The sequence below is a fragment of the Crocodylus siamensis genome, chromosome 4 (genome assembly GCF_052110815.1).
Source record: "Crocodylus siamensis isolate JL-2025a chromosome 4, ASM5211081v1, whole genome shotgun sequence".
Classification (NCBI taxonomy): Eukaryota; Metazoa; Chordata; order Crocodylia; family Crocodylidae; genus Crocodylus; species Crocodylus siamensis.
The window spans coordinates 97,323,466-97,464,160 of NC_143398.1; the positions used below are offsets into that span (position 1 = coordinate 97,323,466).

Below are 140,695 nucleotides of genomic sequence, written 5' to 3' on the forward strand. Positions count from 1 at the left end.
TGAACAGTTCACTTGCTGTAATATTTTCAAAAACACCTAAATTGCTTGCAAGCCAGAATCTCATTTCAAAGCATTTAGAAACTTAAATTCCAATTCACTTCAGTGTAACTGATGCACCTGAATCATGTTGTCCTTTTCTAAATTTTTTCCCTAAGTCTGTTAAGGATCAGGTAGTCACTGCATTTAGGCAACTAAAGATGTGAATAGGTGTTTAACACCTTGACAACATGGCCCTAAGTCCCTTTTGAAAATGGGGCTCCTAAATCTCTTAGGCATTTCAGAAAAATTTACCCTTTGTTACTCTGTGTATCAGTTTCCTATCTGCAAAACAACAATTATAATCCTTCCTAGTCCTGGGGAGTAAAGGTGGGGGATAACTTCACGGAGATGCATAAGCTGCTCAAACGTTACCTTAACCAGGGTCTTTGACTACACACATCTGAGTAAACAGACAGTGTACTGAAATGGCTTTCAATTTCCCTTGGCTTGAGACTAGATTTGAATCAGTGCCCTTGAGATGAGCAGCTATTCCTTGGCAACTAACGCTATTCTAATAACAAAGTTCTTCTGTTTCCCATCAAGATAATACCTGTTTTCTAAAAGGTAATTTCCACTAATGATTATCAATGAGATTATTCTGTTTACTTTGTCCTGGTTGAAGCATAGTTGCTTTTTTTTTTTTTTTTTTTTTAAAGAGGTACATGTGTGCAGCCAAACAGGTTCCTGGTGAGGTGACTTATAAGCAGGGGGTTGCAGATCAAGAGTGAAGGGCATTGACAGAGTTGGGTGGGAGTCTGACCTGGATCAGTACCATGCACTAAGGAGACAGGATAAGGACTTCTTGCCAAAAAGAAACAGAGAGAGTTCAAAACTACTGTGACAAGGAGCTTAGCAGGTCAGGACTGAGGCCATTGGCAGAGCTGTGCATAGTTGTTATTAGAGGTATTAGTTTGGACAATGTTGTATCTGTCCTAGCTTGTCTCTTTAGTCTTTTCACCATCTCTCTCCCTTCCTCCTCAAAGGCACCCACTGCCCTCAGAAAAAGCCTACTTATATGCATGGACACACACCCTTCACCTGCCCAAGTCATTTTATCTATGTGCCATTTTTCCTTTCCCTCTAGTGGGACCAATGAGTGTAACTAAGAGAGAAAGAAGTTGCTGAGCAACTAGTGGTCCCTCGAGGAGGAAACAGCAATCCACCTGCACCTGCCTTCCCAGGTGACCTTCTCAGGTAGGTGGAGAAGTGCTCTTATCCTGGCTGTTTATACCACCATCCATGCACACCGTCCCTTTTTGCCAGTCTCCCTTGGATGGGATTCCTCCTCCTCCTCCATCAGAAAAAAACACAGCTCTCCTGAGCGCATTGAATACTCCATGTATGACCAGACAGGGCAAAGGCCAAAACGCAGGAACATGGCGTCAGATTATTGATCACTGAGGAGACCTTGGCCTGAGTAAATACGTGCCATTCGATATGTCTGTGCGTGAGTGTGTGGCCAGTCACACACAGAGCTGCATGTTTCAAAGGTAGGTCTGTAGCTCTGGGGGGAAACCCCAGTGTCTAGAATTAATCTTCTAACAAAGGGAGCACTTTTTTTTTGCTTGGTTTGTGGTTCCTTTTTGCTGCTGTTGTTTTGAAGGGAACCCTTGAAGGTGGACTAGAGACCCTCACCTGTTCCCTCCCACTTTGCGAGAGGGAACCCAGATGGGGAATGAAAGGTGACCACGGAGAAGCAAAAGAAGGAAACCAGCGCTTTCCATATCAACTGCATGCAGGGGCCGTAGGAGACAGGATGTGGTAGTGCTAAAGGATTCATCGTGCATTTCTGTGCCATCTTTGGTTGTGTTAGACATTTCTGGTGAGTTGCTTAATTTTTACGCTGTGTTTATGTGTCTCTATCCTGAGGGGGTGGGTATATGAGGTAGGCCACAGCATTTGGTGAAGAGAGAAGGCTGGCTAGTACTCACACACATGCATGCACACATACAAGCACAGACCACTGTACATGGACCCACAGGCATGAATACCTGAGGATTCAAGCACATTTTCCTCTCACACACTGTCTGGCACTCTTCATGCGTTCACAGTCATGGAAACAATCAGGTGCATGCATTATCAAATAAATGCTTGGGATAACGTGTCCTCTAGGAGGCATATCCTCATGTAAGCATTTTCATAGACTGGAAACCACACACACACACTCAGGCATGAGTGTCAGTGGGTCATCAAGGCGGCAGTCCATCTTGTTAGGTTATGACACGTCTTACCCAAAGACCACGGAGCTTGCAGGAAAGGGAGCAGACAGGAGGAAGATGGACCATTGATTGTTGTTGAATTGGGATTAAAGGTAATCAGAAGATGTTGGTCAGCAGGACAGTGAGGAAGACAATGGACTCAGTTGCCTTTGGGCATTTACCTCTTGCCACAGTCATATCCTGAGTGGGTTATAGCTCTGAGGTCCCATACAACAGGAGCTGGAGCCCACTACCCCTGTTGAGTTTGTAATATGGAAAGACAGGGTTATATTTACCTGTTCCTTTATAAATTGAAGGTCAGCTGAAGAGGCCAAAGGGGAAAGAACAGGAGAGGCCAGGTGTGATTGCAGTAGCAGAGACTGAAGTACTCTGAAAGGAGATACATGGGACAGAGCAACCACATGGAGATCTCAGCAATGGTCTCAAGTTTAGGTTAAATATTAGGAAGACCTGGAATATTAGGCATTAGATATTTAGGGAATATGTTTACAGGACAAGATCCTAAAGGCCTAACTCAGTCCCTGCCTCAGCAAAAACTGGATGAACTCCAACTGGATTTTGGGAGGAGTTTTACTTGTGAAAGCATGGGGCAAGGTCTCTGGTATTTGCAGGTAAACAACAAGGAAATGCATAGATAAGTGAAGAGGCACATAATAGATGATAGTAGGCTTGCTGGTAATGAGCAAGAGGCATATAGAAGAGCTGGCCTAATCATTGGTCTTCTGCTTTGTTAGGTGGCCATGATGGAGGCTGAAGAGCAGGAGAAGGATGTGAAAGCCTCATCTGAGGATGAACCTAAGAGCAGGACACAGGACTGCCTGCGCTATGCACCTCTCTGGATTGTCCTTGTTCTTCTGGCTGGTGCTGGAGTGCTGACCTGGTATTTTATAGGTAATGGGTGATTTGCTCTCTACACTGGGGCTGATATGGGCTGGTAAGGATGGAACTGGTCCACATCCAGTCCAAAGGAAGTCAGTGACTTCTGGACATACAGCAATGGATGACCACCACCCCATCACCTGCATATACATACAAACACCAGTGCCTTACTAGACTTCACATTCACAGGCTAATCTATCTATGTCATCTGTTGGCAGACTACAGACCACGGTTTCTGGAACCAACCATCCTGCAGTTCTACTCTGGTAGCCTCCGGATCCTCAATCACCAGTACTCCCTGGACCTTGGACGGCTGGAATCCAGAGCCTTCTGGACTGAATCAGCCAAGCTACAGAAGATGGTGGGAATGGTTTCATGAGTAGGGTTGCCCCTAAGGCAATTCAGGGAGTGGGATTATGGGTCACAGACATTCATGCAGATCAAGTTTTTGCTGGGGTTATACCACAAACAGAGAAGGCAGAAACACTGGGTCGGTTTCAGGTGGTTTGACATGGTATCATAGCCAGGTAGGTATCAGATGGCATTTTTGTCGTTACAGATGAAACAACTTATTCGTGCCACGGAGCTGAGTTCATATTACAACTCCAGCACAGTATATGCCTTTGGGTGAGTATTACTCCCATGACACTCATATGTGAGATTTATACTTGGGTTGTAACTTTGTTTGATAGGCACCTGCTTATCCGACAAGAGCTGCTGCAGCCTCTGTCCTTAGCCAATGTGAGCTCTGGATTAAAGCAGACTTGACTGAACAAAAAGAGGAATTTCCATCCTGCCAGAAATACTGATATCTTGAGATTTTTTATTTCGAGAAGACAAAATATTGATATATTTCATCAATGTAAAATTCAGGGAAAAAAACCAAGGAAATATCAAAAGTGTTGTTTTGACTTTTTGGTCCAAATGAAATATCTGCCCATTCTTGAATCAAAACATGAATTTAGTTTGTCAACCTAATATGAAATGCTTTATTGGTAGACACTGGTGCATTATGGGAAATGTAGTCTGGTCAGAAAACTGGGCCTAAAGGAACCAGTGGAATAGAAGACCTGAGAACTACCACTCCCAAAGGGCACCTTTGTGACTTAGGTAGATGCAAAGGGGAATGTCAACTTAACACAAAATAATTCACTTTGATTTTCCCAGGGAAGAGCACACCAAACTAGTTCTGCACCTACGGAAAATTTTGAATTTGAAAACAAATGTATATTTCCAATGGGGAAATTGTTTCATTCAGAATTTTTTAACCAGCCCTACTTGGAACAAAAGCTTGGCCTTCCCATGTCAGTCTTACCAGCTCGATCTGTTCTGGGTACTGTAGGATCTGTCTGCATTCACTGTCTTCTGCAGTGTACCAATGGCCCCGGCACAAGAGTAAAGGTTTATAATGGCCAGATGAACCATGAATTGTCACTCCTGAAATATGGATATTAGACCTTAATGGTCAACAGTTCAACTCCATAGTCAATAGTGAATAAATATATTTTCTACTTGAGGAATATTAAGTAGATGATAAAAATGAAATTAATGATCCTGAAAATGAAATTAATGATTCAGAGTGACCTAGACAAATCAGAAGATTGGGCCAAAAGAAATCTCATGAGATTCAATAAAAACAAGTGCAAAGTCCTGCACTTAGGCTAGAACAATCCCATGCACCAGTACAGGGTGGGGGCTGACTGGCTGGGCAGCAGCTCTGCAGAAAAGGACCTGGGGGTTACAGTGGACAATAAGCTGAATATGAGCCAGCAGTGTGCCCTTGTTGCCAAGAAGACTAACAGCATACTGGGCTGTATTGGTAGGAGCATTGCCAGCAGATCGAGGGAAGTGATTCTTTCCCCTCTATTCACCACTGGTGAGGCCACATCTGGAGTACTGTGTCCAGTTTTGGTCGTCCCCCCCCCACTACAGAGAAGATGTGGACAAATTGGAGGGAGGCCAATGGAGGGCAACAAAATGGTTTGGTAGATGGGGGACATGACTGATGAGGAGAGGCTGAGAGAACTGGGCTTATTTAGTCTGGAGGAGAGAAGACTGAGGGGGGGATTTAATAGCAGCCTTCAACTACCTGAAGTGGGGATCCAAAGAGGATGGAGCTAGACTGTTCTCAGTGGTGACAGATGACAGAACAAGGAGCAACGGTCTCAAGTTTAGGTTAAATATTAGGAAGACCTGGAATATTAGTAAAGCACTGGAACAGGCTACCCAGTGAGGTGGTGGAATCTCCATCCTTGAATGTTTTTAAGACCCGGCTGGACAAAGCTTTGGCTGGGATGATCTAGTTGGGGTTGAGCAGGGGGTTGAACTAGATGACCTCCTGAGGTCCCTTACAACCCTCATTTTCTATGATTCTATGATCTTACCCTACTTTGGGAAGGTATCAATGTCATTAAAACTACCATTCTTATTAGCACAAAATGGCTTGCAGACAGGTGAAACAGAGGGAACAAATATTGAACATCCCACAGACATGCTAACTCCTCTATTTTACTCAAGGTTGTCTGTCCAGGTTAAAACTAGAGCATACTGGTGAGACTGTGGCTTTTGGGGAGCTCACACTGTGAATAAAAAGAGCACTTGTCTCTAGGGCTGTTGTTATGACGATTTGCAGCAGATGTATCTGACTTGAAATGAACAGAAGGAAGGAATTTAATGTGCTCTTTCCCTGCCAGGGAGGGCTCCCTGACCTTCTTCTTCTGGTTCGCCCTTCAAATGCCTGAGAGTCAGCACAAGGGGATGACGGCTGAGAGGGTGAAGGTGACACTAGACAGGGAGCTTCTTGCCAGCATCAACAGCACAGGCAGCCTGTCTTACCAGACAGAATACAAGCTTGACCCAAATTCTCTGGTTCTGCTGGGTAAGTATCAGTTGCTCAGGTGTGACCTGAGCCATCAGAAACAGGGACTGTGGCCTATACATTCTTGCAGGGAAGGGTGAGAGTCTGAGCCATAAGGTATTACTGAAGGAAGAGGAGGAAGAAGACAAGTGTGTTAAAGAGTGGTAGGAGGGAAAGGAATGAGGGTGGGCAAAACACATGGAAGAGGGAAAAGCAGAAGACATAATGGATACAGGAACTGACTCTAGCACAGGGCTTTTCAACCTTTTTGGATCAGTGTAGCCCCGGTGGCTGGACACAGAACAGTGTGCCTCCAGTGGCTGGACGTGTTGGGGAGGTGCATGGCCGAACACGGCGTGACAGCAGCTGCCGCATGCAAGTTTCTCCCACCCCCCATGTCCAGCTGGGTGTGTGGCGCCTGCACGGCAGCATGGGATGGTGCATGGCGGCACTCTATCCCTTCCTACCCACACATACCCCCTAGGGCCTTCTCAAGTACACCTAGGGGTACACGTACCCCTGGTTGACAACCCCCGGACTAGCACTTCCTCCTTGCAGAGGACACACTTTTCATTGAATATAATTATTCCTCCTGAAGAATTATAGAGCCCTGGAGTTAGAGATGGCAGCAACTGATTAGGTAACAACCTTTTCTTTTCTCTGCCACCTCCCTCAGCTTTTGCCAGTGCAGAGTTGTTTCTTATGCAATGTGCTGCCTCACATTGAGCAGTCCAGCTGAAGATATCCATGGTTTCCCTTGGGAAACTGTTCCAGAGTCTAATAGCCTGAGAAGAGAACTGAACCTAAGACACTTAGATCACCCACTACTTTTGTTTGTATTACTCTGTAATTTCAGTTCTTTATATTTCACTTGGAAGTTTGTTTGCTTTTTATCACTGCCCAAAATAAAGGTCACTGCCTGCTAAAAAATGCTCTGGTGTGGAAGGGGCCAGAACTGAACTGGATATTTTAATTTAATGCACATGCTGTACAGGTCTTGATCCACAATGCAGCTGGACTTGGATCAGGCCACTAAAACAGTGATTCTCAGCGTGCCATGTAGTATTAGCACTGTTAGATGTGCAAACACCTAGACATGATTCACAAGATAAACCCAGAGATTTCAAATAGGAATCCTTAGTGTCAAAACCACTTTAATCTGTTGTGATCATTCTGACTTCTCTGAAACAGAAAAATTGCTCTTTTATTTTGCCACAATCAAGAAATGAGTGAAACTTAAGACCACGCATTTTCTGATTGGTACCTTGAGTCTCATGAGGGGTGCCATGAGTCTAACAATTTTGAGGACAACTGCCATAAAATGAGTTATGTTTTTGTTCTGTGATGTTATAACTCTGTACATGGAGCCCTAAATCACATTTTTAACTCCATATGGCATTGCAAATTCATCTCTCATTTGATATCCCTTTCCCTACCTAGGCCTCTTTCACTGTTGCCAGTTTCCAAGTGTCTCTTTCTCATTAAACACTGCGTTTCCAATTTTTTTTCCCTAGACATGCTTTCTTGCATTGTTTTAGGATGAATATGAGTGAGTTCAGCATACTCCACCCATATTTCTAACTTCATAGGCCCCTTTTCCTTCTATGCTCATTGCTGACTTCGGTGCCTTAGAATTTGAATAAATGAATTTCATTAAAATCTGTCTTTACTCCTTCTTCCAGCTTGTTAATGAAGATGATAAATAAGACCAAAACCTAACATCCCTCTGAAGACCTCCCTCAACTTAATTATAAGTTGCCATTTATTATAAACTGCTATCTGCAGTTTAGTTTCCAATGCTCTCTGTGTAACAGCACTCATATCCAAACCTCTTTGCATTCATTTTGCAAGTAAAATGTCATGAAAAACCATGCCAAGTGCTTCACCAAAATCTGGATGTCCTTCATCTTCTTCTTTCCCTTTCTCCACTAATTTTGTAATGCTATTAAAGAAAAGCAACCAATATTTCCAGTTTTTAATTCTTCTACCCTGACTTTTGTCATTATTATACTAGAATCCAAGGCTAGATTTGCTGGGTTTATTGTCATGATCACTCTTCTTTCTGTTTTGGAAAACCAATACCACATACGTGTAATTTTCCCCAGCTCTTCTTATTTCTCCAAGACACTGCAAAATGAACTGTTAGGAGCTGAGAAAGATATAATAGTTTGGAAAGGAGTATGGCAAAGTAGAGCAGGGGACAATGAACAGGTTCCTTATATTCTATATTAGGAGCTTTACTGGGTGACCTTAGGTCTGTGACTTGATTTGTATTGTATTTATTCTGTAAAATGGGAATGCCAGAGTAATAAAGAACAATAATTTGTTAACAGTTTCTTTCCCCTGCTGGTGTTGAGGCTTAGCTAATTAACAGGCATGAAAGTTTTGTTTTGTTTTGTTTTGTTTTATCCTCCAGGTCCTCAAGTGAAAGCTGCTGTATAAAAATATGTTGTTCTTATTTCTAAGTGTGTTAGCTGCCTCTTTGATCCCAGACCTATTGATCTGTGCCAATGCAAAGCTCCCAAACCTGCACTTACACTGTTTTTATTAACAGCTATGCACAAGCCAGCTGGCTATCTCAGATGCATGTGCACCAGGGAATGTGCTCCAACTACAGGAGTTCATTGCTTTTCGTTCAAAGACTCAGTTTTATATTTCCCTAGCAAAAGCTATCTAGGAGCCTGGAGAGACAGCTCATTTATACCTTTCATTTACATTTATCCTGGTATAAAATAAAAGGAACAGACATAGTATAGGAACAGACCTATACCATTGTAATTTTGTCCATTCCAGTCTAGAATTATTTCTGCAAGAAACAGAGCTAGGAGCACACTGGTATAAGTTACTGCCCTGTAAGTATGGTCTGCTCTCAATTTATCACAGGTAGCTGCTTGTTTAAGTCAAATGGGCTATTTCCTGTTGTCTGCTACTTAGTGTCAAAGTGCTGTAAGAGCCACTTACTGCATGCTCTCCTGGGGTAGCTACCATCTGTCCACTTAGTGTTCAGAACTGATATAAGTCACACCAGTGTAAATGCATCACTTGTCCAGGCCCTAACCCAGGTGCAGCAGATCAGTTTTTCCCTTCTCTCTAACCAGTCTGCTGTTGGAGTCTGTCTATTCCCTCAGGACATCTTCCTGAGAGTCAGGACAAACCTTTCTGATCCCTTCTCTCTCCCCTGTCCCCCCCACCTCTTCTCAAGCCCATCAAATATGAACTGAATGAATTGCAATCTTTCCCTTGAAGTGTTTAAAAATAAAAGCCTTCCTAGTCAAATGAGCTGTTGCTGGCTTTTATTAGGAACAAGTGATCTTCATCTGTCATCTCCACCCTGACCTCATCACCCCAGCCAAGAAAGAGCTGATAAGTCAGAGCTAGAGCTAGGCTAACCACTATGTAACACTATTTTTTTACAGGTTTCCAGCATTTGCTGACAGACTTTTCTTTATGTTCCTTGTAAAGGGAGATTTTATCAGGCAGTTCATTTGGAAGGCATTGTTCAAAAGGGGCCATTCTCTCCCTAACATTTTGCCTTAGGGGCTACAAAAAACCCCTACTGTTTTCAGCAAGGGATATTCAGATTCTATAGTGTTGAGAGTCAGGCTTCTGATTTCATATTTCCCTTTAATTGGTGTTCTTGCTAGTATACCCCCTTTGGATTGCAGCATCCTATTAAGGCATTCTTCCCTCAGCTAAACTTATATATCTTGTGGTTGCTCGTACCCACCTTCCCTCTCCGTCTCCTGTTTCCAGTTGGTTTCTTCCCCTGCTGACCCTCTCTTTGAGGGCCAGTCCCAAACCCTGCTGAAATCAGGGGATGGATCCCTGTGGGATTTGGATCCTTCAGCTTCTTCATCCTGGCTCACTCCAAGGGGTGGGGGTGTTTCACCTAGCTTGAGGGAGAAGAGCTGAGGGCTGTGATCATGGGAGGTGTGGGAAGGAAGGTGCTTCCCTACGGTAGCTCTGACAACAAGCATGGATGGTTAGGAGAGCTAGCTGAGGTATGAATGGGAGTGGTGGCTTTGGTTAATGCCTGATGTTAATAGGAGGGACAGAAAATGCCTACAACAGCATCAGGTGATGGATAAGAGAAGGGGAGACATGTATGGCAGGATGAGGGCCATGAGCTGTGGGTTGCAAGGCCTATGAAAGCCTGGGCAGAGGTGGGAGAGGTGAGCCCAGGTGAGATGGGAAACAGGGGGATGACTCAGATAGATAAGGGCCATGGAAAGGAAAGGAAGTGCCCAGTGACAGTCAGGATGATTCTTTGGGAATGGGAAGGAAGTCCATGGGATTTTAGATGCTACAGTCTTATGTTTTTTCCTATCTTTATATATTTCTTTTCTAACAGAATCCAGTGTGAAAGACTTATTAGTGCTGAAATCCACTCTGGGTAGGCTATCTTTTCCCTTTCTTTTTTGAGTTTGTTATGTTTTGGGTGGAATTATGGTGTGGCCAGAATCATTATTGGCTTTTCTGAACCAGGACATCAGGGCAGTTGAGGCAAGGAGAATCATACCCAGGAGGCAACAGTACATACAATGGACACCACTTTCAAGAGCAGCTACATGATTTAGGAGCCTATGTCAGGTTGATTCTCAAGGCCTGCAGGTGCCTACATCATAATTGAAGCTGAGACTTAGAAGTCACACAGGTGTTTTTGAAAATTTTGCCCTGTGTCACAAATGCTATTGCCGATAGCTCTACATGCTCAGGCTTTGTGGTATGTGTGTGCATGTGGAAACTCTCCCTGTATTTCACCATTTCACAGCTACAGACCTGGAGAGATTTAGAAGAGTAAAAGGGAAAATAGACAAGATGCCCAGTAAAGCAGGGTAGGTTATAGGGTAAAGAAGAGGGGGGCCACGAACCAGGAGAATGAGGGAAGTGGAAAGTAAAGTTTGACTGCAGGTCTGCCTAGTAATTAGAAGAATGAAATAATTAGCATGGTGTTAGCTCATGAGTGGGGACTGGTAACATTGAGAGGAACTGGGACTAGTGAAAGGGCAATTGAGGGGAACTAAAATACAGTGCAAAGGGATTATTATCACTGTGAGAAATATGGGGAGGGAGCTGTTGTCAATGAGAAGGACTAGAAAACTAGTACAAGTGATGTCAATGGAAAGAACTGTTAGACCACAGAGAATAGATTGGTGTCACTAAGAGGAACTGGGTTACCATGAAGAGAAGAGGGAAGTCACTGTGAGGAATGGGGATACCAGTAAAAGGTCATGGTGTCAGATGCAGAGCAGCACAGCTCTATGTTTGGGGCAGCTGTCCAGTGCCTGGAGCGTTGCCAGCCCCTGCTGTGATGATGGCAGCAGTACAATCAGTATGGCAATGGCTGCTTTTGCACTCCCCTGCAAAAATGGCGCACAGAGCTTCTGCCTGGGTTTCCCCCCTCAGTTATGCTATTGCATGGCGTGACCAAGAGGAAATAGGATGCTAGTTGCCACTGGGAGAACTGGGAGACCGGGGGTACAGAGGTTGTTATGTTGCTAGAAAGAAATAGGATTCCAGGGGAAAGGGACCAGTGCCACTGAGAGTCACTGTGAGCAACTGGAATAAGTGTGAAAATAAACTGAGATCAGTGGGAGAAATTAGGCTAACAGAGAGCCTAACCCCATACTAAGGGCTTGCATAAATACCCTAAATGATGACTATATTATCAAGACTACCCCAAGCACCCCACCTCAGACTGATGACACTCTGATGTTCTGCTTGTTTCGTGGTTTCAGGTTGTTACAGATACAGCTATGTGCGGGAGAATGAAGCCCTAAAGCTGAAGGGCCCTGACTATTTGGCTTCCAGTTGTCTTTGGCACCTCCATGGCCCCAAGGGTCATATGATCAAGCTGCATCTGGAGTGGACCCTCCCGGATTGCAGGGACCGACTGGCCATGTATGACGAGGCTGGGCCGCTGGAGAACCATCTCATCACCTCGTAGGTAGCTTCCTATGACAGTGGTACCAAATCTTGAGAGTGGTTGAAGGAAAGGAAAGCACAGGGTGCTATTCGCAATGCAAGGGCAAGGAAATGTCCCTTACACAGATGAGAGGAAATGCTCTTGGATGCAGCATAATAGAACACAGTAGTAGAACTCAGTGTTGGGGGATATTATTGAGGCAACCCTGTAGCTTAGCAAGTTTTTAAAAAAGTAGTAGGTGAAGGTGTTCTTGGCAGCCTCTGGGTACAACGACAATGTTTTGCACTTTTAGTGCCTCAGAGACCAGAATCTGGTAAGGGCCTAAGAATATGAAAGTCATCTTCAGAATAGCCCAGCTCTGTTTAGGTACAGAGGCCTTATAAGGAGCATTGCAGCCTAGGGACAGCTCTTCAGTTGATGTAAATGGATGTAGCTCCTTTGATTTCATGGGAACTGTGCTGATTTTATGCCAGCTCTGGATTTGATGTCAGGGTTCCTCAGAAGAGGAACCTGTCATACATTAGTACGAAGGATAAAATGAGGGGTTTCTTGAAGGGGATAATGTTCCCCCAGCTTAGAGTTGGGAACCAAACAAGGGGGTATCCTTTGGTCTAATATTCATCATGAAGTGGTTTGGCTTGAGAAAAGGTCCTAACAAGGGGGACCCCTTCCATACCCAGATCTGAGCCCTGTTTTCTATGTTACATCTTGATTTGTTTTATCAGAGTCTAGCAACATGCAAATCTCACTAGAGGTCTGGACAATCTCATCTGCTTCTTGTCTTTCTCCCTCTCTTCTCTCCCTCAGTTCCCTACCTTCTTTACACATGGTCATCCCCCTTCTCACTTCCTCCTGTCTCTCCTTTCAGAGTCTATGGCTGCAACCGTCAGGAGCCCGTAGTGGAGGTCCTTTCTTCAGGCCATGTCATGGCTGTGGTGTGGAAGAAAGCAATGTACAGTTACTATGATCCTTTCATGCTCCCTGCTCAAGGCAAGATTATCGGTGACCAGATCATCCCAGCCAAATGCCTGTCTGACTTGCTCTTGAAAATTTTGAGGATGGAGATTCCACAACTTCTCTAGGTAGCCTGTTCCACTGCTTGACATTGTCATAGTCAGAAAGTTTATCCAATCTCCAGCCTAAATTTCCTCTGCTGATCTTGACCATTGCTCCTAGTCCTGTTCCCTACAACCACAGAGAAACGCCATCTCCATCCTCTCTATAATCACCCTTCAGGTATTTGAAGACTAATATCAAATCCCCTCCTTAGTTTTCTGTTCTCCAGGCTAATAATCTTAGTTCTTTCATCTTGTTTTTTTAAGTCTTGTTTCCCAGGCCTCTAGTCATTTTTGTCATCTGCAGACTGGACTCTTTCCAATCTGTCCACATCCTTGTTGAAGTGGGGGCCCCAAACTGGACACAGTATTCCAGGTGAGGCCTCACCAATGCTGAATCGAGAGTGAAGAATTACTTCCCTTCATTTGTAAGTGATACTCCTGTTAATACAACCCAGTATGCTGTTGGCTTTTTTTTTTTTGCAACAAGAGCACACTGTTGAATTATATTCAGCTTATGGTCCACCCCCAGGTCCTTCTCTGCAATAGTGCAGCCTAGCCAGTTGTTTACCAGTTTGTATTTATGCATGCTAGGTATTCTGTCCCAAGTACAGGACTTTGCACTTACTTGAATTTCATCTAATTGATTGCAGACCATTTTTCCAGTCTACACAGGTCATTCTGGGATCCTAGCCCTGCCTCTCTCTAGAGTGTCTGCAACTCCACCCAACTTCGTGTCATCCACAAATTTGCTCAAGCACACTCAAGTCCCATCATCCAAATCATTAATGAATATATATTAAGCAATGGACCCAGGACAGATACCTGGGGAATTCCATGTGATACCTCCTCCCAACTAGACATTGAGCCACTGATAACTACTCGTTGAGCATGATGATCCAGCTACTTATGTTTTCATTTACCATTCTTTCATTTAGCCTGTATCATTATCTTATTAATGAGAACTATGTAGGAGACAGTGTCAAAAGCCTTGCTAAAATCAAGATATATCGCATCTTGCTCTCCCCCATCCACAGAGCCTGCCACCTTATCATAGAAGGAAATCAGGTTGTTTCAGGCATTACTTGCTCTTGTGAATCAATGCTGGCTGTTCCTGATCACCTTTTTCTCTTCTATGTGCTTCACAATAGATTCCTTGCTTCTATGATTTTTCCAGGTGTCAAAGTCAGGCTAACTGGTCTGTAATTCCCTGAGATCCTACTCCTCCTTTTCTTATAGATGGCACTATGTTTGCCCTTTTTCAATCATCCAGACCTCACCCAACCTCTGCAAGTTTCAAAGAAGGACATGGTTCCAAAACTACCTCAGCCAATTACTTCAGCACCCTAGGATGCATCCCATCTGGCTCTGCCAACACTGAAAGCATCTAGCTTCTCTAAGTAATCCCTAACTATGTTCTTCAGCTACTCTAACTGTTTGTCTCCTTCCCTATCTTGTACTGCCAACTGTACTCATTATCTGGTAGTATGCCCCTGTTTGTGAAGACAAAAGTAAAAAAAATTCATGAAATACTTCAGCCTTCTCTGCATCATCTGGTAACTAGATTGCCTTCTGCATACTCCATAGGGACCTATGGTTTCTTTGGTCTTCCTCTTACTTTTGACATACTTGTAGAATCCTTTGTTTTTACCTTTTATGTCCCTTGCCAGCTGCATCTCAAATCATGCCTTGGCTTTCCTAATTTTCTCCCTACACACCCATGTGATACTCTTAATGCTCTTAGTAATATGACTAAGTTTCCACTTTTTATAGGATTCCTTTTTGAGTTTCAACTCATTGAAGAGACTGCTGTCTAACCAGGCTGGTCTCCTGTTGCACTTCCCATTCTTCACATTGCATTGCTTGCTCCTGCACCCTTAATATGGCCTTCCTTAAAGTACAGCCAGCTCTCCTGGACTCCTTTTCCCCTCAGACTTGCCTCCCAGGGGATCCTGCCCACCAGTTCCCTGAGTTTGTTAAAAAGTCTTGCTTTTCTGAAATCTAGTGTCTTATTACTGCTGCTCTCCTTCCTTCCCCCCTTAGGGTCTTGAACTCTACCATTTTGTGGTCACTGTCACCCAAGTTACCTTCCACCTTCATATTCTCAACCAAATGCTCCCTAGTTAGCCCCTTTACCATCCGTATAAAAAAGTTATCTTCAACACACTCCACAGATTTGCTTAACTGGTTGTGGACCGTTGTTTCCCCATGAGAACAGATGTTTTAGTAATTAAAGTTCCCCGTGAGAACCAAGTCTCATGATTTAGAAACTTCCATCGGTTGTTTAAAGAAGCCCTTGTCAACCTTTTTTTCCTGGTTTGGAGGCCCATAGCAGATGCACACCATGATATCCCCTTTGCTGTTCTCTCCTTAGACCTTTATCCAAAGACTTTCAACAGGCTTACCTTCCACTTTGTACTGCACTTCAGAACACGTGTACATCTCTTTCATGTAGAAGGCTATAGCTCTTCCTTTTTTCCCCTGTCTGGACTATGATAAGTGCCTAGGTAGATGGAAAGATAGAATGATACTGTATTCAACTAAAGCAACAGGGGAGTCACAACAAAATGTACTGTAATTACTCATCTTTGGCCAGGAGAAGGAAGCTAAAAGCATTACGTGGCATCAAATGCCCTGGGATCTTTAATAACTACATTCGGTCATGGCTTTGGTTTTCAGCTGAGAGGATGCAACTCTAGCAACCCAGCAGCCCCTGACACCAGGTTGGCATAACAGCACTAAATGACAAGGAAGAGCACAGACATGCATTGGCCAGGCCTGACATGTCTTAGCTTGTAAGAACCTAGCCTGTGGTTCTGTGGAAGCTCATTCCCAAGCAGGGGTTCCTGTTTACATCCCCGTCCAACTTTTGTGCTGTTCCCACTGTCTCATTTCTCTGGAGATTTCCCCTCACTATCATTGTGTGCTATATGGTGCCTCTGTCTCCCTTTTCCAAGTATATTCTCTTGGGAAAGATGGCGTAGTTGTGCATGGAGCTGAGCAAGTACCTGTCCCTACAGCTAGTTCCTTCTGCTATCCATCTCTGAGGGGTCCCAGCTCGGGAAGAAGCTCTCATGAGGTGGGATGTCTCTGGGATGCTCACCCAGAACAGTTCAGAAAATTTGAAATTGGTCTCCAAGCAGAGCACACCAGATCATAAACTCAGCAAGCAGCCCCGTGTTTTTCCAACAACCACAATATTCCACACTTTCCCTGCATCCTTTTTCCTGGGGTGGGATGTGGTCCTTGCCTCCTTCGAGGGTTTGGGTGACGATTCTGTGTTCCCAGACTGATGCTATACTGAAGTGGGCTGTGACTGTGTTTTCAGCCTGTCAGGTAAATCTAACACTTCCAGAAGACCTGGAGCTGCGGGGGAAGATCAGCACTCCATACTACCCCAGTTACTATGCACCCAACACACAGTGCACCTGGCACATGATGGTAAGGGATCATTGACTTCCTCTCATCCCCTATGCAAACCTTCCAGAGGGCTCCTGGCATCTTTCCACTCCCCACTGCTTTGTGCCAGCACCCTTTCCTCTCTAATTCAGGTGTGTGCTGGGCTGAATATCATGCTCATTCCTCTCTCTCTTGAGTCTGCAACTAAGGCTGTCACTGAGATGGGCCTGGGCAGGTACCAGAGGGTCACCACCAGCCAGCTCTTGTGGTGTTGAACAGAAGGAAGTCCAGGCTAAGTTCCAGCTAGATGGGAGGATGGCTGGGTGGAGGGGGCTGGCTCCTCACAGGGATAAAGTGGAGAGCCAATTCAAGCTCTTGTATAGAATCCAAATGAATTATCTCCTTGTGGCCACATCAGTGACTTGTGACTGTTCAAGTAGGTCACTTGGGAAGTACCTGCTGTTCTTCACAAGCTGACAGACTCAGTTCAAATGGGACGTAGGCTTAGAATAGCTAGGGTGGGAAGTCACGGGTAATGGCAAAGCTCTGCATGAAGCCCTAGGACTGGGGTAGCAAGGACTATTGCATGTCAGGAGCCAAAGTGCTGTGGCAGACCTAGGAGCAGTAGGTAAGACCTCGGCAGAGCTGGGGTATGGTTCATAGAATCATAGAATCATACAAGTCGGGTCGGAAGGGACCTTGTAGATCTTCAAGTCCAACCTCCTGCCTGGGCAGGAGAAAAACTGGGTTCAGATGACTCCAGCCAGGTAGGCATCAAGCCTCTTCTTAAAGACCCCCAGGGTAGGAGCCAGCACCACTTCCCTTGGAAGTTGGTTCCAGCTCCTAGCCGCCCTAACTGTGAAGTAGTTCTTATGGATGTCTAATCTAAACCTACTCTCCAACAACTTGTGGCCGTTATTCTTTGTTATGCCGGGGGTGCTAGGGGAAACAAGGTCTCTCCCAAACCCTTCTGGTCCCCCCTAGTGAGTTTATAGATGATCACCAGGTAACCCCTCAGCCTTCTCTTGTGAAGGCTGAACAGGTTCAGGTCCTGCAGTCTCTCATTATAGGGTCTGCCCTGTTGTCCCCAGATCATGCGGGTGGCCCTCCTCTGGACCCTCTCAACGTTGTCCACATCCCTCCTGAAGTGGGGTGCACAGAACTGGACGCAGTACTCCAGCTGTGGCCTGACCAGTGTCACATAGAGGGGGAGAATCACCTCCCTGGCCCTGCTTGAGATGTATCTGTGGATGCACAACAAGGTCCGGTTAGCCCTGCCAACTGTGACCTTGCATTGTTGGCCCATGTTCATCTTGGAGTCAATAATGACTCCAGGATCCCTTTCTGCCTCCATGCTCTCAAGAAGGGAGTTTCCCATCTTATAAGTATGCTGCTGGTTATTACTGCCCAAGTGCAGCACCCTGCTGGTTGGGTCAGGGTTGTGCAGAATGGGATTCAGGTGCAGAGTTTTGGAGGGCACTAGCATAATACCAGCATAGATTGTGCCCCACTTTTGCTAACTTGGCACCATTTAAATCCACTGTTCTCCCCTTCATAAGTATAAGAGTATAAGAACATTGCTCAGGCATGCCAGGATGAAGTTAGGAAGGCCAAAGCACAACTGGAGTTGCAGCTAGCAAGGGATGTGAAGGGTAACGAGAAGAGATTCTACAAGTATGTCAGTAGCAAGAGAAGTATTAGGACAAGTGTGGGTCCCTTACTGAATGGGGGAGGCAAACTTGTGACAGAGGAAGCAGAAAAGGCTGAAGTGCTTAATGCCTTTTTCACCTCTGTCTTCACAGGCAAGGTCAGCTCCCAGACTATTGCACTGGGCAGCACAGTTTGGGGAGGAGATGAGCAGTCAACAGTGGTGAAAGAACAAGTTAGGAACTATTTAGAAAAGCTGGTTATATACAGGTCCATGGGGCCAGATGGGATACCCCCAAGCATGCTGGAAGTGTTGGCTGATGTGACTGCAGAGCCACTGGCCATCAACTTCGAAAACTCATGGTGATCAGGAGAGGTCCCGGGTAATTGCAAAAGAACAAACATGGTGCCCATATTTAAGAAAAGGAAAAAGGAGGGTCCAGAGAACTACAGACCAGTCAGCCTCACTTCAGTCTCCAGAAAAATCATGGAGCAGATCCTTGAGGAATCCATTTCTAAGCACTTGAAGGAGAAGAAAGTGATTAGGAACAGTCAGCATGGAGTCACCAAGGGCAAGTCATGCCTGACCAACCTGATTGCCTTCTATGAGGAGATGACTGGCTCTGTGGATGCAGGGAGATGGGTGGATGTGATGTACCTTGATCTTAGCAAGGCTTTTGCTATGGTCTCCCACAATGTTCTTGCAGGCAAGCCAAGGAAGTACAGGCTGGATGGATGAACTGAAAGTTGGATAGAAAACTGGCTGGAGCATCGGGCTCAGAGAGTAGTAATCAATGGCTCAAAGTCTAGTTGGCAGCTGGTATCAAGTGGACTTGATCAGTCCTGGAGCCGGTTATGTTCAATGTCTTCATCAATGACCTGGAAAATGGCATAGAGTGCATGCTTAGCAAGTTTGCAGATGACACAAATCTGGAGGGAATAGTAGATTTGCTGGAAGGTAGGGCTACGATTCAGAGTAACCTCAACAAATTGGAGGACTAGGCTAAAAAAAATCTCATGAGCTTTAACAAGGATAAGTGAAAAGTCCTGAACTTAGGAAAGAACAATCCTATGCACCAGTACAGGCTGGGGGCTGACTGGCTGGGCAGCAGCTCTGCAGAAAAGGACCTGGGGATTGCAGTGGACAATAAGATGAATATGGGCCAACAGCGTGCCCTTGTTGCCAAGAAGGCTAACGCATACTTGGCTGCATTGGTAGGAGCATTGCCAGCAGGTCAAGGGAAGTGATTCTTCCCCTCTATTCAGCACTCATGAGGCCACATCTGGAGTACTGTGTCCAGTTTTGGGCTCCCACTATAGAAAGGATGTCAACAAATTGGAGAGAGTCCACTGGAGGGAACAAAAATGGTTTGGGGGCTGAGGCACATAACTTATGAGGAGAGGTTGAGGGAACTGGGCTTATTTATTCCAGAGAAGAGAAGACAGGGGTGGGGGTGGGATTTAATAGCAGCCTTCAACTACCTGAAGGGAGATTCAAAAGAGGATGGAGCTGGACTGTTCTCAGTGGTGGCAGATGACACAAGGAGCAATGGTCTCAAGTTGCAGCAGGGGAAATTTAGGTGGGATAGTAGGTAGAATTTTCTCACTAGGAGGGTAGTAAAACACTGGAAGAGCTTTCCCAGAGAGGTGGTGGAATCTTTGTCCTTGGAGGTTATTAGAACCCAGCTAGAAAAAACTTTGGCTGGGATGATTTAGTTGGGGCTGGTCCTGCTTTGAGCAGGGAGTTGGACTAGATGACCCCCTGAGTTCTCTTCCAGCCTTAATTTTCTATAACTCTATGATTCATGTCTGTCTCCTGATGTGTCCTCCTGGGTGGGAGGGAATGTTGCTTGCTGATGCTATCTCAGCTCTGCTCTTAGACTGCTCCCCATGCAGGTCCCATCTCTCGACTACGGAGTTGTGCTCTGGTTTGATGCCTACGCGCTCAGGAGGCAGATGCATGACCTGCCATGCACTCAGGGCCAGTGGATCATTCAGAACAGAAGGTGTGCACTCATATTCTTGCTCATTTCTCACCCTCCATTTTCCCATTCCTGAATAGCTTTGCTGCAAGTCTGAATTGTCCCACTGCCGTCTATTGTTCAGCCCAGTCCCTAGTTTGTTCTGGAAATCTTCACAAGCCATCTGCTCACTCCCACTCCATCACCTTATCTCAGCCTTTACCTTTAACTGCTCACTATTGTGCTGATGCCACTTCCTTGCCTATATCTTTTTTCAATTCTCTAATGACTCCTCCTTGTCCACAGACTCTGTCTTTCTTAGTTAAGGCAGTGTAAAACTGCCTCAGCTCAGTATCTCCAAGATCAGGGGAAACATCCTCAGCAGTCTCCAGCTTCATTATCAACCTGCCTTCTTTATTTCATTGTTTGAATCAGACTTCCTAGTTTCCTCCTCTGTGTGTAACCTTGGCATCCTCCCACATCTCCAGTGTTTGCAAATCTGCCTATCACCACCTCTGCAATATTGTCTGTGTCTGCCATTGCCTTGAATCCACCTCCGCAGAGAGCTACCACCCAGGCTCCATATCCTCCTGCTTTGACTGTAGTGACTTCCTTTTTTGAGGCCTCCCTAAGCCCACATGCCTTCATCTACTGAAAATTGCTGCCTGCTTTCCCTCATACACAGAAGCATGGGCACAGCATCCTCCTTCTCAAAGCCTTTCAGCTGGTTCTACACTTCGTGCAGAATCCTGTTTGAAATATCTTCTTTCTCTGGAGCCACCCCTGGCTTCTTTCCAGCCTACCTCATAGACTTCATCTCACCTGCTCATGAAAGCCTCAGCCACCTCACTGTCCCTGGGCTTGATCTAGAACTCCTTGAAATTGGTGGACATTAGATCAGTGATGAACTCAGATGCACCACTACTGGCATAAGAGTTGTTTCACTATCCACTGAAGCCTTCCTGGTTTTCCCCATCTCACCAACATAGCCTCCATTTATAATTCTCCTTTGCCTGCACCTTTTCACTCCTCTATCTCTATTTCATTTTTCTGTTTAGCTCTTATTTCACAATCAAAAGCCTTTAGAACATGGGGGAATAACAAAATCACGGGGAGGTATACCAAGATAGGAGTTAATTACAGTTACAGCCTCCAAAGCCCATGTCATGCTGGACTTTCGCTGTAGTAACTAAGGGCAGAATCTGGGCCCATTCCTGTGTGACCCTTTTGCACCCATTTCTCCAGTTCTCTCCCTGTGCCTCTCTTCTGTATCCAACTGCAAGGTGTTATTCCTAAACATCTTCAGTGTTGCACGTGCAGAACTATTGCATACCTGCCCTTCACTAACTTCAAATGACCTTTGCCACAGCCTTCACTCCAGATTCTTACCATCTCTTCCTAGAATCTCTCCTTTACTTTCCTCTGACTGCCCATCTCTGTGGCTGCTCCTATTACATGTTTCCTTTTCTTTGCTCTTTTGGGGGTGGTTTCTACCCCAGTTACACCAGTGTTAATCCAGGGAGACACCACTTCTGTCACTGGAGAGGCTCTTTCTGCTCAGCTGTTTAGTGGTGGGGCAGTGGAGAACCAAACAAGGTGCTGGATCCCCTACATGCTGACCAGGTTATCTTGTGTTCCCAAGGGGTTCCTTACTCTTTTCTCTATCCTTAACTTAAATCCTCAAAACATATTGAAAATGTTTCCCCATCTCAGTTATTCGAGTCCTTGAAGTTCTCTTCCCTTCAAAGCAATTGCCACTCCCAAAGTAGTACAAAACCAACCAGACCAGTGCTGCTTTGCCCTCAAAGACTACATTCTTCCCCTTCAACCTTACCCTGAGACATCATGCTTGGTGTGCTTCCTTGTCAGGTTGTGTGGCCTGCGGACCCTGCAAGCGTATGCTGAAAGGATTCCAGTAGTGTCCTCTGCTGGCATCACCATCAGCTTCACCTCTCAGATCTCCTTGACTGGACCTGGCATGCAGGCCGCCTACAGCCTATACAACCAGTCGGATCGTAAGCATATGGCTTCTCACATCATCGTGACACACTGAGGTGGCAAAGCATCTTTCACAGCTATTCAAAATCTTTCTTATATCCCTGACTTGTGTCATGACACACAGGCACACACACACACACTCACACACACACACACACACGCCTCTTGTGCATACAGGTGCACAAGCCACCCTGTGTCATGGACAAAAGTGCACACACACACACCCACATACATGCACTATACACATGCATAATCTCATTTAGAGATCCCAGCATAAAGCATTCAATTACTCACACCACTTGCACAGATACTGAAGCACTGAACATACAGACACCAGAAAGTTCATCTCCATGTCTCTGTTATGGAGCTGGCCTTGGCATTAGATGATATGACTTAGTTTAGTCTCACTTGAAATGGTTGATCACAAAAGTTCTTAGTGACAATGTCTCCTGCTCATGTTGGAAATCTGCAGATGTGAGATCCTGACTAGGATTCTGTAAAAGCCCCCAGGGAATCTATTCTATATTTCCCAGCCAGCCAGGTGCACGGTGGGACAGGTGCAGTGCTGGTGAGAGTGCTATTTCCTGGTTCCTGGCTCCTGACACACATGGAATACAAAACAACCATGCCCCTCTTGCACAGCTCAGGTCTGTTTGCTTATTTAGGGACTGTACCCAGGGCTTGCTGTGTGCCTATGCTGGCAGTGCAGATGTGGTTAGAAAGCTCATAGATTCACACTCCACTCTCAAATCACAGTATGTTGCTTTAGGAAGGTTCCTGGCACTGGGGACTTAACTTTCCCTTGTGATTTCTCAGCCTGTCCCAGGGAGTTCCTCTGCTCTGTGAATGGCCTGTGTGTCCCAGCATGTGATGGGATCAAGGACTGTCCCAATGGACTAGATGAGAGGAACTGCGGTGAGTGGTCCACTGTTCCCACCTCCCTGCTCCCATCTCTCCTCTCCTCAGGAATCTGCAGCTTAGTTTGACTCCCTTCTGCACAGAACCTGGCACTCAGGTCTCTCAGGGAAAATGGAAACCTTTGGGAGACCTGGCTACACCAGTCAAGTGTGTGAAAGTAAGACAGGTATTTGTGTGGTGACAGCCTGCAGCTCAGTCAGGAGTTAAATCCATGATATCATGCATAGAATCTTCTTCCCCCCACAGCCAGAAGGCAGTTGCTGTGAATGCAGACACACAACATGACTGCTATGGAGGGATTTACTCCAGACTTTACTCCACAGTCAATTGACTCCCTAGCAAGGAGCAAAAGCACGACCTCCCACATGGCTCGGCCCATCGCCTGCACTACAACCCAAGCCAATCAGCCCACCAGCTAGAGCCTTGACTGCCCATGATGTATGTGCCACAGTGAAGCTTTTTGTATTTGCAGAACATTGACAAATCTTTTCTCATTAAGTCACAGGGCTGCCCCATGGGGTGGGTATTATTAGTGTTCAAATTATTACAGATGAAGGAAACAAACAGAGAGTGAGCTCAGGTTATTAAACCAAGGCCACCCAGGCAGCCATGGGCAGAACTTGCTCCACAACCCAGGAGTTCTTGGCTCCTAATCCCATACTCAGTTTATTGGGCCATCCTGCCTGTAGGCAGCACTGTCAGTGAGTATTAGTCCTGGCACACAACACTTCCTCCCTGCTGTTCCAAGGTCTCGGATGAGGCTCAGAACTCTCTACTCATAGGAACACAAACGCTGGGTCCAATCCAAGGCCCATCCAATCCAGTCTCCTGGGCCTGACAGTGCCAGCACCAAATGCTTTGAGGAAGCACACCGTATCACGGAATATTATGGAATAGCATGTCCGTGGCAGACATTTCTTTCTAAAGCCATTGGTTAGGGCTTGGTTTATACCTTTAAGCATGAGAGAATATGTCCCTAATAGGGTTCTTTAAGGCCTAATGTTGCTGTAGAGAGTCTCATTATCCACATAAATGTCTGATTCTTTCTTGAATCCTGTTAAGCTCTTGGCCTCAGGGATATCTTGTGGCAGTAAGTTCCATGGGTTAATTATGAACTGGATTTTTTTAAAAGGATTTTTCAGTATTAAATGCATTCACTTTCAGTTTCCACAAATGAGCCTTTGTTCTTGTATGTTTAAAAAGAGGAAATAGGAACTGCTTGATTTCCCTTCTCTGGGGAGTTCGTTATCATGTGTGCCTGTTGTGTGCCCTCTTAATAGTCTCATGTCAAAATTAAACCATCTCCATCTTTTATATCTCTATTCACATTGCCTCAAGTTATTCCATGCCTCTAATCATCTGACCTCTTTACATTTAATTATCACATAACTAATAATGTTACTGAGACAATGTTTAGAGATCTCAGCCCCATTGTGTTTGGCACTGTACACATACATGCATGCATACACACACTATAATAAAACAGTTCCTGCCAGAAAGAGATGTAAGTCTTAAGTATCAGATAAAAGTCTACAGGTAGATAAGAAAACAGGCAGTGGCAAGCAAGAGGTAACCATGAGCAGTTGTGTTAGCTGTAACATACTGTATAGTCAGTGCTCACTGAGCCACTGTTAAGTATTTTGCCAGCATTGTTACAAAGATGGTTTTGAAGTAAAGAACTGAAGGAAGATTGTGTAGGGCCTTTGTGGTCTTCTGGCATTGCCCCAGCTTTTTTGACATGGGATGGTCAAACCAGAGTCCTGTGTTTCATAGAATCATAGAAAATTAGGGTAGAAAGGGACTTCAGGAGGACATCTAGTCCAACCCCCTGCTCAAAGCAGGATCATCCCTGATTAGATCATCCCAGCCAAAGCTTTTTCTAGCTGGGTCCTCCAAGGACAAAGATTCCACCACCTCTCTGGGAAAGCTCTTCCAGTGTTTTACTACCCCTCTGGTGAAAAAATTCTACCTACTATCCAACCTAAATTTCTCCTGCTGCAACTTGAGACCATTGCTCCTTGTTGTGTCATCTGCCATCACTGAGAGCAGTACAGTTCCATCCTCTTTTGAATCTCCCTTCAGGTAGTTGAAGGCTGCTATTAAATCCCCACTCAGTCTTCTCTTCTCCAGACTAAATAAGCCCAGTTCCCTCAGTCTCTCCTCAGAAGTTATGAGAAATTATGTGAGTTATGTACTCCAGCCCCAAACCATTTTTGTTCCCTCCAGTGGACTCTCTCCAATTTGTTGACATCCTTTCTATAGTGGGAGCCCAAAACTGGACACAGTACTCCAGATGTGGCCTCATGAGTGCTGAATAGAGGGGAAGAATCACTTCCCTTGACCTACTGACAACACACCTACCAATGCAACCCAGTATGTCATTATCCTTCTTTGCAGCAAGGGTAGACTGCTGGCTCATATTCATGTTATTGTCCACTGTAACCCCCAGGTCCTTTTCCGCAGAGCTGCTGCCCAGCCAGTCAGCCCCCAGCCTGGTACATGGGATTGTTTCATCCTAAATACAGGACTTCGCACTTGTCCTTGTTGAACCTCATGACATTTCTTTTGGCCCAATCCTCCAATTTGTTGAGGTCACTCTGAATCCTACCTCCACCTTCCAATGTATCTACTACTCTCCCAGCTTGTTGTCATCTGCAAACTTGCTGAGCATGCACTCTATGCCATCTTCCCAGCCATTGATAAAGACATCGAACAAAACTGGCCCCAGGACTGGCCCCTGGGGCAGTCCACTTGATACCAGCTGCCAACTAGACTTTGAGCCATTGATTACTACACTCTGAGCCCAATGCTCCAGCCAGTTTTCTATCCACCTTACAGTCCACTCATCCAGCCTGTACTTCCTTAGCTTGCCTGTGAGAATATGGTGGGAGACAGTAGCAAAACCCTTGCTAAGATCAAGTATACCACATCGACCCGTTTCCCTGCATCCACAGAACCAGTTGTCTCCTCATAGAAGGCAATCAGGTTGGTCAGGCATGACTTGCCCTTGGTGACTCCATGCTGACTGTTCCTAATCACTTTCTTCTCCTTCAAGCGCTTAGAAATGGATTCCTTGGGGATCTGCTCCACGACTTTTCCAGGGACTGAGGTGTGGCTGACTGGTCTGTAGTTCCCTGGATCCTCCTTTTTCCTTTCCTTAAATATAAGCACTTGGTTTGCCCTTGTCCAATCATCCGGGACCTCTCCTGAGCACTGCGAGTTTTCAAAGATAATGGTCAGCAACTCTGCTATCACATCAGCCCACTCCCTTATCACTCTCTGGTGCATCCCATCCGACCCTATGGACTTGTATATATCCAGCTTTTCTAAATAATCCCTAAACTGTTAGTTCAGTAGTCTGGGAGCTGACCTTGCCTGTGAAGACTGAGGAGAAATAGGCACTGAGTACATCAGCCTTTTCTGCATCCTCTGTCACAGGTTGTCTCCCCCATTCAGTAAGGGACCCACACTGTTCCTGATCCTCCACTTTCTACTGCCATATTTGTAGAAACCCTCTTGTTACCATTCACATCCCTTGCTAGCTGCAACTCCAACTGTGCTTTGGTCTTCCTGATTTCATTCGTGTGTGCCTGAGCAATGCTCTTATAGTCTTCACTAGTTGTTTGTCCAAGTTTCCACTTCCTTTTTTTTTATTTAGTTTACTAAAGAGTTCCCTGCTAAGCCAAGCGGATCTTCTGCCATACTTGCTAGTCTTCCTGCATATCAGGATGGTTTGTTCCTGCGCTCTCAGTAAGACTTCTTTCAAGTACAACCAATTCTCCCGGATTCCTCTCCCCCCCAGTCTGGCTTCCCAGGGGATCCTCCCTTTGAGTTCCCTGAGCAAGCTGAGTTTCTATCAAACGGTGCCCCATTATTTTTTTTTATAAAGGCATCATAATAGTATTTTTTGCATTGCTCTTATTCCTGTGCTTCTTACATTCTAACACAAACAGTCAATATACAAAGAGTAAATAGGGGCAAGTACTTACTATAGTGCAGCTGATGCACTGTAATTATCAGGTATTACCCCACAGAAAGTGACAGCTAAACCAGGGAGCTTACCCCTAAATAAAACAGGGCTACTTTACCCCAGTTAAGCTTTCACTTACTGTGGAGTAAAAGCAAGCAGTCAAACAGGAACTGTGCCTCAGCTGCTCTGCAGTAGGTTCCATTTCCCCTTTAATTCACTGCAGTGGGATTGTCTGTTAGTACCTGCCCATCTACCGTTTTAAGCTTTGCTGTGCTACAACTAGAGACTTCCACTGAGCCATTCCCAATAACACCCAGGCCTTTCTTCCATGCTGTTAGTGAGTTTAAAATCCAGTTACATGCAAAAGTAGTTCAAATCATTCCTTCCTAGATGCACTGCTTTGCATCCATTGGCAACTGACTTTACCTGCTTTGTACATTGCCTATCCCCCAGTCCTGTCAGGGGCTTCTGCTCTTCCAGTCTTCTCTAGTCTCGACTCACCCAGACAATGTTGTGGCCCTTGTGTATTTTGCCACCTCCCTGTCCCCTGATCATTGACAACTGTATTAAACACTAGTCCTTGCACAGCACTGAGGCCTGGGGCACAACACTCTGGGCATGTCTACATATGCATTTACTCTGGCTTAAATTTACTGTGCAGTAAGTTACTGCATGGTAGACAGAAATAGGCCAGCGTCTACACATGCAGGCATAAAAGCACATTAATGCTGTATGTGGAATCACTTGGGACTAAAGTTAGTCCCAAGTCAGTCCATACACAGAGTGTTACTGTGTAGTAAGAAGTCTACATGTGTGTTACTGAACAGTAACTAATTGGGTGTAAATTTGCAAGATATAGGTATAAAATTTATGCTCAAGTTGCCATATTTACTGTGCAGTGTGGGCATGCATGTATAGACATGTGCCCATACTCCCCCCCACGACACCACAGCAGTGCTCTGCTAACGCTCTTTATTTCTGGTGCTCAGTCCTCTCCTATCTTCTCTTAACCACAAATGACCTGTCTCAGTTAGAAAAAAGGAGCTTTGTGATGGACAAAATGGGTGACAGGGGTAAGACCCAGTTTTTTGCCAGGATTCCAGAAGCAAAGAAGAATAGTCTCTTAATACCCTATATAGTTCAAGTCCCTTTCTCCTGCTAAGTAAATGTCACATAACTTTTCAGTTAGAATCTACTTGTCGCTAATGGTGGGTGTTGCATTGAGAAAAGAGGCTGCAACTTGCCATTCTCTTCTGAAACCCTCCTGTTTCCTCCTTGTGCTTTCATAGTGTGCTCTGCAAAATTCCAGTGTCAGGAAGACAGCACCTGCATACAGTTCACAAGGGTCTGCGATGGTCATCTGGACTGTGTCAATGGGAGCGATGAGGAGCAGTGCCATGAAGGTAGGGCAGGAAGGTCCCTGGGGTTGCAACAAGGTTCTCTTCTGCAATGCATACCCTACCACCTAACTTGAGCTATTGATAACCTTCTACTCTGAGCTCCCAATAAATGACAGTGGCTGCCAGCAAACACCCACAGGACTGATAGCTATATTTTCTCTCTGAACCAAATACAAAACATGATGGTATTTCTAAAGCAGCCCTAGATAGGAAGCTTTATGCTATGAATTTAGGTCAGGCAGGGGTGAGCAAATTCTGGCCCTCAGGCCAAATTGGGCCTACAGCAGACTGCATTTCCCAGCAGCCCCTGCCTGCATCACTGTGGCCAGTTTCCATGAGATCCCAGGAGTGGTGAAGCTGTGACAGCACGGGACCAGGGTGTCCATGGAGACTGGGCCCAGCATTGCTGGCAGGGCGCAACTGGGTGGGAAGCCGTTCTGGGCTGGGATCTTGCAGCGGTGACAGTGTGATCCAGAGCTGGGATCACAGCCACAATCTGCTGCCCGCACACTCCAGGCAGGGGCATGTGGGCAGTGAATTGCAGCTCTGCCCCAACTCCAGACCACACTGGCACCACTGCAAAATCCCAGCCCTAGCCCCAGAGCACCTCGGTGCCCAGCCGCTTACGCTGCCAGTACTGCTGGGGCCAGTTTCCATGGAAAACCCAACCCTGCGCTGTCATGGCCCCACCTCCTAGGATCTCCATGGAAACCAGGGCAGGGGCTGCTGAGAAATAAAGTCCAGCCACCAGCCGGATCTGCCATTTTGCCCACCCGTGGTTTAGGGATTCACCAAGGCAGAAGGCTGAGATTTCTCCCACATCCTCCACTGAATAAACTCCTCTCCTCACTTAGCTCTCCCCCTGACTCTTCCTTCCACTTACATCCTTGCAGATGTTCCCTGCGGGTCATTCACCTACCAGTGTGCAGATGGGTCCTGTGTGAAGAAACCCAACCCTGAGTGTGACTCGGTTGCAGATTGCAAGGACCTGTCTGATGAGAAGAACTGTGGTGAGGAAGGACTAATGTTGCCTTACACAAAGTCAGGGCATTCTGCCAAGCACTGCCAGGGCTAGGTCCGATTATCAGATAGGAAGAAAGCTCATTTGACCAGTGTTCAGGTTGGCACTTGTTGGAGTCTTGGTGGCACCAGCTTGAGAAGGCTCCCACTGATAGAACATAAGCCAGCCCTAAACAGGCACTGCTGAGAGGAAGCTCACAGTCCTTGCATCCCAGCTTAGCTAATTGGACATATCTGAACAGGGAAGATAATGCAGAGCGATTACACTTCCCTGTGACAATCATCAGGATAAACCTCAAATGGGAATTCTCACTAGCTTAGCTGTCGACTGTGCAAAACATGTCCCCCCACTGTGTGTTAGGCAAAGATGGCAGGGCATAAACAGAGAACTGGGAAGTCAGTAAAGCAAAAGAGAGGGTCTGATACGATGTATGGTGATGTCTTCTCCTCCGCCTCGTGGTAGATGCCTTTCATAATTCCTCCTCCTTAGACTGTGGATTACAAACCTCGTTAAACCGGATTGTGGGTGGCATCAACACTCTAGAAGGGGAGTGGCCATGGCAGGCTAGCCTGCAGATCCGTGGACGCCATATTTGTGGTGGAACACTTATTGCTGACTGCTGGGTGGTCTCAGCTGCCCACTGCTTCCATGATGAAAGGTAAGTGATACAGGAGGAATGTTGGGCAGGAGATCGGCATCAGATGGCTTTCAAAGTACCATCGACATGAGCCGTTTGGGCCTTAGCCTTATTCTAGTTGTGGTGCAGAATGACCACAGAGTTTTGTATGATGGACAAACTCAGCTCAGTAGTGCTCTGGGAAGTCCAAATGGAGATGTCTGTGCCTGTGATGGGGACAGGACCATAGCAGAGAGCTGGTGGGGGGGATCCCATCCACCCAGTGCTTACGCTGGCCATCATTAATAGCCCTGTCCCTGTCAGGGGACTCAGCTTCCCCAGCTACCTTCCCCATGTTCCTTTTTTTTATTTTTGCATTTCTGATTTTCTGACCCTCTCCTTCCTCTTCTTCTCTATCACTCTCCCTTGCAAAGCTCTATGCCTTGTCTGTCTTCCTCATCAAAGCAAATGTTTTTCTCCCCTGTGCTCCTAGACTGGCTTCCCCATCCATCTGGACTGTCTACTTGGGCAAGTACTTCCAGAACACCAGCAGCTACAATGAGGTGTCCTTCAAAGTGAGCCGCCTCCTCCTGCACCCATACTATGAGGAGGACAGCCATGATTACGATGTGGCCTTGCTCCAGTTAGACCACCCAGTTATCAGTTCACCCTTCATCCGGCCTATATGCCTGCCTGCCCGCACCCACCTCTTTGAACCTGGTCTCCGTTGCTGGATCACTGGATGGGGGGCCCTCAAAGAAGGAGGTACGTTGCAGGGCATTTGCCGATCTCGCCCTATATTCCTCAAGGTTAGGGTTGTGCGAAACCCAGCCCATGAACTGAATACAGCATCCTGCTCTATGATCTCTCGTAAAAGGAGGGTTTTGTATTGTTACAGGGCCTGGTTGCGCAGACAGGGACACTAGAGACTCAAGCTTAGGGCTGTGCGAAACCCAGTCCATGAACTGAATACAGCATCCTTCTCTATGATCTCTGGTAAAAGGAGGGTTTTGTGTTGTACAGGGCCCGGTTGCACAAACAGGGACACTGGAGACTCAAGAAAAGCCTGAAATAGATACATGTGGACAGCCACATGAGCATCCTTCTGGAGCTAGGGTATACCTGTGGGTGCAGGTGGGAAGGGCCTGTCCTGACCAAGACTCACTGCTCCCATAGTGTAGATAAGTCCTTTTTATCTCTCCTAAGCTTGGCTCTACTTCTCAGTAGCAGAATCAAGAAGTAGGGCACAGAAGGTCTTGTAGTCGAGAACTTTCAGACTTCCTAAAAATGTATCACAGCATGGCTTTCTGTATATCACCTCACTCTTAATTTAACCCTTTAGCTTTAAAAGTTTGAATGGGCCTGTGCTAGGTGACAGATGGAATATATGGGGGAATCCTCCCTCCAACCTGTATAGCAACATGCTATAATGCCACAATGGCAGGCTCCCAGCTTTGCTTGAGAACTAATTTATGGGCATAATATTAAAGGCACAGAGGGCAGCTAGATGCCCAACTCACAGTGAAGGACTCCTCTCATGCTCTCTATCTCTGGTCCCACAGGCCTTAAGGGCCTACAACCACCTTAACTACAGACATGCATCTCCTCCTGTCCTGTGCAGTCTCCTTCCACATTGTCACATCTTCACATGCCCCTTGCAGATCAGGTCTTAATGTTATTTTCATATCATTACCTTGGTTTGTCTCAAAATCAGATAGCTTCTACCTCAGCTTCTACAAACTGCCTCACATGCTTTCTTTCATCAGTTTTCATGATATGTCCTGACCATTTCATTCTCTACACGCGTACGTTGCTCAAGACATTGGGTCTTTTGTGAAGGCCCACAAGCTCTTGATTACATCTCCATACTCCATTTTCTTATATTGCACCAAATACTTTCCTTAGCACCTTGTTTTCAGCCACTTGCAGCCTTTTTCCATTTGCCTTTGGCAGCATCCAGGATTCACATCCATATAAAAGGACAGGTTAAACAATTGTAGTATAAAGAAAGTCTCCTAAATAAATAAATACCACTTCAATGCTGAGACAGTCCCAATCATGACATTGTGGCATCACATTGCTCCAGTGTGGAATAGTGTTGCTGCAAGGATCTGGAACAAGTTCCCTCAATAAAGTCAAAGAACATTCCAACTCTGAGACCCATGAAACATGAATAGAGAACATATAGACTTATGTCTTTTCTTCCAATTAATATTATGCAACACAGCCTCAATCTACCCTAATCAACATTGCAACAGGTACCCTTTAGCTCCCCCTAGTGCATCATCACATTTTATCAAACAAAATAATTGCAAATGGATGCAGCATCACAATAGCACAAGATTCAGGACAGATATGAGATTATAATTATCTGGGCTTGCAGATTAGACTCATAAATGTACAAAAGAGAAGGAGTATTGAAGTGCATAGGTGTCCTGCTCTAGAAATGATCTCAGCAGGAGGGTTTTGGACTGAAGACTCAATAAAGGGTCTTTGATCAGCAAGTAGAGCTTGGAGGATCTTTTCTTATCATCATTATTTTTGCAGACCCATGTGAAGAACCATGTGTATTCACAGAGTTTTACAAACATAGCCCTTCCCAACAATAGAATAGTCTCCCATGAGAAGTAACAGAAACCTTGATTTAAGATTTCAGAATTAACTAGTGATTTAGGACACCCAAATTAAGATGCTTTAAAGAGATCTGATTTTCAGAGGCCAGTATCTGTGCATTTCCTGAAATTTAGGTCTCTTTGGGGCATTTTAAGCTGAGCATCCGAAAACAGAGATATTTTAAATCATTCATCCCTTTGTAAGAAAGGAGGCCCCTTTCACTTAACATGTGTGAAATTAGTTTGGACAAAACTCTGGCAAATATATAGTAAGAACCAACCCTAACATTCATAAATTCATAGATGTTGGGGTCAGAAGGGACCTCAGTAGGTCATCGAGTCCGACCCCCTGCCCTGGGCGGGAAAGAGCGCTGAGCAGAGTAGGGAACAGAGGGAACAGAGTAGGTGATCTACTGGAAAAGGGTTTTCCCAGTTACTCGGTATAATTCTCTGACAGGGAATTCTTCTCTGAAGGAAAGGGTCCAAATTTAGACCTCTTGTAGGCAGGTGCAACTCCATTTAGTTCAAAAGTACTGTCTCCATGTATAGAAGATCACAAGTGGGGCCCAAATTCCTTGTTAAAGAGTTCATAGTTTAATTAGAAAGAGAGATATGAAAAACAGGGAAACAATTCAGAAGGTAATGGGAGGATGATGTTAGAGAACTGATCACTGTAAGGTAGGGCAGCTTTGTGAAGGGAATGGTAAAGAGGAAAGGAAGCTCCTTTGCAGGGTACAAAGTCTGCAGCTATTCTAAACTCATGATGAGGTGCTTGCAACAGAAAGGGTGGCACAGGGGACGAAATGGAGCAGAGGGCAAGAAAAGCAAATGGAGATCCATAATGAGAGAGGGTGGTGAAGAATTCAGGAAACCTAAGGTAAGAGGACTGAGAAAGGGAAGGGCCACATTGGCCCAGATGTGTTTCTGCATCAATGGATTTCACTCATTCAGGGGCTAATGCAGCTCTGTAGAACCATCATAACCCTTGTCCCTGGTGAAATGGTCACTCCAGGACACAGAATTGCCAGCATAAAGTTTCACCCTCTCACCTGCTCTGATGTCTCCTGAATAGAGCTAATAGGAATACTGGCAGAGATGTAGAAATTTTACAAAAAACAGCATCTGATGATGGGAGCTTGGGCTTACCAAAAGCTCCACTACAGATCCCTGAGTGAGTTAGTCTATAAGGTACAAATCCACCCTATTGTCTACCAAAGCTTTTGTCAGAGAGATTCTACTCCTTGTTTATCGCAACCTTGATTGGAAAACTTTGCTCTGAATCAAGTGGAGCAGGGTCTTGAAATGGAGTCTGCACCGCCTTCCCAGGCCACATGGAGCCAAAATAAATTTCAAAACCTCAGAAGCTGCTGCAAAATGGAATTGTTATTGTCCAGACAGCTCTGCCCCTTGCATGCTCTACCAGGTATACAGTGATGTTAAATACAGCCCTCCATACAGAGCCTTGTAGGGGAGGGAGGAGCTTGAACTGACTCTAAAAGATGAAAAGCCCGTGTTGGGTTCAGGGAGAGGGGAACAATGAATGCAAGTGGAGGACAGGAAGATGAGTTGCATGGCAGCAATTTGGACAAACTGGAGACAGAGAGAGGCAGGACATGTTGAGTGGTTTAAGGGGATAACAGGAAGGCTCATCTGCTACTCACATGCCAGTCTTGTGTTTTGTACCCAGGCCACATCAGTAACATCTTGCAGAAGGTAGATGTGCAGCTGATCCAGCAGGACATCTGCAGTGAGACCTATCACTACAAGATCTCTCCCAGAATGCTCTGTGCTGGCTACCACAAGGGCGAGAAGGATGCCTGCCAGGTGACTGAGGAGGCATAGGGTACTCCCACCATATGACAGGATTGCCTAGCATCCTGTGGGTGAAGGATGGGAGGAGGTTCCTTCTGGCAGAACATGCTCTATAGACTTAAATAAGGGACATGACAATGGCAAGAGCTGATGAGTAGAATAACCCCTCCACCCCAACTGTCAGCCACCCAACTGTACCCATCCTCACCCTCCAGTTACAAGAGCAGAAATTTGTCTTCTCAGTTCCTTAGGGTGATGTCCAGGCTCCCAGGAGACTCTTGGTGATGTAGCCTTATGAGAGCTACACCAACCCCCTTGGGAAGTTTATTCCTCAGTGTCTGTACTGTATTTAGGATTGCTGGTGACAGAAATACAGCTTCAATGTTCCCTCTTTCATTCCAGCCCATTATATCCTCACTCTTAGCTCCTCCTTTACATTCCTTTTGAGCAACAATCCCCACCTCATCCCTTTGGAGGAGGTTCCCATCATTCCTCCCAATCCCAGACCCTACCTTACATCAAATGTAACTGCCTTTTCCCTCATTATTCTACATTCCCCAGTCATTGCGACTGGTCCCAATCATTGTAGGATCCAGTTCAAATTTGTCAGCTTCGAAGACTCCTGTGGACTTGCTCCAGCCTCTTTCCTCCTGGGGACTTTGCATTGACTGGAAGAATAGATGGAAGATAGAAAGCATCTAATAGCTGGTTGGAGGAATGGGACCCACACTCTCAAGGATGTGCTAGCAGCTAACATCAGTTCTCATAAGCCTTTGGTTTCTGGTTCTCCCTTGCACCTCTCTGCCTGAGGTACAAATCTCTGTGGTAGATGCTGCAGACACCTCAGGTACTGGGATGGAGCAGCGGAGTGTAGCTACTCAATGGGGCCTGACCAGGAAAGAAAGAAAGGGTAATGCATTGTCAAAAAGGTTGTAAGGTCATTGTTCTCCAGCATCATCAGTGTAGGAACCTGATTGGCCTTTCTTTCTTTTTCCCTCTCCAGGGCGATTCTGGAGGTCCCCTTGTCTGCAAGGAGCCCAGTGAGAGGTGGTTCCTAGCTGGCCTGGTGAGCTGGGGGCTAGGATGTGCCCGTCCAAATTATTACGGGGTCTACACCAGGATGACGCAGGTGCTGGGCTGGATGAGGCAGACGATGAGCTGAGGAGTGTCTGTGCCTTCCCCATCCATTATCTCCTCCTGACACTGGTCATTTTGTCTCCAGTGATGGGAAAGAGAGACTTGTTTCAAAGTGTTGTCAGGGTTGGGAGGCCTGCAGCCTTCAGTATGAACTCAAAGTTAATATGTAGCAGAGGAAAACTAAGGAGAAGTACCAGAAGAAGTGTCTGCTGCCCCCTGCTCTTCTCACGAAATGTCCAATTTTTTATTAAGGTCAAGCACACGAAGGGCCAGGGCTATGGTGCATTCTGCAGGGGGGCAAGGGAGCATAGGTTTCCAGGGTTCCTGGACAGATGTTTTCTGGTTAAGTTACTGGGGGGGAAGGCATGGGTGAACTCCATGATTCATTCCCCATCCCAAAGCTGGCACACTTGCCGAAAGAAAATCATACTGATGTAGCTAGAGCTGAGCTCCCCGTAACTGTGAAAACAATCTGCTTCTCCCTGTCTCTGCCTGTCATTCATCCTTCTCTTTCCCCTTCCTCCTTGCCTTACACCTCCTCCCCCTGCTAATTGCTGCTTTTCTTAGCTAGAGCATGTGGTTAGGGTTCAGCTGTGCATCCGTTATGTATCAGTGCCTCAGGTCAGGAGACCATCGCTAAGCCGTTGTGTGTTGCTGCATCTCTCCTGTAATAGCGCCACCCTCTTTTGCTCCAGTTGGACTCCTTCAGGCAGAGTTCCTGGCCATCTGAGAAGCCTCCTTCCCAGTTCTGTGAATTAATTTAATACCTTTAACACGAGGATCTTCCTTCAGTTCCATCCTCAGAGCCCAACTGGGCAATGAATGAGGGGAGAAGGTCACAGACTGGGTACTTTAGATGGTGATTGCTATGTATTTATAAAGAAATATTATGGGCCACTCTCTAGAATTGGAAATAAAGTGTATTATTTTTTGCTCTACATTTCCTTTCTCTTTAACTTTCCCTGGGTAAAGACTGCATCTTCCTGGCCTGAATTCTATGTGCAGCAATTTTATAGGAATGGATTAGGGTGCAAACCTCAAGGAGAAAGCCACCTCCTTCTCATCTAATGAAGACAGTCACCTCCCTCCCAGCTACATCTTGGGTCCACTCTGGACAGCCAGTCATCTAGGTAGGTGCTTAGACAGTGGTCATTATTGTGGTGAGAGCCTCAACAGGAAGAGCTTCTCCCATCGATCCTGTTGCATGTACTTAGAGAATGCCACACAGACAGTAAAGTGTGGTATGGCCAGGCTCCCTTTGACTGTAAGAAATTCTCTGCCACTTTAGCTAGGGTCCAGGACAGCTTCCTTTTCCACACCTCAAACTGGAGGACAGTGAGTGTTCAGTAACTATTCCTGGTTAAACCAGGAGGTGACAGGAGGTTCTTTGCCTCCATATTTCTGAACAGGGACTGGGACAACACCCCCACTAGGATTATGGACAGGCTCAGAGGACATGATGCCATGCCTAGGGTCAGGGACGATCTAGTTAGGGAACTCTTGGAGGGTCTGGACGTGTATAAATCACCAGGTCTGGATGCTTCATCCGAGGGTACTGAGGGAATTGGCAGAGGTCATAGCAGGGCCCTGGCACATCTGTATGAGTGCTTGTGGTGCTCTGGCCAGGTCCCAGGGGACTGGAAAAGGGCCAATGTGGTCCCCATTTACAAGAAGGGGAGAAGGGAGGACCTAGGTAACTATAGGCCACTTAGTCTCACCTCGGTCCTTGGGAAGACCTTTGAGAAAATTATCAAGGAGCACATCTGCAAAGGCCCAGCATGGGAGGTAATGCTCAGGGGCAACCAACATGGGTTCACTGCGGGCAGATCCTGCCTAACCTCATTTCCTTTTACAACCAGGTACGAAGTCCTTGGATGAAGGCATTGAGGTAGATGTCGTCTACCTGGACTTCAAGAAGGCCTTTGACACTCTTTCTCACCCCATTTTCATAAAATAACTAGGCGACTGCAGCATTGATGCCTACACAATCAGATGGGTGACAAATTGACTCGATGGTCACACCCAGAGAGTGGTGGTGGATGGGTCATTTTTGACCTGGAGGGACGTGAGCAGTGGAGTCCCCATGGCTCGGTCCTTGGGCCTGTGCTATTCAACATCTTTATCAGCGACTTGGAGGTGGGCGTGGAAAGCATGCTGTCCAAATTCACTGATGACACAAAGATGTGGGGTGAGGTGGGCACACTGGAGAGGAGGGACAGAATCCAGCTAGATCTAGACAGGTTACAGAGGTGGGTGGGTGAGAATAGAATGGAATCGGTGCAGACAAGTGCAACGTATACATCTAGGGAGAAGGAACTGGCAACAAGCCTATAGGCTGGGGAACACCCTTCTCAACAACACAGTGGCTGAAAGGGATCTTGGAGTCATTGTTGAGTCCAGGATGGACATGAGCTGCCAATGCGAGGAAGCGGTCAGTAAGGCTAACCACTCCTTGTCATGCATCTACAGATGCATCAAAAGCAGATCCAGGGAGGTGATCCTTCCCCTCTCTGCAGTGCTGGTCAGGCCACAGTTGGAGTACTGTGTCCAGTTCTGGGTGCCGCACTTCAAGAGGGATGTGGATAACCTTGAAAGGCTCCAGAGGAGGGCCTCTCTCATGGTCAGAGGGCAGCAGGCCAGGCCCTACGAAGATAGACTAAAGGGCCCAAATCTATTCAGCCTCCACAAGAGAAGACTGAGAGGGGATCTGGTGGCCATCTATAAACTCACTGTGGGGACCAGCAGAAAATAGGTGAGGCTGTGTTCCCTTGGCCACCACCTGAGATAACAAGGAATAACGGCCACAAATTGATTGAGAGCAAATTCAGGCTTGATATCAGGAGGCATTACCTTATGGTTAGGGCTGCCAGGCTCTGGAATGGGCTCCCAAGGGAGGTGGTGCTCTCCCCGACCTTGGGGGTCTCCAAAAGAAGGTTGGATAGCTAACTGGCTGGGGTATAATGATTCCAGCACTTGTTCCTGCCCAGGGAGGGGGTCGGACTTGATGATCTGTTCAGGTCCCTTCCAACCCTAGAAACTATGAAACTAGGGAACAGGCAGGTAATAGGGAACACAACCCATTTATGGGGGAAAGGGTTAATATGAGCCTTACCCAGCAGACAACCTTCCCATCCTGTCTGCTTTGTGAATTGTATTCACAGCCCAGCCTAGTCCCCTTTGTGCTGGGATGTCCCACAGGGTTCTCTGTGCGGAGACTCTATCACAGACACCTCTTGCCTTGCCTGCCATCCTGATCAGGGCTGAAAGGAGTTATAATGCCTCTGCATCATTAACATCTTGGTCCTTATTCCTAGTACCCAGACCCTTCCCAGGAGTACCAGACTCCTGTGGCAGAAAGGCGCAGAGACAAGAAGTAACAATCTGTGAGATTTATTGAGGAGTTATAACATAGCATCCTCAGACACAGCTATGAAGCAAACAACCCACTCCTAGAAGCACAGGCTGGCATCTCCTGTTTAGAGCAGATGAAATCCGCACAGGTGTCCCAGGCAGCAGTTTTGCCTCTTTCACCCTCACTGGGCTTAGATTTCTTACTGTGAGGCATCTATGTGCATATCACCCTACAAGGGCTCAACCCTTCCTCCTTCCTCCCCATAGCAGGCATAAAGGCAGATGCTATTTGGAGAGAGACAGGGATTCTCTGTTTGCCTGCTGGTGACAAGCATGGTTTGACTGCCTTCCCCAATGGCAGGCTCTGTTATAGAGCAGGGAAGGATCCTACAGTAAATCAGGCACAGGGGCCCAGAACTGAGAAGTGGGAGTGACAGAGGGAGCTTATAGCTGTTGTGCTTTCTTCTGCCCAGCAGGGGTCACTGTGACACTAACCAAGGCAAATGCAAATCTTGTGGGCAAAGGGTGATTGTAGGGTGTGGGTTACACCCCTGCAGCAAGTCAGACACAGATTTGAGCATCTGCCTGCCTCCAAGGGGTGCTGGCACAAGCTTCAGACAGGATATTCCAAAATACAGGTTTTAAAGCAAAGGCAACAAGTTGAGGGTGAGACGTGGAGTCAGCACGCTGTCCCACAAGGGGCTGCCATAAACTATGGTACAAAAATAAAGATTTAAACTGGAAATTAAAAAGCTGGAGTTGATCACTAGAATGACATCCTGAGGCCTCTGGCTTGTAACAGCTGGAAAATGAGAGAAAGAGCAAAGCCAACGACAGAGAAAATCAAGAATGAAAGGAAACGGGAGAATGGGAAGAAGAATAGAAAAAGGGAGAGAAGAAAGAACAGAAAAGAGAAAGATATGAAAAGGGAGGAAAGAGAGAGAGAGAGGAAGGAAAATCCACATGAGTAAAATACATTGACTCTTAAGAAACTCAAGTCTCACAGCTGAGGAAGAAGAGGCTCCTGAACAGAAGGCAGGAGAGAGCCTGGCAAATACCAGACAGACAATGAATGCCCTAATCATGAAGGGTGCAGGAAGAGGGATTCAGAAACCTCCCATGTGATACAAATCCTGTAAAATCCCTAACAAGAGAGAAGCAATGACTCTTTCCTTTGAGCTCCTTATGGCACCAGCCATCAGCACCGCACGGTCAATGCTTATGAGCTACAGAGCGCTGGGGCATATTTTATGCAGAGCCCAAAAAGTCAGCTGCTCAGTTGCTATGCTTATCTCCAGAACAGTCACCCTGTTGTAGTCTGAGGGGAGATGAGATGACCAGCCTAAGATTTCTTTCAGAGGCAAGTAGCAGTGAGACAGGAAAGATATAGAAATCCTCATGCAAAATATTCTGTCAGCTGTCAAGAAGAGGATTAACAGTAGCTTCTGGGAGAAAGACTTGTGGGATATGTGCATCTATCTGTCTGTCAGTGCCAGGCAGAAATGTGGCACTTCTCCCATTTACAACAGGATAAGTCTTGCCCTTGTTCCCACCCCTCTTAGTTTCTCACAGCTTTGCTCTGCCTTCTGCTGCCAGACCCTTTAGTCCAGAACTGTAAGGCCTGCTCAGAAATAAAGGCACAAACCAAGAAAATCAGGAAAGTTTCACATAAAGAAACAACTCTCCCCACCCTCTACCCCGCCCCAGCTACCTCCACCCCCAAGCTTTACAAACCAAGGCCAGATCCATAAGAGGGGAGGTGAATGTCACACATGCAGAACTCAGATTTGTATCCAAGAGTGCAGATAGGTACCATACCTGCAGAGAAGGAAAAGTGAGGAGCAGGAAGAGACGGGGTCCTGACTGGGGAGCACGCAGGATCAGAGGCTGGGGAGGTGAGGTATGGGAACGTAGGTGCATGGGAAGAAGCGATGAGGGTGAAGGGGACTGAGGAGCAGAAATCTTGAGGGAAGGCAGTGTGGAGAGGAGGGAGTGGCATCCCCGTGGGCAGGATGAGAGCAGTGGAAAGAAGCAGGAAGAGAGGGAGTCCGCAGGGAGAAAGAATTAGTGGAATCCTGAGTAGATGAATGTGCTGCAAATAAAAATAAAAAATTAAGTTAAATAGAAAGCAGCAGCCAGGGTAACAGAGCTCCCACTGAACCCTCAGCCCCAGTGTGCCTCCTGCTCCCTGCAGTGATTCCCCCAGCCCCTTCCCTAGTGCTTCCCTGACACTAGCTGTGCAGACTCTCACCAGAAGGGAATGGACGGCTTTATGCTCGGGTATTTATTATTATCATTTTCCTCAGGAATTTGCTGCACCTTTCTCCTCTGCTTCTGCCTCTGCCTCTGCCTCCTCCTCCTGCTCTTCCTCCTCTGGATCCTCCTCTGTGCTCTGCGTCCCAGCATGCAGTACAAAGGGAAGAAAGAGCGGAGACACTTGCAAGATGAGCCACGGTGATTCTTGCTCAAGCACCAGGCCTTAATGTAGTGGTCATATTTGGGCCCAAGAGAGAATTTCTCTAAACAGCTTAAAGATCTTTGGAGGTGGTTGGGGGCAGGAGGGAATTCACTGATCTCCAGAGCACAGGATCTATCCCATGTAAAAATGCAGATGGTTGTCAGGTACTGAGAGAACTTGGTTCTTGCTATGGTCTACTGCCTACCAAGAAAGTTTCTCCCCTTCCTCTCCTGCCAGAAGGTGAATAGGGAACTTCCTCCTATTTCCACATATTGGAACTCATTGGAGGAAACATTCCTCCTCCTGCATAAAAAAGCTGGTAGACTTGGTCAGTAAACAGGTGCCTGCTGCAAAGCATTCTGAGGATTCACATGCTTGCAGGACTGAGGACAGCAACACACTCACTATGGGCACAATGAGAAGGGATATCAAATAGGCATGAGAAAGTCGCAGGTACCTTGTTACAGTGATTTACCACATATACAAGGTCCTGTTTGGTAGCAGATGATGGCACTTCATGACCTTGAAAAAGGGACTGGCTATGACATTTCACCACCTGGTTAACTCACAGCTGAAGTTGACAGAGGAAAGAGAAAGAAGACGCTCTTATGGTGATGAAGATAAGCCATTAACAGGGAGGGTGACATAAAAGTTAGTCTCACCTTAACCTTGCGGCTGGGCTCAGAGCTCAGGCCATTGGGAGAACTGTATAGCTCTTTGGAGACCACACACAAGAACTCTGTTTGGTCCTCATTCCCATAGTTATAGGATGAACCAATATTCACCAGCTGGAAAGAAAAAGGAAGGGAAGATTACACACATTCATTGCTATATGGCCACTGTTCTCTGGGGAAAAGCCTTCAGGCAAGCACTGAGTTAAACCTCTGTGTATGAATCCTGCTAATACGTCCCAGTAGCTGGGAACAAAAGAAAGGCTAAGACATGAAGAACTGGGAATGGAACCTGCAGAAATGCAGAGAACTTTATCCTCAGATGCACAGGGTCCTCCCAACTCCCCATGAAGAGGTGACAGGGAGAGGGGCACTCCCTGACAGCATCCCAGGTTGTTTCAGGTGAGTGAACTGTCCTGGAAGGGAGTGTGCATTCTGGCACCTTGGGGTTATGGCTTATTTCCCTTTGCAAACAATATACTCCTACCTAGGCCACACATATTCTGCCCATACCTGCTCAAAACGCCAGCCATCTGACATGGTGGAAACCATCTGAGTGAGCTCTTCTTCCTGGCACTGCAGTACCCGGTACACATGTTTTGGTGGAACCTGGGAGCAAAGTGAAGGGTTTATTAAAAGCATGTTGCTGACAGATCCTTCCTGTGAGGCAGATGTTCCATCAGAAAATAAAGCAAAATGGTTCTCTGGTTTTAAGACACCATATTGGAACAAAAACTAACACCATTGTGGCTAATAAGGAGAGAAAGACCTGTGGCTCAACTTCATACTGCCTAGTCCTTGGAGGGCCTGGAATGAGGACAGAAAAGGAGAGTGGTTTCTATGGTGGGGAGGGAGCAGACCGCAGATGCAGCAGAAAAGCACCTGTATTAAATCCACACAATGCAGGGGAGAATCCAGCACTCAGCAGAGACCACACTCTTCGATATGGGAAATCTGCAATTGTTACTAACATTAATGAAAGTCACCTATATAGTGCCATAGATGCCCACTTACAAGCAGTCAGCACATTCCCTATCCCACAGGGGTGTACAACCTAAGTCATATGAGGCAAAAAGCAGCACAAGATAAGGCACAGGACAACTATTCAAAGAAAGAGGGTAGGGTGGTATTACTGGCAAGGAGCAGCAGTGTATCTGCCACAGGGTGCCTGTGTGATTGTGGGCAAAGCACCTAATCTCTCTGTGTCCCAGTTTCCAGCCTGCAAAAGGAAGATGATAATCCAGCCTTTCTCTCACCCTTTCTCTTGTCTATTTGGATTATATATCCTTTGGGGCAGGGACTGTCCCTGTGTTTGTATAATACCTACTAAAGTAGGACCCCAACGTCAATATGAAAGTCTTGGTGACATTTTAATGCATATTACCACCATTATTTATTAATGTTGTTGTTATTAGCAGAATTTTTGTTGTTGTTGTTGTTGTTGTTATTTATTAAGAAACAGAAAGTATTAAAGGAGATCTTGAAAGAGGTGAGCAGGGTGAGAGATGGAGAAGTCAGGATCAGTGATTTCCTTTCCACAGCTACCCCTCTGCCTAATGCCATGACACTTCAGTGACTCCCCCAACATATCCCTCTGCCTTCCCTCATGCTAACACCTCAGTGATTCCTCACTGATCTCCTCCTGCCTCCTACAGTGGCAGCACACTAAAGGGAATGAGCTGACTACTTTCTGAACAGACAGAGGCCCAGCAGACATTATACCTTCAACACACCAGCTCTTTCATATATTGAACAAGCTCTTATGGTTAGTGCTCTGACTGAAGGTTGATGATATAATATCTTCACAGACCAGACAAATGCCACATCCAGTGCCACCTATGGGCTAAGAAAACAGGACCAAGTTATTGTAGTTAAGTGGAGGTATCGTTCAGGGGAGATTTCAGGACATGGAATTTAGCTTGTTAACTCTATTCAGTGGAGTCATCCCTGTGTTTCTACTGCATGATTCAAGCATTTCTCCCATTACTACTCCTGGTTCTTCTTTCTTCCTCATCTCCACCTTCTGTCTCTTTCTCTCCCCATACCTGTGTTACTGTGTAGTCCTTCTCCTCCAGTCTGTCCTTGATTATTCTGATTAAAGGGCCGATGTTATAGAACTCAGCTTCTTCCAGAACCCCTAGAAATAAAGGCACAGACAGCACAAAAGGCACATGGATGAGCTGCTCTATTTTCTTATTGGCTTATTTTCTCTATTTCTCAGTCCCATTTGGCATCTCCAAGAATTCAGATCCATCAACCAGGAACTCCTCCTACATGAAGAGGTTTGGGCTGTTTGGAAGCTCCTACACCTGGTATTGAATTCAGACTCCCCTGATTACTGGACCATGGGAAGAGGTAGTGGCCTGAACTGAACCCCAGCTCCCTGGTTACCATTCACAGATTCATAGATGCTAGGGTCAGAAGGGTCCTCAACAGAACATCGAGTCCGACCCACTGCCCTGGGCAGTAAAGAGTGCTGGGATCAGATGACCCAAGCCAGATGCCTATCCAGCCTTCTCCTAAAGACCTCCAAGGTAGGGGAGAGCACGACCTTCCTTGAAAGCCTGTTCCAAATTCTGGCCACCCTCACCATAGTTTCATAGTTTCATAGTTTGTAGGGTCAGAAGGGACCTGAGCAGATCATCTAGTCCAACCCCTGCCATGGCAGGAAAGAATACTGGGGTCAAATGACCCCAGCAAGATGTTCATCTAACCTCCTCTTAAACACCCCCAGGGTAGGAGCCTGCACCACTTCTCTTGGAAGCTGGTTCCAGACCCTAGCCGCCCTGACTGTGAAGTAGCGCCTCCTGATATCTAACCTAAATCTACCCTCTGCCAGCTTGTGACCGTTATTCCTGGTCACTCCTGGCGGTGCTTGGGGAAACAGTGACTTCCCCAATGCCTGCTGATCCCCCCTGACTAGTTTATAACAGGCCACAAGATCCCCCTCAGCCTTCTCTTTTGGAGGCTGAACAGGTTCAGATCCCGCAGCCTGTCCTCATAGGGCCTGCCCTGTTGTCCCCTGATCATATGAGTGGCCCTCCTCTGGACCCTCTCCATGCTGTTGACATCCCTCTTGAAGTGCGGCACCCAGAATTGGACGCAATACTCCAGCTGCGGCCTGACCAGTGCCCCATAGAGGGAGGGGGAGGATCACCTCCTTGGACCTACTCGAGATGCATCTGTGGATGCATGCCAAGGTGCGGTTGGCCTTCCTGACTGCCTCTCCACACTGCCGGCCCATGTTCATCTTGGAGTCAATGATGACCCCCAGATCCCTTTCCGCCTCCGTGCTGATAAGGGGGGAGTTCCCCAACCTGTAGGTATGGTGCCGGTTGTTCCTCCCGAGGTGCATCACCTTGCACTTGTCTGTGTTGAAACCCATCCTATTCTCATCCGCCCACCCTTGTAACCTGTCGAGGTCTGATTGTAGCCTGTTGCATCTTTCCAATGTACCCACGTCCCCCCACATCTTAGTGTCATCAGCAAATTTGAACAGGGTGCTTTTTACCCCCTCATCCAAATCGCTGATGAAGATGTTGAACAGTGCGGGCCCGAGGAAGTTCTTCCTGATGTCCAGCTTAAATCTGCTCTGTCAGTTTGCAACCATTGTTCCTTGTTACCCCAAGAGGCGCCCTGGTGAAGAGAGCATCTCCGATCCCTTTCTGCACCCCTCTAATGAATTTGTAGATGGCCACAATATCACCTCTCAGCCTTCTCCTGCGGAGGCTGAAGAGATCCAGTTCCCTTAGTCTCTCCTCATAGGGCTTGGCTTGCAAACCCTTAACCATATGAGTGGCCCTTCTCTGAATCCTCTTGAGGTTATGCACATCTTTCTTAAAGTACAGCACCCATGTGATCATGTTTGGATCTGTTCGTCATGCATCTCCTAATGCATGATAAAGTGTAGTTAGCTTTGCTGATGATTTCATCACACTGATGACACATGTTCATCTTGGAGTCCTCTATGACTCCAAGATCCCTTTCCACTTCTGTGCTGCTGAAAGGGCCATTCCCCAGTCAGTAGATGTGCTGGATATTTTTACACCCCAGGGGCAGCTCTCTGCATTTGTCCTTGTACTGCATCCTGTTGTGTTCTGTCCACTTTTCCAACCTGTCCATGTCCACCTGCAATCGTTCCCTACCCTCCGGTATGTTCACTTCACCCCACAATTCAGTATCATCTGCAAACTTGGACAGAGTACACTTCACACCCATATCCAAGTCACTGATGAAGACATTGAAGAGTACAGGTTCAAGAACTGAGCCCTGGAGGCCCCACTGCCCACGTCCTTCCAGGTCAATACTGACCTGTCCACCACCACTCTCTGGGAATACCCCCCTATCCTGCTGTGATTCCAGAAAGGGGGCACTGTTCACTGAGCTCTGAACCCAGGCCCACTGCTCACTTTTCCAGGGAGAGAAAGGCTCTCACTATGGGGTACACAACTTGCTCCCTCTGATTTACTGACTGAGGAGATTGATTATAAGGCCCTGGCTACATTTCTGAGGGCTTCACTTCGGCCCTTGGTTACTATCCTGTGGGCTTCATTCAGCTTCTGAATACAGACACTCTCAGCTTCTCTTCTGCAGAGTTCTATACACTTAAGAGTGAGACCTGATTTCACTCCCTGTCATTGTTCTGGGACTACAGGAATTTGAGTTTTCCCATCTGGTCCCTGTCCTCAGTGACCTTTGTCTTGCTGATCTCAGAACTGAATTGTGCTTCACCTCAAAGCAGACCAACAAAGATTTGTGTTTCACTTTAAGCTACCGTGTTTGCATCTGGCCCCTCTCCTGAGACCCATGTGATCATGTTTGCTAACAGGCCTGTGGGAGAGGGTAGGCAGGGGGCATGGTACCTAATGGGTCCACAAGGGGCAATGATGTCTCAGAAACAACCTTCACAGATTCCCTGGTCAGTATGCAGACATAGCAGGAAAGTGAGATTTGTCTGACCCCACCCTTCCCACTTCGACCCACTCAGAGCTTTTCATCCTCCTACCTTCCTAGTGGAAGAAGTGAAATGGTGAGAAGGGACTGAGTGATAAAGCAGTCTCAGCCAAACAGGGCTCAAACCCTGTGGGGTTGCACTGGAGAAGGCCACCTCCATCCTATTTGATAATTCAGCAGGGAACTTACTGTCCCAATGACCAGTGACCTTGCTGCTCCTTTCCCATCTCCTCCCACCCCCCTTAACTGCAACAGCCCACTTCAACCAGTGGAGCAGTGGTGAGGACACCAGCTTGTTCAAGAATCTACTCAAACTGGGCTTCCCTCACCATCCTAGTGGGCACTTCCTCCCAACCACTTATTCAGTGTATCAAATGAAGACTGACCCATTTTCAGGATAGCAGAATGGAATGAGGTCAGGGAATTAGGGCAAACAGCATGTAATGTAACCCACTTCCAGCAGCAGGGAGAGGTGTTAAGAAGGAAGTTTGGGGTTTCTAAGACTTACCCTCTTCAGCCATATCTTTATCCAGTACCAGCTTGCCATGACGGAGAAAATTCAGGATAGGTCCAAAGTATGTGGGGTCCCGGTCTATGAGGTAGGCACCAGTCTCATCCTAACCACAGAGACAAGCCAACGTAGGAAAAATTTGCAAGGGAAACTTGTCCCCATCCCTGACAGCACTATGCAATGAACAGTAATAACATAATCATTTTAGTAACAATATATGATATTTCTATGGCTCTTTTGATCCAGTAGTAAAGGCGTGGCAATGGAACTGGGTTCAGTTCTCTTGGCTATGCAATCTTGGGAAATTTACCACAATCTCTCTGTGCCTCAGCTTCCCTATGAAAGATAAAGATGATGCTATCTCCCTTCCTTAAGTGATTTGAGATGAAGAAAAACATAAGCATTAGGCCCCTTAAATCCTTCCAAATCACATAGGCATACAGTACCACATGGAAAAACAGCCACATCTGAGTGAAAGGCTGCTGGTAAATGCTGTAGACAACAGCACTACAAATACACAAGCTCAGGGACTTTGGCAAAGTCAGCATCAAAGCCAAGCAGCCCATCAGGCCAACACAGTTAAAGCACTCCAGTTTCTGCAGCCAACAGAGGGTCATTACATTCAGCTGCTTCTGGCTCCCCTGCCTAAACGAACAAGTACGTATTTACAGCTGGTTCAACAGGAACAGATGCCAGCACAAGTCCAGCATGAGGCTCAAACGCACAGCTTCAAGTTCATAGCAAGATGCCTTAACTACTATGTCATCATACTTTGCTTGGCAAAGCATGCTGGGTCAAAACAGTACCCAGGATTTTTAATGTTCATACAGAGCAAGCGGGACCTTGATTGTAAAGGTCTCGGTATCCTAAGCTCAGCCCTGCAGCAAAAGGGACAATACTCTTACTTTTTCTCCCTCAGATAAACTGAAAGGATCTAGGAAAATCCCACACAGATTTGAGCTGATGGGCTTCCTGACATTTCAGGCAAACTCCCTCCAGACTCCCCCTTCTGATTAATGAGGCTTTCTGGGAGTTTTACGACATATCCCTGTCAGTAACAGCAAGAATCAAAAATAAAAAGTCGGGGACTCTCCACTCAGCATGGCTCCTACCTTGACAGTCCGCATGAAGGCAAGGTGGATGGGAAGCTCTTAATTTTGGCAAAGCTATTTCTCCTGTCAGGCTTCAGCTTAAAGTCTGAGCCAAGCAGTGGCTCAAAGCTAGGGCACTTCAGGCGGAGTAGTGACAGCATAAGAAAACAGAGCCTCTCAGGAGTCGCTGATAGTTCTGGTGCAGAAGACAAGTGTTATGCCACATGTTAAGACAGCTGCATGGCACTAAAAAGAGAAAACCAGGGGATCCAGGGAGGGATGGAGGTCGCTCCATCAAATTACTTCTGCCTCTCCGCAGCTGCAGAGTTGCTGTGCAGTCCCTGCCATCAGCCTGGCTCCATCCCTTTCTCTCCTATTCCTGCACCTAACCTTCCTCTGCCCATGTGCTCCTTTCTCTCTCTCCTCTTTTCCTCGTGCCCCCCAGCCCAGCCTGTGCAGAGCTTTGTCTCTCCCTCAGGGGTCCCTTTCTTCCCAGGTGGGTACAAGAAGAAGGCAGAACACAACCGCACACACGCACGCACACACGATGCCAGGCAGAAAGCTAACCCCTCAGGGCAGGTGCCAGCCTGATGCTTACCCGGTCTGACTGCAGCTCCTTCCCCTGGCACAAGCGGCACAGGAATGATTTCTGTTCCCGGCACAGGGTCTGCCTCGTGGTTAGGAAAATGGTGCCCCCAACATTCAGCCGTACCCACTTGCCCCTGCTGCTGGTGGCAGGGGGAGGCTGGTGAGTTTCCCAAGCATAAGAAACCCTGTCTGCCCGTTGCATTTCCTCCCTTCCTTCCATCCTCATCTCTCCCTCTCTCTGCCTCTCTGTCCCTCCCCTGCTCCTAAGCTAAAGAAACCAGGGCAGGTATTGGACACTGGAGGATTCTGGGAGCTGTAGTTCCTGTGGTGGCCTGCACCCCAGAGGTGGCTGTATTTCAGTGGTGCTGTACGTACAGGGCTTCTTAAATGCTATGGGATCTTTTGGGAAATTGGATGCTGTATGAATGTTGTACCTACTGTTCTTGGTGAGTGGCACAAGAAGCAAAAGTGAGATCCGCAGTCTGAACCACTGCTATCATTCAGAGGGCATTAGAATCATGGTTTTTGCTTAGAGCCCTTCTCTAATTTTTATGAGTGTACTTGCTATACAGCACTTTGAAGATGCAAAGTAGTATGTAAAAAAACTTTAACTGTCAGGTGAGTGACATCCTCTGAAAATGGGCACATAGGAATTCTGGGGACTGTAGTTTTCCATGTCCCACCTGTGATCTGTGGACTTGGGAGATGCTGAGCAGTGCCGCGTAACACATCCCAGTAACCCTGCTGCGGGACACCAAAGGATTCTGGAAGCTGGCCTCCAGACCTGGGTCACACATGCAGTTTGCTTTAAATGGATGAGAAAACTGCTCTGTGCCCATCCGCCAAATAGTGTTAACAGACACCTTTCCTGTTCCTGATTCCCCAAACAAGTGTCTGACTGCTATCTCAGTCACTGCAGTGCTGTTGAAGTAGAGAAGTTGGACAATTTCCTTCTTTGAAGTGGGTGTTTTTAAGAGTGGGGAATCAGCCTTCAGCAGCAAAGCCCAAGTTCTTTATATTTCTCTCTGACTCAGAACAGCCATCTAGATATCTACTTGGCAAATTTTCCTAATCTGCTACCCTTCCAACACCTCTAAATCTGCCTGGCAGAGACTCCTTCATGGGGGAGGAAGGAAAATGAGTCTCCATGTTCACTTAGTCACAGGGCTTTGCTGCTAACACACACACACACACACACTTCAATGTAACTCTGGAATGAATTAGCACCTTCTAAAAGCTTCTACCTCTAGCTCTTCTGAATGCCCCATTCTAGGCAGTGGTTGTGGAAAAGAAAAGACCAACTTCATCAGCAATTTAGTTGCATGGATTCCATGCCTTCAGCAAAACACGAATGCTTTATCCCACAACCCAGCATCTACCACACCCAACTAACCAACTACAGCCACGCCTGCCAATCTTTCAAACTGTATTCATATCCGGAAGAAAAATGCTGATTGCTTCCCTCCCTCAGCCTGAAAGTCCATATCTTCTCTTATCTCTTTTCCAAATAGGTTTCTGACCTTTGACAGTGCAACACACAGAATACAACAGCTTAGGCATTTTAATTTATCATGTCCAAATGTGTTGCCTTTACAGTCCCGGCTGTTGCTTCACCATGATATCCATGCTTTAGCTTTTGTTCTAATCAAGGATATGCATCTATATATTAATAACAGTGTTTGCAGGAATGGTGCTCAACCTTTTTAAGGCACCTTTTGGAAAATACTGGCTTTTAGTTTTCATTTCATTTTTGAGTATAGAAAAATAATAGAGCCATTTTTCTGTTGCAAAGAAATCATATAGACCATAGCAGGTCGGAATGTTTTTAACTTTATGGATACCTATTTGAAATCGCTGGGTTTATCTTGTGAATCATTCTTGTACACCTAACAGTGCTAACTTTGTGTGGCACCCTACAACACCCTTGAAAGAAACTCACCATGCTCAAGGGTGCCATCATTGCCTTAGGCCCTTTTGCTGATGTAATCGGGCACTGTAGCAGGTGCCTGCTACTGATAGTAGGAATAATAGTACTAAAGGCAGCAGGACACTAGGGTGCCTGCTACTGAATAGTAGTAAATGGGCTCAGCTGCCACTCACCAGGGCAGCAGGTGGAAGTTGCTATGGCAACAGAGTGGGTCAGCTGACTGCCAGGGGGCAGGACCTGGCCTTTATAAGCAGAGCAGGCTGGGGCTAGAGGTCAGTTCTCTTGCTGGTAGTTTGGGAGAAGCTCTGTGTGAGCAAGCTGAGCAGAACATTAGAGAAGTTTGGTGGCTGAAGAGCAGCTGCTTGGCAGTACTGGGTGGAGGAGACCCTGATAAGGAGATATGTGAGAGTGTGAGCCAGGTTTTGCCTGGAACTGATGTTGGAGCCCTGGAGGGAGGGGGTTTTCCATGGTGCTGGAAGTTGTGTTGGAATCCTGGGGGGGGGGGGGGGACTTCTGTTGTGCTTGGGAGTTATGTTGTAACCCCGGAAGGGGAGATTTTGGGTTCAGTTATTGTTAAGACTGGAGGACTGGGTGAGGCTGTAGGGGTGGAGAGGCCACAAGGGGAGCTCCCCAGTAGAAGGGGGGTTCTTAGTGCTGCAGGGGTGCTGTGTTTTGGGGTGTCCTGACCCTGGCACAGCGTGGGCAGCTTTGGGAAGAGCTCAGTGTTGTGCATAGGCCTGAAGAGGTGGGTCTGGGGGCCAGGTAAAGCTAAGGCTGCCTGAGCCCCAGTTGGCAGAAGCCCCAGTGGGGCATAGGACTCTAAAAGGGGTCTGGGGCCAGGTAAGGCTGAGACCGCCTGAGTGGGGGGGGGAGCCTCCCATTAAATATTTACCAACAAGACGTGGCGGGCGAGACAGGGTGCATTCAAGACCTGAGTTAGCATGGGTGGGGAGGTCAAAGCACCCCTGGAGGCTGTCCTGCCACAGGCACCAAACCCCTTTAAAGTCATGTTGCAGTGGTAGATGTTAATATCTGAACAGAAATCACAGGCCTGACTGTTTGCCTTCAAGGTGTTTGCAAAATTGGGCTGTGCTTTTCAGGACAGCCAGTAGTGTATTGGGTAAGCATGGGCAGACTAGCATTACTTTGGGCTATACTGATTGCTCTAGGATAGTTTGTGAGGAAATTAAGGGATTAAATAGTGAAGAAATTATGTTCTGGGAAGAAGAGAGAAGGTGGGAGGGGCAGAAAGCAGGACCAGGGAATTGTAGGACTGCTACTCAAGGATTTCCTGTGCTTATTAGGCCTGTGCAAGTTGGCAGCGATCCGATCTGGCTTCAGATCTGGCCGCTTCGGCTGGCCACGATCTGATCCGGAGCTCGGGACCAGGTTTCTGCCTCGATTCAGCTGACGCTTCGGAGCTGCCTGGGAGATCTGGCCATAGGGTATAATGGGGAATCAATGAAATATCTATGACTTTGTTTTCTGTCTGATTTGGATTAAACTTGTAGGGATGGTAGCCTCTGCTGAGGGCATGAAATCTGCCAAGTTACAAGAAGATCAGTGCAGGGGTTTGGGAGGAACTGTACCCCAAATTCTTGTAACGCATAGATGTGACAGGAGTTTGGCTTTCAACATGGACATTGAAATGGCAAGGCTGGTAACTGAGGCCACAAAGCCTGCCAAGCTTCAAGGAGATCAGTGCAGGGGTTTGGGGTGAACTGCCCCTCAAGCTGTGGACAAGCAAAACTCAAGCCATGGGTAACACTGCATGTGCTAAGGCGCGGCGGGGTGACAGCTGCAGGAATGGTGGCCCCTGCTGTGATGCCTGCCAGCTGTCAAGGACACTAGTGCATGGGGCCCTGCACCCCTACCTGCTGACAGACCAAACTCATACCAAAACTGTCTGTCTTGGGGCAGTTGATTGTCTGTATTGAGTCTTTCCACTCCTCAGCCTGGTTTTGTAGGTGGTAATTGATGCTTGTTAAGTTGTGTAGTAGCTAGGTCCTGTGTATTGAGCTGGGCCCTGAGACCCTGGTCCCATGGTTGATTGATTGGTAACTGGTAACACAGCAGCTTAGCAGCCAGGTCTGCAGGGGTGTCTCTTTCCTGCCCCAAGCCACAGTCAGTCCCACAAGCACCCATGGCACCAGTTTTGCTTGTCCTCAGCTTGAGGGGCAGTCCACCCACCCCCCCCCCCAAACCCCTGCACTGATTTTCTTGGAACTTAGCAAGATTTGTGGCCTCAGCAAGAGCTACCAGCCCTGCAGTTTTGACTCTCCTGTGTTGTAACACAGACATCACAAGTTTTGCTTTCAAGAATTTGAGGTACAGTTGCCCCTAAACCCCTGCACCGCTCTTCTTGAAACTTGGCAGGATTCATCTTCTCAGCAGAGTCTACGATCTCAGAAAAATTCATCCAAATTGGACAAAAAACAACAAAGTTATAGATATTTTATTGTTTTCCCCATTATACCCCATGGCCGGATCTCTGAGGCAGCTCTGAAGTGTTTCCAGAAGCCAAGCAAGGCAGTGCTGTGACCCAGATGTGCTGCTTTAGACCCCAAAGCATCTCCAGATCTAAAGCTCTGTCCAAAGCTTTGCACAGCCCTAGTGCTTATCCACTGTAGGATGTGGCTACAGGGTGACTACACTGAAAAATTAGGCTTGACTGCATGTCTGGAGTTTGGGGACCCATGAGTACTGGGAGCTGACTACTGAGGTTCTGAATGTGTCTGGTTAGGGAGCATGGACATGTATATCTGGGCTTGCCCAAACTATTGGCACATGTGTATCCAGATGTATGATGGGGTGGAAATGAAGAAAGCAAGCCAGCAGCACCCTGATCTGCTAAGTGAGCACAGACTCTGGTTATTTGGCTCTTGAGATGACACCAATTCTAAGTTGTTGCTTCTCTATAGAGTTGGGAGATGGGCTCTTTTAAACGACTTTGAGAGAGGCTGTGAATTAAAAAGAGATGCTGATGAGGCCATGTGTGGTACCTGTCCCCTTCACTGGCAGGGAAGGCAGTGGAAGCCTTTGCCAAGTGCCTGAGGAGGTCTGTGGCAATTTTAAACTTTGTAAAATAGCTCTGCTGCCAAAGGTGATGCTGACATACAAAACAAAGAGAAACTATAGAGGGAGTGAGCTGAGAAAAGGGGATACAGTTATGCTGGGCTACAAGAAAGAGGTTACATCTGAAAAGGGGGAAATGGGGGAGAGTTACAATCTTTCAAGAGGCTTATGAGAGTGGAGCAGATCCAGAACCTGCCCTGAGACTGAAAGGATATGTGTATCATAGGGGGATGTGCAGATGGTTCAAAGACGGCCTAAAGAGGAGCTTCCCAGGCATGAGATCCAGGTAGAGAGAGAGGAAGGTGCTCTAAACAGAAAGCATGTGGGCATGCCTATGACAAGTGGGAAAGGCATCCCTCAGCTGACTCCTGATGTCTTGTCTTGTCACCTGATATAACCTCTCCCAGGGCCTGGGGCATGAAGAGCCCTGAGCCACATGCCCTAGGTTAGGTAATTAACAGTGCATCATAGCAGCCCAAGGAAGAGCAGCATCTCACCCCTGCTTTGAAGTGCAGGTGCTCTGAATGCAAGGCCAGAGCAGGTAAATAATGTGCAGTCAGACCCAGGATCAACAAGAGGTACCAGACAATGGGGTGATATTTGAGGGATGGAAGTACATGGAAAGCTGCCTGTGCTTGGTCAAACCCTGCATGGTACCCTTCAATAACATTGCTGTCACAGTTCCAAGATTAACTACATAAATAGTCCCTTTATGGCATCCTCAAGAGCAGCTGATTAGATCTTGGGTCTCTGGCTGTCCCCTGTTTTTGGAACAGGAAGCTGCATTCCACCTTGTCCAGACCAGAATTTTAAGGTGCAGTCCCCAGAGGTTCAACAATGTTCACCCATGCACTGTAATGATGGCAGGCTTTTGGTGTGGGAACCAAAGTTACAGAGCATGCTGTATGGGAGGACAACTCAAGACATGAAATGAGATGCATATGGGCTGGGAGCCATATAGGCAAAGCTGGTCGTTCATGTGGGTGTGTGGTTTAAGCTACACATTAAGTAAAGAGTCCAGTATTAACTGAAAATTTCTGGTATCATGTTTGATATGGATGCACTGGATATTACACCCAGGTCAGAACATGGTGCAGCATCTGCAGAGCTGTGTTCCCTCAGAGATGATGATGCAGTGGCCAACCACCTTTTGCAAGACACATTATCCTTTATTTAAAGGAAAGGCATTACAGAGAAATGATCATAAAACAATAAACAGTGTATATACTTACAAGGCTTGCCAGAGTTTACCTGTCTTCCAGATAAGTTTCTAAATAGCCCAATTAGAAGTCTGTCAGTTGTCAGGTCTGACATTTTTTTTTCCCCAAAGTAGAGTTCTCTTTTAGTTGCTTGCTGCCTTCTTGAATCATTATGTACAATTCCCCTCACCTCTCACACCTCCATAATCAAGGTTTCCATAGACCTGTCACCTACTTTTGGCATTGACATAACTTCATCCTCAGTAACCCCAGATCCCATGGGACACCTGCTTAATGAGCCAGGGGCACATTTGAGCTGAGGTATAGTGGCCATTATGAATTTGTCTGTGTCCACAACTTCTATAATATCTGAACATAATGAGACTTTGACACTTCTGAGCTTCCAAAATACCAACTCTACCTCAGTCCGCATGTTGACCCCATTGCCATGCCTGTAGACCAAGTCAAAAAAAGGCTCTGGGATCCTGATACTGGCTATTGGAAGATAATTCCTTTTGGTACCTTATTAGGAAAATAACATAGCACTGAACACTTTGGAGGCTTCTTTTCTTTCCTTGTTCATGTCTTTGTGACAAGGTATTTAGCAGAAGTTGCAGTTTTTTGGAATCTGACAGGGCTGCACAACTTCAGAAGGATAACAGGCAAAGCTCACTGCAGCCGGACTAGACAGGCATAGGAACTGTTAGCCAAATGAATTAATGACAGTTGAACTAATAAGCAGTCATGCCTAGAGATGTAGGGCTGGGACATACCTAGGGTACGTGGGGAGTACCGCTGTGACAGGGTTCTCCAGGGGAAGAAATGTGAAATTTTGGAGGAATTTGTCCACATACTTTTCATGGATTTGGCCTGAAGTTATTAGGCTAAAAAGAAAAGCCTACAAATGATGGAGGATGGGATCTACCTCCAAGGAGGATACTCTGCACTGGTCCAGTCCTGCAGGGAGCAAACCAGGAAAACCAAGGCTGCAACAGAACCCCAACTAGCTATAAGTATCAAGGACAATAAAAAGTCCTTTTGTAGATATGTGGGGAGCCAGAGGAAAAGCAAGGGCAACATGGCACCCCAGCTAAACCAGAAGGGTAAACTGACAACCGATGCTCAGGGGGAAAAAGCTGACCTATTAAATGGGTACTTTGCGTCGGTCTTTCATCAGTCCCATGGGATGCCCCTGCCCATTACAGGACAGGGCAGACGTGGTGAAGGAAATCCCCTGCCCTCCATCAATGTTGACTTCATGCAGCAACACCTTGAGAGGCTGGACACCTTCAAGTCAGCCGGCCCTGACAATCTGCACCCCAGGGTACTCAAGGAGCTGGCAAGCATCATAGCCCAGCCCCTGGCATGGATTGAGAACTCCTGGTGCTCTGATGAAGTGCCTGAAGACTGGAAGAAGGCCAATGTGGTGCCTATCTTCAAGAAAGGGAGGAAAGTGGATCTGGCAAACCACAGGCCCATCAGCCTGACCTCTATCCCTGGGAAGATCTTAGAAAAGATTATTAAAGAGGCCATTCTCAACAGACTGGCTGATGGCAACATCCTGAGGGATAGCCAGCATGGGTTTGGTCAAGCAAGACCTACTTGCAACAATCTCATTTCCTTTTATGACCAGGTGACCTATCACCTCGACAAGGGAGAGGAGATTGATGTCATATACATTGACTTCAAAAAAGCCTTTGATCTGGTATCCCATGATCACCTCTTGGCAAAACTGGTCAACTGCGGCCTAGGGTCCACCATGATCCGCTGGCTTGGGAATTGGCTCTGTGGTTGGACCCAGAGGGTGGTGGTTGATGGAAGTCAATCGTCATGGTGCTCTATGACCAGTGGGGTCCCTCAAGGCTCTGACCTTGGACCTACACTATTCCACATCTTCATTAATGATGTGAACATTGGAGTCAGAAGTGGACTAGCCAAGTTTGCTGATGATACCAAACTCTGTGGTAAAGCATCCACACCTGAGGACAGGCAGACCTTGACAGGCTCAGGAAATGGGTGGATGAGAACCTGATGGTGTTTAACACCAAAAAATGCAAGGTTCTCCACCTTGGGAAGAAAAACCTGCAGCACGCTCATAGGCTCGGCAATGCTATGCTGGCTAGCATTATGGATGAAAAGGACTTGGGGTTTATGGTTGACCAAAAGATGAACATGAGCCTTCAATGTGATGCTGCAGCTAGTAAAACGAGCAAAACGCTGGCTTGCATCCATAGATGCTTCTCAAGCAAATCCCAGGACATCATTCTCCCGTTGTACTCAGCCTTGGTGAGGCCGCAGCTGGAGTACTGTGTCCAGTTTTGGGCTCCACAATTCAAAAAGGATGTGGAGAAGCTTGAGAGAGTCCAGAGAAGAGCCACGCTCATGATCAGAGGTCAGGAAAACAGACCTTATGATGACAGGCTGAGAGCTATGAAAAACCACAGGCTCAGGGGTGATCTGATGGCCACCTGTAAGTTTATCAGGGGTGTTCACCAGTATCTGGGGGAACATTTGTTCACCAGAGCGGTCCAAGGGATAACAAGGCCAAATGGTTATAAATTCCTGCAAGACTGTTTCAGGCTGGACAGAAGGAAGAATTTCTTCTGTGTCTGAGCCCCCAAGGTCTGGAACAGCCTGCCTACATTGAATGCCTTCCAAAGAAATTTGGATGCTTATCTTGCTGGGATCCTATGACCCCCAGCTGACTTCCTGCCCCTTGGGCAGGGGCTAGACCCGATGATCTTCCGAGGTCCCTTCCAGCCCTAAAGTCTATGAAATCTATGAAGTGTTACGGGATTGTTGAATCATGGAGTGTCACCCTATGCAGAATGAACTGTTTGCTGACAAAAGCTATGTTTCCACTTTAAGTCCATCATTAAACTTGGATGATGGTCTATTCAGGTGGGGTGTGAGTTGGCTGAAGCTGAGAAAAGATAGGTATTTAGGAATGGGAGAGAGCCCAGGGGCATTAAATCCAATCCCCTGCTACCATACAAACCATAACATACAATCCTTTGCATACATTGATCAAGTTCCATCTAAAAATGATCTGGGTTTCTTCTCTCCTCTACTGTTATTGGATGGCTGTTCCAAAGCCCTGGAATGGTTAGAAACCTCCTTTTAATTTCCAGCCTAAATTTATTCAGGCCAGTTTTATCCATTTGTTCTTGTACCAACATTGTCCTTTATCTTAAATAGCTCTTCTCCATCCCTGGTGTTTATCCCTCTAGTGTATTTATAGAGAGTAATCATATCCCTTATGTCACCACTACTTAGCTAATTCCTCCCTCTTCTCTGCAGAAAGTGGAGAGTGGAAAATTCCCAAACTCAGAATGAATAAAGCAAGATGTTGCTTAAAACTGCAGAGATTGGAGTGGGGAAAAGCCACAGTGGATGTGTTGGGGAAGGAAGACTGGATCATGGTTTTGCTACAGGGTCTGGGGTTGCTGCTTAACCCAAAAAAAAAAATCCATGATCTAGGTGATATGCCATGGGCTGCATGTTAAGAATTCTGCCCCCTATTTAGAATAAGGGTCTAGACCCCAATGGTGCCCATAATAATGAGGAAACCAAGGCAGAAAACCATGTGCAACGTTTATTGTAGCCTACAGCTGCATATCTCATGTTGACAAGAGCAGTTTGTTTCATAATCCTGTGCACAGTTGGTATGTTTGTGTGTTGTCAGGCCTATCAGAAGTCTCTGAAGAGTTGTACTGTAAACCTGCAGGAGTACTCAGTGGGGAGGAGCAAAGAGAAAGTGCATGCCTAAGTTTCCAGGAGCTAGGAGAAAGAAGGGCGGAGTCAGCTGGGCCCCATTCATGAGTGAGTAAGCAACAGAGAGCCAGGTCCCAGGAAATGCAGCAGAGAGGCCAAAGGGAGAAAAAGTATGGCAGTTAGGGCAAGGGAAGCTTAAGAGCCACATGGGCCCTGTGGATTAGGATCCAGCTGCACAACAAGCTCATGAGCCTGCGATAAGAGGGAATTTTACCCAGGACTGTCGCAACATATGCCTCATATTGTTCACTCATTCAGAGAGCAGTGTGATCTGAGGAGGGAAAACATGCTCATCTCATGACCTGAAGCAGAATCTGGCTTATTCTTTCTTCAAATCACCAGGACATTAGACATGAATATGCCCATATAAAAGGACAACGAGAATCCCAAAGACAGCTCCTCCTCCCGTTAATGTGCTGAATCAAACAACTCTTACTCTGACCCAGCTATCAAAAATCCCCGACAGCTTGTGGAAATTGAAAATCTCTCCTTGGGGTAAAGTGACTGCTATTGCAGGCAGTTTATTCCTAGGACCCCTATTCAGGCAGGTACTTCAGCTCCTGCTCTATGTTTAATATTTATAAATAGCCTATAGAAGACTATAGGAGCTTTTCACATACCAAGAATTAGGCATGTGTCTTGCTGAATGAGTGGAGTCCAGCCTCTGGAAATGCACACCTGCACACGTTTAAAACAGTTTTCAAAGGAAAACTCCTTGCTATGAGAAAGTAGGACAGTGGAACAAAGTACCTAGGGATTTCCCTCCTTGGAAGTTTTCAAGAAGAGGCCAGATAAACTAGGATAGTTTAATAGTGAATCCTGTACCTCCACAGTGAATTGGACTAAAAGATCCTGTGGGGGGAAGAAGGGACCCATTCAACCCTACGATTCTAATAGCATGGAGAAATACAAAGGAAAGGCATGCTTTGCCTCATCTGAGCCACATGGCTTGCTCAGGAAAGCAGAACTATCCCTTCCTAGAAATGAGAGATACTGCAGTTGTGTCATCAGCAGGGAACCTGGTTTCCTCTGTTTAAAAATAGCAAACTCTTTGGGGGAAAAAACCCTAAATTCTCTGATTAAAACCCCCAAATCCATGTTTTTCTGCTATTAAAATGAAATGCCACTATATATACATAGATATCAGTTGAAAACAATGGTTTATTGATCTATTTACAGTTTTAAAGCAATTTGGAAGCCTACCAGTGCCTCAATCATTATGATAAAATACATTCTAAATACCTATATATTTTGGCATTTGATTTGGGTTTTTTATTATGGAAAATCAGAGTTCCCCTTGCCCACTTCACTCACCAGGATGCAGGTCCAGCTGGCACCCATATCGCTTTGTGGCACTGAGCAGCCTTGATATGCCGGTGCCCTGCCCCTGCCCATGCTGTTGCCCTTTACGCCCAGCCCACAGCCCCCTGGCACTGTTGGTGCCCCTCACTCCCAGGCTGCTGTCCCCAGTGTTTGAGGAAGTGGAGGCGGGGAGGGTGTGGGCACAGGCAATGCATTGGATGGTAGGGAAGGCCACATGCCCCCCTCCCCCCCCCCCGATTTCTACACCCAGTGAAGCCTGGGGCTGCCCCCAGCATGGACCAGCTCCAGGCAGGAGCTGCATCCATTTCCCAGTGGGCAGGAGCTGGAACAGGAGGCAGTGCCATGCCACCATGACTGCCAAGATGAGGTGCAGAAGCACAGAGTTGTGCCCCCCCACACTGCTGCCAGGTGGGCAGGAGGCACCTCACCTTGGTGGCCATGGAAGTGCAGCACTCCCTGCCATGTCAGGTCCTGCCCAGTGGGCCATGGCGATAGCTCCTGCCTAGAGCTGATCTAGCCAGGCTGCAGCCCTGCACCCCATTATAGATACAGACTTCTGGGGCAGCACATGCTCTCCCCTCCCCCCAGTATGTTGCGTGTTGCGCCGTCTCCCACCCCTCAAGGGAGGGAGCTGCAGGCACTGCCCTCCGCACATGCATGTGGTACCCCCTGAGTCCCACCCCCTACAGCCCCTTGCAGGCTGGAATTCTGCCAGCCTGCAAGGGGAAACCCATGGTTCCCCATGTTTTTCTCCTTTAAAGGAGAAAGTCTGTGTTTTTCTGTGGCAAATGCAAAACCCAGACCCCTGGTCATCAGGATGGTGCTCCTCCTGAACAACAAATATAGCTGTGCCAACTAAATACACCCTGTAGAAAGAAACAATGTGAGATGTCTCCATACACTTCAGCTTAACATGAGCCGAGGGTGAGGCACTCCCTATAAGATAACCCCAGCTTATGTTCAGTTCAGCAGAAAGACCCTGAAGTTTATTAAGGTGTATTTTTTATTATCATCATTCATTCAGACCTTATCTGACAAATATTAAAAAAAAAAACCCAAGAGAGAGAGAGGTTTTCAGGTTCCTGAACAATGGTAGATACAAAATGAGAACACAGCACAGTCATCATCCCCATGAAAGAAATTCAAGTTGATCCTCCCTCTCACCAAGTGCCAATCCAGATAGATCATGAGGCAAGCCTAAATCAATTAGTCAAGCATCCCATGACCAATACCTTCCCCCACCCTTCCAATAGGATGCTGTAGAAGGGCATCTTACAAGTCCGGAGAAGTGAGCCGGGGGAGGGAAATGAGCTAAAACCCAGTATATTTAGATTTGTAACCCAAGACTTGTACAAGATGGCAATGTGATTTAAAAAATTGGAAAAGGTTAAGAACATCTCTTACAAATCCTGTTCTAAGGCAATGTGTTTGCATGGTAGGGATAGGAATGGGCATGTTACACAATCTTCCCCATCCCCTCTGATATGATGTCTTCAGGCTCTGCACGCATGTACCACTCCACCCAGGCACCATCATAGATGGCCACATCTGGTTTGCCACAGAGGTATGCCCCCAGGGCCACATGGCAGGCAGTGACTCCAGAGCCACATGTGGCTACCAGTGGCTTTGAGAGCTCCACCTTCTTCTCCTGGAACAAATTGTGGATCTCCTCAGGGGTCTTTTCGAAGCCAGCCTCTGTGAGGAAATCCACAAAGGGAATGTTCAGGGAACCTGGGATGTGACCAGGCTCAATTCCTGGAAGAGGAAGAAAAGCATTGAAGAAGATAGGAGTTAATCTTTGTATCAAGGATGGTTCCAGCACAAAACCTCACTACTTAGCTCCATACACAGCAACTCGCGTTCTGAAGCCACCACATTATGTATCTCACAGTGCTACCATGAGGATCAATTCATGTCTGTACCTGAAGTACTAATTATTTTTAAGGGGAAAGAGGTTGTGAGAGCTACCCCATCTGTCCCTTCCTTGGTCTCCCAAAAGACTGTGTGTGCTTCTGCCTACAGAACATGAGACCCTACAGTCATGTTAAGCCAGGGGTGGGCAATTATTTCAGGGGGAGGGCTGCTCACTGAGTTTTGGCAAGCCATCGAGGGCTGCATGACAGGCAGCCAGGGACAGATAAATATTAACTTTCTAAATTTTTTAGGGGCCCCATGGGCCAGATAGAATGGCCTGGCAGGCCACAGGCCGCATTTTGCCCACCTCATGTTAAGCTATATGGCTTCCTTCCCTTATAAAGGACCTAAAATATCACTTTCAGCCAAGACCAACTTAGAGGTAAGGCAGAGATGAGTTTGAGGGGTGTCTGACTGAAACCCATCCTCAACACAAGCAAGTTTCCATCTTCAACTTGCAGATGGGAGCAGAAGTCATGGTTTTGGGCTCATGTCTTAACTAGACCCCATGCACGTTACGCTGATGGTCAAGTAAGTGCGTTACCATCTCTAGGTTCCATCTCTATCCCCCTGAATCGCCCAGCAGAGCGAGCATCCACCAGCTGGAAACGACGTGATTCCATGTTCTTCTTTATGTCCTCATGGCTCTTCACCAGCAATTTGTCTAGGGAGGCGTGGAACTCAGCAGGAGCTGTCCGACTCTTGCCAGAGCTCAGCGGATACCCTTCTCGCTGCCAGTTCTTCAGGCCACCATCCAGAAGGGAAACAGCATCATGCCCAAAGGCCCGGAACATCCACCAGACCCGGGGAGCAGAGAAGAGCCCCTGATCACTGCCATCATACACAACCACATGAGAGTCATTCCCGACACCCAACTTGCCCACATACTCTGAAAAGTCATCTGTACTGGGCAACATATGGTCATATGGCGAGGTACGGTCACTGCACTGGTCAATGTCAAAGAAGGCTGCCCCGGGGATATGGCGCTCTTCAAATTCCCGCCGGGGATCACGCTTCATTTTCGGGAGGTACCAGGATGCATCTAGGAGCCTCACAGCCAGCCCAGGCTGTGGGGACTTGATGGCTTCTGACACCCATTTCGCTGACACCAAAGCACGGTAGAGGAACTGCTGTGACATTGCTCTCAACTCTTGACTGAGTTCAGCCAGTCCCTGTGGCTTATCTGAACTCTCCAAACTGTGAAGGAGGAAAATCGTAGATTAGCAACAGAAGGGGTCATGGAGAACTACAGAAGGAAGATGCCAGACACCAAGCAAGCTCTTTGCACCAGGGAATCCTCTTTCTTATCTAGGCTTGCACAGCACTCAGCCTGATAAGCTCTGGAGGTGCCTATACACAAGCAGCAGGGCTGCTCAGACACACTGTAATTAGAGTGCATCAGAACAGACTTGATTAATCAAGTCTGCTGGAACATGATAATTACCACGCTCCAGCAGCCTCCAGCGTCTTGTGTATTGGCATCCCTACACTTCAAAATAGCAGTGGGGGTGATTTCATTAAAGCTCGTTCCACAAGCTTCAGTCAAAGCACCCCCACTGCCACTTTGAAGTGCAGGGATACTGATACATGAGACACTGGGTGCTTTAATTAGAGCGGATGTCAGAGCCACTCTAATTAAAGTGCTCTACCCCACCCCAAGAACATATGTATAAATGCCCTGGGACTCCCAGGGGTTGCAGTAATATGGATAATAAGCAAGGAAAGCTGGGTCCCTAGTTTACAAGTTATAACCCATCCTCTGCCATGCTTTATATTAGGGGTTCCTAGTTTTTCTGTGAGGACACTATTTTCAAGTTCAGGATCCTACTTCTAGTCTGAACAGTGCCTTCTGCACAAGCATGTATCTGGCACACTTCACTGACTCCCCTAGCACTTGCCCCTTCTGTGGACAGAGGGATACCCTGGTGCATGCCCTCCTCAAATGCATCAGGCTGCAAGCCCTCCCCTGCCTCCTCAGGAACCTGCTCTTGAGGTTCTGCCTGCACTTCTCCCCGCTCCTTTTACGCAGTGCCATGCATGGCCCCACCAATTCCTATGCCTCCCTGGTCAACCTCCAGCTCCAGCCAGACTCGCCACGTCTAACAGACCACCAAGGAGTCTGTAGCCAGGGGAAGAGAACTCGAGTGACTGTGGGCCTGGTTTTTTCCACGCATGTCTCCAGGCCAGGTTGCACTGGGTGGTACCCCATCACCTCCTTTGATTCACTGGAGGGGTGGCAGATCCCAACTTTAGGGTGGCAGCAGCCAAAGGGTAGAGGCACTTGTGGAGAAGAGTGCCAGCTCTGACTGTGTGGCACGCCCCAAGGTGACTGCTAGCTGGCCTTCTCAGCTCCGTTTGCCCCCTCAGAGCCCTCCAGATCCACCTACCACCCTCACTCTTGTCCCTGTTACTTCATCTGTTACCCCCCAGCAAGCAGGAGCCATGCACTTGGTGGCCTCCCTTGGCTGAAGACAGGCTTGGTTCCTGGCAGTAGCGGGGAAGGCCAGGCCCAACGTGGAGTTAGCACTCAGGCTGTGACTGGCCTGTTAGCACAGCTGGGCTTGCCCCAGCCTCCTCCCTGCTGGGAACTGTGCCACCCTGAGGTGGGAATCTGCTGCTCTAGGCATAATGGACTTGTAACATGTCAATGGGAGTTATGGGCCTAGGCCCACCAAGTAAACTATACTCCCCCTTTAGTAACAGGAGCCCCTCGTGCCATGCTCCTAATTCCTTGGGGCAAATAATAATGAAAACGGGGACAGGAGTGGAGGTCAAAAGTTACTAACTAGGATGCTGAAGGGGGAACACTGAGAAAAGCACACCGGACAGTGTCCACAGGCCCTCAAAGAAGTCCAAGCAGCCAATGGACGCTACCTAGAGATACTCTGCCTGGCCATGGGATCACATGAGGGACAGGAAAGTGGCCCCGCAGACCTCGGGGGTGCTCCAGGCCAGAGCCTCCTTCCTGGTAAGCTACACTGCTACCATAACTAAGCAGGGTTTGAATTACACTTTGACTCTTGGGGGAGGGGGGCAGAGGAGGAGCTGCAACAAAAATTAACCCAGTTCATTGATTAACAAGTCCACCTAGGTGAAGGAGCAATCTGACTGGAGACCCCCCAGGTTATGATTTTCAAATCCATACAGGAGGGCTCTCATCTCATATGGGGTGCTCAGCCCCCACTCAGCACTCCCCCTTAGTTTGCACCCTGTAGCCAGGACGAGGCTGACCAGGAGGTCCCAGGACCTGGTGGGACCACAGATGAGGAATACATAAAACAGACAGGTGAAGGAAGAAGTGCAGCCAGAACCTCAGCAAAAGGATCTGGAGGAGGCGGCAGCAAAGGGGCTGCAGCCTGGCACACTCCAGGTACCGGAGCGCCAGGGTCTCCCTCTGCTCCCAGAAGGGGCAGGTGTCGGGGTGTCCATGAACCATGCTAGATGCACGCCTGTGGCGACGGCTCTGTACAGGAGCCTGCCAACTGAGGTCCCCAGTGGCTTGGGAAATCAGGGTCTGTAGGCACACTGGATCCAGCTGTGGGAAACCGCTGGGGTCCAGGTGCGAGCCATCCAGGGATCACCTGGGATCTAGAGATCAACCAAGACCTAGAGACCACCTGGGTTCCAGGGATTGCCCCAGGGTCCAGGGACCCCCCCGGGATTCCCTGGAACCTGGGGCTATTCCTGGATCGCCCGGGATCCCCGCGATCGCCGAGGGCCTAGCGACGAGCCTGTCCCCAGGCCGCCCGGCGGTAGGTGCAGGGGGTGGCCGCGCACGGCGCCCGCAGAGGCAGCGGCAGCGCAGCGGGGGAGGGCGCTCCGGTGCCGGGGGCCGAGCCCGGAGCCGGGCGCTGGCGGGGGCCGAGCTCCGACCGTACCTCTGCGCCGCGGCCGCTCCCCGCTACTGCTCCGGCCTGCGGGGCCGCGCTGGTCCCTCCCCGCCTAGGGCGGGGCACGGGGCTGGGCGTCTCCGCCGCTGAGTCACTGCGGGAAGCCTCCCGCGCTCGCCCCCGCCCGTCCTCCTTTCCCTGCTCCCGCCAGCCGCCGCGCTCGCCTCTCCCCGCCCCGCCCACAGCGGGGGACGCACCGGGAGCCTCAGTGGGGAAGCAGCAGGGGGCCAGGTCTGGGCCTAAGCTGGCTTGGAAGCCTTGTCCTGCCCCGGCAAGGGCCCTTAGCCTCAGGGGCCGCCTTTGTCCCTGGCAGCCGGGCCTCGCAGGCCCTTTGCTTACCAGGTGAGCCTGGGCCTCGCCAAAGCACCAGTTCTGCTTGGGCCCTCGGCCCTCCCGCCTGCCCTGGCCCATTACCCTTGGTGCCTCACCTGCAGGAAGGCCCCTTGGGCCTTCTGCGGGGCTTCCCCTTGGTCCCAGTCCCAACATCTGACGGTGCTGTATCAGTCACCCAGGCACAGGATACTAGCTCATGTTTTTGCCCCACCCTGAAGAGCTCCTATTTACTGTCCCATTTTGTCAGGCGGGGGGCATTTAACAGCCCTGACCTGGTTCCCTTGGTCTGACCAGTTGTTTGGGCGCCTCAGTTCAGCCCTTTGAAGAGATCAGGTGGCTCAGCCTGGAAACAAATGAAGGAAGGCCACCCCCCTTTCTCCCCGCTTTTCCTCCCCTCCCCGCAGCAGACGATTGGCTGAGAACTTGACACTGGAGGCTGGAACTGCCCGAGGCTGGGTCCCTGCCCCTTGCACACAAGCTGCTTCCCCACACGCGCTCGTGCTAAAAACGCCGTTCACTGCGTGAACGCCACCATGGTGCAGCAAGTCCTCTACAGAGCTCTGGTCTCCTCCAAGTGGCTCGCAGAGTGTGTCCGGGCCGACCGAATTGGGCCCAGCCTGCGAGTGCTGGACGCCTCCTGGTACGCTCCTGGGGAAAAGAGCGCCCAGCAGGATTTCCACGAGAGGCACATCCCCGGCGCCTTGTTCTTCAATATTGAGGAATGTAAAGACAAGTCGTCGTCCTACGAACTCATGCTCCCCAGCGAGGCGCACTTCGCTGACTACATCGGGCAGCTGGGCATCAGCAATGACACGCATGTGGTGGTGTACGACGGGGACGACTTGGGGAGCTTCTATGCGCCCCGGGCCTGGTGGATGTTCCGGGTCTTTGGGCACAGAACAGTCTCGGTCCTGAATGGCGGGTTCAAGAACTGGGTGAAAGAGGGGCATCCTGTGACGTCGGAGATCAGCCGCCCAGAGCCAGCGGTGTTCAAAGCCACCCTAAACAAGTCCCTGCTGAAGACCTATGAGGAGATGGTAGAAAACCTGGAATCCAAGCGGTTCCAGGTGGTAGATTCCAGGTCGGAGGGGAGGTTTCGTGGGACAGAACCAGAGCCAGGGAAAGAAGGTAGGAGTGCCCCCGTCAGCCAGGGTTGGATGTTTGCTCAATATTAACTCAGGCACAAGCCCTTCCCCATGCTAACATACACACGCCTTACCTAATGTACAGGTGAACCTTATCCCTAGTACCTCTGCTTGCTTCCCTGTGCACAAAATAGGACCTGCACCTCAACACACAGATCAGCCTGCCTGAAGAGATCAGGCTGTTTGGAACTAGGGTTTCCTTTCAATCTGTTTTTAAAGACGGAAACAATTGTGAAATTCAGAACTGGTTGCAGATGTCCCTTAGATTTAAAATTGTGGCCTGGTTCCCCCCTCCCCCAGCACCTGCTGGGAGTTAATCAGCTGTATACAGGCATGGGAAATTAGAATCGCTAGGCTTTTCTATTAAATTCATTTCTATTGTTAAGAGACATGCACACTATTACTATTCATGCTCACACCTCGTCTTAGTTGCATACACTAGCAGAAACCCAAGCTGTTTTTAAGCATAATCTTGTCCCTGTAACCCAAGGAAAGTTTTTTGAACTTAAGAGCAAAATCCAGTTTCAAATGAGCTGAAGAACTTGTTCGACTCGATCTTTGCCCCTGGAATCCTTACCATAAACTCAAACATTTTATTGTGAAAGAGCCCTAAGCCCTGACCCAGCAGGATATATGCTTCTTCCCTCCTCGCTTTTGGGACAAGCTGGAGGAGGCTGTATAGCTGTAATGTAATTAGCCTGAAGAGAAAGCTAGAACTGCAGTGGTAGATATGGGGAAAAGCTGGATGAACTCCATACATAGCAGCATGCCTGGAATGGAATTTCTCTCTGCTTGAAGTTAAAAGCCCTTATTGTAAGGGTTCATATATCACAGACACTCCCAGAAAAACATAGGAATGACTTTCAAACCCTGAGAGTTCCATAAATCCCAGGATTATTTGTTTTGTCTCCTGGTTTCAGATCACTTCAAGGAAAGCCAGTCCTCTCTTCAAACTGTGCAAAAGCATTTCCTGTTGTTGCTGTTTCTTGAGAGCTTTGGGGGCCAGGGGTGGGGGGTGGAGGGTAGTTGGGAGCAGGCAAGTGATCATAATCAAAGATCACAATCCTGAATTTAGATCCATGCAGACAGATCCCTGCACCCATGATGTAGTGGGGTTGTAAGTGGGGCCCACATATGGAGGCAACCATATATGTGGATCTGAGACATATTATTGAGACTTATTATTAGACTAGGGGTATCAAACTCATCTGCCTCCGTGAGCCATATGAGTCATGGGGGCCTGGTCTGTGGGTCAGATTGGACCCATACACCAGCCCTGTATGCCAGATCCAGCATTCATCATGGAGAAGGTGTGTGCCCTAGATCAGCCTGTCTGGGCACACAGTGCCCACTCTAGCATGCGTCCACTCCATGCCAGATCCAGCACACATCCCAGACCTGCCAGAGCAGGAATCATAAGCAGTGCATCCCTGGAGCAGGCTTCACATGTCATACAGACCCAGACCAGCCGATCACGGACTGTGCTGCACGTAGCACCTGCTCTGGCCACTCTGGGAGCATGCTGCACACAGAGCCTGCTCCAGCATGTGCTTGTTTTATGCCAGATCTAGCATGTGTCCTGGAGCAGGTGTCATGTGGCATGTGTACCAGAACAGCTGGTCTGGGTTTGTGCTGCACACAGCACCCAGTCCAGATGCCCCGGGGCATCTACTCTGGCTGCTTCAGGACATGTGCTGGATCTGTCACGGAGCAGATGAGAACTTAAGGAGGCACCGCATGCGGCCCTGTCCTGGAGTGAGGGGCCATCTGGCACACCCCAAATGCTGCCTGTGAGTTCACTTGAGACCCGCGGGCAACACCAGGGGTTGAATGATAGGTTTCCATGAGCCAGATCTTTGACACGCCTGTATTAGACAATGAGCTGTGGGATGGGAATTAACAAGAATGGAAAAGGAGGCACGACAACGGTTACTGCAGTTCTGGAGATGGGTTTATTGGTGGATCTTTTCTTTTTAGCATCTTAAAATCTGAGAATGTAGCTGTGTTCCTAGAAGTAAAAACTGAAATTCAATCTGAAGTGAACAATGCTCCTGGCAGATGGTGGATTCCACATTCCCTCTCCCCGGTCCCTGGAGTGGGGGTGGAGAGCTGTCATCAAGCAGCAGATACTGCAAACCCCTCACTGTTACTGTGAACACACTTGCCTACATTGAAACTATTTTTACTTTGCTTGGCCCATATTCATACCTCTTTAGCATTGTATTTGTTTCCCACATATAGCCCCAGTAGACAAACTTTCCAGGTGCATATGCTCACTGGCAAGAGGCTCATTAATTTAGTGAAGCTGATTTTTTTTGAACTACTTAACTGATGACAATATCAAGTGCAAATTGTCAGCACCAGAGTTTATGCCCAGCTGTGCAATCTGAAATCTATGCTATTACTGTGTTCCCTGATGGAATGACCTTTGTAACTGAAACACCTGCAGGTAGTTTAGGTAAGAAGGGTGATTTTTGAGGTTAAGAAACTGATCTACTACTCAGTTCACCTAAGCTCAGTTTATGACTGTTATTGATTTGTTTGATTGGCTCATTTAATCTTTCTGGCTTTGAATCCCCATCTGAAAATGAGGATTATTCCTTCCTTTCAGTTCACTCTGCCTGTTTAGATTTGTCATCTCGGACCTCAAGGGACAGATATTCAAAAAGCCTGAGCCTGAATGGATTCAATCTTTGCAGGTTAATCTAATCTACAAAGCTTGAACCAATCTGGAGGTGGATAGCCTTCCCCTTTTCATTCCAGAAATGGAGGCACATGCCTGCAGTGGCTCAGGCTAGGAGCCAGAGGACAGTAGAGCAACCCACCATTACCTTCTACAATGATGAGCTGAGGGGGGTGTGGCTAGGTCCCCCGAGGATGCTTTGATTAGAATGGGGTTTAAATCCCTACCCTGGCCTGCACCATCTCAGGCACCCCTCACGCCCCCAGTTGCTGCTCAAGGAGCGGGAGTGTTGCCAGCCCCTGGCTAGCACTCTGAGGCAAAGGGTGGGATGTGCAGTGCATGAATCTGTTGATGACACTGAGCTTTTCAATCTCCCTCTCCCTGTATGCAAATCTGGCAGGGCTGCAAAGCAGCAGGAAGCCACAATGCTCTTCTTAAACAGCTTTTTCCAAGGAAGGAAGAAAGAACATGGGTGACTGGTGCCCCTTGAGTCGGGGGGGGGCGTGTGTCAGCAGCTCTTCTGTCTGCCTTTGTCCTGTCTGCCTGTCCCAGTGAAATTGGAGATACACACACAGACACCTCTCAGCATTAGCTAGCATACTGCATGCCTAGGGTCTGTGCTGTGGGAGAGGGGAATTGCTGCTTGAGCAGGGAGGGAAGTCAGGCAGACCCTGCTGTGCCTGCAGTCTCCCCCAGAGCTCTGGATAGGAAGGAGAGGGGCAGGGCCAGCATATCCTCTGGAGGCCAGCCCAGCCCAGCCCAGGGCTGCAAAGCAACTGGGATGCTGGGGAACTCTGGTTTAACTTAAACCAGGAAGGTGTCTGGGAAGACATTGCATAAATCGGTTTGACCCAAATCAGTTAAGTCTGATACTACGTTCGACCAGGTTGATCTTAAACCAGTTTCAGCCATTTTGAAACTGGTTTATGTGCACCGAACTTCTGTTCTGTTGCAGGTTTCTGATCACTTAAGCCAGTTTCTGTGCAATGTCTGTCCTAGGAGCTTATTGTCTTCTAGGTGTTTATACAGCATCTTGCACAGTGGGATTCTGTTCCCTGTTAAGTTTTTTATCTGGTACCGTCATATGGGCAAGTAAGAACAACAGTGGCTGAATCTACATGAGACACTGACTGCACAATAGGCTCACTCCTATTGCGCAGTAGTGTTGTGTGGCACAAAGCATGATGCAACACTACTGTTCAGTAGTAATGAGCTACTGCCCAGTCAGTATCACCTAACAGCCGTTTGGTAATGCTACTGTACAGTAACTTCAGTTACTGCGCAGTCATTTAGTACTTGTGTATGCAAGTAAATGACTGTGCAGTTGTTAATGCGCAGTCAGTGTCTCATGCAGGCATGGCCAGTGCTTATAAAATCCCTTTATACCATTTGGCCCAGACATGTGCAGGAGCTCAAATGCAGTTGAAGATTTCTCAATTTCTTTACAGGCAGCAGAAACAGATGGAAACTTGCCAAAGGTGCATTTTGTTGTGAATGATGTTATCCTTGCCCCCCTCCTATTCTCTAGACTCCTATACTTTCCTCTTGGACTGCTTTTGCTCGCTCTGAAGGCAGCCCAGGGAAGGAGGGTGTTTCACTGTTCACTTTTCCTGTTTTGAGTGATGCCTATAAATCTAGCTTTCCTGAGTGGAACCTGCCCTTAGTCCACCCAATGCAGCCTTGCTAAATCCATCAGTTACCACAGAGGCAGAAATTCCTTCAAAGCCCATTGTGTTCCTCCAGAGCATGTAATTCCTAAGGTAGTTGGTGGGTATCTAGAAATGTGATGAGTTTGGCAGGTATCAGTCTAGGCACCAGAGTCTGCATCATGCCTATTCTGACTCTTTAAGAACTGATTTTTTTAACCATTTCAGCAGTCAGAGATACCACAGACAGATCTTGTGGCCAGGATTATGGAACCTGGCACAGATGAACAAGATTGTACTTAAATGGTTCTTTTTCAGCTAGTTCCTGAAAGATGGAGTTGAATCATTAATTATCCACCCTGAAGACAAGTAGTTAAGTTAAAAGGAATGATAAACAAGACAGGGTTTTTCAATTAAGGTTTTCAATTTTAAAAGCTGCAGCTGTTGTGAGAAGGACATTAGTTATTGGAGACAACTTGACTAAAGAAATCAGGAACTTAAGAGCTTGAGGGAGACTTAGAATTTCTTTCAGTCAAAGGTACAAAAATCAGCTGAAATTTGCAACCCAAGCGAAGGGGAAGAAAAATTATAGGGAAAAGCTCCAAACCTACCACAAAGAATGACCCTCTCAGAAAGGATTTTGGGTGTAAGTGAAGTGTCTACAAAGAACAGAAAAAGAGATTAATCAGCAAAGAAAGCAATATCTTAGATATCAGGAAGTGGGACCCTTTCCAGAAGTCCAGCTGAGTTAAACCTGACAAAGGAAAATAAAACAGACAGCAAAAAGTCCTTGAGCCCTGTAGGGCTTCACAATTATAAATAAGAAAAGAACAAGGAATAAGGAAGTGGGGCCGCTATGTGATGAGTTGGAAATAGCAGAGGAGTAAAACTTTGGGGTGTATTAGTTCAACACACAATGAGTGTGACATGGCTGTGAAATAGGTAAATATTTCCTAGGATAGGAGTATAAAAGATATGGCCCATGAGCCAGTGGCAGACCAACAGGGGGACAGGAGGGGGCCATGGCCTCTGAGCACTGGCCTTGTGGGGTGCCGGCTGGGCCCTTCAGAGTGTTTATCGCACAACATGACTTTAAGTATTGCTACGAGAAGGACCAGGGTGGGGAGGTACAAATGTAAGCATTAGCCCCTGGGCACTGGTGATCCACAGTGTGTCACTGTCATGAGCGGGATCCATCATCTGGCTCCCAGTGCTACCCCTGGGTCTTGAGTTGGCCCACATGCCAGACTGGCCCTGTGCACAGGACCCAGGACACAAGTCAGCATGGCACCTGCTCCAGCTAGTGCGGGATATGCACTACATGCTCTGAAAAAGGCAAATATATCTTAAGACAGGGGTACTCAACTGCTGGGCCATGGGCCTAATTTTAGTGTGGTAGGTCAGGCAGAGGTGGCACAGGACCAGTCAGAGCATGTGGTGCACAATCCAGGTGCATGGGGAGAGGGGAGGCAGTGTGGGTCTGGGTGGTGGCAGTTCAGGACCTGATCCTGGCATCTGGGGCCCAGTTGGGCCCACAGATTCACTCCGCACTATCCATCCACCCCATGGGGTCAAAAGGTAGAGCACTACTGCTCCAGGACATATCAGACAAGGTAGTTAAAGTAGAAATAAAAAAGTATGTCTGCTATTATATACAGCAGTTGTGAAATCTGAAATTCAGTGTGCAGTTTTGTACATCCCTGTTCCCTTAAAATGGATTCACACTGGAAAAGGTACAAAGAAAAACTACTGCCTCTCCATTGCCCTTGCCATCCTATGTTACTGGAAGAGGCTAAAGGAGCTAGGCTTGGTTAGCTCTTGTTCAGTGATGCCATCGGTATGCCAATGAAATGAAACTCAGATCATTTACAGCAAAATCGGATAGTTAACTCTTTTTTTAACTGATGGCTAGCTACGAGGTTTTCATGAGATCCCAGATGTAACCCAGGTAAAATGGAGGTGATGCTGGCTGAGTAGAAGAAATGTTAGACAGACAGTGGTGCATGACATCTGTGTATGTGGTGCTGTGGTGTTTATACATCCCTTTATCAGGGAGATCTGCAGTCAGGAAGTAACCCTGGGACCTCCATGGCTCCTGGAGTTCCAGCTGACTTTGGTTGCCAAAAATGTCTTCTTCCATCTGTTTGCCATGGCCATGGGGAGAGTTTATGGAGTTGTCCTTGCCACAGTTAACCACATTAGACTGGGATTACTTTGTGCTCTATGTTAGAGCTGGCATTGAAAACCACTCAGAAATGGCATGCAGCAGGCAGTGTAGAAATTTCAAACGTGCCAAATGATTTAGGAGCACAAATCTCATTGAAAGCCAGTGGGACTCATGCTCCTACAGAAGTGGTTCTCAACCTTTTTAGGCTTCAGGCACCACTCCATAACTCTTGTGAACTGAGCTGCACCCATTTCAATAACTAATTTATTTATTGCAGCACTTAACTCTGGGCACAGCGGCCCAGGATGCAGGGAGGAACAGGCACTTAGCTCTTCACACAGAGGTAGGTGTGAGCTTAGCTCCTTGCACTGGAGCCAGATGGAGAGGAGCCTGCACTTATCTCCTTGCATAAGGGCTGGGTAGGGAAGAGCAAATGCCTACCTCCTCTCACCCTCAAAAGAATTTTGTGGAACTGCTTGATGCTGTGGCGACCCTGTTGAGAGCCACTGTCCTACATCGTATTCCCAACCTGCCCTTGAACCAGAGGCTGGGAGGACGTTTCTGAAAAGCCCACCAAGAAATGAAAGCATGTATTGCACAGAGCTAGGAAGGTGTCTTTGGCTTTGTATTAACATCTGGGTACGACTCCAGGTCCTTTTCTGTAAACCTTGGTGGTGTTTGGTGTCCAGCTATCACCTTTGTCCCTGTGGACTATTGCAACAACTAATGTGTTCTCGTTAATCAGCTAGCTTTAACCTATGAGCTCTGTGGTAAGGCCTTGGTGGAAAGCTCTGATTTGCTTTCCCTGTTTGCCAGATTCCAGCTTATTTACCTTTGGTAGAGCATGAAGTTTATCTGTTCTCCTAGGTTTCCAGGTGGTTGGGGAATGAACAGGGGCCAGTCCAATGCTATTGGGATAACTTACTTCTGAGGCCAAGTAGTTGAGTGTCTCTGTTTACAAAGTATTTACTGGTGGTGGATGGCCATGTTAACTGTAGTGATGTGCATGTTTTTTAAAAAGTAAAGATGAAATAGCTCTCTGTCTTGGAAGAGAACTGCATACAGCTCTTGAGCTTGGATAAGGAGATATCTGAAGAGTGACAGAGCAGGCAGGTGACAGCTCAGGGCATGGAGAGGAATTGGTCACACTGTGACATAGAGGAGCTTGCATGGTGCACTGTGCTTCTGTGCAGTTTGTGTTGCTGCTATTAGTCTTTTGAGTGCATAGCCCAGGAAGGGTCCAGTTCTGCCATCACAGAATATATATAATTCCTGGCTATGCCACTCTGGACCCCAAAACTCCTCCTCCCAGGATGCCGAGACATAGGAGGTGGAGGGGAACCATACAACTATTATACTGGAAACCAACCTATACTGGGGGAGTCCCCATAAACCAGCTTTGCAGTTCAACTCCTGGAAAGGGGCCATGATAGAGCACAGGATCAGAACCATAGCTTTTCCCAGGGGTTACTTTTGTTCAACAGGGGAGACTAAGGCCCTGAGTCTTTAACGCTTTCTCCCAACAAAAAGCTGTCTGGTTTGAAAGCTGCATGCAAGTGCTGCTTTAGTAGTCTATAGTAGTATGAGAGACTGGCATTTGGAAACACGATTTTCATTAAAAAGCAGCAGAGCAGGAATGACAGTAGTTCCCTTCCCAATATTTGCTCTACAATACTGAAATCATTTTCCAAGGAAGCGTGCAGACCCTACTGAGAGCTGGAGCCAATTTCTGTTGAGCTCAGAGGAGACAAATCAAGAAGCAAATGAGACGGATAATGTCCGTCTGGAAGAGAAGGAGGTCGCTTGTGACCCAGCCGCAGAACAGCCTTCCAAAGGAAGCTCATCCTTGTTTCAGGCTCTGTCTTTCTACCATCTCCCTTTACCTGCGGGACAAAATAAAATGTCACAGATCTTGCAGCCTCACACTGTGGTTATGCAACCAAGAGTGATGATATCAAAGCATCATTATGTAATGACATGACATTGTGATGCTGTGTCATGATGCAAGATTGTGGCATTATGAGGCCTAAAATTAACTGGGGACTCTTTTTCATCCTCTCCTTTTGTAGGAGGAGAGCCAACTTATGACTAGCTGGACCAACCTATGCTTTTAGAACAGCTGGTGTCTTGTTTTTTGAAATATAGGTTCCTACTGATGTGATCTCCACAAATATTACCTCCTTCACGCTCCTTAGAAATACAAACCTAACTAATTCCACTCACTGGAAAACAATTTCAAGCCAGAATGTACAATCCCAGGCTCTAATGGGGAGTGAGCCAAAGCCCATGAAGGTCAGCAGAAAAACTCCCATTGACCTGAGAGAGCATTGAGCCAGGCACATACTTAAAGAGTTTGAATGTCAATGAGACTGTTAAAATCCCATTCATCATTTTTGATATCTACTTTGTATTAATGGCATTATTCTTTGGAACATATTTTCAGACAGCATGAATTGATATGAATGGCTTCACAGAGTTTCTGAGCAGAGAGAACTTGACCCTTGTTTATCCTGGGGCAGACCAGCTGTAAAGTACTATATAGTCTGAATTCTCCACTTGCATGGATAGTTCTTTATGCACTTTACCTTATGGTAGGGGCAAATCAAACCCTAAATGTGCCATGGCTGCCAGGTTCAGGCATGGACTCCAGTTCCTGTTTCCCTAGAAGATAACCTGTGAGAAATGGATCCAAACACATGGCTGAGAACATTTTTCATGACCTTTCTGCCTTTTAAGAACTTGTGTTGTCTGCCCTGTTTCACTAATGGTTAGAAATGATTTCATAATTTCACAGGGCCAGGTTCACTCCTGATATGACTATGGGCAACTCTGGTGAATTTGGCCCATACAGTAAATGTTAGGGGCCGGAAATGGCCACAGGGTGTTCCAGTCTGATATCTTCTTGCATATGTTTCTGCATTACTCTTTACACCTTGTCTGTTAATGTCTAGCCTATTCTGCTGTAGCATCTCTGCAGTGACAGAGGACCCTGCTCATGAAGAATCTTAGATTCTGCAAACAAGGTTTTTTGGGTGAATCTGATATCTTTTATTAGACCAACTTAAATAGTTGGAAAACAATTTTTAAGCAAGCTTTCGGGTTCAAAAACCCTTTGTCAGGCTGAGGAAGTTTCAGCAGTTGGTGTGTGCTCTTCCTGGATGGAATGAAAAGTAAAGAAGCCAGAGGCTGGGCTGGTACACATACAAGATAGGCAATCAGTGAAGATGTAAATTGAGAAGTCAGGGATTTCTCTCACTAATGTTCAACCTTAGTTTGTCTTCTCTAAGGTGCCTGTATCCTCCAGTCCATCACTCCATACAACCACCCTCCTCAGATTGTGAGCAATTTTCTTAACAGGATTTGCTGATTGTGATCCTGTTGTCTGGATATTTCTTTAAACATTCTCATGTTTCCTTCTCTCTGGTGGTATTTTTCTAGGGCTGGAACCAGGTCACATCCCTGGCACGGTTAACATGCCCTTCTTCAACTTTCTCACGGAAGCTGGCTTTGAGAAGAGCCCCGAGGAGCTTCAGCACATGTTCCAGGAGAAGAAGGTGGACCTCTCAAAGCCGCTCATTGCCACATGCCGTAAAGGGGTCACAGCATGCCATATTGCCCTGGCAGCATACATCTGTGGCAAACCAGATGTGGCTGTCTATGATGGTTCCTGGTCAGAGTGGTTCCGCCGTGCCCCACCAGAGTATAAGGTGTCAGAGTGGAAACGTGGTACGGCTTGAAGGGAAGAAGGCTGTGATGCACTTCTACAGCATCCATCAGGCATCAGATTTTTCTGCAGTCTCTTTTCACAAGCACTGAAAAGGTGGTAGAGGGAGGGTAATGTATGAAAATCATCATACTTTATACTTTGTCTCATTTTCTAACACCAAGGGGTAGGCTTTTGGGGGGCTCTCTTTTTGTTTTTTATTAGACCACTGAATAAAATCTGTACCTTCAGATTACATGTCTGTGCATGTCTCTGATCCTTCCTAGTACCCACTCACCTCATCGCACTCTGCAGGAAGAACAGCCATGTTACACTGAGGAAAATAATGCTCCTCTGTAATCTGCTCTGTGAAATCCCAGCTGAGTTGTGAGATAGCAAGTCTAAGCTCCAAACATTCCCAAGACATGAGTGGCGCAGTCTTGTGCTAAACTACAGCACTATGTGTTCTAGTCTGGACTGCTTCACTGATTTGGTGAGTGATTGTAGCAAGCTACAGAAACGAGGAGAACATTACTTGTCTTCTGGAGAGCGTTTGAGGAGACCCTTGGATGGCATGTTCCACAGAAATGCAGAAATCCTGTTAATTATTATTATTTTATTTTGAGAATTGTCACAAAATCATATGACTATGCTGAGAACTATCAGGTCTGGGCACCTTCTGGGACAGAAGGGTTTTGGTTTGGGTTTTTTAAAGCTACAAGGATGACTCCAAACTGTGATGTTTATTTTGGTTCCCATAGTAACTACAGCTCACAGATAGGGAGGGTTGTTCCCTAGCAACCATCTATGGTGCATACTTTTAGTTCAACCTCATTATCAGCACTCCTGGACTTCATCAGGGCCTGCCCAGTTAGAAGAATCACTTTGGCATCTTCCCTGAGACCATGGAACAGGTGAGATACCTCTAAAAGAGAGGTTTCACTTCTCGGCCTCTTTCCTAGGGACTGAACCAACTCATCAGACAGAAGGACTCAGACAGATACACTAACAAAGACAGTCTGACCTAAACAAAGACATCATTTCATGTTTCCTGCCATAGTAATCTCACCATCTTTTGGATGCCTGGCTAGGCCTCATGTGGGAGACATGGGGGGCTCTACTTGGCCACATCTGGCAGCTGATACTGAACCACATCTGGCAGGAGACACCGGGCCACATCTCACACATATATAGTTCATCTATTATAATAATAATAACAATAATAATAGTGCTTTTCCAGGCAAGAGACCTTGTGAGAATGACCCAGCTACAGCTGCCTAAGGAGGTTAGTCCTTTGCTCCAGAGTGACAGCTCTCAGGTTCCTCTGTGGTCATTTGATACCAGAAGACAGGAAAGTGTGAACAAGGTGAAAATGTCTGGGGATGGTAAAGCAGGCTAAGAATTTACTTGGGGATCTTCAGAAAAAAGGAAGAAAAATGTGTTTTCATTATTTCTAACTCCTGAATTGAAATGCATTTCATACTACGTGAATGTACTGTGCTTACTGCAGAATGGGTTCAAAAATAAGAATAACTGGATGAAACTCTATAGCTTGTGTTATACAGATGGTCAGAAATGATCTAATGGCTACTTCTGGTCTTTAATGAATCTAGGAATAAGGCCTGGATTTCAGTTAGAGCCACCTGCTGCTGCTATAAAGTAAATAATAGTAGTAATGTATAATTATTTCAAATCTGCCTGTGAAGTTTAACATCCTTTAAATCACGAAAAACTGGGAAATCAGAGTTAATTGTTAATGGTTATGCTTTGTGAAATAAGGAGACAGAGTAGGCAGTATCCCAGCCCCTTGTCCACAGAACTTTCAAGTCACAGCTGGTAAAGTCTTCAGTTGTTGAATTGAAGACTTGCAGGTTCAGAGATCAGAATATCAATAATGGTAATTTTACTGTAGGTAGAAGGCAAGAGCCAGTGTGAGAACTAAGGGTAGGAGATCCAGTTAGTAATGCTGATTCTTTCAGGCTGGTTATAATTTTAATAAAAATGTAAGCATTTGAGTGCTCTGAATGGGAACCAAAGAAAAGAACCTAATTTCATCACATGGAACAGTGACATTTCTTCAGTTAGGACCCAACCCTGTGCCCATGGAGTCAACTGGAGCCTGGTTGTGGTCTTCATCTGGGCTATGACTTGGGAGCCCTTGCTTTCAGGTTTTATCGTCTCACATGCAAGTCCTAAGGTCTAACAAAGGTCAGGGAAAAAAGTTAGCAGCATGGGTGAGGTTTGCACATGAGAGCTACCCAACAAACTTCCTCCACGCAAAACACAGTCAGCCTGTGGAGTCTAATACCAGTGTAAAATACCAGTGGGTTTTTTTCCCCAAAAGGGCTAGGTTTTGGGGGTTTTTTTAATAATATCATTTGCACTTATGCCACAATGGGTGAGGGTAATTGATGGAAAGCATAAAGCGATCACTATGGGAATCAAGAATCCCAGCTGCATACGTACTATGTTTTGTGGCTGATGCTTTCCTCTGCTGTTCTGCTCTTTCACCTTCATACTCTTCTGGTTACACTTTAAATCCTTTGAGAAGAGGAAGTTTCTCACTATGTTTTTATGGTTCCTAGCCCAATGGGATCCTGATTTGGTTGAGACCTCTATGCTGTACAATAAGACATGTAACAAATAATTTTTCTGTTATTTTTTTATCTGCTTTTGATATCTCAGTCAACAGACACTAATTGAGGCAGTCCTTATCAAATGGAGTTCCACAGTAATTGCTTACAGTATTCCAGTATTGCTGTGGCTGTCTTCTTGTTTTGTTTTACAGTATTCTCCCATAATTGTCCACTTTTTCTGATAAGAAATGAATGTTGACTTCATGCATCAATTAGCTGATTGAATCTGGTACTACAAAGCCTATAGTAAATGGGTGGTAAGCCCGTATCTGTATGAGACACGATTTACTTCTCACAGATGGACAGATCAGTTCAGATTCTATTGTTCCCCACATTATGCTTAACACACTCCTTTGTTTCTCTCTTGAGGAGGTGCCTATAGCCCTGGCCTCTCATATACCTGCTGCAGAGAAACAAGAATCTAGACAGGCTGGTAGTCCATCAGGTAAGCAATACAGTAGAGAAGATGCCCCTCTTTTATACCACATGTTATGGCAAGCCCTCAAATCCCAGGTTAGTTATTTTTCTCTATCCCTTAGACTACACCTGGATTCCTATGTAATTGTGTGTTTTCATAAATGCATGATGTTAAATATGCAAGCAGGCAAAAGAGTGTCTGTCTGCATTGATTCACAGTTCGTGCCTGTGGAAATATATGTGTCCTGATTAGACAGGTGTATTTTTTCAAGAGGGTATTCATGTGGACATGTGCCCAGCAGAAAGAGCTGGGGGGGGAGGGGTAGGAAATCATTGAATGAGAAAGACAGCATGTTCTATTCAGCTGTGTGTGTAGGCATACATTTGCATGGGTAAGAGTACTCTTGCACAATGTTCAGTACACAAGCAGTGATACTTCTTTATGCATGTATGCAACCAAGATGCTTATTTGTGTGTGTTTCTGGACATGTACATACCTGTGTATATAACAGTGACAGCTGAGACCCCTCAGCTCAGAAGAAACATGAAGACCATCATGCTGCATTTTTGAAAGTGGCCCTTAATGCTATCTTTTTATTTAATGATACTGCACAGTACCAGATGGATTTATTACATCATTTAAAACACCATCCGCTACCAAAACAATGCCAGATATGTTCCTTCTGTCTTTGAGCAGAACCTGGAGATGCCAACAAGGAGTATATTGTGGCAGGAGCATGGCCCACTAACAAGAGAACCTCCTTGAGGAGTTCCAGCAGAACCTCACGGAAGATCTCCAAGGTCCCTGCAGCTCCAGGAACACCTTCAATCTCTGCTCCAGTTAAACCCATGGCATCCCCCTCTGTGCAGCATCTCTGGAACAGAAGCTACAGCAAACAGAGCCTTCGGCCTAAAAGTCCCTCTGCACAGACTGATGATGCTGGAGAGGAAGGAGAAGAGACCAGAGATGTCTCAGGCATCAAGGAACCTGCAGTGGGGCAACATCAAAGAGGGAGGACTGGGGCCCTCCAACAGCTGGCACAGTCTAGCCAGAGGGAAGCAGAAGATGCTCAAACCAACTCAGATGTAGCAAGGCAGCATCGGACACTGGGGCCCAGGATACCTGGATCTCCCCGAAAGACCATCAAGAGCCGCTACAAAGAGACAAAGGAAGTTCAGAATAGTTTAAGTGCCAAGGAATCCTTAGCATCAATAGGGCAAGATGTGAAAGCTGAAGGAAAGCCTCTTTCAGAGAGGAAGAGCAGCCTGATTCCCCCCATTAGTAAACACAACTGTGGGAGCACTGTAGTGGACCACCTCATTGCTGCAGAACAGGTAATAGAGGAAGGCAGTGGCTTCACAGACCCTCAAGGAGTAGGGTGGCTGCTTGCTGAGGTGGTGTGAGAGTTGACTGACTGGAGATTGAAGTGGTTCCTGGAAGGTGTTTGGCAGGGAGCAGTTTGAATTTTGCACTTGGGGGCAGGTCCTGTCATCCCTTCCCCACCCTGCTCTCCGTAGCAAACTCTAGACCCAGAGACATCCACTGTTTGACATGTCCTTGTGTCCTCTCTCAGGCTCTGTCATAATTTTGTTTCTCTTGATAAAGAAGCAGAGGGTGGAGGGCTCTGCAGTCAGAATTAAAATCAGCAGTTCTTCTGGGCAAGATGGTAAGAGTGCCAGTACACACCAAAGGTCTGAATTCCCACCTCTTGTTAGTAGCTAGAATTTGATTGGTTCCTAAGTTGCACCCATTTGTTGCACCCAAGTCTAAATCGGTCTAGGTGTTTTGGGTGCACCCAGAACTAGTAAAAGAGGGTTATATTGTCTCCCTCAGGTTTGCTTACAGAAGCAGATGCCCCAGGGGATAAGGTGCACATGGGCAATGTGGATGAAGTCTGACTCTATTGCTTGTGATCTTCAGGAACGCCGTGCTCTCTGCGAGGCTGGATTGATTGAAGGGCAGAAGCGACTCAGCGACCGAACACTCAAACTGCTCGAAAACCCCCTGACCTCCACAGGTTTTGCTGATTACAATGAGCTGGGCTACAACCTGAGGTCCAACATCTTCCAAGGTGGGCAGCCCAACACTGCTACCTCAAAGGTCCAGTACTGACTCCCTGTGCACTTTGTGTTATCCTGGTCTTCTGAGTTGGTAGATGAGGTGTTCATTCAACTCTAAGTCTCTTCTCTGTACCTCTTGCACCTCTCTTTTGTCACTGCTGTGACACTGTTCAAAGAAGAGAAATAATGGCTTCCCTTTTTACTTCTTTTGTCTGTCTCCCACATCGCCTTTTTCCAACTGATGAGAAGACAGGGTATATAACCTGACCACCTATCTCCTCTACCTGGACTGTAATTCCTGCTATTGGATGTGCCACACAAATATCTCCACTTCAGATCACCTCCTCCTTCCTTAGTCAAGGTTTCTGCAGACATGCCTCTCCCCCAATTTCTATGCATCCAGAGTCCTCAGTGATCCCTCTGTATTCCCTCCAGCATAACTGTTTGGAGATCTAGCTACTCTATTGGTCTCATCTCTATGGCATCTGAGTACCTCTTGGGTACACAACTCTGTCCCCAACTTCCCATATGCCAACCTAAGATGGATTATTATTACTGTTAAATTTCTAGGAACTGCAGTGAACAAGTAAGGCCTTGTTGTGCTGGGTAATTTTGCAGCCAAGTAGCGAAGAAGACGGTTCCTCTCCCAGAGAGCTCAAAATAGATATTGACTTAGAAGAAACAGACAAAAGAGGGTAGGAACAGGTGGGGAGGATGACATAGCAGTACATCAAAAGATGAGAATCTAGAAGTCAAAAGAAGAGAACAAGAGTCACCTTGGTTTGTGCATGCATGGCCCAGTGCTGGATGGCCATGATTTGCAGGCCTTGTGGGTGAGTTGCACAAAAGGTTTAAGAGGCAAGGTGGTGGTTTTGTGAAGTTAGACTGGGAGTTTCACCCATTTATGGCTGACAAGCTTCTGCAAGAGAGTGGTGGTCAGAGTCCAGGTGATCTTGGAATCATCCTCAGATCTTAATAGAATAGCGGAGTAAATGGAAATACAGTGAGAGGGACAAGATTGTCTCCCTATCCCTTTTCCCTTTCCCTCTTGTTGGCTAGAGTTTGCCATGCCCAGAGCTGGATCCATCTGTCCACAGCATGAGCAGTTGTGCAGGATCTGTATACAATTCCTGTGTATCCTGTTTCTTGCAGGTGGCCCACTGGAAAGCAAGAGCCTGATGAAGGATTCCTATACCCCAGATGTGATTCAGAGGGCAGTCAGGGACCCCAAGCACTGGCATGGAAGGAAAACTGATGAACTAGGTATGCCCACTGCCAGGAGCAAGCAACCCATGTGCTTCAGGGTTGGGCGCTGCCAAAACAGGGAGAGGGTGATAGGTATGGGATGGCAAGTGGCAAAGGAAAGAAGCTGATGAATTAAAGATGGGCATCTTCACAGGAGAAGAGACAGAGATAAAGCTGCCATAGGTGGGTAGGTATTAAGGGGCAGGGACTAGGATTGCAGCAGTGATAGAGTTATGTGGTTTGTCTTTTTTGTAGGGAGGTGGCATCAGAAAAATGCCTTAAACATCAACCTGCAAAAAGCTTTGGAGCAGAAATATGGGGAGAAGAACAAAGGTTCCAAGTCGTAGATGGTGAAGGAAAGAATATGAGTGCTTGCAGAGAGGGGCCTGCTCTTCCTACCCCGACAATAAACCTCCATGCAGCCTCTAAACTCATGCTTACTGAGTGTCAGTGGTAAATTGACAATAAGAGAACTGAGGAATCAGCTGGCAAAGCCTTTCTGTCTGGGTCCAAAATAGGGAGGGGGAAGGCAGGTCCCTTAGGCCAGAGTGTTTCTTTGAAGAGTGGCGCGAGAAGAAATGGAAACTGGGGAGTGGTGTGAGAGGAAAAGGGAGGAGGGGGGTGGGCAAAGCCCAGGAATTAATGAACTAGGGGACCAAATACCCGTCACTAGCAGACCAGCAAAAGTGCTAGGTAATTAACAGGGTGGCCAAGGATTTCTTTTGTAGGTGTGTGTGAAAGACAAGGGAATAAACTCCAGCATAAATTAACATTGGTGGCATTTTCAATGGCTACCAGCCCCATTTCCCTCTCTCCCCAGTGGATTCTGTGTAGAAATCTCCTGCAGGGCAGCAGAGAAGTTGAGTGGCAACACAAACCAGGTAGACAGCCATCTTTCCCTGATAATTTTTTATGCACATTGACTCTAAGCTATTTTAGGATACCTGTCACTGTCGGTACATTACCCAAGGGTCACTCTTGGAAGGCTGGAGACAGAAGGTGTGTGGGACAGGACAAAGAGGCAATTTCTCCCTCCTCCACCCCTAATTCTGGCTCTCTTGCTTTAAGGCTGGTGGACAGGGACTACCATGGAGAGCTTCTGCATTGCCAGGATCCTGGAGGAGCTATGAGAAAACCTGCCAAATATGTCCTCAGAACAGGAGGCAGCAGATGACTCATCAAGACCAATGAATTCATAGCACAAACCAGTGCTCAAAATCTATCCCATCAAAGGAGCAAGGGATGGCCACAAGGGCACCCAAACTGCCCCTGGGCTTTTCCAAGCCAGTGAATCATATTACAGTAAGGATAGTTGTTTCTGGGGGTTTCATGACCAGCCATTCCTGTCTGTGCGATTCCCGTGAAGCTGTCCTCCAGAAGAAAGGTCCATCTGTGAGCAAGATCATGCCAACCATACAGGGTACATGTGAGCTACCGTCTACAACAAAAATTCTCAAACAGCCTGCAGTGGCATCCTGGGGTGCCCTGAGAATTTATGTAGGGTGACACAAGGTGCTACACAATGTTACCACTGTTAGGTGCTCACACATGATTCATAAGATCAGCCTAAGCTTTTCAAACAGGAAACATTCTGACAAGGAAGCTTACAAGAAGTGGAAACTTGGACAAACAACTAGGAAGAAGTATAAGAGTATTGCTCAGGTATGCAGAAAAGAAACTAGGAAGGCCAAAGCACAACTGAAGTTGCAGGTAGCAAGGGACATGAAGGGTAACAAGAAGGGTTTCTACAAGCATATCAACAACAAGAAAAGGGAAAATGTGGGTCTCTTACAGAATTGGGGAGGCAACCTAGTGAGAGATGATCTGGAAAAGGCTGAAGTACTCAATGTCTTTTTCACTTCAGTCTTGACAGGCAAAGTCAGCTCCCAGACTACTGCACCTGGCAGCACAGTGTGGGGAGGAGGTGAGCAGCCAACAGTGATGAAAGAACAGGTTAGAGACTAGAAAATCTGGACATGTACAAGTCCACAGGGCCAGATGTGATGCACCTGAGGGTGCTGAGGGAGTTGGCTGATGCAATTAAAGAGCTACTGGCCATTATCTTTGAAAACTTGTGGTGACTGAGAGGTCTTGGATGACTGGAAAAGGGAAAATATAGCAGCACCCATCTTTAAGAAAGGGAAGAAGGAGGATCTGGGAAATTATAAATCGGTCAGCCTCACCTCAGTCGCTGGAAAAATCATGGAACCAGGTACTCAAGAAATCCATTTCCAAGCACTTGGAGCTGAAGAAAGTAATCAGAAACAGTCAGCATGGAGTCACCAAGGGCAAGTCATGCCTGACCTACCTGATTGCCTTCTATTATGAGTTGACTGGCTCTTTGGATGTAGGGAGACCAGTGGATGTGGTATACGTTGATTTTAGCAAGGCTTTGATACTGTCTCCCACAACATTCTCACCAGCAAGCTAAGGAAGTCCAGGTTGTATGAATGGACAGTAAGGTGGATAGAAAACTGGGTGGATCATTGGACTCAGAGTAGTAATCAATGGCTCGAACTCTAGTTGGCAGCTGGTATCAAGCAGAGTTCCCCAGGGGTCAGTCCTGGGGTTGATTTTGTTCAATATCTTCAGTGACCTGGGAGATGTGATGGAATGCACTCTCAGCAAGTTTGCAAAAGACACCAAGCTGGTGGGGAGAGGGGAGAAGTAGTGGATACACTGGAGGGTAGAGCTAGAATTCAGAGAGAACTTGACAAATTGGAGAATTGGACTAAAAGAAATCTCATGAGATTCGATAAGGACAAGTGTGAAGTCCTGCACTAAGGATGAAACAATCCTATGCATTAGTACAGGCTGGAGACCAACTAGCTATGCAACAGCCCTGCAGAAAAGTACCTGGGGGTCACAGTGGACAGTAAGCTGAATGAGAGCCAATAGTTTGCCCGTGTTGCCAAGAATGGTAATGGCATACTGGGCTGCATTAACAGGAGCATTACCAGAAGATCAAGCAAAGTGATTATTCCCTTCTATTCAGCACTGCTGAAGCCACATCTGGAGTATTGTGTCCAGTTTTAGGCCCCCTACAGAAAGGATCTGGACAAATTGGAGAGAGTCTAGCAGAGGGCAACAAAAATGGTTAGGGGGCTGGGGCACATGACTTCTGAGGGAACATTTTTTAGTCTAGAGAAAATAAGGCTGAGGGGGGATATAATAGCAGCCTTCAACTACCTGAAAGGTGGTTTCAAAGAGGATGGAGCTGGACTGTTCTCAGTGGTGGCAGATGCCAGAACAAGAAGCAATGATCTCAAGTTACAACAAGGGAAGTTTAAGTTAAATATTACAAAAAACTCTCTCATGAGGAAGGTAGTAAAACAGTGGAACAGGCTATCCAGAGAGGTTGCTGAATTTCCAACCTTGGGGATTTTTAAGATCTGGGTAGACAAAGCCTTACCTGAAATTATGTGGTTTGAAGCAGCTTCTTCTTTGAGCAGGGGGTTGGACTAATGACCTTCTGAGGTCCCTTCCAACCTTAATTTTCTATGAGTTTATGACAGGCTGTGAACTATGTTCTTTACTGCAGAAAAACTGCTCTATTGTATTTCCATAGACAAAAAAACAAGTAAAATTAAGAAAGAGCTGGCATTTTCCATGGGATGCCTCAAGTCTAACAAGGAGTGGCATGAGTTTCAAAAGTTTGAGAACCATTAATCTAGATCCATCTCCCAAAGAAGGGAAAACCAAATGGGGATAGATCCATTGCAGTGTTTCTCAAACTTCTCTGGATTGGGACTTGCTTTCATCAATCACATTTATTTCATTTACAACATTTACTAATTTGAGATAAATACAAAGTGGATGCATGCTCATGATACCACTGAAAAGGACCTATGGTGCTGCTTGGGTGGCTCTCCCTAATGTGAGAAATACCGGTGCATAAAGATGGGGATGAACCAGGAATAGTAACAGGCTTGAATGTTGTTCACTGGCTGGGTGCTCAGTGTTGCTTATGCTGGAATTTCATCAGACCCTGTCCCTTTTCTCAGGGGGCTTCTCACAGAACCCAGAGGCTTCTAGTTCTTCTTTTGAGCCCCATACAGTGCACTGACTTGCCCAAAGGATTACAAGATAGCAAGTGGGCAGGGACTCCCTGGCCTCTTTCCCCCTCCCACCCCAGCCCTGTCACCCAGAGTTGGAAACATTGATTTTTTTGCCCTCAGATATGAACTGATTCCCAACTTGAATTAAGGCTTTTCTCCAGTCTCTGGCATGGGTGGGTTGAGGTCAGAGCTGGCTAACTGCAAAGGAGCCCTTTTGCAAGCATAGGAGGTTAAAATGTAACCAGTGATAATGATGGGCAGATTATCCTTCACCAGCAATAATTAACCCTTAAGTATTCTGAAGTTCATGGCTGTTTGGGTTTAGGGAGAAAAAATTAGTCACATATTGCTAGAGATGGTCAAAGGGCAGCTGGTGGAGATCTCTGAGGCTTTCTTGTGCTTCAGTACAGAGGGTGCCAGGTCTCAACATTCAGAGTTCCACCATCATTCAAGTAGTAAGGTGCATGTGGCCAAGCGCAGCTCCATGTGGACAGTGCAGCCTCAAGGCACTTCATGGTCCTTATAAAAAAAAAACCCAGAGAATGAAATGAAAGCTCTCACCCTGACCTCCATGAGCATGGGATTAAGGCCCAAGAATTGCCAGGGTACCAAAAAACCAGAACAGTTGGGGATGCATTAGGCTGATACACAGCTTGTGTACCCAGTTCCTGGGATGAGTTGGTACATGCCAACACATGGAGGATAGTAAGCCAAGGTACAAATGGCCTTCTCTCCCCATTTAAAAAATCCATGATGAGACAAGCAAGGAGAGCAATAAACCAGGAGTGAGCTGGACTGGGAAAACTTAGAGGCATGCAGCTATACAGTGCCTCCAGCTCATTTTTAGGCTGGGGACAAGTTCTTAAGTCAGGCCCTGCTCCATATCCCAACATCCACATACCTCTTTGTGGCAACTGAATCAGGTCTGGTTTTAGTTCCACTTCTATATTTTAAGAAAAGTAGTGCTAGCCCTATTATGGTTTTAACACATTAATTTTTCCAAGTTTTATATAAAAACCATCCAGTACCCAAAATCAGCCAATCTGGGGCCCCCAGAAATGGCAGTATCCCAGTGTATCATCCTCGCTGCCAGCCTCCCTTTTTGGACAGTTCTCCATCTACACTCTGGGTGACTCATGGTGGTGCCATCAGCCTCCTGCATTCAAGAGCACTGGATTCACTCTCTAAAGCGTAGAATCTGAAATGCTGTTTAGAAGACTTCACATTATCCAAAGGAATGACTATATCCTGCACAGTGGTGAAGAGGCAGCATCCATTTAACACAGTAGGAAGAATTAGTCTTCCTCTCCTCAACAACCCTGACACACAGTGCACTGAAGTCAGACCCAAACATGCCACAGGGCAGATGATATATCCAAGGTTATGTGTACACTGCAGAGTTCAGTGTAGTACAGAGATAACCAAGCTCACATTTTAAATAAGTTGGTTCAGGTATTTGAAACAGTCTGCCCATACCACCAGCCTTGGAACAGTCTACCTGTACCACCACATCTCAGCATGGGCTAATACGTTCTGCTTCAGCAAGGTAAAGTACCCTTGCAGAACTCTCTGTTGACAAAAGCAGAACCTGAGCTAGCTTGCTTAATGTTTATTTGAGTTACCTTTGCTGTACCCTGCAGTGTAGACAAACCCTCAACCTAGATGATTTTCCAAGGTCAGATCACTAGGTGGCAGCTGTGTTTTTAAGATGCAAAATTTTTGTAATACAGATTAAACAGACAAACAGATTTTCTCTCTTTGGCATAACTAATACCTTACAAATGCTGCTAAAGCAGCTCGTTTAGATGTTTTATAATAATCTAGGAACAGCCAATGCCCTTGAAGGCAGTAAATCCTGAAATGAAAATGCCTCCTGAAGTCCCTTCCAACCCTAACTTTCTATGATTCTATAAAATAATGCAGTATTTTAGCAATTAGAGCTACATGGGACCATTGGGTTCTGGCATGTCTATCTGCAGAGCATATTCCCCACATAGTTTTTCCTGAAATTATATTCTAGTTTTGTGTATCCCTGTAGTGGGAGCCGTGTGCTTCCCTTTGGAGATTACTCTACCGGAAATTACACTAGGGTTACCATATATCTGGGTTTTCCCAGACACGTCCTCAACCGCAACAGTCCCTGCCATTCTAATACTGGGCAGAAATTTCTTCATGGCGCCCATACCAGTGAGTAGTTTAATCTTGAGCACATGGATCAGACCTTCCAGCCAGGCACCTGAGAAGCTTCTTCATGCCAATAGTAGTACTAATACAAACCAGCCTGCCTCCAAATGCCACCACCAAACCAAGTTATGTCTTCAAGAGGAATTACACAGAGGTTTCTTCCTGGCATCTGCAGGCAATCAAATCACAGCAGCTCTTAATTATGGGTTTAAGTGTGACTATGGCCAAAAATCATGAGAGTTGACTAAATTATGGGTTTAATACAGGGCAAATAGTATTTTAAACCATTAAAAGCTTCACGTCTGGGTCCTGTAACCACCAAAAGCAAAGCTAAAAGCCCCATACCTCAGACATCTTCCTCACATGTAAGTGAACAGCACAGTGATAAAGAACAGATGTCATGAGTTGATGAGCATTTCTGGGGTATTGCAGAGGTGAGTGGAACTGAGAATCTGTGGACTGAGGCTGCCAAGAGCATTAGCTTTTCTGCAGGACCCTAGTGAGAGCTTCCCTGCCTAGCACCAAAGCTTGGAGTTATAGTCAGCCTCCAGATTGGCACATACCTTAAAGACAAGAGATGGACCTGCCAAAAGTTTGGATTCCTCCAAACCTAGGCAGCATACTGCAGGTAGGGAATTAATGGAAGAGATGAGGTGAACAAACTCATTAGCCATCCACAACTGAGAGGAATACTATAGTTAGGCTGCCTCCAGAACATCCTGGATCAGGACTGTCATCTAATATTGTGACTAATTAGTCTGGTTTTCCCAGCTTTATCATGTTCTCCCATAAGGTTTTGTTTGTTCTGTGCCTATTGACTTGGCAATGGGAAATATGGCTCATTGAAGGAACCCAAGCAATATAATTTATTTCCCTAGCTTGAGCAAGAACTGGAAAAGGTATACATTTAAGTTTTAGAAAAATAATCAAAATTGGTGCTTCTCACTGGCAGAAGGGCTACATTAACATGCTTGTAGCAAGGGGGCAAGAGCTGTGTGAATGCATAAAATTCCTCCATATGGGAATATGTGGCTTATTCCCCAACTTAATTGCACTGACAGTGGGCACGTCTACACATGCACCGTTACTAAGCAGTGACCAAAAATTACTGCGCAGTACAGGCACATGTCTACTGTGCAGTACGGGCACCCATACTGTGCAGTAACTACAGCAACTTAGCTGACTTAGGCATAAATTTGCTACCTGTATGATGCAGGTAGCAAATTTACACCTGACTAGCTACTGCACAGTAAGGTACATGTAGATGTCTTAATGTGGAGTAACTCTGTGTAAACTGACTTGGGACTAACTTTAATCCCAAATTAGTCCACACACAGTGTTACTGCACTATAATGCCTGCACATGTAGATGCCAGCATAAAAACCACTTACTGCACAGTAAATGCACGTATAAACACACCCAGTATAGAAGACGAGCTGGTGCTATTTGAAGTCTTTCATCCGTGTTGGAAGTGCAGAGACCTGAGGAGAAGAACTGCTCATTGTCATTCCTCCTGTGTGGCAACGGTGGAACAATGGGGAACACAACAGAATTGATATTCCTTGAAAGCTGCAGTTGCATTCAGTCACCCAGTGTCTTGATATCGGTCTGTCCCCTCCCACCCTCTCAGCTTTAGCACAGTTCCCTGGCCCTCACAGCAGGCTGCTGTCCAAAGTAATCATCAGTCTTCGGGGCTTTGAAAAGTTGAATGGCCTGCATGCAAACTGCATCATCTTTATTGCTGTTGGTGGATCCTCCATCACATACAGGCTTTCCATCTACCCCACTGTTTTCTGAAAGCTTACTGGCTAAGGAGGCTTTCTGACTCAGGGGGGTCTTCTCACTGGGTTTGAGGCCAGGGAAGAAGCAATATTCACCCACTTGGTATAGGAAAACCGGTCTGCCACCATCAGGGTTAAATGTGACCAAATCATTCTCTTGTGCAACCCGCTCCAGTAAAGCAGAGGGGGAAAGGCTGATGCATTTGGGGAGGTCGAGTGGGAACGTCATATTGCTCCCCAGTTCAGGCTGCTGTGATCCAGGAGGAGTGGCTGATGCTTGAGCTGGAACTGGGAGTGAGACACCAGACCTCCCAGAGGGCAATGCTGGGCTGGAGGTGTAATCTGTGGCTTGGGGCAGCTGGGAGTTGGAAGTTAATGTGCCAGCAGTAGTAAGCATCTGCTCCTGAGGGTCCAGGGAAGGTGAGAGACTAACAGATTCTTTTGCTGGAGGTAAGCACAGACCTTCACTGGTGATGTACCCCAATGGGCATTTCTGGGAGGAGCTGATAACAGGGACAGCAATTGGTGACCTCTGACCTTCTCTTTTCTCTTTCACTCCTTCCTCACCTACTGGCTGGTCTTGTAATGCATCTTGCCCTTCAGCAACTGGATGCGTCTTCTCTTTCTGGTCCAAACATGCAAAAGGATGGAGGTGAGTTGCCCCCGTCTTTTGCAACGGTGGGAACTGGAAACAGTCCTTCTGTGGTAGAGACACATACTGCAGGAATGTTGGGTTCTCCCTTATTCTCACTGGAGAAGCTCCAAGGCCCTGGTGGGCATTGGTCTGCAACTGACCACAAGGGAAGAACAAGTATGGACCATTATAACTGAAGTGGGTCATACGCTTTTGAGTGGCAGTGTCTGCTTTAGCGGTACCAACACTGGTAAGTGTTGGTGAGGAGGACTGACTGGTACTTTGATTTGAGATGCTGTCAAATGGGGATGAAGGAAGTGAAGCAGGACTAGACACTGGAGAAAACTGATGCTGGTTTTTTAGGTCTAGCACAATATAAGACAACTTAGTCTTGGATGCCTCAGCTCCTGGGGATGTTGCTGAAATAATCTTCTCCCTGCAGTCAAGAAAAAAAAAAAAACGCACAAAAAACAAAAGGAATCAGGTGCTAAGGAGAGGTAACCTGCAGAAGATGTTGCAGATGGACAGGCGCTGAGCAGCACTGAACTGAGCTGAGCTGAGGCAGCAGAGAACCTTCTGCAGTATTGCCAACTCCTATGACTTTTGGCATTGTTCTTAAAGTCAACACTTTAGGAATGTGAACAACTTAGCTCTTCCAAATATATATATAGAGAGATAAGTTTTTCACATTCCTGAAGCGCTGACTTTAAGAACAATGCCAAAAATCATGAGATCTGGCAACACTGCTTCTGGGGGGCAAAAAGAATCTTTTCCTGCACTTCCATCTGGAGTGTCCAGCACTCTCGTCTTGTGGTGACATGACCCTGGACTACGTGGACTAGTGGGGATTCCCATGGCACATGGACCAAGCTGCCTGTCACCCTTTTGAGAATGTGATCACCAACCTCTGCATTTATGTAGCTCCATAACTGCCTGGTAGGGCTGTGTGAAATTTCAATGGCCATTTTGTTTCAATGCTGTTTTGACTCATTTCAAGGTCGAAACAGCACAATCGAAGCAAAACAAAGGGCATCGAAACAGTCTCAAAACAAAACGAGGCTAGTTGAAATGTTTTGAACGTCGAAATGTTTCGACCATAACACTGGAGATGGGGAAAGTCAGTTTTTCCATCCCTGGCACAAGATCCAGCAGGGGACACTCAACTGGGCTGACTTCCCATCCCCAGCGCCAGATCGGACTGGGGGCTGACACCCCATCCCTGGTCCAATGTAGTGCGGGGGATGGGGAGTCACATCCTCAATCCGATGTAGCGTGCAGGGTGGAAAGTCAGCCCAGGTGATCTGACTCCCCGTCCCCAGTCCAATCTAGCAAAACATCAAAACAGCCTCACTGTTTCAATGAAGCAAAATGGAACAGCCCCCATTTAAAGTTTGAGAATAGGTTGAGAACGCCCCCACCCCGGCTTGGTGTTTGGCCACAGGGGGACTCCAGGTGCCCCCTCAAATCCAGGAAACACCAGTCACCGAGCCGGGCAGGTGCAGCGGAGCCCCTCTGTGTGCTCCCTAGCGGACCTGCAAGTGGACCGCTAGTGCTTTTGGTCCACTTCTGGGTCTGCTGCCGAGTGCACTAGGGAGCCCCCAGCGCTCCTGTGGGACACTCCATGTGCCCCAGCACCACAGCGTTCAGAGCCCCTGCTGCCTAAAGGTATGTAGAAAAAATAATTTAAAGCTGTCTCTATGTCTGAATCTCTGAATCTTTCCGAATCAATTCGGAGGGTTCTGATTTGATTAAGAGAGATTAAGGGTTCTCCAATTTGATTTGGATTTGGAGATTCAGCCACCAAATCGGGCCAAATATCCACCAAATCGAATCAGGGACTGAAGCTTGGCACAGCCCTAATGTTTAGAGAATAAAGTATCCCTGCCACAAGGATCTTACTGACCCTGAACAAGAAGCTGGATGAAGGGAGGGGGCAAGGAAGATGAGAGAGAGATTATAACAAACAGCCTGAATAGCTCATGTTTCCTAAGCTCGCCTAGAGATGTCAGATGCCCAACCCAAGGCACCAAAAATAGCTAGGCACCTGCTCCCTAAAAGACAGAACTCTTGTCTGAGCCCAGGGGTTATTCTAACTTATTCTGACTTCCCTGGCTGGAATACTATGTCCACATCCTCTCTGCCTCTGCAGCTCCCCAAACCCAGGGCTGTGGGACTGGCACCACTGGGCAGTTTTCTGCTGACCCTACACAGCTCCTGTGGCCACTGCATTTCCCTTATGGCTCCTTTATACTATGAGAGCCAGAATCAGCTTCAAGAGCAAGAAAGACTGTCATGTCCACCCGATAAGAGGAGGCAGGACATGGGTTAGTTTGTGGTGGTGGGTTATGCATGACTGTTTCCAGATTGGGAAACCAAGGGCATTTATGCAAGGCTATGATGTGAGGGCCATGCTTTTTCCTTATCTTTTTGTATGTAGTAGAACCCAGAACTTGCACATCCATTCACTGGTGTCTCCATATGGCCACACAGAGGACATGCTGAGGTCAAACATGAGTTAAATGTTCCACCCCCTGTAACAGGCCATGATGACCCACTGGTGGCCACTCAACCCCTATTCTGCCCTCACTCCTCAGGCTAACACCCCTTCACCTCCCCTGTCTTGCCTTCTTGTTCATACATCTTTGGAAAAGGAGGCTTCCCCAGGAATCCCCGATCCCATGTTGGTATTCAAGTGTCTCTATTTTGCTTCAAGGGCTTATAACATGGCTCCAAATGCCCCTTATACCATGCCTATAACCTTACTGATGTCACCATTTGCTATCTAGCTGTCTCTCTCTGCCCACACTTGGGCACTCCCCCATCTTGACTACTCCTGGGTACAGCCCTGGGTCCCTGAGCCCAATACTGTCTGTCCTGAGGCACAGGGCCTCTGGCCCTGACTCCACCCTTCTCTGGGCTGTCAGTCCCTGACCCTGATGGTCTCCAGCTGTGGTCCTCCTCAGCCTTTGACCCCTCTTCTCAGGCTCTGGCCCTGCTTCCTAGGTCAGTTGAGACCTCCAGACTCCCTAGCCCTGCTCACCCTTCCTGGGCTACGAGTCCCTGACTCTGCCTCTCACACCTTGCAGGCTATGGGTCCCTGACCCTCCTTGTTCTCACGACCATTTGGCTATGGCCCTGCTCTTCAGCCTTGGCCTCTGACCCCACTCTTGGGCCAACTGAGACCACCTTGCCTCCCCTTGTCTCTGTGCCTAAACCACCAGTCTGTTTACCCCAGCTCAGGTCATGGCAGGAGCCTGGGTGCAGCCCTGCTGCCCAGAAAGTCCTTGCATCTTGATTGTCAGGGTTAGACCCCCACTCCAGCTCAGGCTCTGGGCTTATATCCTGCAAGCCCAGCCCCCTTTTGGATCATGGGATGCCTGACTGTGTCCTGCAGCACCTGCAGACTGCTCCATCTGCAGTCTGCCTTCTCTTAAAGTAGCAAGCACACCAAACCTCCTGCTATACCTCCTCCCTGATAGAAGCAGCCATCACCTCCCTGATAGAAGCAGCCATCACCAGGCATGCTGAGATCCTGGGGGCACTCAGGACATGTTGAAGAGCATGATCACCAACTCATCAGTACAATGTTCACTCACCCATCCAGCACTTGCAGGGAGTCGGCCTGCTCCTTCACCAAATGGTTCTCGCTGTTGAAGTCTGGCAGGCTGCTGAGCAGCTGATTTCTTAATGATACCTTCTGAAAAGAGAAACTACAGTGGCAGCACATCCTCAGGAAGCAGGGATCCCTTGATAACAAGAGAGATCCAAGATCCCTAGATGATGGCAGGCATACACCAAAGGAAGTGCTGCTCCTGGTGCTTCTGCCAAGTCTGTTTTGTTCTCTCTTACATTTCCACATCACCTGTCTCTGCCCTGTGTGTCATGCCGGGGAGCGTGTGTAATGGCAGTTCTACTCAAGGAGATAGCAGCAACTGTGTAGGCAGGTGCTGCTACTTTGTGCAATGGCAGCTCTGCTTTGCAGAGGCTATAGGGAACACAGTTGGTAGGGACAGAAGACAGAAAATCATAACATAGTGATAGCCCACCCTGTGTCCTGGGTGTTGGAAAGCTTTGGATAAGAAAAGACATCTAAAACAAGTGACATTTGAAGCTATGGGGTAAAGAAGAAGGTCCAATTTTGGCTTCCAAATAAATTAAGTGATCAGAAATGGCCAGTCATTATGAAACAGCTGCTCCTCTGAGCAAAGAGAGGTTCCCAGTGACTTATCCCAAGGGTCAGTCCTAGACCCAGTACGAATTGCCATATTTTCTCACCTACAACACATGCCTTTTCTCAAAAAAAAAATCAGTCCCCCAAATTGGGGCTGCACATATTAAGCCTGGAAGCTGACTTGCTGCCCTAGGGTTGGAAATACCCTGGTTTGATTCATGCTTTACAGTGCAGCAGCTGTGGTATTATTGTTCAGGAAGCCGAGGGAGTCAGCTGCTCATAGTTCTTCATTCTACAGGTGTCAACAATTGTTTCTCTTTTTAAATGGTCTAAATGTTCCTCTAATCAAGGTAACCTTTCTTAGGGTAATTCTGCTGTGTGCTCCTGGTCTATTTCACAGCCTCTTTAGTTAAGACTCTTCCTCTCTTTTCAAAATCATATATTTATCGCTTCTCAGCCTTTTGGCTCAGATCAAGTGTAGACGGGGACATCCAAATCCCAAGACCTCTGGGCTTGAGCCTGCATGCAGGATGGCTGCCAATGGTTTTGGAGTACCTGAAGTCTCTGGGTGAGAGTGTGGGATGAAGGATGCTCCTCTGCTGTAGCACCATACACAGTGTTTAGAATGACTGAGTTCTGCCTGCTCAATCAATATGGTTTTTGGAATGATTGAGTTCTGCTCAGTCAGTATGATTTGGAACTGATTTGGCTAATTTGACCTGGAACACAAAATATATATCTATAGCTATATCTATCTTTTTTCTTAATTCTACCTTTCAAAAACAAGGTGTATATTATATTTGGGAGCATGTTCTATGTAAAAAAAAAAAAGAAAAAGAAAAAAAAAAAGTGTTATTTCTTTGGAGCTAGGTTTGGGCAGCAAAGTGCTGAAGTTTGCTGATAAAACCACCTTATTTCAGTTAGGTAGAACTTAAAAAAATTCAAAGACTCTCCAGGCAGGATTAAATGCATTGGGAGATTGATCAGCAGGAGAGAAAGAGGAAGTCTGGCTGTGCAAAGTAATACACAGTGGCAAAAATAGCCAGGATAATGAAAGTGGGATTATAGTCCAGCACAGTATTGAAAGCTTGTCCTGAAGAGATGGCTGTTTCATCTCTGCAGGACAAATTTGTGCATATGAGTATGGGAGGGGTGACCCCCAATGGTTAGGATCATTGCCTAGTCCATGCTTTGCTTCAAATTTCCTGTGTGGCCTTGGATAAGTGACTTCACAGACTTCCACTCTTTAAGGCAGTATCAGGATAAAACTATTAAAGACTGTGGGGCACACAGACACCACACAAATAGGACCAAGGAAAGGACCACAGACAGCTCTGGCAGAAGCATCAGGGATGAATTATACTGCCAGAAACAAGCTCTGGGAGGGGGGAGGAGTGGAGGGATTATGTCTTCGGCAAGGGAACCTAGACAAGTTCCATCATCCTATATCAGTCAAGTGTCATAGATGCTAGGGTTGGAAGGGACCTCAACAGATCATTGAGTCTGACCCCCTGCCCTGGGCAGGAAAGAGTGCTGGGGTCAGATGACCACAGCCAGATGCCTAAAGAGATGAACTGTTCCATGGGATGGGGCAGGATGATGATGACTCATCCAACTGTCTTATCCCTCCACAGCCCATAGGAGCAATGCCTACCCTGGGTCCAAGAAATCAAGCACTATGCTGATCCTGCCTGGGAAATGTGAATGTTGGGAGATCTTTACCCTTAAAAATAATTGAGCACAGGACACTGAAGCTTGCATAGATCCTTTTGTCCTCTTTCACCTCATGAGGTTCACCCAGTAACAGGTAATAAAAATACAGATTGGGGAAGAAATACTGCAGAATAAATAGGGAGACTGTGTGTGGGGAGGCGGTGGGACCCTTTATGTCTAAAACCTCAGATTTGACCGCTGAAGCATGGTGAAAGACGCAGGAGACCAAAGGCCTTGTCTGTGGTATCCACTCTGCCCACAGCATCCTCAACAATTCCCAGCAGCTGGGGGTTGTGAGTGGGCAGACTCCAGATTGGCTGCTTCCCCTAGCAGGAAGGCCCAAGGCAGCCTGCCCTCCTTCCTCCTCCCTCTTCCCAGGTGCAACTCTGCAGTGTGCAGCTCCCTCTTACCTGGAAGAAGCCCTGCACCAGCTGACTCTTGCTGGGATTGGGAATCTTTTCTTCCCATTTCTTCTTCTTGCTGCAACAAGAACAACAGTGATGCAGAGTTGGCATATGGTCTGTGGATGCTGGGAGGCAAAGGCTGCATCAAGCACACAGCCTTGCCCTGGGCCACCATAACACCATAGAGGCGCCAAGCCTCCAGGACACTGCACTAACCCCATCTTCCAATCACAGACACAGCTCCCTGCTGTACCCCAGGACTGAACTAAGGTGATCATGGAGGATCGCTCACTCTGCCATGGCCCCCGGAAAATCCCTTCACCAAACAGTACAGATTTACCTGAGGAGATATTTACAGCTGTACCAGCCGACTGCTACCAACATGATGGTGAAGAATATGGCAATACATATGGGTATATATGGTGCCAAAACTGAGAACAAAAAAGGAGAGAGAGAAAGTTACTGAGACAACTCTTCCCAGCCCCCTGTTAGGACTATTAAGAAAGTAATGAAATTTTTAGACTAAAAAGGAGCAAGCCTAAGAATGAGAGAACATATCAGTAACGTGAAGGAGAAAGAAAGGAAAGGGGAAAGAGATAGAGACCACAGCTATTATAATTCCAGGACACTTGCACAAACTTACAAGAAAAAAATCAACATTTGAAAGTCTGCGAATGTATTTGGTCACACCTCTTACTTGAAAGCTCTTCGTCCTTCTGCTTAGATTCATGCATTTCTCACCCTGCCTCCTCGTCCACTTTCAGGTTAACTTTGCTCACTAGGAATCACTGTGTGTCATGCCCCTTAACAGCAATTACCTTGATACTTTCAGGGTTTGCAGAATAGAGAAAAACTACCCATGTGTGTATAGGGGGGAATGTTACGGCCAACTGATCTTCACCTTGCCTGGGAGAAATGGAGCTCAGACTGATGCAAGACACTTTAATATATCATAGACAACAGTCCTTTTTGAGTCCTTCCTCATCCTGATCGCTCACTACCAACCCCAGATTCTCACACTGTCCTTTAGCAGCATCCTCACATCCGTGGTTCCCATTCCAATATACCCCATATTTAACAACTAAAGCATGGGGCCAGGAGTAAGGAACCTCTGGGAAGGATCTTTGCTTGATTTAATATAGGGAAACCATGGCTTTCCCTAAGCCCCATCCCAGGGGACTTTTCCCCTATGGACCACACTGTCTCTCAATAAAATCCCTGACATAGAACACCATGTCAGAGGTACCATGCTCTGTTTTCCAGGTGTGCTCCTCACTCCACTCGCTCCAGGTGCCATTATAGCCAGAGGATGCATGCACCCTTGCCCGTACTTTTGCCCTATAGCATGTTAATGGCTCCAAACTGTCCTGGCGAAGGACCAAATGGGGCTCATCAGTGCTGGTTCTGTTGGGCTTGGCAAGCTGAAGAGAGAAAAGGAGAATGGATCAAAGAGGGGAAGAAAAATTATCATTCCTATCCAACATCTCCCAGGAGACCCAGTCACCCAGCACCACAATCACCTACCTCCAGGGGCTGGTCTGCTTTCCAGTACAAGACTTCATAGGTCTGTCTTATATCTTCATAGTGTAGGGCATGTTTTACCCATCTCAGTTTATACTCCTGGTCTTTTGTTTTCGTCACCGTCAGGTTGACAGGTGCTGGCACCTTAACTAGAAGACAAAGAACATTTTAGCCATGTAGCCCCATACCCATGTCCAAGTATCTTCCTACCCACTCCAGCTTTTACTTGTTTACCCAGTTTTTCACTCCTCCAGCTTTTACGCATTCTGGGTGGCTACCAAGACCAAGTTGCATTTTGTCTGAAGAAGGACAAGAATGGCTAATGAAAATGCTTCCACCTGGCACATCTCTCTCTACCTGCTCATTCCATACCAACTTTCTTCAGAGATCACTGAGAGCCAAGAACTCTAACTGCAAGGTGTCATACTGATCAGCTCTAAGACAAGCTCTATACAACCTAACAACTAGATGCAGCTCTCTTAAAAGCATGTTTTCCTTTTCCTCTTTCCCTTCTCCTATGCCTTCCTCTTCTAGCCAAACATAAAGTTACAGAGCAGCACTGAGATATTACAGAATTTGAAACATATGTGCAACCCAGTGAGATGGGGGAAGATCATGTGGCCAGTTACAGTGCCAGCCAACCCCTCTGTCTAGGGCAGCCTGCCCCATCTTGTCTGACATGACTCGCTATTCAATAATACAATAAGCAGGAGGCTACCCATTTAATGCCCTCATACCATGGGGTCTACACATGGCTCTGACTTCCCCTTACTGTGTTCCATGCCTCACAGATGGCATCCAAAATTATTAGCTGCTCCGGCCAGAAGCTGGGTCAAACTCTGCCCCTTGCTGGCCCTGTTACATTCATCTCACTCACTCTGCCCCCTCTCACAGGGCCTCATTCACTCTGCCCCCTCTCACAGGGCCTCTCCCAACACACCCTGCTCTTCTTGAGCAGCCTCTTCGAGGCAACAGGCTTGGCTACTTCCACTCAGGGCAATCCCCCACAGCCCTTCAGGTGCCTCCTGCAGCCTACTTTATGGGTGATGGTCCTTGCACAAAACTAGGCCAACTCAAGCCACTAACCCCTCACTGGGCACTAGGTTCTTTCTGCTCCCCTTCCTGGGGCCACTCTCTAACCCCTCACTGGGACCAATTCTATGCCTCTTCCTGGGGCTTGCGGTCTTGCACCCCCAGGGACTCAGGTGCCTCTCCTTTGGTATGCCTGGCGCCACTGCTGCTCTAAGACCACTGAGTAGTGGGGGCTAGGGTTATAAGGCACCCCTACCTGCCTTTCACTAGGAAGGCAACTGGTCTGGCATTTCTGGGGAGCTGCCCCAGCACAGGCAGCCCCACCAGGCCATCCTTCCCCAGCAAGGTGTAGTTTCAAGTCACACCCAGGACAAGGAACCTCCTGCCATCCCTATAACCCCTGCCCTTACCTCCAAGGTGTTCCCAAGCAGCTGCCCAACCACAAGTTGTTCTGCTGGTTGCCAGCAGCAGACTCCTGGCCCAGTCTTGAGAGCCTGAGCTAAAATGTAGTCTGCTCATCTCTCCCCTCCAATCATATGGCTCTTATTGGGTCATGTGACTGCCTCATCAGGGCTGGCCTGCACCTGCCAGCTGCCCTGCTGTAACTCAAAACCCTTAAAGTGACAGGCACCAAAGGTGTTCTGTCACACCCAGTAACTGGAAAACAGCAATTATTCTCTGAAGTACCCTGCACTGGTACATGGACCTGCAAGTCTCCCCCTGAGACATCAGCACCACCACTGTCAGTAAGTAGCCTTTTGGCAGAGGTTGTATTTTGTTAGCAGTGGATATTATAAGCTCTAAACAACCTAACAACCACATCCAGAGGGCTCTTGTTAAAACCTATTAAAGGCATAGTTCCTCATATTGTCCTTCCCCAGCTAACTATGGGAATAATGAAGATTAGTAAATTGAGATTTAATTAATAATGAAGATTAGTAAATTGAGATGTTTGAAAGATAGGTAACTTCCACTAATGAACAATGTTCAGTTAGTCTCTGAAGTGTCCTGTAGCTCTCTCGTGACTCATCACCAGGGATCCTGGTTTTGGCTGATAAAAAAAAAATCCCCTAGTTTAGGATTTAAAAAGGTAACCCAAAATTCACATTTTTTTGCATGATTAAAATGAAATATCACTATATATAGATATATTAGTGGTGTTTCATTTTAATCACCCAAAAATGTGGATTTTAGGTTACTTTCTTGAATCTGAAAATTGGGGATTTTTTTATCAGAGAAATCCAGAGTCCCTGCTCATCACCACTGCTTCTCTTTGGTGGTGGTAAACACATTAGTGCTTGTTTTGACTGTTGTCTGCTTAAGATATTTTTTGGCCTTCAGGGATTTGGAGTGATACTGTATTCATAGTCTACTGCAACATGTCCATTGTTCCTCACAAGAATTCCTCTGAGCTAATGGTGTTACTGTCCTCTTCGCCCAATCTAGCACAGCCAACTCTTGGAAAGTCTTGGATAGTCTCAGCTTGTGCTGTTTTCCACAGAGTCTACAGCTCCAAGTGCAGGTTTTAACTTTGGCCTCTACATGCCTTTCTGTGTCAGGTCATTTGTCCTGTAATGTTTCTGTCTGATTCTTTGCTATGCCAATGATGTCAGACCACCAGCCACCATCTGTAAATTTCAGCCAGGACTATGTTACTTCTTTTGCTTGAAAAGCTCCAATTCCTTTGCCAGAATTAATTCTGGGTCTTCATTAACTAGGGGTATGTGAAGCAGGCCCTATTTGATTTGGATTTAGTCCAAATCAGAGACAGTGATTGGATTTGTTGATTCAGATCACTGTCCCTGATTCGATTAGGCCAAATCTGAATCTGAAGATTCGACACTAATTCAGAGAATCAGAGATTTGTATACAGACACAGCTTTAAATGTTTTTTCTGCATGCCTCAAGGTAGCTCATGAATGCTGCAATTCTGGGGCATGTGGAGCATCCCACAGGACTTCAGGGGGGCCCTCCACATGCTCAGCAGCAAACCAGGAAGTGGACCAAAAGTACTTCCGAGCCATTTCTGGGTCTGCCAGGGAGTGTGCTGGGGGGGGGTCCCTGCACCTCTCCCGGCTTGGCAATCAGCCATGGGGGGACCCCAGGTGCCCCCCCCAGACCCAAGAGGCACCAGTCACCGAGCTTTGGGGGTGCAGGCCCCCCCCAGTGCGCTCCCCAACAGACCCAGAAGTGGACTGGAAGTGCTTCTGGTCCACTTCCAGGTCTGCTGCTGAGCGTGCTGGGGAGACCCTTGTGCTTCTGTGGGACACTCCATGTGCCACAGTACTCACGAGCTCCTGCTATCTTGAGGTATGTAGAAAAAACATTTAAAGCTGTGTCTATGTCTGAATTGCCGAATCTCTCCAAATCTATGTGGAGGGTTCTGATTCGATTCGGAGGGATTAAAGGGTCCTTTGATTTGATTCAGGTTTGGAGATTTGTCCACCAAAACCACTCCCCCCCGAAAAACCCCCTGGACTCATAGCTCCTGCCAGCTCGGGCAATCCCCGCTGCTCCCCCGCCCCACGCCATGTGAGGGTTAGGCACATGTCCCTGAAGGCCCAAGGCTGTTGCAGGACAGGTGAGTCCCAGGGGGAGGCAGTTTCTTAGAGGGCCAGAGCTGGCCTGAGCGGTGCACCTGTGAGGGGGCTCGGGAGCAAAGGGGGTCTGGTAAGGGTCCCCCCATGGTCCCCTCCACCCTCCCTCACCCCTAGTACTTACCAGCTTGGAGTCCGGCTGCATATCCCTGCTGCAGCCACCAGGGACTGCCCAAATCATCAAAGCTCTTTGAATCTTTTCCAAAGATTCAGAGAGCTTTGAATTGATTCGGACCTTTAAATTGGTCCCCTGATTCAATTCGGGTTTGGAGATTTGGCCACCAAATAGGGCTGAATCTCCTCCAAATCGAATCACCACCCATAGCTTTGTACAGCCCTAGTGGGCATCATTCACATGCAATTACAGAATAACACACTGTTCAAATCTACTTCAGCTGTCATCAACATTTACAGAGACTTTAATATCTGATGGGGTTTTCGCTGTTCCAGGTTTCCACTCAGGATACTTAAATAGTTTGCTTTATTCCTGATACCATCATTCAGAGCAAACAAGTCTGAATTCCAACTTATCAACACTACATAACATGAGCCATTGCACTACTAAACAATTAGTTCCAACCACTTCTTGTGAGAGCATCAGAAAAGACACCTCCTAATGGCAATGCCCTGTCAACCAAGGTGCCAAGAAAACAGCGTTATTCAAAACCCAGTGGGGTCAGTGAAAATATTAACATTAAGTGATGAGAAATGGATCAGCACCTATGAATCCTTAGTGGTATGCTCCTGCTTCCTTTGGGCAGCCCAAACCAACACTCCACTACTACAAGCTTCCTCAGAGCAATGCTCTATCAATGCTAGTCAGAAACTCCAGTACCAAGATTCCTTTACCAACGATTTATCCCCTCCACACATCATTGCAGAGCATTTTTCTCAGTCAGTCAACCTCCCTGTTTTTCTCTTTTTTGATCAGTTATCTATCCCTGGAAAAAAATCTAAGAGATAATCCCAGGTTTATTACAGCAGAGAGAGTCTTACTGTGCTTGAAGAGTTCAAGCTGCATCTCCACCTTTTGGGGCCGGACAGATATGTTGTACTGGCACATATGGTTGGGACTGGTAATGCTGATCTCACAGCTTTGCAATACATATGGGATGTTGGGCAACTTCTTCTCATGAATTGGCAAACATTCCTTTTCTCTGAGGGAAAAATGAGGTGACACTGACATCAGCAGGGATAAGAATGGTCAGACACAGGAGAAAAGGTGCCACAGGGAAAAAGGATGCCATGGGTAGGCCACTTACTCTGATGTCTGTGTAGCCTTGTAGAAGAGTGTGAACAAGACAGAGCTGGTGACCTCTTGCCGTACTTCCCAGCTACACAGGAGGCGATCAACACCATTGAAGAGGCAGTGGAGGTTCTTGGGATGACCATCATCTCCTGGGAAAGAAAGAGGTGAGGCTTCTTCTGGGCAGACCAGGAATGGATAAAGGGAGGACAGTTGAGGAGTGACTTTTTGTGGCCATCGCAAAGGAGGGGGATATTTTTAGCTTCAGGTTTCTCTAGCAAAGCCTGGAGCATTATATCAGCCCATCGGTCCATCCGTCCACCAAAGAATGGATACACTGCTTGAATCATGAGAGGCAGACAAGCCTGATAACAACAGAGTCCCTATCACAGAAACAATCAGCACCAGAGGCCAGACTGAATAAGCTACACCACTAGGGGAACTGGGTGTAAAGAGCTATTGCTGCTCCTGTCAGTGCTAACTTGGCACCTCTTCTATGGGACTAAACAAAAGGCTTTGCCCTCCATCGCTACTGATCTGATTCCCTTCACAGACATTGCATCCACTCAAGTAAAAGTTGACGGTGACACTGGGGACCTTTGGGTGAGCAGAACATAATAATCACATTCCAGCAATGTCCCAGTGCTCTTCAGCTCAGCCCCAAACATCTACTGCTAGTACAGCACATAGTTCAATGCTCCTCACCCCCCAACACCTCATCCTGACCCTTATTCTCTTACATCACGCTTACCTGCCTGGGTCTCCCAAGACACCTCTGTGCTCCATGCGCTGTACTGCCCAGTAAAGTTACTCTCCTGGCTTGGCTTGGCTCGGACACGAGCAACATAGGTGCTCCCAGGTACAAGGCTGTTGTGGCTGAAGAGGTATTTGGAGGTGTTTGAGACCAACACAGAGGAAGAACTCTGTCCATGGGGCGTGAGAGAGTGAAGTGAGCAGAGAAGAGAAATAATAAGACAAAAGAGAGAAGAGGAGGGGACAAGAGGGAGAGGCAATGTCAGAGGTGAGTGTGAAGACATCTTAGCTTGGTCAGTTCCATGTGGTGAAGCCCAGCTACATCTGTGATCCCGGGCTAGGCCACGGTGCAACGCTGCTTGTGTGGAGTGTATTGCTTTCAAAGGAGACAGATAGCTTTGTACTTTCAGGGTCTCAGGCCTTGATCCACAGGGCTAGATGGGACAAGAAGTGTGCAAGGCACACCCCCAGCCAGCTACACCATGTCAGAGGCATCATATCTATGACATAGAGCTCCCTGAGGATTTTCATATCAACCATTCCAGTTGTAGAGGCTAGCAAGTAGATAAAGGATTTTGGTCAAAAATATTTTAAAACAAAGTGCACATTCCTGCTAACCAATATATTTGTAATTTTCTCAAGATTTGGGCAAATTGTTTTATAAGCAATAAACCCCTAAATACATCAATACATTTGGTTTCAACAATTTCAGGTCAAAGTTGAATTTTACATTTAACTTTAAATTTTACTATAGCTTTTTAAAATAAAAATGTAAACAATCTCTCAAATGAAACCAAACATTTTGTATTGGCTCAAAGGAAATATTTTGTTCAAACTAAATGAAACTTTTTCTGACATTTGTCTATTCTCAAAAATGTCCATTTTGTTTCAATTTTCCAGAAATTCCAGTGAATGGAGAAGTCAGTTCTCTGCACAGGTCTAAGTTCAGGCTGTCCTCTCTATGGTACAACCTAGGACAGCACAGACCAAAGCCTGCATATGTCTCATGCTTACCCCCCAGGATTCCCAGTCCCTCTTGTAGGTCACTTCATATTCCAATATGTTGTCTGGCCAGGTGCTTCCATTTATCCCACCAGCTGCTTCCCATGCCAGCAAGAAGTCACCTCCTTCTGTCACATTGATGAAGAGGCTTTGAGGTGGGAGAGGCTGGACTGGAAAGGTGAGGATACAATATACAATGGAACGATTAGTATGTGGGTTGGGAAGAGACACTGATAGAAAGGTCTTACAATGGAAATAAACTTTGATTCCTGGCTGGATTCAGGATCAGTATTCTTGTCTAGGGCTAAGGGATCAGGTAGAAGGAAGAAACTTTCATTGCAAAGGATCTCAAAAATTTATTGAGAGGAAAAATGATGGTGTCTCAACTTTACCATTCTGGAAGAGAATGACACGCAGTTCAGTCTGTAGCTCCTGGTCAGGTTTGAGGCTGTAAATAACTTTCTGTTCTGTTCCAAAAGTGGTGTGATTTTTGCGGCACACCCAGTGTGTGAGTGAGCCCTGGCAGTCTGTGTGTCCCTCCACTTGGTGGGATTCACATGGAAGCACAACGCTGCAGAGAAAGAGACCCAGAAGGAAATGATTTAGGCATTAAAAAAAATCCAAAATTTGGACTTTGAAACTGTCCCCATGGTCTGTTCTATTCTATATTGGCCTTTATACCAATTTATCACCATGTACCAACACTTCTCATATATCACATATGATTTCTTCTCTCAGCCTTTCCCAGGGGGGTGCAGCAAGGTATTTTCTTTTAGCTGAGTGCAGGCATTTTGAAATGAGCTCATGATGCATATTTCTGTTGGAAAAAGGGTAGCCAAGAAAACTTGCTGCCACTCTCTGTACTAATTCTTCTTCATCCAACAACTGAAGACCTCCAAGGACTGGGCCATTTGTTGGTAGTGGTGTGGTGATATGCGGTGAAGGAAAGGCATCACCACATGATGACTGGTAGTGGTGGAATACATTTAGTATGACCAAGTAATCTAATTTACTTTAATCTTATGACTCAGTCTCGTGGCCCATCATGTGAGAATGACCTTCACAGAGCATCTTTGGAAGAATCATGTCATTTCACAGGATGTTTATCTAGAGATGATCACTTTCCTGGGGCCAGATCCAAAACCTGGTAAAGTCAGTAAGAGCCCTTTCATTTACTTCAATAGACATCAGGTCAACCCACTTGTGATTTCAGCATCTCTTCCATACAAAACAAAACAATATAATTAATCTCTTTCACCTCCCATTTGCCTGTTTTCCCCAGACTTTGACCTGTCTCTCCTCACACCTGAATCTCTTTGTTTCTACATCTGTCCTTGCCTTTCTTCCTCACCTTTCTTGCCCTTCCCTCCTGTCCCTTGCAGTCTGAAAGCTTGGCTGCCTTTTCAGAAGAAAGCTGATGTGGTGTGGAGATACAGAAATACAGAGCCTAGCATCTCAGAGAGGAAATCTGGCAGTACAGATAAACATTTCTCTCTCTCTTTCTCTCTCTCTCAGCCTTTCCACGCTTCCTTGTTTTGTAGAATTGACTTCATCAGAGATGGCTGATACTGCTATAAGGATGGGCCATAAGGAGCTGCATAGGAGGGAGAGCTGTACCTCTCTCCTCTGCTAATAAATGAGCTTCACACCTACATTGTAATGCCTCCTTCTCTACACCATGTACAGGAACCTAACATGCCCTGGCACAGCTACCACTTGCAATCCCATAGACAACCAGTGGTAATGCATCCCTATTGTGTTCAACTTCCCGCCTCCATTCTTCTTCCGAAAGCAGATGTCAAAGCTGACTTGAGTCTCCAACTCCTCCCCTCCTCCCCACATACACAGCAAGCAAACCCAAAATGGCCATACATTACTCGAAGCCTGTCTGCCAAATCAATCCATTTCTCACTTCCCATCCCTATTTTTTAGGTCCAGTAGCCAAGATGCCCTCATGTCCTTCTCCAGGAGAACAGAACTCAGGCACTTACGAGTCTTCTGTGTCATCATTATAGTAAAGAGTCATATTCAGGAAATGTTGTGCCTCTGAGCACTCCTCCCACATGCAGGTCATAAGAGAAGTGTAGTCATTATAACAGGTCAGGCTCTGCTGTGGGATGCTCTCTGCAAGGGGAAAAGCAGACACAATAGAAAACATGGGTCATAAAGAAAAGTTGTGAGGATTAATGGAATAGATGCACACTCTGCCACCATAGTGGGGAAGGACTGAGCAGTAAGGACTAAGATGAATTCTGGAGCAAAACCCTTGCATGTTGTTTAATGCGCATATTGTAGATTTCATGAATATATCCTTACCCTTCCAGAGGCCCACTGTTGGGAGACAATAAAGAAAGAGGGTGATCACCAGTCCTTAGAGCCCAGCTGACAGTCCCCATGTTGCCAGTTCTCATGATGATATCGTGAGCTTCAGGATAATAGTGTTTATTTTAAAGTCTCAACTTCTGTATTCAGATTATCGCCTGAGCATCTCAGGTTAGAGCTGCACTGACATTTATGATTCATCCTGAGGGTTGCCCCCAACCGTCCCAAATCACAAGCTGCCCCTCCTCCTTATATTTTACTTTCTGGCCCACAAAGTCAATCGGACTGTATTTCCTGTTTTCAATTTGAGGCCCTCTAGTCTGTGAATAAGTATCTCCTTCTGTGCTGAGCGCTAATGATGGGCAGTAGAGACCAGAATTGGGAATGCAGAAGGGCTTAGAGCTTGGAACAAGGAATTGTGGGACTCCTGTGGATAACTTTCTGCACTTGCAGCCTGCAGGGCTTGGGTGAGTTCTGAACATATTGCAGAGAAGGGACAGCTTGGGGGAGGTGTGATTTTAGACCCTGAAGGTCAGAAGAGTTTTTTGGGTCATGTTGCATTGCTGTCAGGGGCAAGCCCTAGGGTTTTAATTTAGATGGCTGGCAGATATGGGCTATAGAGATACCTTACAGCTGATCCCGAAGCAGGTTAGGATGTTGTTATGTTTTGTGTTGTTTTAGGTTTGACCCTGTACATTTTGCTAAGAGGTTAGACAATGGATTTATATAGGAGGGTTTCAATAAGGATAATACTGCCTCAGGGAAGGAGTTGGACTAAATGAGCTCTCAAGTCCCTTCCAACAGTACTTCTCTATGATTCTTAATATGGGAATATAAACATAGCTCTCATTTTATGTAAAGAGTGTAAGTTTTTAGCCTATAAATTTGTAGAGGAAAGCATGAGCAATGCTCTAGGAATGCACATCCAAGTGGCTCAAAATATGCTATAACAGTCATGCTCACCTGCTCCTCTCCACAGACTGCCATCTTGACAGGATAGAGAGGCTTGTGTGTACTGATGATCCTAAAAGCAACACTGTTGGGAGTCTTGTACTCCTGGTAGGGTCACCCATAGCAGTAAGATCAAAGGTGAGGTATCAGACAAAGAGCAGTCCAACCTAACATAAAGACCTCAATGGTGGAGCAGGCAGATGAAGATGGCATACTTCTCAATGGCTGTAAAAGCAGATGAAGACTGCGGTATAAGAGAAACCCCAGTCATCTTGGATTTCCTTGCCACTGGACACAGGTTTCTCCTCCACCAAGATCCATGGGTTGCCAACATCCAACATAAAACAAGTCACATGTGGGCTTCTCCCACTGGACCCAACATCTACCACAATAACCAATCACCAATACCCAAACCTCTACAAATCCCTGCAATAATGGATGAGTTGTGATGGAGACAGATGAAGTGATCACCAAACATCCCTAGTCATAGATCCACCCGCAGACGGCAGTCACGTGTTGGCCACTGCACCCTTGGAATAGGACAAGAAGGTGATTTGGCAGCTGTGAATGTGACTGAGCAGTCCCTTTTAGGATTCCCTCTGCTCACCCCGCATGGGGAGGGGGCAAGAAAAGGTGCCTCAGACATAGGCTTTCTCACTTTATCTTACCTGACTGGATAGCCACTTCCAGAAGGATCACTCAAATTGTGGTCAAAACACAAAAATGTCCTTTGCATCTTGGAATGTACAAACCCTACTAGACAACCCAAACTGTGACAGACCTGAATGTAGAACAGCTATTGTCAGCTGAGGACTCTCGTATTTAACATCAGTATTGCTGCTATCAGCAAGATCAGACATGCAAATGAATGCCATCTGAGGGAGGAGCAGGGTGGCTATATGTTCTTCTGGAAAGGGAAACCTGCAAATGTGAGGCAAATACATGGTGGTGGTTTCACCATTAAGAACCAGATTGTCAGCCAAATGACTGATTTTCCTGTTGGCATTAATGAGCGCCTCATGACTTTTCACCTCCAACTGACCAACAATTTGTTTTCTACCATCATCAGTGCATATGCTCCAATAGTCATTGCCAAGGAAGAACAGAAAAAAAGTTTTATTCTGACCTTAATGAAATCCTGACTAGCATTCCAAAAGATGATAAGATCATCTTCCTTGGAGATTTCAGTGCAAGAGTTGGCAGGGTCTTTAATATGTGGAGGGGCGCTATTTGGAAGAAAGGAGTGAGCAAGGCCAATTCCAACAGCATCCTCTTACTCAACTAATGTGCAGAGCATGGCCTTGTCATTACTAGCACTATCTACAGACAACATGACGGGTACAAAACAATATGGCAACATCCCCACTCAAAACAATGGCACCTCCTTGACTACACCATCGTAAGAGCATGTGATCTAAAAGACATTCATATCACACTGTTATGAGAGGAACCAATGACTGCTGGACTGATCATTTTTTAGTGAGATCAAACATCTCCACTAGGTTGCGTTGACACATCAAAAGCAACCCAAATCAGTCCAATGACAGTATAATATCAAATGCCTTCCGACCCTAGACATGGGGAAGCCCCCCAAACATATATCAGCAAGAAATTCACCTACCTTAGGATTGAAAATGATAACACTTGTATTGAGGAAGACTGGCAAGCATTAAAGGAGACCGTCCATGAGGCTTGCATAGAACCAATTGGCTTTATCACTGAATGCCATCAGGACTGATTTGACTAAAACAATGCTGAGATCAAAGCCCTTCTCAATAGGAAGAGAAAAAGCTTTCTGTGACTGGCAAAAAAGTCATCTTACATCTAGGCAGAAGCAGGGAATTTTTTGATGGCTTAAAACTGAAGCCCAGAGGAAGATGAGAGAAATCAAAAACAAATGGCGGGAAGAGAAGGCAAAATAAATCCAACAATTTGTTGACAATCATGACATGTGGTGTTTCTTCAGTGCAATCAAGGCTATGTATGGACCAGGCTCTTTTGGACTCACCCTGCTTAGATCTGAAGATGGCAGTACATCAAAAGACAATGAGTCCATCAAAAACCACTGGAAAGAGCACTATCAAAAGCTCCTGAACTGAGAATTGACAGTGACTGACGAAACCATCAAATCCATCCTGCAGCATCCAGGAAGGGAAGCACTTGCCAGTACACCAACCTCTGAAGAAGTTCACCAGGTGATAAGACAGATGAAGTACAACAATGCATCTGGGCCTGATAGCTGACCAGCTGAGGTCTTAAAAGTTGGTGGGAAAACTATGGCCAACGAGCTCCACATACTGTTTCTCAAAATCTGGAACACTGAGGAAATTCCCACTGACCTAGGGAATGCCAAAATTGGCACAATTTTTAAAGAGGGAGATAAGTCTTTGGGAACTATCAAAGTATTGCCCTCCTCTCCATTGCTGGGAAGATCCTTGCTCAAATTCTGTTGAACTTGTTGCTCCCTCTTGCCAAGGAAATCCTTCCTGAGTCTCAGTGTGGCTTCAGACCATCAAGAGGCACCATGGACATGATTTTTGCAGCCCAGAAGGTCCAGGAAAAAATGCCAAGAACAACACCAGGAACTGTACATGTACTTTATAGATTTGACCAAAGCCTTTGACTCTATTAACCATGAGGCTCTATGGAAGATCTTATTGAATTTTGGCTGCCCAGGAAACTTTATCACCGTCCTAAGACTCCTTCATGATCAAATGACTGCCTCCATCCTATACAGTGGCTCCATTATGGAACCCTTTGCCATTCGAACTGGCATTAAGCAGGGCTGTGTGATTATACCAATTCTGTTTTCCATCTTTCTTGCGGTCATCAAGATGCTCATCCGTGACCATCGGCACATGGCATTAACACCAAGTACAGGATGGATGGGAACATTTTCTATCTCTTCCACCTCTATGACAAAACCAAAATTACTTTGGCATCAATTGTGGAACTTCAGTACGCTGATGATTGTGCTGTCATTGTACATACTGAAAAGGATCTGCAAACAGCCCTTAACTACTTCTCTCAAGCATACCAGTGGCTGGGGCTGACCCTTAGCATCAGAAAAACAAAGGTGCTTTGCCAGCTTGCTCCAGGCCAGTTTATCCCTGTGGCAAAGATCTTCATTGATGAATAGGAGTTGGAGAATGTTGAACACTTTGTGTACCTCAGCAGCCATTTCTCAAAGGCCAGCATTGATGAGAAGATCCAGTATAGCATCCAATGTGCCAGCTCTGCCCTCAGAAGATGGAATCATCATGTATTCGATGATCATGACATAAGGACTCACATAAAGCTCCTACTATATAAGGCTGTGGTAATTCCAACTCTTCTCTATAGTTGTGAAGATTGAGTAATCTACAGGGACCGCCTGAAAAACCTGGAACGCTATCACCAGTGATACCTTCGGAAGATCATTGGCATACAGTGGGAGGATTGTCACACAAACATCAGCATCCTCACTGACATTAACACCAGCATGGAAGTGCTGATTATTCAACATCAGTTGTGGTGGACAGGGCATTGCGTGCACATGCCTGATGTATGTTTACCGAAACCACTGCTATACTCCCAGCTTAGTCAAGGACAAAGGACACACAAGGATCAGAGGACACACTTCAAGGGCACCCTCAAGGTGCATTAAGTGTGGCATTGACATCACAAGTTGGGAAGCACTAGCCCAGGAGAGGCAGAAAAACAACAGAAATAGAAGGAAAGGAAACAAGACCAAGAAATCCATGGTTCAACCCTCCCTTTAACCACCATTTGTGGCATTTGCCAGAGAATCTGCGGCCCTAAGATCAGCCTTCTTAACCACCAATGAACTCATCTACAACCCTTTACTTCACCCACAGTGGGAGTGATCATCCTCACCCCTGAGGGATTGCTGATGATGGGGCAGCTCACCTGCTGGCCTACAGGGTGATCCAACCCACCAGGCTCCCCACAGGTCCAGAAGATTGGCAGTAGGGAAATGGTAGCAGCATTAATTGCTTCCAGAGCTGCAATAATTAATTCTCCCACACTGCCAAATTTCTGGGCCTGTGGGGAGCTCCATAGGCTCTGTGCACCAGATTGTGCTGGCACATGGTTGCTCTGCGGCTGCATCTGGCACATGGAGCCATGCCAGCACATCAGATCACTTCCAAGTACTGACCCCATGCTCGATCAGGCCCACAGACCAACTCCACATGCAGGTCTGCGTGCCCCCCCTGCCATTCTTGATGGGCAATTGGCTAGTACATATATAACAGTAAGTGCTTCATTTGAAAGTGCTTCTAAATTGTACTTGCTTTCTTCAGCTTCACTTTTGGAGCACCTGTGCCATTGTTTGAAGTGCTTCAAAGGATGTGCACACCTGTATGGTTTGTTCTCTGAAGAGCTTCAAAAGCATTTGAAGTGCTTCAAATGTTACATCTCTTCACATGCTTAGAGGCCAGCTCTGCCTACATCTTCAAATATCTTTTCCTGAGATTTTGAAGGGGACAACTGTGTGAATAGCATATTGGATGAAGGGGGCAGGGAGGGACCATTTGGTTCCTTCTGTTTTCTGCTTTGGCAGAGCAGAAATGGAATGAATGCAGGAATGTGCTCCCTTTTGGGAACCAGAGTGTTTCAGGTTGGCCCTGTTACCTTTCACAAAGAAACACATTTAGTTACCTACCTGCTATCCATGCTTCCACTTAGACACACATTCATTTATGCTCCAGATTTGACCCATTCACCCTTTCTGTCTCCTGTCTCTCTCTCCAACCACTTTCAAAAGTCTGGCTATTTCTCCACATCATCTCCAGTTCATTGTCCATTCACCACCTGCCTTCTTCATCTCATCTGCTTGTTCAGTCCTCCACATGTCTGTACATCCATCTCTACTTCCCACCTGCACATCTACCACTCCACTGTCCATCCCTAGCTGTCTGCCTATCCACAATACATTCATCTGAAATGGCAGAGGATGAGAGCTGAAGGACACAGAGAAGAGTGACAGCGCTGAATGGAGGGCATGGGAGAAATGATGACAAACGGAAAGGAAGAAAAAGAAGATTAAAAAATTTGGAGCCCACCTTGAAGTTTCCTGACCCCAAAAGCCCAGGGCAGCAGGAGCAGAAAAATGCTGTAGAAGTTCATCATGGTCCCACTTGCCTTCACATGAAATACAATTCTGGATCAGGAGTCAGCTCTTGCCTCTGTGGCCCTGCTGTTTGTGTGCTCCCACACACATACATGCTTCTGGAGAACAAGGAAGCAAAACTCTTGTGGTACACAGGAGAAGGTCCAAAACCTTCTCTGAGAGAAAATTCCCTCCCCCTGCATAAAATATCTTCCGGGATGACCATTTCTGGAAGAGCAAAATCTGTCTCACTCCTTGCTAGCTGGGTGATTACTGGCAGGCACTGTATTGTATCACTATAATGCAGGGACTACCCCTCTTCACCCTGACACTAAAAACCAACCCAAAGCTTTGGAGTGAGGGGAATTCAGCCTCCACATTCATTTGCTACTCTTCCCCAAATGATAACATAGCTCCCTTAGCTAGCAAAGCAGGCAGACAGATGACCCCCCGATCTCTTACTCACTGGCAGTTGCGGCATCCTTGCAGATGAGGGAATCAGCAGCAACACACTTCCCAGAGCTAGAGAGACCGAACTGACCATGCTCCCCACATCCTCAGCCCTCTCAATCAGACTAGGGTTGGAGGCATCTAAGCCTGCCAAACATCTCCTTTCCAGATTCAGATTCAGCCCTTAATGTCACGGAGTAAGAACTGAGACTTACACAAGCTGAACTTCCTGGATTTGGCTTCTTTCAGAATTTCCAGGAGCCCTGACAGGAAGTCTTTCTGTTCACACTGTTATACCGAACTGTTTCTATTTTAAGTGTTTACAAGAACTGTATCTTGTGGGTTTTGTAAAATCGTAAGCAACAACTCACTACTGATAATGACTGCCTTTCCTGCCCCATCTTCTGGCCTCCTCCCTCCCAAGCCTGCTTAGATACAGAAAAGGAAATGGAGAGCATGGCTGCAACAGTCACAGGAAGGAGATGGCATTCACTTCCTATCTGTCCCGGCTTTGTCCCAGGACCCTGCTGGATGCTGTCAGAACCTAAATGTGGGCTCTCAGAGGCAGGGACAGCCCTTTACTACCCACCTGTGCTTTGCCTCTGCTCCAGACTCCTGAGCCAGAGTCCCAGGATCCCAGATGGCACTCCTTCAGCCATGTAACTGTTAGTTTGGCATTTACAGACAGCTGGCAATCTTATTACACATCCTGTATGGCTGTGCACATGCATACTAGATGTCAAAAAGCAGAGAAAGGAGCCAAACAATTTAGACCAATAGTGTAGTGGTTAGGGTACTCACCTAGAAAATGAGTGATCCAGGTTCTAGGCCCCTCTATAGCAGGAAAGCTTAAATCTATATCCCTCCTATGTACCAGTACAGTGCTTGAACCACAAAGCCATAAGCTAGGCATTAGCCAAACTCCCAGTCACTTCCCCTTCTGCTACCCACATAGTGGATTTTTGTTTTGTTTTGTTTTTGCTTCATGTTGAATATGACGCATATCCAGTACTGTGTGTACCTGCCCAGCCGGAGCACAGCCTGCCAGAAAACAGGGTGTCTAACTGTGCATATATATCACAACCAGTAGATACACAGCCAGGTGAGTGCTGTTTGGGTATGTAAAGTGAAGTAGGATTCTGCCCCTATGACTTCTATTAATTTTAGGCTGTCTCTTCAAGAATAAATCATTAATTATTAGATGACACATCAGAGGAGATGGGAGAAAACTGGAGGGAAGAGAGAAGAGGACCAGAAAGGTAGGATAATCCATCCAAGGATGCCACGGTGCAGGGGTTTGGAGAGAACTCCACGTCAAGCTGCGGACAAGCAAAACCCATGACATGGGTGACACTTTGTGTGTTAAGGTGCACCAGCATGAAAACTGCAGACCTGCTAGTCCCTGCTGCCACCAAGAAGCCTGCCAACTGCCAAGGAGATCAGTGGAGGGCTTCTGGGTTCTGGGGCCCTGCACCCCTAGCTGCTGACAGGCAAAACTCTGCCATGGGTGTTTGCCGGACTGTGTCTGTTTTGGGGAAGTTGATTGCCTGCATTGATTCTTTCCTCTCCTTAGTCTGTGGTCTTGTAGGTGTTAATTGTTGCTAAATAACTTGTTACATTAGCTAGCAACTGTGTATTGAGCTGGTCCCTGAGTGAATCCTGATTGATTGGTAACTGGCAACACAGTAGCTTAGCAGCCAGGCCTGCAGTAGTGTCTACCCCTACCCTGCCCCAAGACAGACATATGCACAAGCACCCATGTCACAAGTTTTGCCTGTCAGCAGCTAGGGGTGCAGGGCCCCAGAACCCAGAAGCCCTGTACCGATCTTCTTGACAGTTGGCAGGCTTCATGGTGGCAGCAGGGGCCACCATCCCTGCAGCTTTCACTCTGCTGCACCTTAAAATACACAGGGTCACCCATGTCATGAGTTTTGCTTGTCTGCAGCTTGAGGAAGTTTCCCCCAAACCCCTGCACTTATCTCCTTGAAACTTGGCAGGCTTTGTGTCCTCAGCAGGGGCTAGCATGCCTGCAGTTTTCACCCCCTTGTGACATAACACATACACATGAGGTGAGTTTTTCTTTTCAATAATTTGGGGTGCAGTTCCCCCCAAACCCCTGCACCTATCTTCTTGAAACTTGAGGCTACCATCCCTGCAAGATTCATCCAAATCAGACAAAAAACAGCAAAGTTATAGATATTTCATTGATTCCCCATTATACCCTATGGTCAAATCTCCGAAGCGGCTTTGAAGATTTTCCGAAGCAGTTCAGAAGTTCCTAACCACTTCGGAAAGCCTAATGAAGCCAGTGGTTCAATCCGGGCATGCTGCTTTGGTGTCCGAAGCATCCAAATTTTCTCCAGATCAGAAGCGCAGTCTGAAGCCTCGCACAGCCCTACTGTGAGGCCGCTTGCATGTGGCAGGAGGGAGCTAATGAGGAACACACCTGGCCAGAAGAGGGCTCAGGCTGGAGCTGTATAAGCCCAGAACTTGCAATGATCAGAGAGGCTCTCACCAGCAACCATGAAGTGAGCAGCTCCTGGCTGCAGGGTAGCAAGGCTCCTGCCAGGACCTGGATATTGCTGAAGGACTCTTGTAGGCCTGGGAACAGAAGCAAGTTCCCTGGACTAAGAATGATTGGGCTTTTACAGGTAAATGGACTTGTTTATGTTAAGCCCCAAAAGGGTTTGAGATGTCTGCCAGATGATTAAGATGCTTCTCACCTATTTAAGTTACACTCGTAGTTTAGCCTTGAGCCCTGAGGTACCATAGGCTCAAAGCCTACCTAGAGAACTGATAACCCAGGAGCCCTCAAACTAAGTGTAGGACCCAATAAGGGGTCCAGCAGCTGAGGAAAAGGCTGAGATTTGAACCAGAGGGTCCATGAACCTAAGCAGGTGAAGCTGGACTAGAGAGTCCAAGAGCCCAGAGGAGGGGTTGTGGGCAGGACCAGGGGTCCAAGAGCCCAGAAGGAGACTATGTAAGGGGACCAGGGGGTCTGAGGGCCCAAGGGGGCCAAGTGTACAAATAGTTAGCATCAAAGAGAGAGAGAACATCCATGAGGCTTGGGGCATAGTGTAGGGGAGGAAACAGAGCCACGGATTGAGCTCTTAAGGCTATGGGTGTCCTGGAGGGGCACAGATACACATGTAGCCCTTGAAGCTACAGGGGCCCTCCAAAGGCACAGGCCAGCTGAGAGGGTCTGTTGAGATTAAGGGTCAAGGCATGGCATGGCAGGAAACCATTAAGGGAGGACTGTAATAGAGATTGAGCCAAGCAGGGGTCACACAGCTGCCCCAGGACAGAAACCTGCCACAGCATGCCATTGGACCAGGTGGGCTCTGTGCTTCTACCTCTGTGGGGCTCCCAGCACTCCATCTGGGGGCCCCATGTGGAGGCAGTGAGCACAGTGGTATACAACTGGACAGCTGGTGAGTGAGAGGGGGAGCTCCAGCCTGCAGGAGGAGGGTGGGGGTTGGGGTGGAGATGACCCCCCACCACTGTGCACAGCCCCCACTGCCAGCAGCAGCAGTAGGCCCCCCCATACCCACACACACTCCTGGCACACGTGTATAAATGCCCTGTATTCCTCGTGAGAAAAAGGCCCAGATAATAAAATAGCTTACAGTGCAACTTCCTAGAAATTGCCAATGACACAGAGCTAGGAAGTGAACCAGAGAGGTGTTTTTGTTACATACTTATTTCTATGAATAAGGAAAGCATTATGATGAACTCAATCTTTTAGTGACTTGCCTAACTGCAGGATTGTATGACTATTGCACTAGTCACTGTTGCTTCTCCTTCTTGCTGTTTTTAATCCTACCTTGATGTACCCAAATAAGCATTTTGGATCAGGGAGTATCTTCACCTGAGGGTTTCTACAGTGTCTAGTGTATGCAATCAAAAGCACTGGAGTGGGGTCCCACATGAGTTTGAAATGCTGTTTATAACAAGTTACATTATCCAAATGAACAAATTACACTGAATAACAGTAAACAGATGTATCCAATTAGCACACTAAGCAGAACTAGTATTTCTGACATACACCTGCTAAGAAGTGCTGGACTCCATCTTCCTCCCATCATCAGTTGTGACACTGCAGCAAAGCCAGAGCTAAACATTGTACTTGGCAGGTGATGCATTGAAATCTAAATGATTTCCCAAGGTCAGATCTCTGAGTGGCAGCTCTTGAGTCAGTGGCTTTCAGGAACTTGCAAAGCTTTGCTTGCAATAAAGGAATTGGAGAGAAATGGATTTTCCTCTTTGACACAGCTTATACCTTACACATGATTGTTACCGAAGCAGCTAGTTCAGATGCATTACGATCATCTAGCAACAGGCAATGCCTAGAAAAGCAGCAAATCCTACAGTATTTTAGCAAGCAAAACTACAAGCATCACAAGGTCCTGGCTTGACAATCTGCACATCTTATCTCCTGCATAGTTGATCTTGCAATTAAGTACGTCTCCATGGTTTTGTGCACTCTAATTATGGTTTGGGCTTCTGAATCACACTTCAGTTAGCAGAGACTTCCTGGTTTCCAGCCAAATTTTCCAATTTCAGTTTCACCCCTTTACTCCTGTCCATCTTGTACTGTCCTGAGCAGTTCTCATTCCTGCTACACCCTTCTTATCAAAGCTCCAGGATGATTTTTATTATTACCTTGCTAAATAAACTTTTGGGTTTAAGAATAAGAGGCATTTCATGCCAGGAACTTGTGACAGTCTTAAAACATGACATGAAGTTGGATCCCTCATGCTGCAAAGTTTGCACTGAAGTCATCGCTACACATTCTGCACTACAAACATGTCAACGTTATCAGAAATGACAGCTCTGGAAAAGAAGCTTTCTTCAAATGGGGAAGTTCGGCTTGTTCCTGTAGCCAAATATACTGAGGAGGAGGACATGGTGCTAATTAATGTCCTTCACTTGTAAGCATGGAGGCTGGGAGAGAAGAACTTCTCATTGTCTTTCTCCCTGGGTGTCGGTAGGGGGGAAGGGTAGGAAGTAAAACAGGTGACAGTTCTTAAACAGCAGCATTTTTGTTCAGTCACACACTGTCTTTGCTGATAGTCTCACAGCCTCATCAAATTTCCTTGCCCTTGCAACTGGCTACTGTCCATCCCACACTGGCAAGGCAAAGTATTCATCAATATTCAAGGTTTTCGGGGACCAAATGGCCTGCACATGAAGCGCATCCTCTTGCTTGCTGCACATGGGTCCTCCATTCTCTGGCAAGATGCTGCACATCTGCTTCACCAGATCTTAGTGTAATTTACATTGGGATGTGAATCCAATGTAAGTGAATGCTGTATTTGGTCCTTTTTGTAGGCCCTGGGAGGAGCCATTCAAGAGGACAGCAGTCAGTGAGTGCAGGCCTTCTATTTTATCTCTTTCATCTCTTCCCCATCTGCTGTTTGGGATGATGATGTTTCTTGTCCTCCTGCAAATATATGCTTTTTCTCTTTCTGGTCAGGAAAGAAGAAAGTTTGGGGGTGACATGACCCTCTCCATCACTAAGGTCTGTAGCCCTCTGTGGTTTGGGGAAAATGTTCCAAGGATATTGATTCTTCCCTAAGTCTTTCTGGAGACGCTCCCCGGTCCTCTTGATTATTCGCCAGAGAGTCCCCATGTGGGGAATACAGGTATGGACCATTAAAATCAAAGTAGGACATAGGTACCCGAGAGGGAGTGTCTGCTGTAGCACCACCAACACAGGCAAATGGGGCCGGTGCGAGGGAATGACTGGTCCTTTCACTTGAATGCCAGGCACATGGGGCTGCTGAAAGTGAAGCAGAGCCTGGCACTTCAGAAGTGTGATACCAGCTTCTTAGGTCCATGTTTGGTGCCTCAGTTCCTGAGGACCTTGCCAAAATAACCTTCACCATGCTGCAACAGGGACAAAAACAAAGGGATAAGCCACTAAGGAGAGGTCACCTGCAAAGAGCATTGCAAAGAGACAGGTATGAGCTAAGGAGACAGAGCCTCTGGGGGAGGAAAGGGGGTAGAAGTAATCCTTCCCTGTGGGCAGTTTACCCCACATGTCAGGTTCCCAGCACCACCTTTTGGAGTGCCTGGCATTGGTCCCTGATGGTATCACAACCCCAGACTTAGTGAACCAGTGGGGATTCCTGTATTCCCAGGACACATGCACCAAGCCGTTGGTCACCCTTCAGAGAACATGATTACCAACATCTGCACTATGTAGTTTTTATAACTCACATGGCAGACTATGCACATGTGGATTGGGGCGGTTTTTATATCCCTGCTTCCAGGCCAGGAAATCATGGGTATTCATCCAGCTTGGGGAGGGACACAGCCAGAATTATTCTTTGTCTTTATCCTTGGGCCCTCCAGAGTTATCCATACATATTTCCAGGCAGCCTTGTGAATGTTTGGTGTGTTTTCTCATCTACAGAAGTTACATTTCTCACTCTTCCCTGACGGAAGCAGCTATCTTCAGACTCACTGAGATCTCAGGGTCACTGAGGAACACTTTGGATGATATCAACAACTCAGCAGCACATTGTTCTCTTACCTATCCCGCACTTGTAGTTTGTTGATCTGCTCCACCTTCTCCAAATGGCTCTGATTGCCAAAGACCACCAACTTGCTTGGCATGAGATTACCTAGTGGTCCTTTCTAGAGAGAGAGAGAAAAACTCACAGCAATCCCCTCAGGAAAGAAGGATCTTGACTATTGAAAGAAATCTCCTGGATGGCAAGGGAGAGCCAGGAACCCTGAATTAAAGGTGGGCATGTAGCACACAGGCTACTGCAAAGGATATCCTGGAGGCAGAACTGCTCCTAGTACTTCTCTAAGGTCTATTTTTTCTCTCTTTCATCTCCACAATGCTAGTCTCCACCCTGTGTGTTATGCAGGGGAAGGTGTGTAGTAGCAGTTCTACTCAAGGAGCTAGCAACAACACTGCAGAAGTCACAATCTGCCACTCTTTGCAATGGCAATAAGGCTCCAAGGATATCATCAGCAAGGGTAGGATGCAGAAAATCTTGCTGGGTGCACAGAACAACAGCTCAGCCTTTGATAGGTATGTGAACAGTCTTTGGTTCAGAAAACTCATCAGAAGCAACTGAAACTTTTAAAATCTCAGGGGAGAGAACAAAGTCTAACTGTGGCTTTAAATCAGTTGCGTGATCAGAAACAAAGAGCCACCGTGGAGGTGTTGCTCTTCCATAATAGAGATATTCCCAGTGAGTCAGCCCAGGGGTCAGTCCTAGGTCCCATGCTAATTACTGCTTTGGAGATAGCGCAATAAAGACTATTAGAAAAAGTAAAGGCTCTCCAGATGGAACTGAACCCATTCAGAGAATGATCAGCAGAAGAGCAGAAAGAAGTCCAGCTGCATGAGTGTAAGGCAAGAGTCAGTGGCACACATGCAGTTATTATTTATTTATTTACATATCACCTGGACATCTCCCATATGCTGACAGGCAGAGTCCTGATAGAAAAAACCTCACCAATCAACAGGAACAGGGTAAGCAAAGTGACCTTCCATTGTGGAGCACATGGCATAACTGCTCATAGCATGCTTGTCTGGAAAGGGGATAGAAATTATTCCAGTCTCATGGAGAAGGTGAGGGCGTTTCCCCTGGAACATTATATTGACACCCAGTCACCTCCCATGAAACAGGAGGTAGATTGAAAAGGTGCAGAGCAGGGGATAAGAGGTGGCTTAAGGTAAGAAGAAGAGTTTTAGAAGAGAACAGTAGAAAAACTGTTGGGATGTGGCACAGGTATTAGTGACATAGCCTAGGCCATATGAGATCTGGGTCCAGTTCCCAGCTCTTTCTCAGGGACTTCCATATGCCTCAATTCCCCTACTCCCTCAGAGAGGAGTGTTAAAAGAAATTGATACTATCTCTGACGGCAAAAAACCTGGGTAGTGATGTACATTGAATTTTGAGAACCTAAACCTTGTGTCTGTGAAGACCAGGAAGGAATCCCTCTACTCAGGGTTCTGCAGACCTGACCAGCAGAACTAGGTGCATCTTGGGGGAGGGATGGTTCTTTATCTCTGAAGCCCCAGGTTTGGCCACTGAGCCACGGTGAGAGACACAAGAAACCCTAGGCCTTACCTGTGATGTCCGCTCTGCCCACAGCATCCTCAATGACTCCCACCAGCTGTGGGCTGTGAGCAGGCAGACTTCAAGCTGGCCGCTCCCCCCCACAGAAACAAAGGGGGCAGCCTGCCTCTCTTTCTCTGGCCCCTGGAGAGCTTCCTCCTCCCTCTTCCCAGGTGCAGCTCTGCAGCATACAGCCCCCTGTTACCTGGAAGAAGCCTTGCACCAGCTGACTCTTGCTGGGATTGGGAATCTTTTCTTCCCATTTCTTCTTCTTGCTGCAACAACAACAACACCAGTGATGCAGAGTTGGCAGGGCAAACATCTGGTCTGTGGTTACTGGCAGCCAAAGGCTGCATCACATGCATAGCCTTGCCCTGGGCCACTATAACACCATATATGCGCTGGACTGCCAGGACCCTGCACTAACCCAATCCCCAGTCACAGACAGGCCTCCCTGCTGTACCCTAGGCTTATCCCAGCTGAACTAAGGTGACCATGGATGTGACCATGGAGCACTTCACCCTTGGTTTTCCACCCTCCCTCAGTTTAGCATGGTCTCTGGGGATCTCCCCTGCCCACACGCATCCAGACTTACTTGATGAGATATTTACAGCTGCACCAACCGGTTGCTATCAGAATGATTGTGACAACTGAGACCATGAATGGGGGAATCAGTGGTGACACAACTGAAACTGAAAAAAGAGAGAGGGAGAAATTAAGAGAAAGCAAGACATGCTATAGATGGATACTTATTTGTAGTACTACAAGTGCATCTACACTTTTTAGCACTGCAAAAGTAGAGTGTTTTGAGGGGTCTCAGCTGTCCTTCATGCTGCAACAGCAGCAGCTGCTACTGCCATTTTAGTAGCACTACAGCGGATGCATATCTTTCCCCTCACCTTTTGTAGGAGTTTGTAACATTGCTCCAGGGCCACAGTGGCTTTATCCTACAGCAAACATTTCACTCTGGTTTAACGGATGATATGTAGGAGAGCTTTAGTCACATGGCAATGCATGTGTCCTGATAGTGAGGTCTGGTAAATTCCCCGAAGGAGGAGAGACTGGCTGTCATTTCTCAGCAGAACCGTGACAATTCCCAGGATGATGAAACTATGAACAGATCTGCTAAACCCAAGTCATGATTCAATCCAAGTATATCCAAGCCCCCTCTTTTTGGTCCCCCAAGAGCATCGTGGCAACCAATTTATTTAAAATTGAGGAGGATCTTGTATTTTCATAAATTCTGATGCTTCCATGGACTATAAAAGGATTCTTTCTCCCAACCTAAGCCATTTTAAAAAGAGCTAGTTCTGTTGGAATTGGGTCCTTCTCTTGCAGGAGTCATAGCCTAGCCACTGGCAAAGATATTCAAAAACTCCTGGCACTCAGGTGAAGTACCTAACAATCAGAAGAAGGCGAATGTGATGCCCATCTTCAAGAAAGGAAGGAAAGTAGATCCAGGGAACTACAGGCCAATCACCTTTCCCTCAATCCCTGGAAACATTCTAGAAAAAATCATCAGAGAGGCCATTCTTGACAAGCTGGCTGATGACAACGTCCTGAGGGATAGCCAGCACGAGTTTGTTGCAGGTAGGTCTTGCCTGACCAATCTCCTCTCCTTCTACAACCAGGTGACCTATAACCTGGACAAGGGAGAAGAGATTGACATCACATATCTGGACTTTAAAAAAGCCTTTGATCTGCTGTCCCATGATTTCTCTTGGAAAAATTGGCCAACTGTGGCCTCGGCTACATCACAGTCTGATGGCTGGGGAATTGGCTCCGAGGCCAGACTCAGAGAGTAGTGGTCGATGGAAGTGAATCATCATGACACTCTGTGACCAGTGGTGTCCCCCAAAGCTCCATCCTTGGATCTGTTCTCTTTACTGTCTTTATCAATGATGTAGATACTGGTGTCAGAAGTGGACTGGCCAAGTTTGCCGATGACACCAAACTTTGGGGTACAGTGTCCGCACCTAAGGATAGGCTGGTGATCCAGGATGACTTGGATAGGCTGAAAAAGTGGGCAGATACAAACCTGGTGACATTCAATACCAACAAATGCAAGGTACTCCACCTTTGGAAAAAAACCCACATCACGATTACAGGCTCAGTAGTGCTACGCTCGCTAGCACCATGGCCAAAAGAGACTTGGGGGTCACAATTGACCATAAGATGAACGTGAGCCACCAATGTGATGTTGCAGCTGGTAAAGCAACCCAAACTCTGGCTTCCATCCATAGATGCTTCTCCAGTAAATCTCAGGATGTCATCCTCCCACTCCCACTGTACTCAGCTTTGGTGAGACTGCAGCTGGAGTACTGCATCCAGTTCTGGGCTCTACAGTTCAAGAAGGATGTGGAGAAGTTTGAGAGAGTGCAGAGGAGCCACATGCATGATCAGAGGGCAAGACAGCAGGCCTTATGAAGAGAGGCTGAGAGCCATGGGACTCTTCAGCCTGGAAAAGTGCAGGCTCAGGGGTGACATGGTGGCAGCCTATAAGTACATCAGGGGTGTGCATCTGGATCTGGGGGAACATCTGTACACCAGAGTGCCCCAAGGGGTGACAAGGTACAATGGTCACAAACTCCTCCAAGACCGTTTTAGGCTGGACAAAAAGAAAAACTTCTTTATTGTCCTAGCCTCCAAGGTCTGGAATAGGCTGCCTCCAGAGGTGGCGCAAACACCTACTCTGGACTCTTTTAAGAAGCATTTGTATGCTTATCTTGCTGGGATCCTATGACCTCCAGCTGACTTCCTGCCCCTGGGGCAGGGGCTGGACTCGATGATCTTCCGAGGTCCCTTCCAGCCCTGATGCCTATGAAATCTATGAGAAGTTATTTTGTCATCAAGAAAAGAGTAGGAGGAAAAAAAAGACCTTAAGCCACTGTTCTCTGCTCCATGCTAAGAGTGCAAAAGACCAAAGAAAACCTCAGATAAAAAAAACAAAACAAAAAAAAGAAAAAAGAAAGTAAAATCTAGTGAATGCAAGACTGAGTACATTAGCAATAGCTGGGGATGTAAACATACCTACTCTGCATCACCCCCATTAAAATCAGTGACCCAGATCCTGCCAAGGTTTGTGGTGTAGAGGGAAGGGACTGCGTAAAAGATTACTGTCAAGTGACCTTCACCCACAAACTTGCCTAGGACTTAGAACTAAAGCCTATGAAAGACACTTTGAACGTGCTGCTAGCTTTCTCTGTGAAAGTTCCTGCCTCCTCATCCAGCTCACCCACTTTAGACCCTGAATCTCAAACTATGCTCCTGCAGCGCAAGCCTCTTGCCTCTCAGGGCTCCTATTCTGACAACTAAAGGGAGGAACCTCTAGGAAGGAGCTTTGCTTAGTTTAATATAGAGAAGCCTGGCTCCCGCTAAGCCCCAGCCCAAGGGACCTCTTTTCCATGAAGCACACTGTTACCCACAGAACACCAGGTCACAAGTACCGTGCTCTGTTTCCCAAGTGCACTCCTCACTCCATTCACTCCAGGGACCATCGTAGTTAGAGGACGAATGCACCCTTGCCCTCATTTTTGCCCTATAGCGTGTTGATGGCTCTAGTGTCTTCAAGATGAAGGGGGGCTCATCATTGCTGATGTTGATGGACTTGGCAGTCTGAGAAGAGAAAAGCAAAATGAATTAAATTGCCTTTCCTACCCACCATCTCACAGGAGTGTTAGATCTCCAGCACTGCTAACACCTACCTCTGAGGGCTGGTCTGCCTTCCAGTACAAGACTTGATAGGTCTGTTTTATAAAGCTGTACTGTAGCTTATGCTTTACCCATCTCAGTTCATATTCTTGGTCTTCCTTTGTAGTCATCGTCAAGTTGGTGGGTGCAAGCACCTTGACTAGAACACAAGGAACATTTTAGGCTTGTGCATCTATTTCTTGTCTCAGCATCTTTATGCCATTTTCACCATTTGGGTGGATGCCAAGTTGTAGTTTGTCTGCTGAGACGCAAGGCTGGCTGATGGTAATTATTCCACCTGGTATATTTTATCTCATCCTGACCAATCCTTTTTGTATTTTTTCAGAGCTCTATGAAAGCCAAGGAATTGCAAACTGATTGCAGTCTACTTCATTTGGTACCAAACCATTCAGCTTCCCCATCAGGGATGCAGCAACCCAAAACCATGATGCAAAGCCCAGTGATGTCAATGGAAAGATTCTCACCAACTTGGGTAACTTGGGATCATGGCCTGTGATTCCTAACAGCCGAATCCTGCTTTTGTGACCATTCTTAGAGCAGTATTAACCAACAGTCTACTATTGCAAGCTTCCTCATAGCAGTGCTCTGTCTGTGCCAGGTATTCAAGTGCTGTACACTTCCTTAGCCTAACATCTGCTCCAAACATCATGGTCTAGTTTGAATCCTAATCAGCTCATCACTCTTTCCTGCCCCCATCCCTTCAAACACACATACGCACTGCCTAGTCCCTTTTACCAATCCGAACATTGACCCTCTTTGAGGGGAAAATCCCAGATTTACCACAGTGGACTATGGAAATAGGGTCTCACTGTGCTTATAGGCATCAATGCGTTTCTCCTCTTTCTTGGGCCGGACAGTTACATGGTACTGGCTTGTATGGTTGTGGTTGGTGACATTGATCTCACAGCGCTGCTGTACATAGGGGATGTCGGACACCTTCTCCTCATAAACTTGCAAGCATTCTTTCTCTCTGAGGGAAAAAGAAGGTAGGGTTGATGCAGGAGAAGATCCAGAAAAGGGCTCCTCTCCCTCCTTTGCCCTGCTTCTGAATTCAGTGAGGAGCATGAAGGAGGGGAAGGGCAAACAGCAGCAAGATTCACCGCCTGGGCACCAGAGCCATGTGAAAACTGGAGCTCCAGGCAGACCCTGCCCTGAACAGCTGATGTGTTCAGAGCCCACTGCTCATGCAAATCTCCAGCAGGAGCCCAAGCTGATCAGACAGTGAGCTCAGACATCACTGTGCATGCATGGTGCAGCCCAAATTGGGGGCCACACTTTCCCTTGACCCATTCCTGGATCCACGACTGAGCTGATATGAGTAGGAGTAATGATGATCAGACACATAGGAAGAAAGGTGCCTACAGGAGGCCAGGGGCAGGTCACTTACTCTGATGTCTGTGTAGCCTTGTAGAAGAGTGTGAACAAGACAGAGCTGGTGACCTCTTGCCGTACTTCCCAGCTGCACAGGAGGCGATCAACACCATTGAAGAGGCAGTGGAGATTCTTGGGCTGACCATCATCTCCTGAGAAAGGCAGAGGTGAGGCTTCCTCTAGGTAGAACCATGGGGTGGGGGGGGGAATAGAAGGAATATTTTTAGTTCCAGGCTTCACTGTAGCAAAGCTGTAAGCATTATATTAGTCAATCTGTTCATCCACCCATCCATCAATGGATACGCCATAGTTCACATCAGAAAATCCCCACAGCACCCTGACAGTTGCATGATCTTTGCAGAGGGGATAACTAAACTACTGAACCTCCCCCTTCCTTCAGAAGTAGTCTTCTCTAGCTCTCTGTCCTGGATGCCCCAGATAAGACACCGGTGGACAGACCTCACAATGGAAATAATATTTGATTCTAGGATGGATTATAAAATTAAGGGTTAGGATTCCGTTTTAGGTCTAAAGGATTGCATTGAAGGAAGAACTATTCATTTCAAAGGACTGCAAATGTTCATGAGAAGGAAAGAGATGTGGCAGCTCATCCTTACCAGTCTGGAAGAGAGTGACATTCAGTTCAGCCTGCAGCTCCCGATCAGGTTTGAAGATGTAAATATCAGTTTTAGAAATGGAGATATTTCCAGGGCAGACCCAGTGCACATGGGAACCCTGGCAGTCAGCATGCTCCTCGACTCTGTGAGATTCACATGGGATCTCCATGTCATTCCTACATACAGAGGAAGAGACCCTGAAAAGCTGATTTAACTACAGGAAGTAGACCCCGAAACCTTCCCCACATTCTATTGTATGATATTCTATTCTAATACCAGACTTATTCACATAGCATCTGACTGTTCTACCAACATCTCCAATATGTTGATCATCATTTATTCTGGTGTCTTCTTGTGGGGGGATTTAGGGTTTTCTTTTTAAATATACACAATATTCACTATTTCTATTAGATAAGGAAAACTAAATAAATGTATCCTGCACTTGAAGCTGAGTGTGGTGAGCCTTGTTATGCTCCTTATCTCCTGTGGGGGACTTCATTCCTTTGTCTTAGATTAGCCCTCAAGGAAGTTCTCTCTCCTGCGCAGAAGACCTCACTGTGGAGAACTCCATTGTGCCAAAAGAGCATAGTTGACTATCATGGGTTTCAGGCTGAGCTTTAATTATCCCAGTCCCAAACCAGGGAATGCCCATAGAAGGTAAGAAACAAGCCCTTGAACTTGATCTAAAATTCATACATTAGAGTATGGAACACAGGTCTGATATGCCTGTGGATGCCTGTGTTCTTGAGATTACTTCTGTGGTAGTTGGACTTTTCTAAGCATTTCAGTGGTCATGTCCAGGTATACTGCTGTAATCTAGCTGAAAAGTGACAAAGGCACGAAAACCAGAGCCAAGATGGGATGAAGCAACCTAGACCAGCATTTCCCAGCCTTTTCCATTCCACGACATACTTACATAAATAAAAAAAAAATTGCGGCCCACCGCCAGCCATGCCACACACCCCTCTATCCCACCCCCCAGGATGGGATGGAGCAACCTAGAATCTAGGTCCTAGACAACTGGCTATGGTGGAATTATGTCAATGGTTAGTATCAGTGAAAAATCTAGTATCAATGGACTTAACTAGTAGTAGCTGTGCACCTTCAGCCAAAAGAGCTGACCCATGTCTGCAAACTCTTCATAACATAATCTTCTGGCAGTCGGAACCACATTGGTCACCTGGGGGTTCTGCATCATCTAACTGGTCTTTATCCATGAGCTAGTTTTACCAAGCACTGGGATATTCTGGCGGTACTGAGTTGTGATATGAAGCAAGGGACGAATAGACCTGTATGTCATCTGATTAGTGCTGGCATTTGAATCCACTTCGTGTGTTAAAGTGCCCTAGTTCCGCCCTATGACCCATCTTCATGGCCCATCTTCTATTCATTCTTCATAGTCATTTTACCATTTATTTGATTTTGTCCCTCAGGGGTGACCTCTCTCTTATGGCCAAATCCAAACACTAGTAAGGTCAGCCATAGATTTCAATTTATGTCAGAACAAGGCACAAGTGATTTCAAAATCTCTTTTGCAAGAGTCAGTGGGTAAGACCTCCAGTTCCCCTCCACTAATTCCCAGTTCCTGGACCTTCTCACCCTTTCATATTCTTCTTTTCATGTTTTTTATTCTTTCTTCTTTTCTCCCTTTCTTTCCCTCCCTTTCCTCATATGCCCTTCAGTCTGATAATTCAGTTCCCCTTTCAGCAGGAAGCAACTGTGGTGGGGAGATAATAACATGCACAGCCTCATATCTCTGGGAGGAAGCCTGATGAAACACAGAGACATGCACTTCTCTTTTTCTCACAGCTTCTCCACCCATCTGTGTTCTACAGAATTAACTTGTACTCCTCCTACTACAACAGGAATTGACCAGGGGGAAGGGGACCACCCCCTAGTTCCCTTGCTGATATAAGACCTTCATCCCTGTACCTATTGTACTGCCTGCTTCTCACTTCCAGATGCAATATCCTAAGATAGCCTGGAATTTATCACCTACAGAAAAAGCAGGAGACTCAAAAATTGTCACACTAGTACAAGTGTCTACACACTGCTCAAAGCCAGGCTGTGAGCTCAGATCCCTTTTTCTCCACCCATTCCCACCTCTTGGGTTCAGCAGACAAGCTCCCCTTATGTCTTTCTCCTACAGAGCAGAGTTCATGCACTTACATTGTGTTGCTATCCATCTGGAACAGAGTCATATTCAGGAAGTGACGAGCCTCTGAGCACTCCTGCCACACACAGGTTGTTTGGACGGCATAGTCATTATAACAGTGCAGGCTTTGCATTGGGACACTCTCTGTGAGAGTAAAGCAAGCACAACAGAGAACATGGATCATAAACATGAGTCATGAGGAATAACAGGACAGATTTGAGCACTACTGCCATCACAGAGAAGGCAAAGATGGAGGAGTGAAGAACTCTGCAAGGACCTCCTGCATGTTGTTTGCTCACACATCTGGGCTTTCATGAAGAAAAAAGCCTCATTCTTCCCGATCTTTCCTGGCTGGAAACTGGAAATGAGAGAGTACTTACCAGTACCAGCTTTTGTTCTTAGAGTCAGCCCAGGGCAGTCACAATGGTACCAACTCTCCCAGTATTATTGGGAGTATCTCAGTAGTTGGTGCTTTTCTCACGGCCTTAATTTCTGCATTCAGGCTTTTGCCTGAGAATCTCAGTTTTCAGGAAAAGAAAGTAGTGTCAGAGCCTGCATATGTACAGAGGAAAACACAAGTATAGCTTGGAGAAAAGCTTGGAGCCTGGAATACCCCGACAACAAAAGAACCCCAAACTATTTTTGGTCGCATGATTTTTAAGCTGCCTTCAGAAATCCTGAGACTCCAGCTCATGAGAGGGAGCTCTCCAGGGGCTGGTAGCAGTGGGAGTTACACGTGAGGGTATCACTGCAGACAATGAGTATGTAGGAGTCTTTTTCCTAGGCTTATCTCTTGTGGGGCATCCCAGTGTCCTCGTGGTATCCTATGTCAGACAACTGCCTCTGCAAGGAAGAGTGCACCTCGTACAACCTTCATGCCTGCTCCAGCACTGCAGAGAGCTATACAGCTCAGAGAGAGGAATGTTCATAGATAGGGTGAGACTCTCAGGGGCCTCTATGCATTCTCACTTACGGAAAACAAGCAAGCAGGGCTCCACCAGTTCAGAGCTGGGTGACCGGTTCTTCAGGACATGGCTAAATTATGTCCTTGAAACCCCCCTGCTCTGCCGCACTGTTGTCAAACCTACTAATAAGGAGGTAAAGAAACTCCATGGGTAGTGTTGCCAACTTTGTTTAAATCTATTCCAGGAGGTTTCCAGAATGCCAACATGCCTAAGACACACAAGGCAAGTGTGCCTGTGTGCTTATGTATATCAGCTACAGATTATGGTGCGTAGACTTTGTCAGGAAGGCAAATGCACATTATTATTACATTAGCGAATTGCTAATGCCCATCAAGAATGATAGGGGGGGCAGGGACAGAGCACTGCCACCCACTATCCCGCACCGCTGCTGCCTCCCAGGAGCTGGGGGAGGGAAGCTTGTATGTGCCGGCTGCTGCCACCACCCACCACCCTGCACAGCTGCTGCTCTGCATCTGGCTGCACACCAGTCCTCTCCATGCTTTGTGTCCAGCCCGGTGCCTCCCCTGCACACCCCCGCCCCGCCGCAGGGCAGTGAAGGGCTGCCACCACACACTGCCTTGTACTGCTGGTGCGCCGCATCCAGCCACATGCATGCTACCCCCCCAGCTCCGCATCCAGTCACATGCCACCACCCCCCTGCCACTCCGTGTCCAGCCCCACACCACCCCCCACCCACATCCGGCCCTGCACCACCCTCCCTCCCACCCGCTCCTCATCCACCTGGCCTGCTCTGCTGGAGCCACCTCCCATTCTTGATGCGCATTCTTAACGCTGGAGCCACAACTCCAAGAGCGGTATCGATAGACAGACAGACACATAAACAGATGGACTAAGCCCTTTATATATAAAGAATTTGAAAAACCCACTGGACTACTATATGAATTGGATTCAATATTTAATATTCATTTTAGTGAATGCCATATCATTTGTCTCCCAGGTGACGCTCAGCAGTCACCTGGAAATTTATATTTAATTCCTGGAAACTCCAGGGTGATCCTGGAGGGTTGGCAACCCTATTCACAGATGTCCCCCACTGCCTCTGTCTCCAGAGTAGCTGAGAGTAATAATGGTGATGATAAGTGCCCCCAGAGCAGCTTCTTAGCCTCATGTCTGGACTTCGCATAGGCAAAAATAAGTGGGAAGACAGAGAGTACTTCCTATGGTCAGGGAGGATATAGTGGAGGAGGAACATACAGCATAGCACTGCTCTACCAAACTGGGCAGCAATATGACGCTGAATCCTAGATGGAGGATGGCACTGAACTCCACACTGCTACCATGGAATATATAGACAATAGATCCAAGCTAGACATACAGATCCTGACATGCCAGCCAAAGTGTAACATAGTTCCAGTGCACCTCACTTGCATGCAGAGAAGTTTCAAGAAAAGTTTTTCCTGGCATAGTTTACGGATAGAAAGCCAGACCAGTGCACCTGACGTAACACAATGCTCTTAGAAACTCTAAGATATGGAATTGTGTCTCTTCCAAAGAAGAAGACGTGGAGGGAGACAGACTCTGTAAAATGTAAATCAGATCATGCCTTACACATGAGATTCAACTTGTATATTTTGTATATAGGTGTTAATGCTGGTAGTTCCCTTGGCCTGCCAGCAGAGGTTATGCCATTAGGAATGCAATGTTAAGAGGGATGATTCCTAGATCACTTCTGTCAGTGGCTCAAATGAAGGGCCAATCCCATTTGTGAGAACCAAGTGTAAGTCCCAGGAATAATGCTGCACCCCCCATTTCTTTGTTCCTCCCCACCTTTTGCACTCCTCATATGTACCATATACTCTGGTTACCAGTCATCCTCCCAGCTGGTCTGTGTTTTTTTCCAATATAGTCAACTGGAACATCAATGAGAGGATGGGAGCCAAGGAAAGTAGAAAAAAATGGAGATAGAGTGGAGAAGTATCCTGGCTCAGAGGAAGGCAAGGGGAAAAATAACTATGTAGAGGAACACGAAGAAACAGAAAAGCTAGATTTAAACCCACCTCGAGCATCTCCAACCAGAAGAGCCAAGCCTAGTCCCAGGATTATGCTGCAGAACTCCATCTTCATGTCTGCCTGGCCACAAAACTCAGTCATGCATTAGGAGTTGGTTCCTGAGGTTCCCAATCTGTTGTTCTTCTGCTCACACATGCTTTTATGCTTCTTTACTAACAGCTGGCGAATGCAAAAGTAAAACTCATATATCAGCTGGAAGACTGCCCTAGACATAAAAATATCCTCTTGCTGCACTGAGGAGACCTTTCAAAAGGGCTTCAAACAAATAACCATTTCCTTCCTGGGTAGGTGCATGATACACAGAGAACAGAGGCAGATGTGAGCTTTTGACATAATGCACAGATTGCTCCTATTCAATTCGAAAACAAGAAGTAGCCACAATTTATAGAAAGAGGGAAATGTTCTCCTTGTTCATTCAGCCCTTGGCACTTCCCAGAATACTGTACCCCCATTTTCACACAGCCTGCTCTGACAGTGGACCCAAGACTGCCCTGGAGAAAACAGGGCAGTCCTCCCTTAAGAAACACCACACACTCATGCACACACATGTTTTTTAGTAAATGCTGAAGTTGACTTGGTCTTCATCTTTATTTACCTTTAGTAGCTGACATATTATTTCCCTGGCAAGACCTCAGATGCGGACTGCTGTGAAGCAGTGTCCAATGGAAGGGTTAAGCTACAGGAACAATCCCAGTGGATTTGTATTTCCTCTCTTGGTGATGAATGTGGGGATCCAGAGTTGCAAATACCGTGGGCCATATTCCCTGAAGGTGCATGGATAGAGTGCACTATTGGTGATTCTTGTTCTGTATGACTGAAGTCTAAAGAGTATAACCCTTCCTTGGGCACAGCCATGGCTCAGCTTCCTGTGCCTGGAAACAGCGGATCTGTGGCTCTTCCCCACTTCAGAGGAGCCCAGAGAAGGAGACTTAACCAGAATGACCCTCTGCTTCCTAAAATCACTTCCCCAGATAGAATGCAGCTTGCAAGGCCCCTGGGGCTGCATCGCTGCCCAATGCGTATGGTAATTCCAAGCCCTGGTTTCTTGGAGGAAGGGGCTGCAACTTGCCATGTACCCTTCTCTCAAGACTGCCACAGTTCTTACTTGAGGCAAAAGCTGTCAGAATAGGTGGGCAGCTGACCCTCTGGTTCCTCACTCACTCGCAGCTGCCCCATCTTTATGGATACAAGAAACGAAACATTTCCCAAAGCTGGAATAAGACATAACTTGAGCTGTGCTCTGCCACATCCCCTGAGTCTGCTGAATCAGACAGAGCTTTGAGGAGAGCGCCATACCTCTCCCTTCACAGAGCAGATGTACACCTTAACATCATGGAGACTGACATGTGACTCAAGCAGCTTGAACTTCCTATTTCTCAAGTGGTGCAGACTCTCTGACCAACCACAAGGATGCATGACTTCTACCCTGGAAAGGGAAGAAGTATTTCTCTTTTCAGTGTTACCCTGGGCTATTTCTGATTAAACAGTTCCAAGAACTGGGGCTCATCACAAGAAAGAACTTGAGGCTGTCCTTTGTGCCTCACCTCCTTTCCCCTATCAGGGAGGGCAGGGTAGAAGAAGCAGTAGAAGAAAGAAAGAAAATGGGAGTAGTGGTTACAGGAGGAATGAGATAAGGAGTTAGCGTTCCCTCTGTCTGTCCCCTCTTTGACCCGGGCCATTGCTGTATCCTGTCAAAATATCTTTTGTGGGTTCATTAGGACAGGGATGCCTCTTGACTCCAGGTCTGTGACTCCCATTGATTTCATTTCTGATACCATATGAAAAAGAGATCACTAAAGCAGAGAGTTGAGGTGTATTACAATTATCTAGGAACAGCCAATGCCTGGAAAAGCAGGAAATCATCCAGTATTTTAGCGAACACAACTACAAGGCCATGGACTCCCATTGATTTCAATCAGCTCTGGACCATCTCCTTAAGAATAATAATTAATTTGGTGGTTCAGAAGAGATAGAAAAAAACCTGGAGGGAAGAGAAGAGAGGATCAGAAAAGTAGGATAATCCATCCAAGGATGCCACCAGGTTTCAAACTCCAATTTCTCAGATCTCTCAGTTAGTCACCAGCAGGTAGACTCTTGGACTGGGCTATGAAGAGCTGCTACAGACCTGTCTGGGCATACTGAAACCTGGGGGGTGAGTTATTAGAGTCCAGATGGGCATCAAAATGCCAGCCTGCCTTTCCCCCCAAACACAGAAAACATAAAGTGATTCTGATTCTTCTGTGCCAGTGTTATCCCTTGTCCCACTGCCATCTAGCAATGGCCAATCCCATGGTTATGTGCGTATTTTTTATGGGGAATACAACACTGTAGTGGAAATGGCAGGAGCACCCAAGGAGGGAGGAGAACCGTATGTGAACAGGCAGTGGGAGGTGTGGAGAAAGGGCTTCAAGCACCAGTGTATAAGAAGGCTTGTGAACAGAGAAGGGTATAGACCAGTTTGTAGTCAGAGCCAGGTTTCTTTTACATTTCCCTGTAGGACAGATGGTGTTTTCTATATCCAAGTTTCCCAAAGGGGTGAAGGCTGCTGAAGTCTCAGCATGGTTTCCTGTTCCTTACATAAATGCAGACAGTGATAGGAAAAGGCCATGATGCGTATAATAAACTAATTTCTTCAGTGCAGCCTCTTGTTAATCACCTATATCTGAGAGCTATGGAGAGGGCCCTTGAGTAATGCTGGCAAGAGTTTACTTATATGAATGAGAGGGCTGTAACATTTTCTAACCACCAAGTTCTGCACATTGTTGGCCTACGTAATTGCAGGGTCATGTTACAATTGCACTAATTTTTATCCTTCCTTTGGCTCCCTGCTGTTGAACCCACACCCAAGCCTTGCCGTGCCTTGAAGTACACACAGTTTTAGAATAAGGTGGTACCCTCCTCAGTGTTTGTATGGTGCCTTCTTAGCATAAGGGGATTGTGTTGGGCATTACAACAATAAAAATAAGGTGAAAAGAAGTGGTCTTCTGAGGACCAAGACTGCCAACATGGAGGAGGAAATCCCCAAAAGTTTCAGAAATATGGACTTGGACCCTCTGGCTTGGTATTGGCTTGTTGATGTGCCAGAATGACATTATTCTACGCTTCCATAGAGGTCTGTTTGCTGTACTAAGCAGGTCTTATTCCGTAACCAAGGAATGGAAGGAAAGTTCTCCCTTTGACTTTATGGGGTCAACCCCCCAGACATGGTCTGGGATACAAAAAAGACCAGAGTGGCTGAAAACACAGTTAGTTTATACACATCCAGGAATCTAAGTATGTAGGCTGAGCTAATGCATGGGGTTACAGAATCTCTTTCTAATGCCTTTATAGAGAAAGCAAAAACCCATCAGTATGGTCTTCTCTCTCCATGCCTTCATTCCCAAGGTGGAACTAGCAAGAATTGTAATGGGTCAGGAATGAGTTAGGATATAAACACTAACACAACCTCCATCTATGTTCTGGTCAGCCAGAGGCAGTGCCAACAGCTTCTTGTTTCCGGGTGAACTTAATTCACTTTCCACACATCTATCAAGTTGAAAATGTTCTGTTTATAACAAGTTACAAGATCCAAAAGATTGGAATCACACTGCACAACAGCAAAAGGAGAGCATCCAGTTAGTACAATAGAGAAAACTACAGTCTCTCACACATACACGCACCAGACTTCATCTTCCTCCCCTCATTAGCTGTGACATACAGTGCAGCAAAGTCAGACCCGGCAGTCAAAACTTCTACCTGGCAGGTGACACGTCAAAATCGAAATGATTTTTCAAGGTCTGATCGCTGCTTTAAGCCAGACTTTTTGTTTGTTGGGGGGGGGGGGGGGCGGGATTGCTTGCTTGCTTGTTTGTTGGGGAGGTTGTTCGGGTGGGGGGTTCTTTTCCCTTTTTTTGTTTCAGGGTTTGGGGTTGGGTTTTTTTTTGGTGTGTGTTTTTTTGCTTCCAAAGCTTCACAGCTTCACTTGCAATAAAGGAATTAGAGACACAGCTTATACCTTACAGATCAAACTGAGAACTGGATACAGACACTTCAAAACAACTTTACAAGAGGAACATCTTGGACAGCCCCCTGTGTGAATGCAATGTCCAAACAGCACAGCATTTCATCAAACTCTGCAGTCTTTAAAAATGCCCAGATGGGGCAGGTGGCATCTATCCACTGAGCAATACCAGACAGTGGCTCTTAGATTTGGAAATTAATAGCTGATACCATATGAAAAAGAGATCACTAAAGCAGTGAGTTGAGGTGTATTACAATCATCTAGGAACAGCCAATGCCTGGAAAAGCAGGAAATCATCCAGTATTTTAGCGAACACAACTACAAGGGACCATGAAGTCCAGGCTTGTTCAGCTGTACAACCTATCCCCAATATAGTTTTTCCAACAATTATGTACATCTTTATGGTCTAATTTGCGTGGTCTAAATATGGCCTAATTATGTACATCTCTATGGTCTCTATGGCTTTGTGCAGTCTAATTTGTTGTGTTGCAGTGATGGGGGTATTTAAATCTCCCCTCTAGGAGAAATCAAGTTGAGGTTCCCTGGTCTCCGGTCAAATCTTCCAATTTCAGTTTCACCCCTTTATTCCTGTCCATTTTGTACTGTCCTGAGCAGTTCCCATCCCCGCTACACCCTTCTTCTATCAACACTGCAAGATGATTACTATCATTATCTTGCTAAATAAACTCTCTTGGACTTAATAGTAGGAAGCATTTCTTTCCAGTTTCCAGAAACTTGTGACAGTCTTAAAATATGACATGAAGTTGGATCCCTCGTGTTGTGAAGTTGTCATTACATCTGCACTAGAACCATGTCAAGGTTTTCAGAAATGACAGCATTGGAAAAGTGGCAGGTTTCTTCAGATGGGGATGTTTGGCTTGTGCCTCTAGCCAAACACAGTGAGGAGGAGAACATGGTACTATCTAATGTATTTCAACCACTTTGGAAGCATGGAGACCCAGAGAAAGGAACTTCCCATTCCCTTTCTCCATGGGCAGCACGGGAAGGGGGAGGGAAACAGTGGAGAATACAATAGAGGATCATGACAATCCTTGAATGACCACATTTTTGTTCAGTCACTCACTGTCTTTGCTGACACTTGCAACTTCAGCAAAATTCCCTGGCCCTTCATGTGTGCTGCTGTCCACCCCACAATGGCGATGCAAAGTAATCATCAGACTTCAGCGCTTTGAAGAGCTGAATGGCCTGCATGCGAAGTGCATCCTTTGGCTTGCTGTGGGCAGATTTTTCATCACACTCAGTCTTTCCAGCTAATTCACTGGCTTCTGGAGACTTACTGGCTAGGGAGGATTGCTGATTCTTGGAAATCTTTTTGCTGGGGTTGGGGAAGAAACAATATTCACCAACCTGGTGTAGGAAAACTGGGTCAGTGCCATCAGGGTTGAACACGACCAAGCTATTCTGATGCACAGGCTCTTCTTTAGAAAGCTCACCCCCCTCCAGTGAAGCAGAGGGGGAAAGGCTGATGGGTTTGGGGCTGCCTTGTGGGGTCAGAGGGAGTTTCATATTGCTATCCAGTTCAGGCTGCTGTGACCCAGGAGGAGTGGCTGGTGCTTGAGATGCAACTGGGAGTGAGACACC

General features: G+C 46.8%; 8 protein-coding genes across 17 annotated transcripts in view; 3 read left to right on the top strand and 5 right to left on the bottom strand.

Moving 5' to 3' along the window:
- The first annotated feature begins 2,997 nt into the window (after positions 1-2,997).
- TMPRSS6 (transmembrane serine protease 6) lies at positions 2,998-36,406 on the top strand. The gene is made up of 17 exons (XM_090043087.1): positions 2,998-3,149; positions 3,356-3,498; positions 3,697-3,764; positions 5,831-6,015; positions 10,346-10,387; positions 11,733-11,937; positions 12,789-12,946; positions 16,304-16,416; positions 19,918-20,027; positions 21,852-21,997; positions 22,797-22,895; positions 28,158-28,271; positions 29,162-29,278; positions 29,779-29,947; positions 30,399-30,670; positions 34,205-34,341; positions 35,333-36,406. The coding sequence occupies exons 1-17, from the start codon at positions 2,999-3,001 to the stop codon at positions 35,489-35,491; spliced, it is 2,388 nt and encodes a 795-aa protein (XP_089899213.1). The 5' UTR covers position 2,998; the 3' UTR covers positions 35,492-36,406.
- Positions 36,407-38,344: 1,938 nt separating this feature from the next.
- Positions 38,345-49,315, bottom strand: KCTD17 (potassium channel tetramerization domain containing 17). 4 transcript variants are annotated; one of them, XR_016441835.1, is made up of 7 exons: positions 49,100-49,315; positions 47,408-47,516; positions 43,992-44,083; positions 42,460-42,555; positions 41,938-42,063; positions 41,069-41,209; positions 40,773-40,909 (listed from the first exon to the last, which is right to left on the bottom strand). XR_016441835.1 is itself a non-coding variant. In XM_090043088.1 (6 exons), exons 1-6 carry the CDS (start codon positions 49,313-49,315, stop codon positions 40,544-40,546), a joined length of 1,005 nt encoding a protein of 334 aa, XP_089899214.1. In that variant the 3' UTR covers positions 38,345-40,543. The 4 variants fall into 4 exon arrangements, 3 of the variants coding, with proteins under 3 accessions (XP_089899214.1, XP_089899216.1, XP_089899215.1); XM_090043088.1 differs by lacking the exon at positions 41,069-41,209 and having other exon boundaries at positions 38,345-40,909; XM_090043090.1 differs by having other exon boundaries at positions 40,767-41,209.
- Positions 49,316-60,207: 10,892 nt separating this feature from the next.
- Positions 60,208-66,895, bottom strand: MPST (mercaptopyruvate sulfurtransferase). 3 transcript variants are annotated; one of them, XM_090043093.1, is made up of 3 exons: positions 66,797-66,895; positions 62,846-63,498; positions 60,208-62,142 (listed from the first exon to the last, which is right to left on the bottom strand). In XM_090043093.1, exons 2-3 carry the CDS (start codon positions 63,438-63,440, stop codon positions 61,844-61,846), a joined length of 894 nt encoding a protein of 297 aa, XP_089899219.1. In that variant the 5' UTR covers positions 63,441-63,498; positions 66,797-66,895; the 3' UTR covers positions 60,208-61,843. The 3 variants fall into 3 exon arrangements, with proteins under 3 accessions (XP_089899219.1, XP_089899221.1, XP_089899218.1); XM_090043095.1 differs by lacking the exon at positions 66,797-66,895 and adding an exon at positions 66,620-66,779; XM_090043092.1 differs by lacking the exon at positions 66,797-66,895 and adding an exon at positions 66,180-66,337.
- Positions 66,896-67,057: 162 nt separating this feature from the next.
- TST (thiosulfate sulfurtransferase) lies at positions 67,058-78,126 on the top strand. The gene is made up of 2 exons (XM_090043096.1): positions 67,058-67,652; positions 77,604-78,126. Exons 1-2 carry the CDS (start codon positions 67,058-67,060, stop codon positions 77,900-77,902), a joined length of 894 nt encoding a protein of 297 aa, XP_089899222.1. The 3' UTR covers positions 77,903-78,126.
- Positions 78,127-78,258: 132 nt separating this feature from the next.
- On the top strand, positions 78,259-84,634 carry CIMIP4 (ciliary microtubule inner protein 4). Its single transcript, XM_090043091.1, has 5 exons — positions 78,259-80,949; positions 81,619-82,256; positions 82,843-82,993; positions 84,135-84,245; positions 84,483-84,634. Exons 1-5 carry the CDS (start codon positions 80,778-80,780, stop codon positions 84,572-84,574), a joined length of 1,164 nt encoding a protein of 387 aa, XP_089899217.1. The 5' UTR covers positions 78,259-80,777; the 3' UTR covers positions 84,575-84,634.
- A 6,775-nt stretch (positions 84,635-91,409) lies between these two features.
- LOC149866200 (cytokine receptor common subunit beta-like) lies at positions 91,410-116,452 on the bottom strand. 3 transcript variants are annotated; one of them, XM_090043098.1, is made up of 14 exons: positions 116,375-116,452; positions 115,663-115,828; positions 109,315-109,447; positions 107,716-107,894; positions 107,336-107,493; positions 106,320-106,491; positions 105,585-105,720; positions 105,319-105,479; positions 100,697-100,842; positions 100,419-100,593; positions 99,513-99,603; positions 99,179-99,248; positions 96,481-96,581; positions 91,410-93,320 (listed from the first exon to the last, which is right to left on the bottom strand). In XM_090043098.1, the coding sequence occupies exons 2-14, from the start codon at positions 115,727-115,729 to the stop codon at positions 92,102-92,104; spliced, it is 2,808 nt and encodes a 935-aa protein (XP_089899224.1). In that variant the 5' UTR covers positions 115,730-115,828; positions 116,375-116,452; the 3' UTR covers positions 91,410-92,101. The 3 variants fall into 3 exon arrangements, with proteins under 3 accessions (XP_089899224.1, XP_089899225.1, XP_089899223.1); XM_090043099.1 differs by lacking the exon at positions 116,375-116,452 and adding an exon at positions 116,176-116,234 and having other exon boundaries at positions 96,481-96,578; XM_090043097.1 differs by lacking the exon at positions 116,375-116,452 and adding an exon at positions 116,176-116,234.
- Positions 116,453-120,107: 3,655 nt separating this feature from the next.
- Positions 120,108-135,214, bottom strand: LOC149866201 (cytokine receptor common subunit beta-like). Its single transcript, XM_090043100.1, has 11 exons — positions 135,081-135,214; positions 132,112-132,241; positions 129,943-130,118; positions 129,342-129,504; positions 128,764-128,924; positions 127,948-128,093; positions 127,690-127,858; positions 124,839-124,929; positions 124,449-124,518; positions 122,698-122,801; positions 120,108-122,048 (listed from the first exon to the last, which is right to left on the bottom strand). Exons 1-11 carry the CDS (start codon positions 135,172-135,174, stop codon positions 121,676-121,678), a joined length of 1,677 nt encoding a protein of 558 aa, XP_089899226.1. The 5' UTR covers positions 135,175-135,214; the 3' UTR covers positions 120,108-121,675.
- A 3,407-nt stretch (positions 135,215-138,621) lies between these two features.
- The window catches only part of LOC149866202 (cytokine receptor common subunit beta-like), a 21,595-nt gene continuing 19,521 nt past the window's right edge, over positions 138,622-140,695 (bottom strand). For all 3 annotated transcript variants that reach the window (XM_090043103.1, XM_090043101.1, XM_090043102.1), the window contains exon 14: positions 138,622-140,695. This exon is cut by the window's right edge and continues 751 nt beyond it. In XM_090043103.1, coding sequence (XP_089899229.1) covers positions 140,222-140,695 — 474 coding nt within the window. In that variant the 3' untranslated portion in view covers positions 138,622-140,221.

Coding starts and splice junctions, on each gene's coding strand:
- TMPRSS6 (XM_090043087.1), top strand. CDS start 2,999: ATGATGGAGGCTGAAGAGCAGGAGAAGGATGTGAAAGCCTCATCTGAG. Junction 11,938..12,788: donor GAGAACCATCTCATCACCTC/GTAGGTAGCTTC, acceptor CTCTCCTTTCAG/AGTCTATGGCTGCAACCGTC. Junction 16,417..19,917: donor AGTGCACCTGGCACATGATG/GTAAGGGATCAT, acceptor CTCCCCATGCAG/GTCCCATCTCTCGACTACGG.
- KCTD17 (XM_090043088.1), bottom strand. CDS start 49,315: ATGAGGATGGAAGGAAGGGAGGAAATGCAACGGGCAGACAGGGTTTCT. Junction 42,556..43,991: donor AGGACTACACAGTAACACAG/GTATGGGGAGAG, acceptor CTTTGCTCCCAG/GTTCCACCAAAACATGTGTA. Junction 42,064..42,459: donor ATGGCTGGCGTTTTGAGCAG/GTATGGGCAGAA, acceptor TTTTCTTTCCAG/CTGGTGAATATTGGTTCATC.
- MPST (XM_090043093.1), bottom strand. CDS start 63,440: ATGTCACAGCAGTTCCTCTACCGTGCTTTGGTGTCAGCGAAATGGGTG. Junction 62,143..62,845: donor AGAGATGGAACCTAGAGATG/GTAACGCACTTA, acceptor TTCCTCTTCCAG/GAATTGAGCCTGGTCACATC.
- TST (XM_090043096.1), top strand. CDS start 67,058: ATGGTGCAGCAAGTCCTCTACAGAGCTCTGGTCTCCTCCAAGTGGCTC. Junction 67,653..77,603: donor ACCAGAGCCAGGGAAAGAAG/GTAGGAGTGCCC, acceptor GTATTTTTCTAG/GGCTGGAACCAGGTCACATC.
- CIMIP4 (XM_090043091.1), top strand. CDS start 80,778: ATGAGACACGATTTACTTCTCACAGATGGACAGATCAGTTCAGATTCT. Junction 82,994..84,134: donor GAGGTCCAACATCTTCCAAG/GTGGGCAGCCCA, acceptor TGTTTCTTGCAG/GTGGCCCACTGGAAAGCAAG. Junction 84,246..84,482: donor AAGGAAAACTGATGAACTAG/GTATGCCCACTG, acceptor TCTTTTTTGTAG/GGAGGTGGCATCAGAAAAAT.
- LOC149866200 (XM_090043098.1), bottom strand. CDS start 115,729: ATGATGAACTTCTACAGCATTTTTCTGCTCCTGCTGCCCTGGGCTTTT. Junction 106,492..107,335: donor GGGACTGGGAATCCTGGGGG/GTAAGCATGAGA, acceptor CCCCATGGACAG/AGTTCTTCCTCTGTGTTGGT. Junction 100,594..100,696: donor AAGCAGACCAGCCCCTGGAG/GTAGGTGATTGT, acceptor TTCTCTCTTCAG/CTTGCCAAGCCCAACAGAAC.
- LOC149866201 (XM_090043100.1), bottom strand. CDS start 135,174: ATGACTGAGTTTTGTGGCCAGGCAGACATGAAGATGGAGTTCTGCAGC. Junction 132,242..135,080: donor TCTGGTTGGAGATGCTCGAG/GTGGGTTTAAAT, acceptor TTACTCTCACAG/AGAGTGTCCCAATGCAAAGC. Junction 129,505..129,942: donor TGTCACTCTCTTCCAGACTG/GTAAGGATGAGC, acceptor GGTTCTACCTAG/AGGAAGCCTCACCTCTGCCT.